This window comes from Xenopus laevis, chromosome 7L (genome assembly GCF_017654675.1).
Source record: "Xenopus laevis strain J_2021 chromosome 7L, Xenopus_laevis_v10.1, whole genome shotgun sequence".
In the NCBI taxonomy this organism is placed as follows: domain Eukaryota; kingdom Metazoa; phylum Chordata; class Amphibia; order Anura; family Pipidae; genus Xenopus; species Xenopus laevis.
Window position 1 is genome coordinate 116,036,255 of NC_054383.1, and position 137,076 is coordinate 116,173,330.

Sequence of the window (137,076 nt, forward strand, 5' to 3'; positions counted from 1 at the left end):
ATTGTGTTTACGTTTTGGTGTGTAATACCATCTTGAAATTACTTTGTAAGCCATTTCCCGTATGGCAACATTGGGAGAAAATTTATGAGAGAATTCCATTGCTTTGGACCAATCTTCTGTAGTCCATAGTAGGTTGAAATCCCTGTCCCAGGCTTTCATATACGTAGGTAAAGAGGAAGGTGGAGCCTCAATTAATATGGAGTATATAGTGGAAATATTACCTTTAGCTCGTAGGGCATTTTTACAGAGATTTTCAAATAAGGAGCCTGTTAATGTAGGTTTCTTTTGTAATTGTGAGAAATAAAAGTGAGAAAGTTGAGAATAACGTAAAAACTCTCGTGGATGGATTGTTAGTGACTCTTTTAATGAGTTCCAAGTTCTAAACCCGTGCAGGGATAATAGATCATATAATTTATTGAAGTTTTGAGAGGCCCACCATTGAAAATCGCTATGAACCATCCCTGGGGGGAAATCTGGATTTCCTACCAGAGCTTGCATGTAGCTATTAGTAGTCACTGGTAACAATCTTGGTTTAAGCAATTTCCAAAGTTGCACATGAAATTTAACAATGGGGTTGGTAATAGGGTATTTTTGTATATTGTTCGTAGTTAACCACAATAGTGCTCTAACTTGCAAGGGATAAATTGAATCATTCTCAAATTCTACCCATCTGAGCATTCCTGAGTCATTATGCCACTGTATTATTTGTGCAATTCTAGCTGCCCAGTAATAATTCCTTATGTAGGGGACCTTAAGACCGCCTTGCAGTCGTGAGCGATATAACACATTTCTATTAATTCTATGGTATTTATGTTGCCATACAAATTGCCATATTTGTTTCTGTAGCAACATAAGATCCTGGGACTTTACGGCAATAGGGAGGGCTCTAAATAAATATAGTATCTTAGGGAGGACAATCATGCGCACTGCTGTTATGCGTCCAAACCATGAGATGTGCAAAGCATTCCAGTGAAATGGTTTTTTTGAAGGGGAGAGACCAGATTAACAAATTAGGTTACTGGGGACCTTACAAATGGATACATCCAATGGTTTTAGAGCTTATTTATAATCGCACTTCTCTCAATCCAAAAGAAAAAAAGAAGCTTCTTCTGTTCCCACAACAGAAGAAGTATATTATTGGAGACCAGACAAGACTATAAACTGGGAGCCATTCCAATGGTGATAACATTGACAGCTTGCCAAGCTACGTAATGCAGGACCAAATTAAACAGACCTTCAGCTGTTGCTAAACTGAATTCCAGCACCTGCCAAAAATCGAGGAGCTGCAGGATGCTTTACAACAGGGGTCCCTGACTTTTCTTGCCCTTGAGCCACATTCATATGTAAAAAGAGTTTGGAGAGCAATAAAAGAAGTCCCTGGGTGGTGCCAAATAAAGGCTGTGATTGGCTATTTGGCAGCCCTTACATGAACTGGCATAGGATGCTCTGTTTGGCAGTACACCTGGTTTTTATGCAACCAAAACTTGCCTCCAAGCCAGGAATTTAAAAAGAAGCACCTGCTTTGAGGCCATTGAGGGTTGGTGAGCAACAGTTTTACTGTAGCCATCTTACCCTAGTACTGATATTAACCCCACAGCCTCAAGCTTCTTACCTACATATTCTTCCTTCAAGGTAACATCTTTGAGCACAATGCTGCTTTGGATTATGGGAAGTACCAATTCTATGCACCTTGCCAAGTAATATACATAAGGCATAATTCTGCAGGCCTGTGACTTTAACCAGCAAACGTATGAGAATGAATGCGACAGAATTTTGTACATCATTTTCCGCTAGTTCTTATTAAAAAGATTGGGAGGTAATGCTTACTACAGAACCCTAGTAATTTTCTACTGCAGTGCAAATGCAAAGAGGCAACCAACCTGCAACAAGACACAGCAGGGACCTAGATTATAACAGCAAGTCTTTTCTAATCTTGCAACTCAATGTAGCTTAAACCCCTACTGTTCCCAAAACTGTAACAGCTTTGTGCAAGGACAAAAGAATATCAAACTATGTGACAAGGACGCGTTTCCAAAATAATGACCCAATATCCTTTTAGTGATTTGGCGGGGGTGTTGAAAAGCTCCGGCTGTCACAGGAGTTGCAGATCCCTTCAATACAGACCAATTAAAACCGTTTGTATATACCCTACCTGGCCCAGTTCCATGTGCCCCATTTGCCTCTCATCACTAATATCACATTTGTATTTCTATGAGGTTTATTAGGAGACTTCAAGGTTACAGATTTGTGTCCCTTACCATTTAATAACTATTGGGCTATATTCCTAAAAATGGTGCACAACAGCTTTTCTCTTTCATGACCTAAAACAAACTAGGGACATTGTTATCAGTGATTTGTTCAGTCTTTGTGTTTTCTTATGAAATATTTTGAACCTGAAATGTATATAGCAGATTTGCTTAAAATTAATATAAAAAAATCACAGCGGCAGTGTGTCATTTCAATGTATTTCCTCCTGTAGTGAGATTCTAACAGAAACGCTGAAGGATCAAGTTGTATCATGTAAAATGGCATACTGTCCAACATGCCCAACTGGATAATGCTGGAATCAGTAGTATTTGGTTATCCATGCGTAAGGCCAATTTATACTAAAATCCAGCCGATCATCCTATGATACAGCTGGGCAGCCCAGACCATGTGTAGATACCATTATTATTTTGATGTAAAATCATAACTTCCAGCCTTTTAGCTTCAACAGCTGTAAATTTTTGGCCATGTCACAAAATTTTTCGAGTCTACTTTTTTTGATAACTAATAATGAGAAGCTTGTTAACCCTGTTGACATAGCATGCTGACTGAGGGGTTATCTTTCAGTCCTACCTTTCCTCCTCTAAATATGTTAATACCACTGCCAAAATCTAACCTATTCCTTCTTAATATTGTACATATCCCTTTCTCTTTCAAGCAACTACTAAAACACTCAACCACGTACTCATTCTATTCTGCTTTGATTACTGCAACCTAATCCAACCTCATCCCCTTCGGTCAATTATAATATCTGCTGCTAAGAGGAGAATCTCAGCTAAGAGGCAACACGCTCCTCTACTGAATTTATATAATGCTCCTTGTTACCAAACAATAACTGACAACATCCTTCTGCTAACCTTCAAAGCCATTCATTCCTCCACACCTCATTAATATTTTTTACTTCTACCTCCCTATGTTCCTGGTCGTTCCTCCTCCATTCCTCTAAGAGCCACTGTCCTATTTACACTGCCCATATACACTGTCATCTCCCATCTTGAACCTTTCTCTCTTGCTGCTCCTCAACGTGATAATCTCATCCAATTCTTCCTTTCCATTAGCCTCTTCAAAACTAAACAGAAATCCTACCCTGCCAGTGTTAGACTGGGAGTCCCAGGCCTACTTGGCTTCTGAATCAGGGCCCCCTGCACCAGCCGCAACCCCTCTACAGTACCCACCCCCCATATCTACTCTCCTTTGCAGCAATTGAGTCAAGGTATGGGTGGTCTGAAGGCTGGTGCCAGGCAGGTCTCCTCTCAGACAGGTACCAGGTCTCGGTTGCCAGAGCCCACCGGGTTTTCCTGGTTTCCCATTGGCCCAGTCCGACCCTACTTACAAAACTTAGCATAGTATATGATCCAGTCTTGGCACCTATGGGCCAGTGTCCAAGCCACTGTGAATAGCCAACCAATTTTACATTGTGCACTCAATCAAAAATGTTAACTGCTGTGCTGTACATCAGAGACATTAAATGCTGTAACTGTACATGACCCTATGGGAACAAAGTAGTTTCTGCTATGGGAACAAAGTAATTTCTGATGGTGGCCCTCACTGGGTGACATTGGCACAATGGCCTATTGCTCTGGAATCCCAGCAGGTGGTCGCATACCTGCTACCTGGTTCTTCTAATTCCTATTCTAACTTAAACTGCCCACAACTTCCTTTCTTTCACCAGAAATTGAGGCTGTGTCATAATTTTAATTCAGAGATAAATACATTCACATACAGGTAATAGGCACTATGGTAAAGCCATTTTCTGCAAACATTTCAGAGCACTAGAAACCATTATTTTATATAGCATTAAGCTATTTAAAGAGATTTCTGGATTTTATGTGGCTTTCATGGCTATTTTCTTAAAAACATCAACATTCAATAAAGATAGGACAGAACTAGCCATTCGGTTATGTAGGACTCATTGCAAATTCATTTTAAAATAAAGTTAGTGCTCTCGAAAAAGGAACTGACATGGATATACCTATTACAGGCTAAATGAACAGCCATAGTCAGAGTTCTATTTTGGTTCTGTTGCTGCCAACTCTCCACAGATGAAAGGAAATCTTGCAAATAGTGTTTTTTGGGGCGAGGGGCAAAGACAGTTGTATCCATCCACATCAGAGGTTCTATCAGAAGATCTGTTCTTTAGATATTCCTATCAATGGAGCCATCATCCAATACTCCTGTCAACATCCACCCAGGAAGACTACGCTATCTCAGGGGCTATCCTAACACAGATCATAAGCAGCTCGATGGTGTTGACAGTCTCAACAGCAGTGTTGGCTAGATCCTGAGCATTATGAATCTGGTACTTGGTATTTCCCTCCATGTACATTTAAAGGAAAACTATACCCCCCAAACAATGTAGGTCTCTATTAAAAGATACTGAGTAAAACAGCTCATGTGTAAAACCCTGCTTCATGTAAATGAACCATTATCATAATAATATACTTTTTTAGTAGTATGTGCCATTGGGTAATCATAAATAGAAAATTGCCATTTTAAATAATAAGGGCCGCCCCCTGAGATCGTAAGATTCACTGTGCACACATACAAACCACATGTAAGGTCACATGAGCCAATTAACAGACAGAGTTCTGCCTTTTGCTTCCACACTTCTTCCTGTTACAGTTAGAGTTGTAGTATTTCTGGTCAGGTGATCTCTGAGGCAGCACAGAGACCATCACGAAATGGTGGTTCAAGGCAAGAGATGTAAATGGGCAATATTTATGTAAATATATATTCCAGTTTGGTAAGATTCTTTAATATGTCATTCAATTTGATATAAACTATCTGTTGCTTAAGTATTCATTTTGGGGGTATAGTTTTCCTTTAATGCTCTGGGCCCTTTCTCTGAAGGCCAGTTAGGGTAGGATTTGGGGAGAATGCTTATGAGCTTTTAGCTCATAACAAATTTGGTTCCTGACCAAACATTGGACCTCCAAGGTAGATTTGATCTGAAAAAGTCTGGAAGCTGCTACCATATAGTATCCAACCAGTCAGTATGCAGGTTGAACCGGCTGAGTTCATATACAGTATGACTACCTTCCTATTGTTCCTCTCAGCTGGGCCTACAGCCCTAACAATCAGATCATTCGGGAAGGGAAGATGTAGTCAATTCAATATGATACATCTGCCGGTACCCCATGCACTGGTCAACGGTGTTTCAACACATGACATTTTCAAATCTGCCCAATCAACTAACTGACTCCATGCAACACATATATACTTGTATATGTATCCGTCTGCATAGTCAGGCAGGTATGCATGTACTGAAAACAGTCCAAAACGTCTATCAGTATCAGTACATGTCTGACTGGTTTAAAAGACTTTAAGAAAATCTATTTTAATTTAATTTCAAGACCCAGGATCCACGTGATCAGTTATTGCAGTAAGCATTAGATTGTGAGTACTATAACTTCAGGGAGCTGACTGTATTGTAATTGTTATGGGCCCTAAAATTCCCAAAGTCTTACGGGTTTTAATATTAGCCATCCATACCAACAGCAACCTTATTATTAAATATAATACAGTGTGCCTGTGTTTTCTTTGTAGCAGGCTGCTAAGCATGGAGGTAATTAAGCTGACAACTGGGGACCACAATCAAACTCCCATTCAAGGATTTTAGCAGCATTACACTATTTCATTCTCATTTTCAGTGCCATCAAAGTAATACAAATAATAGCAAATACCAAGGTCGGTCCAGGGAGGGCACAAGAGATTAAATCATTTAATAAATGTTATTTTCTTATCGCAAGAACAAAATCTCGAAATCTTTTTGCCATTTATCTCTCAGGCTTCCTTGTCCTCTAGGATCCCAGCATTGTAGGTCACAAGCCTGTTGTAACACAAAGAGAGTCCGAGCATGGCACCAAGACTGGAGATGTCAATTTTTCAATCAATGAGAATTGTATATGTATTTGGAGGTTGGCACAGTCTGAAGCCCAATTAGGGTGAGTTTTGGAAAGAATGCCTCTCCCATATAAACCTCAAGGTCAGTTACAGTGAGATTTAGGTTGAAAAGTATTTGCTGTCCTACATATTTTAGGAACTATAACTGAAAGGCTGATAAATCAACGATTTCATATATCTGCAACCTTGTTATGAGAGTAAAGGGTCTCTGACCAAAGGTTGGACCTCCATGTGGGTCTTGATCCCACCACTTGGTATGTAGACCAAATGGACGGATACGGTACAAGTGACCATATACAGTATTGCCACCCTTCTATTGTTCTCCCTAGTAGGGTCAATAGACTAAACAGAATCAGAACCTGCCCAGTACATGAAGGAGCCCAAGGATATGGAGACTTTCCACCATGCCCTAAGGTTATTAAAATTACAGGATTGTGCTGCCATCAGTTTTCTTTGCAGCATGGGATTGGGTATATATTTGCATTTATGAATTAAGGTGGTGACACACAGTGGTGAGACTATGTATAGAACATGATATATATATATATATAATATAACAAAACCGTTTATATTTTCATAAGACCTGAGAGCGTGGATCTGTCTTTGTGGATATATATATATATAGATATAGATATATATACATATATATATGAAACCTACAATAGCTTAGCTTTAAGAATCTATGTACAGTGTCAGCCAATAAGTTTCTATGGACTCCTACAGTGATAAATGAACACAGGAAGGCTCTTAATAGAATATTAAATCATTCAGCATATACAGTTAGGTCCATAAATCTTTGGACAGAGACAACTTTTTTCTAATTTTGGTTCTGTACATTACCACAATGAATTCTAAATGAAACAACTCAGATGCAGTTGAACTGCAGACTTTCAGCTTTAATTCAGTGGGTTGAACAAAAAGTTTGCATAAAAATGTGAGGAACTAAAGCCTTTTTAAAATTTAAAATCATTTAAAGTGCATTGTGGTAATATACAGAACCAAAATGAGAAAAAGTTGTCTCTGTCCAAAGATTTATGGACCTAACTGTATGTGCATGTGTGTGTCTGTGTGTGTCACACACACATTCATATACATATATATATAGACAAAAGGGGTATGTGAAATAAAAAGATTTTGTTGCTGGACGGAAACTTTTCTGCAACAGCAGCAACATGTGTGGTCAAAAGAAGCTAAATTATGTATATAAATGTTTCCTTCCACAATTTAATATATAATAATATATAAAGTTAATTGATGAAGAGCAAGATGTAAAGTACAAAACACGGATACAAAGACTGTATAACTGCCACAACCCTAAAAAACAACATTCAGTACCCTTCATTATAACATAAGGGACCTTAACGGTTACCTTGTATGCATCCCCAGAGGAAAAAGTGGTTTCTAAACTGAAGGCCTGCCCTTCTTCTTATGTACCCACCAATACCAGGTGTCTGTGTGCGACTTGGTGACTTTGAATTGTCCACTCACAATGCTATGGGCACAATGCTGGCATCCTCTGGGACACCAGCACATTATTTTGCATGCACAAGGTTCATTAGAAACCCCAGGCTGTGCAAGGTAGGATCTTTGTTCTAAATGCAGCAACTAAGGCTTAGCTGGAAGAAGAACACAGAGCACAATTGCACTGGGCAACAGGTAGGTACAAGTGCAAAGTGTCATGATCTCCAAAAAGGCACACCGGGACATGAGTCTAAAGGATTGTATGTTAATCTTCTACAGTCTGTTTTTAGTGGCGATCAAAAATGAAAAATAAGGCAAAAGGACTTTGATTAACACTAACAGGGTGGCATTTTTGGAAGCACAGATAAAGGGGCAAAAGGCCCAAGTACAACAGCTGGAGGGTTACTGAGAATGCCCTTTGGATTTAGTGCATAAACAAACACTTTGGGGCACATTTACTTAGCTCGAGTGAATGAATAGAAGAAAAAACACTTCGAATTTGGAACATTTTTTTTGGCTACTTCGACCAGACTACGAATCGAACGATTCGAACTAAAAATCATTCGACTATTCGACCATTCGATAGTCGAAGTACTGTCTCTTTAAAAAAAACTTCAACCGCTTACTTCGCCAAATTAAACCTACCGAACATCAATGTTAGCCTATGGGGAAGGTCCCCGTAGGCTTTCTAACAAATTTCTGATCGAAGCAAAATCGTTCGATCGATGGATTAAAATCCTTCGAATCGTTTTCCTACGATCGTTCGAACAAACGAATAGCGGTAAATCCTTCGACTTCGAAGTCGAAGGATTTTAGACTGTCGAATATTGAGGGTTAATTAACCCTCAATATTCGACCCTAAGTAAATGTGCCCCTTTGTATAGAGTGAAGCGTAAATAGACGTGTCTGCGCCGATGCCTAAACCACACAGACCAAGAGGAGTCAATGATCTGCCTGAGGCTCCTGCGGACTAGTTGTTCTTTAGATCCGTACGTTGATTTAACCTGACAAGCACAGATGTAACTATGACAGAGACATAGAAATAAACAGAGCTGTAGCCCTGTGATTACAGACATTCATAATGGAAATAAAGGCTACAAAAGCCCAGCACACTCCGTGTCTCAGAATAATGCTACAAAGGCTTTACTGCACAATAGCAGGACAGCGATGAGAAAACACAACCAACAGCAGGGTTCTGCAATTGAAAGGGCCTCTCTTCCTTTTTTTTATAACAAAATGAAAGTATTAAGAGCTGATAAAAGAATAATCCCAACAGACTATCTTGAAATCTTCATACCCTCGTCACCTGCCCAAATGACTCCCACCTCTTCAATTCCACTGAGTTTTGGGGTTTGAGGAGATTTAGGGAATGTACCGGTAGCTTATTGAGTAATAAGTAAGGATACATCTCATTTCAGCCTTGTTTATAATGTATACAATGAGCAGTGCTACCCGATCCTTCCTAATCAGGATATCATTGTCAGAATAAAACATTTATCTTGTCACAATAATATGCTAAAAGCAAAGTGGGGGTTTCATTAATTTACCAACCCACCAGTTACTGAAATGTATCCAAAATAATGCATCTGTGTCAATTTAATGAATGCCCTTCATCCTATCACAGCAGGCGACGAATGTGTTTTTCCCACACCAAAACCACTTTACAGAATTGGAGGTTATTTTCCTATTTTGCAGGTAAATCAATAAAAGCAGCATGACCTTTACTAGATACGTAGCAGCTATCATCCCTGTGTCGGTGGCCGGTCGTAGATGTAGATATCAGTGAATGTTTTTCATGGATTTTCATAGTAGTAAAAGGGGCCACACATACAACACTGTGGTTTGGTCCATTTTGGGTATGGTGGCAGTTTCTTTCTATAGTTCTATAAGCTACATAAACTCTGAATCCTTTGGTAAAGCATTGATGTCCAGCTTTTTGCATGTAGTGGGATTACTGCATACCACATGCTTGAGGGCTAAAATGTATTAAAAAGTCATGGCGGCCTATGGAGCCCCTAAGCACAAGTCTAAGGAAGCTGTGCAGCCAAAGATCCTCCTATTTGACAGCCAAATTGCCAGTTTGAACACATTGTGTTGTGATTCGGTCTTCCTTATATTCCCCAATATGTATATGCACGCATAGATAATGCACAAATCGAATACATTTCCACTTTTAATTAAATCTTTATTTGCATACTGCACTACCAGTCTTACGCAGTGTTGTACAGGAATTATTTTTTGCACACAAACACCCTGCTCCACAGAGCTTACAATCTAGCTGTCATCCAAAACACCTGGCGATTAAATGCATGCACGAGAAGCCCCTTTGGGAGATAAACCCAATGCCCCAAAATCAGAGTGTTACCCCCAACATTCACCTTTATTCATTTAGTTACTTTTGGTCAGAAGCTATTTTATTACGAGAAATCAAAATAGAGGTAGAGGTATGGGACCTTTATCACCTATTATACAGAATGCTTGAAACCTGGGTTTTCTGGATAAGGGAAACCCTAGGATGTCCACGACTTAAGTCTACTAAAAAATCATTTAAACATGAATTAAACCTAATAAATTTGTTTTGCCTCCAATAAGGATATATTATATCTTATACTAATTATAAAATATATCTTATTTGGGATAAAGTACAAGGTACTGTTTTATCATTACAGAGAAAAAGGGAATTATTTAAAAAAAAAAGATTAAAATTGAGTCTACTGTATGTGAGATGCCCCTCCCTTAATTCAGAGCTTTCTGCATAATGGGTTTATGGATAAAAGATCTCATACCTGTTAGTATTTATAGTATAAGGAATGGGAATTCGTAGGAAGACTCTTCCTGGGGAGAAAGTGCCTCTTTATATGGCAGTGAAGGTGACAAACTCATGGTACAAAGATGGTGAAAGTTCTAAACTTCTATGTGTTCTTTTGAGTTTCTTAAGGTGTGAGGTTCACATGAACATCTACCTACCTAACCTCTTTGCTTGCCCATCATTAGAAGAATAGAAGCTATTTAATTCATTCTTACATAAAAAACTTTCTTTCTATGATGAAATGTTGCATTCCATTAGTGCTGGCTAGGAAATGTTGCATGGAAGTAATGTCAACGTGTATATATAAGAGTAACTTTGGCGGAGACATCACGAGAAAACTTCGGGCAACTTCGGAAAACAAAATGCTCCGAGTGCCATCTAGCCGGCGGGGAGGCAATACGGGGAGATTAGTCGCCCGAAGAAGAAGCGATTTGTCGCTGGGCGACTAATCTCCCCCAGTAGCTTTAAGTGCCCCTGCCCTAAATGCAATTTCTGTAGTGATATTTCACTTGGGTGAAAGTCTACAAGCAGAAATACTACAAAAAGGAAACGTAATTAAGAGCCAATAGTTCTATGAAGCTAGGGTGCTGATAGATATATCAGCTCTACTGGAATGATGCTTCTGGTAGAGCACTTCTTTTAACATAAGGTTTGGGATCCAAGAAAAATGGGCATGACAAATTCTTATAAATAGGAGGTTTTTATTTCTCTGATTCACATCTTCCCTTCAGCATTTACCAGGGTTGCTTTAGCTCCTAAGGGCAATGACAGATGCAACATTTTCAAGCTCACAATTAATTTCCGGTGGTATGGTGGGTTTCAAAACATCCCTTGTTTACTCCCCAGCAGCTAACTTCTCAAAGTAGCTCAAAGTTTCCTTGCATGGGACATTTTGTCGCCCGCTATACCCAGGATTAATTACAGACAACAAAACCTCTCATCTGCCATTGCCCTAACAAGGCTACAGACAGACCATCTAGGACAGGGCTCCCTAGCCTTTTTTTCCATGAGCCACATTCAAATGTAAAAAGTTGGAGAGCAACAAAGTATGTAAAAAGTTCCTGGAGTTGCCAAATATGGGCTGTGATTGGCCCTATGTGGACTGACCACCTACAGGAGGCTCTGTTTGGCAGTACACCTGGTTTTTACGCAACCCAACTCAGGAATTTAAAAATAAGAACCTGCGTTGAGGCCACTGGGAGCAACATCTAATGGTTTGGTGAGCACACTAGCTTGTGAACCTCTACCATAAACCATAAAACAACAACTGTTTATATACAATATGCTTTAAATATGTGGCTAAGTTGTTCTCCCAAGCATGGGTAGTTTGTTTTCTTTGTTGAATTTAATATTTTTATTGTTTTTTTTAAATTCTACATAAAAGGGAGTCGCATGACTTCTCAGACTAAGAAACATATCATCAAGTGATTCCAGTGGAACAGTGTGCCGCCTTGTGGCCACATTTCCATTAAAACGGACGAATACAGAATATCTTTGTTGTGATCAGCAAGATCATAAAATGGGTAAACTATATTTCTTCCATACTAACCTTACTCTTAGTATAGAAACTGCTGCATCAGCATCCATTTAGCCAAGCTGTAATGAACCTGGCTAACACATTTTGAATTTTATATAGAGTTTACGAGGAGTTGAATAAAACATACAAGTTGCCACTTTGAACAAGGTTTGTCATACTTCACATGATATAAAACTTTAATGAGTCTTTAGGATTGAGGTTTACCACTTGGAAGTAAAGCCTGGCTGATCTTACCCTCCGAGTAATGGCTGATAAGGTTCCTTCAAAGAAATATCCTACATGTCAAGCAACACTAGGATGGGTAAGTAAAGACAAGACTTCCTTAAGAGATCGCTAGATGACGGAGAAAGTTCTTATTTTACTGTATATTTTCCGATGAGAAATAAGAAACATAAATAAGCAATCATTAAGCATCTGCTTTCCAAGCAATCCACCAGGGAACGGATGTTCCACCAGGCCCTTCACACTATATACATCTTTACTGAGGGCAAGAACTTCCACAATATTTTGTTTGTCTAATAACAATAAACACGAGCAGGCTTTGTGTATTATCCCATATCACCCTCTACATAAACATGTCAGAACTTTGGTTTTCATATTATTATTTTCACATATTTTATAAATTACATATTCCGCTGAACAATAAATGGGTGCATAAATTGAACATCAAAAACTCCACAGGCATAAATTGAACATATAGATTTTCCATACAAAAACAAACAATAACTAATACAAGAGGTAACAATGGCCCTGCCCAAAAGAGCTTACAATCTAAAAGTCCTTATATAGGTGCAGAACCTCTTCTACTACAGAATACTGATAGCCTGGAATCATGTAGACACAGGCCCTTGTTACACATCCAGATATCAGCCTGACAATCAATGCATATAGGGCTAGAGAAATACATAGGCAATCAGGTTTTACAGTCAGGTTTACCTAAATATTAATATTAGGTATAACAAGTATTTACAAAGCTCCAATGTACTATGCAGCACTGTATGAATTGTTGTGGATTTTAAACATACCTTCTTTTGCCTTCTACTATACAATTAGAAGAGGGTCTGTATGTCTACAATCATACTAAAAATGAATGGAAGATATTACCTTTAAGCATAGCCTAGAGGCTCTGGAGCTGAAGCACCACTGACAAGGTGATTGCTTCAGCAAGGCAGGACTACAGTGTCATACTGTATATACCTGCCATGAATTGCTACATGCTAATGGGTAACTGTCAGCTGTGATAATTTTAAAAAGAAATGTTGCCCATCTCTGTAATAGCCATATCCGATGTAAATTATCACTGCCAGGCAGGTACTATTAGAACACTAACTTTTGTATGACAGCACTGGGTCTGTCATAAGCAAAGCCAAAGGTTGAGCCAGCTTGGCTCATTTACAAACAACAGGAAAGTTTGCACTAGCATAGTAACCCATAACCACCAGCCAGAGATTATGATCTCTGATGCCAGCTGTAAGAAGGATAACAGTCAGCCTGGGCCTCACCATGAAGGAACAGAGGGGCGTTCCATATACATGATCTTTTCTAGCATAGTTTGCCACCCTATTAATCCTCCCCATGGTGAATGCCAGGATGGATTGCCACCATCTTTGAGAATCTCAATACCTGTGTTTAGTAATACCCCTGAATAACACGTGTATATATACGTATATATAAATATATATATACACACACACACAATAGGAATGAATGAAGCAGCACTCGATTAATGCAAAAAGTATATTAAAATTCAGTACATCACAAAGCGACGTTTCGGACAAACTGTGTGCCCTTTATAAAGCCAAATGAACATTTGGCACACAGTTTGTCCGAAACGTCGCTTTTTGCATTAATCGAGTGCTGCTTCATTCATTCCTATTGTGTATAATAGGAGGGCACACACACACACACACACTCTGGGCCTGGTGCACCCAGAACACTAGGTCACTGCCCAGGTGCTGGAAAACAAAGAATTGTACAATCAATAGAAAAAGGAGTCCGCACTCATGGGTCTTTGTGATACAAAAAATATTTTAGTGTTTATTCGACGTTTCGGCTCCTAAACACGAGCCGTCCTTCCTGTATATATATATATATATATATATATACATACATATATATATATATATATATATATATATATATATATATATATATGCTATCCCACAGCACCAGCACTCAGATCATTATTGTGTAGTTGGTGCACGATCAAAGTTGCATTGATAGTGCAGAGAGGATCAGCACTCAGAATATTGTACATATATATATATATATAAAATCGGTCCCACCTGGGGACCTTTGAGTGCTGATCCTCTCTACACTATATATATATATACATACAGTATATATATATATATATATATATATATATATATATATATATATATATATATATATATATATATATATATATATATATATATATAAAATCGGTCCCACCTGGGGACCTTTGAGTGCTGATCCTCTCTACACTATATATATATATATATATATATATATATATATATATATATATATATAAATATATATATATATATATATAATCTATATATATATATATATATATATATATATATATATATATATATATATATATATATTTCACAGAATTTTTTCAAAAGCTATTTTGGAAGACCTTTTATAAATGACTGCTCTTTTACTTACCGGTAAAATTAGAAATAACTAGTGGAGAGGGAACAGGGGATGAGGTTGAAATGCCACTGTATTCTTTCATTTTCCAGTACAATTGCTCGGGACCTCGGGTTTTCCGGATAACGGATCTTTCCGTAATTTGGGTCTTCATGCCTTAAGTCTACTAAAAATTAATTTAAACATTAAATAAACCCAATAGCCTGGTTTTGCTTCCAATAAGGGTTACTTATATCTTAGTTGGGATCAAGTACAAGCTACTGTTTGATTATTACAGAGAAAAAGGAAATCATTTTTAAAAATTTGGATTATTTTGATAAAATGGAGTCTATGGGAGACAGCCATTCCGTAATTCGGCGCTTTCTGGATATCGGGTTTCCAGATAAGGGATCCTATACCTGTACAGGGTAATACATAGGATACTGTAAATGTATGGTCTTTTTCTATACAGGCGCACAAGGGGATTGATCCTAATGACGCGGTTATATGGAATTTCATTGGCTGTTTCCAATTGGTCATATCTCTAATTTCTTGAGCCAGTGCTATTGCTGGTTTCTTATAAGGCAGTTTTAAAACAGACAGAAGTTGAAACAATGGCCATCTATGTCTGATCTATGTTATGGACTAAGCTCAGGGATAAACAGCATCTAACTACATATAATACACAAAAGCCATGAATATCCTGTAAATTATATCCTTATAAATGGTGAGTTCTGATGTCATCAGTTATAAACGGTGAGTTCTGATGTCATTTCTGTCACTCGACTCACTGAAACTTGTGTATTATAATAAATAAAGTACCCCCAGTTGGATTTTGGTTGTGTTTATAAAAATTTTGACTGTTCTGACTGTGGATATATATAGTGAATAAAGTACCCCCAGTTGTAAAATATGAGGATATTAGAAGTTACCTCGGAATTCCATGACCTGTATAAAAACACGAGGCCTTCGGCCTCGTGTTTTTATATGGTCATGAAACTCCTCGGTAACTTATAATATCCTTATATTTTACAAGAGGGGCTACTTTATTCACTATATATATCCACAGTCAGAACAGTCAAAATTTTTATAAACACAACCAAAATCCATTAGGGATTCAGCGATATGGCACACGTGTTCAGTTGCTGCCCATGGGTCCTGCGCAACAGAAGCTATTGAGAGCAAGCCCCCCCAATCCGATTTTTTATTCTGTAACCCGTTTGTTACACTATGGAGACCTGTTTGTTATAAATTATCATAAGTGCCTTGTAACTTGCTGATGCTATATAAATAAACCGTGCTTTCCAAATACAATGGCTCATTTTGGCTTTTTGTAATAGGATGAAAACAATAAAAGCTTTTTGCCATATGATAAGCAGCTTATGCAATATCTTTGCCCAGGGCCTGTGCAAAACCTTTCCAGTACAGTATCCACGACATATAATAGGATTTCCTTGCTAGCCCAACTGATATCTGCACCATTTGCTCAGTAATAACAGTGTCCGCTGGTAACCGTAGCTTTAGTGATACTGACACTAAAAATCTACAAAATATTACTGTACATTAAAAGGTACCAATCGGTCATGCTGATCGATTTTGGCAATGGCTGATTTTGTAAGTAATTACTTGAACTTCCTAAACCTGACTGTTTTGCCAACCTGACCCTTCTCAGTTTCTGACGCTAACAGACTACTGCAATATCATCCGATATTCCAAGGAAATCTGTCTATGGGCAGCTTTAGATTCAGCAGCTAATCTGCCCATGTAAGGGGCCCTACCAGAAAATTGTCTAGATGCTGATAGGGAAGCTTGGATTTTCCCATCAGCTCAAGGTCCGCATCTGCACGTTCCTCAGTCTGATCTCTGGCATTAAAGAAGAAGTAAATGTTTTTTTTTCTATCTATAAATTTACTCTAAACAGCCCCCAGATAAATGTACCTTAGTCCCTGCTGCCAGTCTGCTCTGGTGCCTGTGTTATCAGCAGCTTCTTTCCCCTTACTCCTGATGCAGAGTGAAGCCCTGCCCATTAGCTTACTGAGCTCTCCTTTCGTCTCTGACTAGTCGGAGAGATCATTTACATGCTGTGACATAGCAGAGAGGAAGGGCCAGTGTGTGCACCAGCAGCTTTTTTTTTTCCCTCCTCATGTGCCACTCCCTGCTCCTTCTGGTTTATTCCAGATCACAGCAGCACTGGGAGGAAGAGCAGGGAGACTTCTCTGATACTGCTAATGTACTGTAGCTAAACTAACAACCTTTTCTGAATTTAATGAGTTAATCAAACTCAGTAAACAGTTGAACAAAATATAAACTTTATTCTTTACATAACCAGAGGGAAGATCAGGCATAACAATCCTAAGCATACGGAACACATTTTAGGAAATCCTGCAGCGAAATACGATGTCCTATGCCTTCGGAATGGCGCATCGTTTGCTTTTACCGTCACTCATCGTCCAAATCTGCAGTCACACCTCCTTCCTCTACCCTCCCAACCAGTGTTGGACTGGGACACCAGGGGCCCACCCAAGAACCTTAGACCAGGGGCCCACCCATGAACCTTAGACCAGGGGCCCCTTTCTCATTACTATTATTTTTCCTCTTCTCACTCAACCTCTATTCTTCTAATCTCTATTCTTTACACATTATAAACTATTATTCCATCTATTTAGCTTAAAAGAAATAGGGAATGGTCATGAAATAAGCCAAACAGCATGAGGGCCCACGGACACCTGGGCCCACCGGGAGTTTTCCTGGTATCCCGGTGGGCCAGTCCGACACTGCTCCCAACTCCGCCCTCTTCCTTTTAGTTCTCTTCCTTCCGCCCTCTCCCCTCCGCCCTCGCTGCTGAGCCCTCCACCCTCTTTCCTCAGCACTCCCCCATCAGACCTCTCATTTCAGCCGACAGTCTTATCCATAAGTGGTGAGCGAGGGCGGAAGGAAGAGGACTGAGGTCGGAAGGAAGGAAGGAAGAGGAATAAGGGCGGAAGGCAGGTGAGTGAAGGAGGAGGATGGAGGGCTGAGGAAAGAAAGCTGAGGAGGGAGTTCATATGACTGACAGCTGAGAAGGAAGGGTAGAGGACGGAGGTGTGATTGCAGATTTGGACGATGAGTGACGGTAAAATCAACCGATGCGCCATTCCGAAGGCATAGGACATCGCATGAAGGAAGGGTATTTCGCTGCAGGATGTCCTAAAATGCGTTCCGTATGCTTAGGATTGTTATGACTGATATTCCCTCTGGTTATGTAAAGAATAAAGTTTATATTTTGTTCAACTGTTTACTGAGTTTGATTAACTCATTAATGTGTCCCTATGTTCTATTTACGGATCTATTTCTGTGCAAAGCTATGTTATGTACAAACATACCAGGCATTATACCAGCCAAGTACTAAAGTATGGTTATTAATATGAATAAAAATGTGTTCTTTTAAAATAATTAAGTAAATAAGTGCAGTGAGTTATAGTTCAACACCATAGAAAGTATACGTACCCAGACACCTAATTTTATTAAAAAACTAATTTTAAACAAATTTGCACGTTGACAGTGCAGTGAGTTGAAGTTCAGCACCAAAGTTGTATCGATTACGATGCAAGTGCAAACTTTCTATAAATACAGTGAATTCATACCAATCTAAAAACATAATTTTATCCCTAATAAGCAAATACTATGCACCAGCATTTGTTGAAAAGATACAGCATCAGTTGACTGTGAAGTTTTTAATTGTTGTAAATTCTGTAACACTGAAATCACACATTTATAATTGCAAATTTTCAATATTTGCAAATTAATGATAAAATGCAGTATATTTACTGAGCAATTCCTTGTACTGCTTATTTCATTTAACTATGGTGTTGAACTATAACTCACTGTACTGTCAAAAAGGGTTTGCAAATTTATTTTAAAAGAACACATTTTTATTCATATTAATAACCATACTCTAGTACTTGGCTGGTATATTTGTACATAACATAGCTTTGCACAGAAATAGATCCGTAAATAAAACAAAGGGACACATTAAAGGAGAAGGAAACAAAAAAAACGTTACTACCTTCAATGTGTTTTCTATCAGGCCCCCTCCTGAAACGCCATACTAAAAACTCCGAATTCATTCCTGCTTCTTTGCACCATCCTTCCGAAGTTTCACCCCTTTCCACAGTTTGGCGCTGCCATTTTAAAATAGACGCATCACTTCCGCCCTGCGCACTCTCTGTAATGCGCATGCGCCTCCTTCGTGACCCCTGTGATGTCATCGACTGGCATTCAGTTTTTATTCAAAATAAAATGTGTCTTTTTCCTTTTAAATTTCTACAGACCTCAGTCGGACAGACCCGATCGCTGCCTGCCTTTTTTTAATCTCCCCTCCTCAGCTCCTGCGCTCGGCTCGCTGATTGTAAATTAAAACCTGAGCGAGCGCAGGAGCTTCAAAGCTTCCCCTCGTTTATTAGAAACGGGGGAGCAGGAGCGCGCGATTGGTGAATGAGGAAATGAGGAGGGGCAGAGAGGTCACCGATGACGAGTGGAGGTGTCACGTGACCGCATCGTCATCGCTGCACAAATAAATAGATGAAAAAAAAACGTTTACTTCTCCTTTAAAACAATTATGATCAGATCACTGGCCCAACTTCTCACCTGGAGGTGGGTATATCAGTGAAAAATCTGCCTGATTGGTGACTTTGCCAAAAGAGCAGATCTTATAACCTGTGGCCAGCTTTAGGATTGCCAGTTTAAAGGAATTGTTCACCTTTAAATTAACTTCTAGTATGATGTAGAGCAGTGATCTCCAACCAGTAGCTCGCAAGCAACATGTTGCTCTCCAACCCCTTGGATGTTGCTCTCAGGGTCCTCAAACCAGGTGCTTATTTTTGAATTCCAGGCTTGGAAGTAAGTTGTAATTGCATAAAAACTAAGTATAGTGCCAAGCAGAGCCTCCTGTAGGGGATACCAAATTGGCAATCACAGCCCTTATTTGGCATGCTAAGGGACTTTTTCATGTTTGTGTTGCTCCCCAACTCTTTTTACATTTGACTGTGGATCACAGATAAAAAAGGTTGGGGACCCCTGATGTAGAGAGTAGTATTCTATGACAATGTGCAATTGGTTTTCATTTTATATTATTTGTGGTCTTTGAGCTTTTTATGCAGCAGCTCTTCAGTTTGGCAATCTGGTTGCCAGGGTCTGAATAACCCAAGCCAACATACATTGATGTCAAGAAGAGACAGGGATGTGAATAAAAACGGGAGTAATAGAAAATAGCAATAACAAAACATGTGGAGCATTATTGAGGCTTTGTTTTAGATGGGGCCAGTGATCCCCATTTGAAAATCTGGAAAGAGTCAGAAGAAGAAGGCGGCAAATAATTCAAAAACTATGGGGAAAAAATCCATAAATATAAAGGCAAATTGGAAAGTTTCTTAGAATTAGGGATACTAAAAGTTAACTTAAAGGTGAACCATCTCTTTAAAACTGCAAGCAGAGACAGTGATCATTTCATGGAATCCGAGAGTAGCAGACTACATGGTAAATAATAGTTTCAGCTCTTAACATTTCAGTTAGGAAAATCCATTGTTAAAATAAACAACACAGAAAAAATACAATATAATAGGATAAAAAAGCAACTTTAATTAAAATGCAGTGTTTTTTCCTATGGGGATTGGACGGTGACCCTGCTGTTTGTAAACATACCAGCTTGGTCTTTTTAAAGCATTTTCCTGCAACAGAGACATTTAGGTCAGGTTCAAACCTTAAAGGAGAAGGAAAGCTCCAAGACATTTTATTGCCAATAGAATAGCCACAATAGTGCAAGCTAGAACGCTATATTTATTCTGCAGAATGCTTTACCATACCTGAGTAAACAGCTCTAGACACTGTCTCTGTTTGTTTAGGATAGAAGCTGCCATATAAGCTTGGTGTGACATCACATCCTGCCTGAGTCTCTCCCTGCTCACTAACAGCTCTGAGCTCAGATTACAGCAGGGATGGGAGGAGGGAGGGGGAGAGGAGCAAACTGAGCATGCTCAAGGCCGTGCCCTGGAGGTTTAAGCTGAAAACAGGAAGTCTGATACAGAAGCGCATGTGTACACAATAAAAGCAAAGAAATGTGGTGTTTCTTTTGACAGAGGACAAAGAGCAGCATTACTTTGAGGGTTTACTGGTGTATTTATATAGACCTTTCTGATAAAGCTTACTTAATTTTAGCCTTTCCTTCTCCTTTAAGCCTAATGTCATATGGTAGGAAAGTGCTGAAACTTTGACTTCCACAAGGATCCCACTAAAGTCAATGGGACCTGAGAGGATGGTCACTGGCATGTGACAGAAGCCTTAAAAAGTCAATTGAGTGAACCTGCTCAAAGATACTGTTGTATATCTGAGAGCAACGATATCCTGAGCCTTCACAGCAATGCCATTTTCAAAGGGATTTTAGCAGAAAGATTTATTTTCATTGCATTCTCCACCTAGAGGCAGAATCCAGAATAGGTTAATAAATAGTTATGGGTTGGTTTACATACATAAATAAATAACAGTACAGCGTACCTTTAAAGTGAATATAAGAACAGTTTCCAACAACATTTTATAATGAGAGCTTACAGAGGAGCTTAGTGCTCCAACAAACAACTAGGACATTAATGTTATATCTGCATTGTGAAGGTAAAAGACCCCTCCGTCTTTTACGATCACAAGAGCAGTAATCAATGTGCAATTTCAAGTGCAATCTCCATGTTTGTTTCCCTAATGCAGCACTTTTCCCCCAGAATTCCAGTGCCATCGAAGTAGTAAGGCGCCTGATGCCTCAATATTAACGCAATTACACTTGAAAATTGGTAGGGATGCATCTAACCCTGCTTTTCAGGATTCAGCGAATCCCCAAATCCAGGGATATCGAACTGATCTTCTGCCCCTGAAAAGCCAGCACACAGATGGAAATACCCAATGTGCACATTTCAATTTTTTTCAGTTATATAGGGTTAGAATTTGGTTCAGCCAGGCTCTTTGATTCGGTAGAATCCGAATCCTGATGAAAAATAGGATTCAGGATTTGATGCATCCCTTCAAATCAGACTTAATTGCGTGGTCCGTAGGTGGCTATAGCTCTCTCTCTGCGTGCAATATCGCGCGCATTTACTGTATATCAAGATAACACGTGCTTAGCAAATTTTGCCTCCATGCCAATGTGTCCCTTGTTCTTCTATTAAAAACAGAGCTAAAATTAAAATAACTATTGGTGCCAAATGTTTTGCACCCCCCAGTGAACATAATCAATGTATCTGGGCAAGTAAACTCTCTGAGCTAGTTCTTCTTTTGGCAGAAAACTGCACCAGCCCGGGGTATTTCTGTAGCAGTTTGTTGGCTTGATCTTCCTTTCTCTTCTGTTTTTTTTTTTCCCTACGGGCAGGCACATCCACAGTAGCATAAAAAAAACAGGCTTTTTGCTTTTAAGCTTGGTGTTCACTCTACTAAGCGTGTGCCTGCATGAAACGAAACCAAATGAAAGAAAAAGCCGAAGAAGATGGCAGCAATGATCTTCTACAGAAATACCGACTGGTGCCGTTTTTAACTAACAGGAGAACAGGCCCCAGAGTATCCGGTAGGCCATAACATTTTGGTACCCGCTAGTGATTCTGACTTTAGTTCTCATTTAAAGACAGATATAACCTCACTTTCTAACAAATCCAAGATGGGGATCTGCTATGGACATATTTGAAGACCTGAAATATTATTGGTTTGGTGCTGCTGAACCTAAGAGCTTGTGCAGTTTATTTAGTACATACAATAAAGCAATTCTAGCCATATTTCTTTTTAGGTTTCAGATCTATGGCATCAAATGTGTGTCACTGGCAAAACCCTTAAGGGGGCTTCCCCCTGCTGCAAGAAATTAATAGTACAGCATGGCATTCCACAGCCCAGACAGAGAAAAACCACCAAGTTTAACCGCAACATCATTATCTTCATTGTGTAGGAAACCATTCATAGACGCAATTAAAACATGCTGAGAAAAACTGCTCGTATGTGAAGAGTGACTTAAGAGTCCAGCTTCTTGTTATTGCATTAACATAATGATTCAATAGTTAAGACAGTTCTGTGTTGCACAGAAATACTGTATTGCGGGATTAAACAAACCATTATAACAGACACTCTGCTTTTACATTTAACCAATAAATAGATAAAAAAAAAAAAACTTTTTTCTAATGCAGCATAACACCTACACATCCCCTAATTAAATATATTCCTTTAGAACTAAATTCCACCACAGAAGAGACCATTATTATAATTAAACCAGATGGAGTACCTAGATAATCTACTTATTAAAACACAAAAGTTCTCCCCAAAGAATCCTTCAAATTACAGATGTGTTTTTTTAAAAAAAATTGGGGTCTTATTTGAAATGCCCAGTAATATACTGGCTACAAAGAATACAGGTACTGGTAGGAACAAAGGGAAATCCATGTCCCCATTCTGCTTTAGGAAATATTATATGGGGAAGCACTAGATCTGACCTGGAGAAGATAAAATGGTCCACTGGCAATGGGTGGCTTGGGTGTAACAGGGAGAGGCACAAATGTGAAGAAGCCACCCGGCCAAGATTCAAAGCATTAACCTGTTTCCATTGAGAAAGACTAGCATGTCTACATTTTCCGCAGTCAGCGCAGAACGCTTTCTATAAACTGCCAAACCAGCATCAGTAAATAGCCAGTTTGTGGGCACTGAGGTTGCTGGAATGGCTAACAGTTTCCGGGCTGCCCGAGCCAAAAGTGGGTACTGGGTATGATGCATTTTCCACCACTGCAATGGATCCTGGCATAAGGAAGAAGCCTCACTCGTCTGAAAGCTGCTAATCTCCTGTTCTGCCTGTTGGTTGACTGTGCTCACCGAGGAGTTACGTACACTGCACAAGTCTCCCAAAAGAAATTCAATTCCCGAATCTTGCTTGACTTTTTTAATAGGTGGTTTTGAATTCAAGGGCTCAGGAGTAACACAGGTAGGCTCAGTGGTCTGCAACTTAGCTAAATTAGATGCTTCAAGCTTCAGTAAGTGAAGTGTTTCCACCCGGTCTGGCTGACTGAGGAAATCAAGGCCACGAAAGCGAGGATCCAAGGCACATGCCAAGTTAAGAACCCGATTGACCTCATGGTCTGCGTACTTAAAGCTCAAATCCTCATGTATGGTCTTTTTAATAGTCTTAGAAAAATCAGAGTCCCACTCATTGGGCGCTAAATGTTTGTACAATAAGCTGGTAATCACAGGTTTCACCAGTGATAATCCAGCAAATTGATCTTTGGTAAATGTTGAGGTAGCAATTGCTAAGGGTTTTAGTATCTCTACTGCATCTTGAAGGATTGACCAATCATCTTGCTGTAGAACAACCTCACTTTCACTCATTGTTTCAGTAAGGCTTTTGAAATACTTGGAATGGTCCACTATGCTCTGCAACAATGTGTAGATACTGTACCACTTAGTTCCATCCCGCAGGAACATTTTTAAGTGCACCTTTAACACAGGTCCATGTGTTGCCATCTCCTCGATTTTGATCGGGGATGAACAAACAAATGCTACGAGTTTCCTAAATCGATCCAAGGTGCTTTGTATAGTGTGATGCTGAAGAACAGTCTCAATGCAGCTTCTTAAAACCTGCCCAACGCATGGCAGAGATTTCCAGCCAACGGTTAAAGCTGCAACCTTCACAGAAGAACTGTTGAGGCCCACTGCATAGAAAGTGTTATCACGAATCCCCCACTCTTCAGCAACATCCAGCAGGACTGATATCAAGCTGCCCTCCGAAAGGTCTTCAGCAACAGCCCTGCTCGACAGCATCACGTTCCGGGATTCAAATACTTCATCAACAAAATGAATGGTGAGGGTAAGGTAGGATAAAGTGCCACTGTGTTTCCACAAATCCAGGCTGATGGAACAGTCTTGCAGGTTTTTCACCAGGTCAACCACTTTGACCTTCACTTGAATGTACATTTCCTGTAAGATGGTATGAGCCAAAAAAGAGATTGCTGGCAGTTTGTAATTGGGGTCAAGTATTGCCAGCATTTGAATAAAGCCTTCTCCCTCAATTATTTCAACAGGCATTAGGTCACGGACAATAAAATCTGCCACTGCTCTAGTTGTTCTTCCCACTGTTGGCGTTACAATTGCTCTGGAAGCCAACTCACAAGGCAAAACTGATTCTGGGTGTTTCTGTGGGTCCACAACAGCTCCTTGTGTCCCAACTAAATCGTTGTACTGCCGCCGGTGCTTGTATACTAAGTGCTGCCTCAGATTGGTAGTATTACCACTGTAAGAGAGTCGCACGCCACATAGCTTGCAAATTATCTTTGTTTTATCGATAATGCGGCCATAGGCATCCCCCTGAAATCCAAAAAAGGTCCAGTAGCGGCTCTGTGCTCGACCAAGGCTCACAAGATTCTGGGTTCCCTCCAGCAGTGGGAAGACAGAAGAAGTATGTCCAATATTGTTCAGCGGGTAACTTGTCTTGTGTGCCTGCATCATAGGTGCGACCATATCATTGCACAGGTACTGACTTTGAGACGATACATGATTTGACATGGAGTCTACCGGTTTCAGTTGTAAGTCCTGGAACAGCTTCATTAGAAGTTCTTTTTCTCCAAACTCATACTTAAAGTGCTCACCTGAAGAAGAAATGCAAGGACACAGTCAATGAAATGGTCATGTGATCCAAAATATTTTCTACTGCTTTGTCCAGCTTAATGTGCACCAATGACACAAGGCCACCTTTCCTGATCAAATAGAACCTATCATTTATTTGGGAGCAATTTAAACACCTTCACATTCACTGATTTAAGCAACAACCTTGGCTAATGTCTTGTAAAAGAATGATTAAAATCGGAAAGGCTTGGGTGGTGGCAAAAACTTTGTTACAGTCAAGCTCTCTAGATCATACTAAAAGTTAATTTAAAGGTGACAAACCACTTTAAGCTGGGGCAGTAATCGCTTCTTAGGAGTGAGGGGAATATTTCTATTCGTCTTATACAAAGAGAAAACATAAGAGATATAATGGCCCTATAACGACAAGTGAATACCAGATTTCTGACAAAAAACAATATTCGCTGTATGAACTCTCCATGGTAACAAGGATACTAAAGTGCAATTTAATTTACCCAGTTTGAGTCCTAGCGTCCGAGCATACTCCTCTCCTATCCAAACCAGCAGTTCAGTGCCCGTGGGGATTACTTGACTGGCACGGTAATAAATTTTCCTGCGATACTGAAACACTGTCAGGTTGTGCTCTTCTTCTGTCGATGCACATGCCACATACCTTTAGGGGAGATAAAAACACTTGAAAAATCAGAGCTAGAGAAAATGGCACAATAATAAGAGATACAGCTCTGCAGTGAGAGGAATAATGTGTTCTTGAAAAAGCAAATGTAAGCAGAACAGATGGACTTTAACGCTGTTCTAACATGGCTGTTAAAGGGAAAGGCTACCGTATTTATTAGTGAGCTTTGCTTTTACCCTGTGTCTCCAAAAGTATTGCATCATTTAGAGAGTACAATTATTTTCTAAAACTGGCTTATCAGGCTATCCTGTAATTTGGATTTCATACCTTAAGTCTACTAGAAAATCATGTAAACGTGAAATAAACCCAACAGTCTGGTTTTACTTAAGGATTAATTATCTTAGTTTGGTAATAGTACATCTTTGCCTGATTTGGAAGGCCCAAGGAGATAAGATCACATTTGGAGAAACATGCAGAACAAACAGCTGCAGCCAGCATCCAATGATGTGGTTTTAAATCCATTAAGAAATACCTGACTATACTGAATGTCCTCATTTATGATTTTCAGGGCAGGGTGCAAAGAGCAGGGTTCTCATGGCTATAGCACTGCCTTCATTTATATGATGACTGGGGAGGCATATGGATGTCCCCAAGTCTGTGGGTCATTCAGACACGCAAGCTAGGGTGTGTCAGTGGGCGCAAGGAGCAATGGAGCCCTGTACTCACCCACGGCTGTATTTTCTATAGAGGCATATAAATTATCAGGGAGCATTTACCACACCCCTCAGACACAGAGACATTGATGTTGCTTTACAAGACATGTCTTTATTTGTGACACGTGTGACAGAAGTGATTGCATACAAGACCACTTCCAACTGCGCACTGATCAAGTGTATACAGGCTTTCTAGTTAGGCAGAAAAGGGGGCTCCTTATGTCATGGGAAATTGGTGATAAGCTTTTGGGGCCTTCCAGTCTAGTATGAAATTCCTAACACATCTGAAAGATCTCCACAGTAGCATTTAACATCCGTCAGCATTGGGCTAAATGCCCATGATATTGTCAACAGAATAGAGAACTGCAGATGAAAGTCCTACAGAGTAACCTGAACTAAAACAAGACAGAAACACATCAGATCCTATGACCAAAACCAATCTTCAAGGTGCTGCATACTTAAGGCATATTTATGGACATTGACATGGATGAGATGAAGATGAGTCAACCATTACATATAACATATATACCCAGGGTTGCAACCTTTCAATAAAATTTGCACCGGCCGGTGCTGGGGACGGTAAAAAGAGGTGGGACGTGAAGTCAAAGGGGGCGGGAGTGACTGCAAAGGGGGCGGAGTTATGGCATGCAATTGGCCATGACGTCAAAGGGGGTGGGGCAAGACGTCAAAGGGGGCGGCGTGCAATTGGCCAGGCGCCGAAGAAAAGGTAGATTTTGTGCAGACTGGGGCAGGCCAAGGGCTTTAGTTTGGGATATTACAAATTTACCGGCAGCTACATTGACGGTAAATTTGTAATACAGGCCCTGGCCTTGGCGGGTGTTTTACCGGCTAGGCCGGTAAAATACTGGCCAGGTGGCAACCCTATATATACCTGAGGCAGTACGAACAATAGATTTATATTACCTTTTTAAAATTTACTTAAAGGAAAACTATAACCCCCGAACAACGTAGGTCTTTATAAAAAGATAATGAGTAAAACAGCTCATGTGTAAAACCCCGCTTCATGTAAATAAACCATTTTCATAATAATATATTTTATTAGAAGTATGTGCCATTGGGTAATCATAAATAGAAAATTGCCATTTTAAAAAATAAGGGCCAGCCCTGGGATCGTAGGATTCAGGATGCACACAAACAAAACATATGTTTGGTCACATGAGCCAATTAACACGCAGAGTTCTGTCTTTTGCTTCCACACTTCTTCCTGTTACAGTTAGAGTTGTAGTATTTCTGGTCAGGTGATCTCTGAGGCAGCACACAGACCATCACAAAATGGTGGTTCAAGGCAAGAGATGTAAAAGTGCAATATTTACTTACATATATATTCCAGTTTGGTAAGATTCTTTAATTTCACTTAATTTGATATAAACTATCTGTTGCTTAAGTATTAATTTTGGGGGTATAGTTTTTCTTTAAGGACCAACAAGGCTTGGCTTCTAATGTCTGGATAATAGTCGCTTGAACTCATGTGTTTCTGTTAGTTAGCAGGTCCGCTGACATATGGCCAGTATCCATGTTGCCCTCCTGACATACCTAGGTGGCTGATAGTACCTTGCAGAACAGAGCTGTGGAGTCGGAAGCAATTTGGGGTATCTGGAGTGAAAAATGTACCGACCCATGACTCCTAATAACTTTAATACAAGCACTGAAAATAATCAAATCAGATTCATGAGCTTCTATGAAAGAGGATATGGCAGAAGTAATTCTGTTTCTAAGAACAAAACTTTAGTTAATTTTGGATTGTATTTAACAGCTATTCTACAGCTATATGCCAGGTTCAATTAATATATAAGTTGTATATATAGGGTTTCCAATTGTGTTTGGTTTATGTAGTTTGACTTTGATATTAGCTTAGAATCACCAAAGGATACGGTTTACGTTTTTGAGCTTTGGCAGTGATAAAATGCTTTGTATGTTGTGTACAGTACATCAAAAAATTCAAGTGATTTAAAGTAATAAAAATATAATGCAGTGTTTCCCTGCACTGATAAAACTGATGTGTTTGCTTCAGAAACACTACTATTGTTTATATAAATAAGCTGCTGTGTAGCAATGGGGGCAGCCATTCAAAGGAGAAAAGGCTCAGGTTACACAGCAGATAAGCTCTGTAGAACATAATGTTATCTGTTATCCCCTATTTAACCTGTGCCATATAGACTTTTTTCAATTTCCACCATTTCAGCAGCTTGTTTTTTGGTGTTACTGTTCCTTTAACTTCTTTCACTCAACATGGAAAACACATTAGACAGGAGTCGCAGATGGACTGAGGAGTTGAGTTGAAGGATTTATGTACCAGTTCCACAGCCCTGCTTGCAAACATAGCAACTAATATATGAACAAGATGGAATTCAGGGGTGTGCCCGATTGCCACAGTTGTGACAGAGACTTGGTGGCCCCACAGACTTAACGCCAACTATAAAGGCAGATCGCAGACTTACACTGGATGAGCAGGCAACATTTGCTGATGGAGAAAGGCAGGTGTGATGACCTTGATTAATTTATAAAGACATTAGGGGCATGACATGATGCATGACTTAAGAAAGATCCAATCCTCTGTTATTAAAGGCAACAATAATGTCTGGAGCCCCTAATGTCTTTACCCCTATTAAAGGAGAATTCAACCCCCCAAGTTAGTAAAAACCCCTACCCCCCATAGTCCCCCCTCCCTACTCCCCTCCGCACAGGTGTTAACACCTGTAAATTCTCCTAATGCTGTAATTACCCCTCGTTGCAGAGTCAGCACAGCGGAGCTCACGGGCGCCATCTTCTGGAGCTTCGGTAATCTTCGTCACTTTCGGTGCATGCACAGTTATCATGAAGCGGAAGACTATTCCAACTGCACATGCGCCAAAAGAGTGCTTACCTACCTAAGATTACCGAAGCGCTGAAGAAGGCGTCGGTGGACTCCGCTGTGCTGACTCTGCAATGAGGGGTAATTATAGGCTTAGGGGCATTTACAGGTGTCAACACCTGTGCGGGGGGAGCAGGGAGGGGGGACTATGGAGGGTAGGGGTTTTTATTAGTTGGAGGGGTTGAATTCCCCAATTAAGAATACAATCATCAGTTATGATTTTGTGATTCTTTTATATGACTTGTGATTTTCACTGTGAAATTAACAAACTCTTAAGATACTGACACTAAAAAACTACTTTTTAAAATATGAATGTACATTAAAAGTTAACTATAGGTCATGTTGATTTGAATTTTATGGTAGATGTAAAAAAAAAAAAAGATTTAATTTCTGGTGTCAGTATATCTTTAATACATCAAACACGTAGCTGGCATAGAAACACTCCAGGATTGAAAAAGATGCACAAGAGCAGACTCAACAATCAACAGCATTCATTAACTGTGCTGTCTGTGAGTGTAGAAGAATCAAAAAGTTTATCTTAATGTAGATGTGTGTCCCGTGAGTTGTTGGACCTGCAAAAGCCTGGGGAACGTAGAATATTGGTCACCAGAAAAGAAATGCTGTAATGAGGAGTGTGACACTTGTGGCCAATAATGTCATAAAAACAGAGCAGCAATGAGTGGTGGCAGTTGTAGGATGTCAATCTTCCTCAGCAGCAGGCCAACCTGTGGTGTAAGAACCCACCCATGGACTGGTGTTCGGGGGTAGGAGCATTATTATGACACACAGTACCCTCAACAGGTCCCTGATCATCTTCATAAATGTGTCACTCTTTCAACCTCAGTCAAAAATGGAGAGTCACGTCATACAACTGATTGAAATGTGGGGCCCTCAGGAGACTCGATCTTTGCATTGTGAGGATGGGTCAACAAAACAAAATTTCAGGTCTTTCTGGATGTATTTCCTAACCCAATAGTCTAGCAGTGCATGCCATCAGTGGCAAAAGGGTCTAATAAAGAAGAAAACACTGGTCCATGCAATTTTTTTTGGATACATAAACACATATGGGAAAATGCACCATTTTAAATTCTTGAAAAGAAAATACAATAATACAGTCAAAAGTTTTTTTACCAAAAACAATTTTACAAAGATATGAGCTTAAGGTGTCTCCTACGAATGTCCCCGTTGGCCTTCAAGAGTAGAGGGAGTGTTTGTTCTCAGTAGTAAGCTCAGTAGAGTTACAACTTTTGCTAAGATTATTTTGATAACACCAACTCTTTTGTGTTTTCACTGGCACATCATTTATATGACCTATTCTGTGAAATAGGCTTTCTTGCTGCTAGGTTGCCGATTGATTGGTCACAGGCCATACTTTTACTTGCAGTAGAAAGGTGCCTTACTATACCAAATATACTGAAAGGTTTATACCAATTGGATATAATCTCGAACCACTGGAATGGGTAAAGTCCACTGGAACTGGGTATGTATAGGGTGGAGACTATTTTACCCAAATACAGCATTCTTACCCACCAAGATAAATCTCAGAATAACCAAATGTTTTTGACCTAATGTTAGAATAGAGTTTAGCATTTTTGGAGGTATGAAAAGTGTTATATGTGAGATAAGATAAATAAGGGTATAACACATGGAGAACAAATAATTGTCCTTTATCATGTCTCCAAACATCATGTCTTTTGAACAATAGAATACCCCCCTCTCCTACATATTTTAACAGGTAGTTAGGTGAGCCTGACACATAGACAACAAATAGATGAGGGTACTAGTATAAACTGAAATCACTTTCAGAGCAATGGGCTCACCAGAGAGCTAGGCATAAGAGCAAGGAATTATATACAACATTAAAGGATCAGCAAGAAGCATTTGAGTCTCTGACAAGTGATACACAGTAATACATGCTATAAAATGATTAGATAGAAGTAGAAAGACTAGTAACCTCATAATGTAAAAAGCTTAATTGAAATGACATGACAGTCTTACTGGTCCATAGATGATGGAACTTGTTGGCAGGATGATCAGGTGAAGGTGATGAGAAATGGAAAGTTCCATGAGCTATAGATGACCATGTGACTGATGTCTACAAAACAAAAAAACTTGAGAGACCTTTTTAGTGACAAAATAACAAGGCAGCTATCATCAGCATAACAACATTGAGAAAATGCATTTCTCTAGACCAGGAGTCCTCAACCTTTTCCACCCGTGAGCAACATTCAGATGTAAAAAGAGTTGGGGAGCAACACAAGCATCAAAAATGTTACTGGGTGGTGCCAAATAAGGGTTGTGATTGACTATTAGTAGCCCTTATGTGGACTTGCAGCCTACTGGAGACTCTGTTTGGCAGTATACCTGGTTTTTATACAGCCAAAACTTGCCTCCAAGCCTGGAATTTAAAAATAAGCACCTGCTCTAAGGCCACTGGGAGCAACATCTAAGGGGTTGGGGAGCAACATGTTGTTCACGAGCTACTGGTTGGAGATCACTGCTCTAGACTGTATATTGACCATACCACCTCTATCGAACAACAGTCCCTTACTAATTCCCATGATAATGTCCTGTTTATCATTATTTTTCCTTATAATTAGTAACTAGGCACACATTCTAAAAGCTTTAGTATTTATATACACGAGTATCCCACTTCTTCTAGCAGAAATAACCTTACACCAGAGAAGTCACATCTCTGATGATTTATTTCCACCAAACTTGAAAACTTCTACTAAACTAGAAATAAATATTTTCCCCACACCATCATGCACATGCTGGAATATTTGTACTTATTTTATACCCTAGACTTATGTGGGTAACTTATTAGTCATCTAGATGGTTTGCCTCTTGCAACTTATTTATCAGGAGGTACTTTTCTCTCAACTCTGTTGCCTTGTCAAGTTAGAGAGACAAAAGTATTTCACAGCGGAGGAACAGGTTGGGGATCTTCCCCCAATTGGAATGAACCTACCGGGGGAACTAAACTCTCTTCTGGTCATTAGTGCACTCCTAACAGATTCCAGCATGTATTGACCCAACTCCGTTTCTACTGCCCCATGCATGGTGTTACCCCAGACGTGGCACGTACAGTTAGCTAGATCTCAGCTGCAGAATATACTAACTTCCATGACAATGGGTAGAAGAGGACAGGGTTAAAATGAAGTCACGCTATGTTCTAATGATCTATCCCTATATCAGCACCTATAGAAAGTGGTACGTCTTGTATTAACTCATCTCTTTAAAGACCCTGACTTGCTCTAGCAGTTTTCCAAACCTTCCGAGTTAAAATTATCAGTACTATGAGTAAGACAAAAAAAACATGCAGTCATCTACAGTAGTTATGTGGTTAGTCTTGCTAAAGATATAGATACTCACCACAAAAGGGCAATTCTCTGGTACTGTTACAATCACCTTGTGCCAAAAAACAGGCACAACAGACATAAAACCCTGCCAGGGAGAGGACTTTCCCAGAGAATCGACAATCAAGTCATCCGGGAGGGATATTTCTCATACACTGTGATTTAAGATAGTTAAGTGTGCCAAGACTGGAAAATTCATGTAATAGGACACACTCGGCTTCCCCAAGAGATTGTAGACAAAAATTTCAACAGGAAAACATATAAAGCAAGAGCAAGGTCTGCATTAATTGAACTTACAAGCTCAAAGATAGCAGGCAAGAGAGAAAAGGTCTGAGGTGCGTGAAATATACAGGAAGGTAATAATCTTACCTAGTTTTGCCGGGTTTTGATAGTTCACAAAACCCCAGTCCTTTTCCTTTGTTGCAGCTGGGCTGAGTTTTCATTAAATCCCTGGTCAAAGGCACCAAAACTGTCGGGAATTTTCCCCCGGGCTCCTCAGATTTGATGTTGCTTGATGTTTTAACACTGAACATGTCTAAAGTTATATAGGTTTTCTAGTTAGGCAGAAAACGGGGGGCCTTATCTTACAAGAAACTGGTGATAAGCCTTAAGGTTGCCATACACAGGCCAATAAAAGCTGCCGACAGACAGAGCCGCCAGCTTATTGGCCCGTGAAAGTTGGCCAGATGTCGATTGGACAGGGTTAAAAATCCCGTTGGATTGTGGCCGCATATGTTTGTTGATGCAGTCCCGCGATCCGACCGGCCGTATTGCCTACATTATGATTCAATATCGCCAACCTCAATATGGCTATATCAGGGACAGAGCCGCTTGTTTGGCGATTGCCAAATGAGCGGACCTCTACGTGTATGGCCACCTTTAGAGGGCTTTCAGTCTAGAAGACCTTTGGAAGGCGTCAAGTACCTCATGGTGCCCACAAGCACAATGTTCAGGCTCAACTACTCTACTAGGGATCCCTGCCCTAGAGGGTCACCTTTGCCGTTGAGTTTTCAGAAAACAATCATATTTTTAGTCCCTGGTGCAATGTTAATATCATTGACTTGTTTGTCTTAAACACCCTTTCCTGTAAGTGTTACAATTTTATTACAGAGGGAAATGTTGTTTTAAGTCTATTAAGGGGGGGACACTTTTCTTTCCTTATGTGCAGGAAATTCCAAAAGCAACAAAATGTACTGATACTGATGTACATATATATAAGCTCAGAGTCCAATGAAATAACCTACCTCATCCAACTGGATTTGGAGTCATCACTGGCATCAATATAAAAATAAGATCCGTTGTCTCTCACCTGGAACAAGCATATAAACAATTCATTTGGTTTCTCCACGGTTGAGTGCAGGCAGTCATCTGCAAGTGCCTATTATGTGGTTTGTTTATGTCAGGACTCAGGGCGATCCAAATGGAGGCCCAAAGCTATAGGGCAGACTGATTTTATGCCCCTCCCCCAGCATTCCCAAGATCACCCAGAACAACACCACTGTTTTATAATAACCCAGCCCTCTAACATGTAAAATAATGGAATACTGGCCAACACAATGGATAATCTACATCTCGGGGACTGAGCAAAAGAAAGCAAAGACAGAATATAATTAAAGGGATATACTCGAAATTCGACTGGGGGATTATTTATAAAAAAATTAAATATCTAAAACTCGGACAAATTTTACTGACTTGAAAACTCGAATCGAATTCGAATCAGACTAAACTTGATTCTATTTTGTCAGGAAGGCTACTAACATGTCCAAATTGGTCCCTGGACCTTACTCATTGACTAATAAATAAACTCGGCAAATAGTCGAATTCGAGTTTTTAGGGCCAGATTATGATAAATCTTGAAATACGAATTAAATCTTGAGTCTGTTTTGGATAATTCACAATTCGAATTTGAGAGTTTTAACCATAAAAAAAAATTGTGACTGTTAATTAATCTGCCCCCTAGTGATCGTGTCCTTCTGGGACAAAATATGCATCTCACCAATAATGAACAGGTTGTTCAAAACATTGGATGAGAGTTAGAGTTCTCCTTCAGTTATTAGTCTACCACAACATACAGTTACACTATGGAGCACCTGCACAGATATATTGTATAGGTTCCATAACATGAAGCCGGTCAGCTGGTCGTTTTTATGTTGTTTTCTATTAAAATGAATTGATTAGAACCATGAATTCTGTGAAGTAAAGTACATTATACTTATATATTTTCTCTGCATTTATATGGACCATGTACTTGGGCATTAAAATAAAGCTTACACTGCATGTATACTACTATACTGTATGTTATTGAAGCTGAAGTTGGCATATTATTCATGGCTCCCACGAAACATACCTTAGTAATCCCATGTGTGCCACCTTCAGCCTCCCCAAATAAAAATATCACCCTTTGCCTATGCAAATACTCCCACCTGTTTAGAGAAGCATATCGTATACATTTTGAATTATTTTGTTTTACTCTGTAAACCTTGTTTGTTATTGTAAGACCCATTTATTACATATTACTGTGTAACTTGCTGGTGCTATATAAATAAATTATGACGATTTGTAAATTAAATTGCTATTAATAGCAGATTCTGCCCTTTTGCATTCTCTGCCCTGCTAGCACTGACTCCTGAAATAATGTAGCAGAAACCACCAGATTAACAGACCTGCAGGAGGAACTCACTGTTTTAAGGGTTAGAACCAGAGGCCAGCGAGAGATAAACATATTCTGGTTTCCATTACATATAACTTTAAAAAAAAGTGAAATTGTGTAATGAATGTAGGTTGGAAAGCTGCTTACTTAAATTTTTTTCATTATGGAAAAAAATGTAGTTTCTCTTCATATGTTCTTTTATATTTTTAGTCCTCTTTTTTTTTTTTAAAGATAAGAGTATTCCTGCTATGCACGCTAAAAGATTAGTTAAATCATATTCAATGCAGTACCCTTCAATCCCTAGCGGCATCCCCTATCAGAAAAGAAGGAACTGTAGGCAATTGGAGTGTTCCTTTTAATAGGTATCTGGATAATTAATTACATAATGCATATTTTCCAAACTCCTTTAAAGAAAGTAGAGGATTATTCTTACCGCCCAAGAGTATACAGTACAGTCGCTCCTCTCCATGATGATATCTCCTTCATAGGGGCCGAAAATACATCCACGAGGAATAACCGGAATAGTGCACCAAACCCCAAAACCCCCCTGAGGTCTTTCCTTGACAATCAGCCCCTCGGGCAACGAAAGCAGCGCACGGGAAGGTACATTTTCTGGAACGGGGGTGTCTAGGATAAATGTTGGGGCTCCGTGTGTTGGGCAGGAATCTCGGAAGTATAAGCGGCAATCCTCACAAACTGTGAGACGCAGAAAGAAAAGCAAAGTATTAATACTTTGAACTCGTACTTTGAACTCGTTGGCATTTGCTACATGGTTTGTCTACCCACTGTTTTGAATTGTAACCAGAAGCAGCAGATACTTCCAGTTCTATGGAAGATTTCTGCTTATTTAATTTATTCCCATGCATAGATTTATGGAAACTCTGTTTGCAGGTTATTAGGAGATTTCCTTGCTGGGAAAGTGGCTACATTTACAGTGATGTCAAACTATTCCCTATTCTGTTTTTTGTTGGGTATACAACAGGAAAACAAAGAAACTGTGTGCATAATGGATATGCCCATAGTCACAGTGCTGCACTGAACAGTTACTTAGAAGCCAGGTATCAGGTCCACCAAGGGAGATGGGGGGAAATTGGGCAGATATCAGTTGGTTATGACAATCCAGTCAAAATATAGGTTTGTCCAACGGAACTGCGTAGGCTCCTTTGTATAATTTGGGACAACAATGGGATCAGCTTGATTTGGCCCAGCACATATGTGGCCAAATTGAGCCCAGATTTAGGGCGAAGCCACACAGGGCGTTTTTTATGTTGCTTTTTAAAACGGTGTATTCGAAAGTAAATGTGCACAAAATTAAGCCCTACTGAGAATAATGGAATACACACTACGGGGCACTTTTGAGCCAACATCCGCCACGCGAAACCAGTATTTAATTTTTTAGCAGAAAAGCTATTAAGCCAAGGAAATGCCATAGTATTAAACTCTATGGGATCTGCAGTTTTGGAAATACACTTCGCTGAAATGCATTGTGTGTTTTCAATATGGCGGCCAAACTCTTGTGTGATGGACTGTGCATAAGTATTTGCGGCGTTGCATGCTGGTGACAGAATTACGCTACGTATTGACGATCAGTCCGGCTACATTTTACATGTAAATTGCTTTTCTGCTTCTTTTTCACAAAAGTTTATTAAATTTTCCGGAGCGGAATTGTGGGAAAGAGAAAAAACAGAAATGCATGTTGGGAAAAGAAAACTACAGGCTGAAAAACACATATTATACACGTGTGGTTTCATTGGTGTATTTGCGCACGACCATTCATTTTTAAGAATGCAGCATAAATAGGCCCTGTGTCACTTCGCTAGTAGCCGTTTGGCAACTTCACTAAACAAGTAGACCTGGCAATGTGTGGCCACCTTTAAAGGGGTGGTTCACCTTTAAAGCAACATTTAGTATGTTATAGAATGGCCAATTCTAAGCAACTTTTCAATTGGTTTTGATTATTTATTTTTTCTAGTTTTATAATTATTTGCCTTTTTCTTCTGACTCTTCGCAGCTTTCAAATGGGCGTTGCTGACCCCTTATAAAAAGCAAATGCTCTGTAAGGCTACAAATGTATTGTTATTGTTACTTTTTATTACTCATATTTCTATTCAGGTCTCTCCTATTCACATTCCAGTCTTTTATTCACATCAGTGCATGGTTGCTAGGGTAATTTGAACCCTAGCAACAACATGGCTGCAATTGCAAACTGGAGAGTTGCTGAATAAAAGGCTAAATAACTCGAAAAACACAAATAATAAAAAATGAAAACCAATTGCTAATTATCACTCTCTATGTCTTACTAAAAGTTATTTCAAAGGTGAACCACCACTTTAAGGCCTGTGGCATTTGCCATAATGGGAAAAGGAGAAAATGCCTTTAACTGCTTCATTTCAAAAAACTTTGCGGAGAGACAGACACAGCAGTAGGGAAGTTGCATGTTATGTATAAACATGCAATCAGTGGCATTTTAGGACCCTGACTGCAAAATTGAAGCCGTCCCCAACAACTGCACCCTCTGCACTAGAAGAGCCAAAACTTTAATTCAAAAATTGGCATTTTGGCTCTTTAAGTTACCAGGAGAGGCTTTTTGAGTGCCGTACATAAACACGCCTTAAACTGGCCATAGACATGCAGATGTTTAAGCCTATGTCGGACAAACAATCATCTGTGCCAATCTTCTGACCTGCAATTTACCATTCAGATTAATATAAAGTAGTAAAGAGAACAAATCACACAATGCTCGGGCCATTAATTGACAGACAGCAATCGTACGAAAGTTATGTTGACAAATAGTAGTGACAGTCACCCTTTCATATCGCCAGATACATACAGAGATATTATAAGTAGACGATATAAATCTTTTAATCTGTCCGATTGACTGAACGACAGATCTCCATGGCATGAAAAATGTAGGGACAATCCACACTCGGTCCGAAAATCTTATGAACCATCGTTTCGTACAGTGGTATCTTTGCATCTATGGCCAGTATTAGGCAGCAGCACTGCCCCTACATGCAATACAAATATATCATGTATAACTGCGGAATACTTACAGAGCAACTCATCTTCCAACTGTGCACATGCCTCCTCTGCAGCCTGCATCATTCAATGGCTGTCAGTTACCTGCGAAGGGAGAAGCACATTCATTTGGGTTATCAAATCTTGACTGAGAATCAAAATAGGCCCTGGTATTTCAAATATACAGAAACCCAAGGAGCCGCCGACCAGCCTAATACATTCTTTATTTAAGACATTTAAAGGGCATGTAAAGGCAAAAAAACAAATTCCCATTTTTACTTTCTTTAATGAAAAAGAAATCTATCTCCAATATACTTTAATTAAAAAATGTGTACCGTTTTTATAAGAAACCTGACTCTATGCAGTGAAATTCCCGCTTCATTTACTGCTGTGAATAGGAATTGTCAGACGGTCCCTAACTGCTCTGCAGGGAAACAATCATACTTATGAACAGCAGGGGAAGCCTCCGCCTTAATTCCATTAGTTCCATGCAGAACTCAAGCAGCTTTGTTTGTTTCCCTGTAGAGCAGTCGGTGACTGTGTAGAGATTTGTATTGGATTTTATTTTTGCCTTTACATCCCCTTTACTGTTTCCAACTCCAGCTGCAGGGACAAAGATCACAGAGTCAGATTTAAACAGATAAACTGGGATTATATTTGGAGGATTATTTTTCTGCAGCCACTGGTTCTGCAGAGTTGGAGAAAGTTTGTATCAAACAATAAAAAAAACTGTAAAATCTACATTAGATTACATGACAACACAGGACCCAGTGCAGTCTGCATATTCTGATTATTAATCAGTCTTGCTGAATCGGCTTCTGGCAGATATTATTTGACTTGTGCTGTTTTGATAATTTATGATGATCCCTAAGCAGCCCAGACCACACTGAGCATGTGCATAGTCTTGGTCTTGCAAAGATGTTTAACAAAGTTACAAGATGGTGACCCCCTGTGACCAACTTTGAAAGCATAAATCATTTGTTTGATTAGGCTTGTGGTGCAGTAAGTTCATGTTTATGTTTAGTATACAAAATACAGCATTTCTAGCCTTATTCTATTTTAGACTTTAGTTGCCCATTAAGACATTTAATGGCCCAAAAGCACTTTATCATAGGTTTTGGGGTGTCCACAGCCATGGATGATTATTTTCCTGCTGCAAACATCTCAATCATGCTGTCACTGACTCACAGTGCGTGTTCTTTGCAGCACAAACCATCTGCGAAACAGACTTATTAAAAATTCACTAGAGAGAGAAAGGAGTGGCTGCAAAGGGAGTAACATAAAGTAGCAAATATGAAAAAATTGGGGGGAAAAGAATGAACGCAGACAATCTCTTGAACTCATAAACCGCTCTGTCAGGTAGAGCTGCTCCACTGAATGTCAGCAGTCCCTATGCAGTAACGTGGCTGCTTGCAGGGAGACTGAGAACGTAAGGATTTTGGTATTTAGAGGAAAATAAAATGTGACCTTTCTAAGACGACAGGATGTTCCCACTGACAGCTCAACTGTATTTTGCTATAGTAATAAGTGGAAATGTTGCCATATTATAATGTGACATTACTAACCAGAGAATAAATTACCACCTCTGCGCATAACAAACTGGGTGTCTCTTGAGTGCTTTAAAAGGGAGCTACCCCTCAGATATCATGTGTGCTTAATTTATTTATTTTTAATGCTTTGGATCTGCTGTACAAATACACAGACACAGCAGTGCTCTGATGACTAATTTATACCTTTCCAAAATCACAGTAAGGTTGGGTTCTGCACTTTTTGTTTTAACCTGGGAGGTTTACTTGACCTTTAGCTTTGTTTGTTCATCCAATCTGATTGGCAGCATTAATTAAAGGGGTGGCTAACTTTTAATATGTTATAGAATGTCCTATTCCTAATTATTTATGTTTTATAGTTCCTAATGGGGGTCACTGGCCCCAACATTCAAAAACTATTGCTTTGTGAGCTTTCAATTGTATTATTATTGTTACTTTATATTACTTATCTTTCTATTCAGTCCCCCCCCCATTCATATCCCAGTCTCTCATTTAAAGGAACAGTAACGTCAAAAAATAAAAGTGTTCTAAAGTAATATAAATATAATGCAGTGTTGCCCTGCACCATACCTCCCAACTGTCCCTTTTTCAGAGGGACAGTCCCTCTTTTGACAGCTCAACCTGCAGTCCCTCATTTGTACTGGAAAGTCCCTTTTTCTCTGCACTGAACAGCCAGAAAATGAAACAAAGTTTCTAACTAAAAAAACACGACCAAACACCCATGGCCGATTTTACTTTATTTAATAATAAAAAAACTTGAATTAATCGGTTCGGGCAAAAAACTTAATAAAATATAGTGAAAACCCGTAAATTCAGATTCTTGTTTTTTTCCAGATTTTGCCCGACTGGTAAAACTGATGTGTTTGCTTCAGAAACACTAGTATTGTTTATATAAATAAGCTGCTGTGTAGCAATGGGGGCAGCCATTCAAAGGAGAAAAGGCTCAGGTTACACAGCAGATAAGCTCTGTAGAACATAATGGTGTTATCTGCTATCCACTATTTAACCTGTGCCATATAGACTTTTTGCAATTTCCGCTATTGCTAAACAGCAGCTTGTTTATATGAACTATAGTAGTGTGTCTGAAGCAAACACATCAGTTTTACCAGTGCAGGGCAACAGTACATTATATTTTCATTACTTTAAAACGCTTTCATTTTTTGGTGTTACTGCTCCTTTAAACCACTGCCTGGTTGCTACGGTAAACAAAACCATAGCAACCAGATCGAGGTTGAAATTCCAAACTGGACAGCTGCTGAACAAAAAGCTAAACACAACAAAACCCCAATTTTACATTTTATCAGGGGTCCTGAAAAATGGTGTAAAATCAGGGAAATGTATTATGTATTCTATAATGGTAAGACCAAAAAAATGGTGTAAATAAGCAGTCCCGTATAAAAACAATACAAATAGCCCCATATAGCAACACAAGCTGTAGCAGTGCAAGCAGTGCCATGACAGTGCTGTGCAGGGACAGTGCAAGCGGCACCAAAGAGTGAAAGCGCAAGTAGAGCCATACAGCAACAGCGTAACCGGTGCCATACAGCAATAGTGCAAGGGGTGCCAAGCAGCAATAGTGCAAGGGGTGCCAAGCAGCAATAGTGCAAGGGGTGCCATGCAGCAATAGTGCAAGGGGTGTCATACAGCAATAGTGCAAGGGGTGTCATACAGCAATAGTGCAAGGGGTGCCATACAGCAATAGTGCAAGGGGTGCCATACAGCAATAGTGCAAGGGGTGTCATACAGCAATAGTGCAAGGGGTGTCATACAGCAATAGTGCAAGGGGTGTCATACAGCAATAGTGCAAGGGGTGCCATACAGCAATAGGGCAAGGGGTGTCATACAGCAATAGTGCAAGGGGGTGTCATACAGTAACAGTGCAAGCAGTACAGTAATAGGGTAAGCAGTACAATAACAGTGCAAGCAGTACCATAATAGTGCAAGCGGTACAGTAACAGTGCAAGCAGTGTCATAGAGCAATAGTGCAAGGCAAGCAGTGTCATACAGTAAAGGTACAAGTAGTGCATACCGGCCAATAGCCCCGCTTTTCCCGGGAGAGACCGGATCTTTTTAACACAGCCCTCAGCCCTGGATCGATATTTAAAAGTCCCGCAGTGCCGTTAACGTCTAGCTCCTAGATCCCTTCCGGAGAGCTAATCCAGACGTCACAAGTGTCATCTCGCGAGAGTCTGACGTCATACTACACGTACATAACATCAGTGTCACTGCAAAGAGCGCCATTCGTGGTGTAGAGATGAGAAGCTGCTGTCAGGTCTTACTTTTGTCAGGGAATAAACATGGCTTTGATTTTTTCTGCGGTGTGTGCGGCAGCCATGAGTCTCCCTGTACAGTCCTCGTTCCCCATGTGTGACCAAGTCATTGTTCTCTGAGCTCAGTAGAGGCCGCAGTGTTACAGTATCTTCATTGCTGCCACTGGAGCCTTTGTTCCCTTTTATTTTAGCAACTCGTTTGTTTTTGCTCCCAGTTTTCACTTGTACCAGGGAGTAAAGAATGCAGATTTATCACGAGTAATACCCACCGTGATTGTGGAGCAATACATCTTCTGAGGGGCATGGTGTCTTGTGAGGGCAATATTGGAACCTTTGCCAACAATACCTGCTGCCCTCAGTCTCTACTATAAAATACTTTTATAAAAAATAAAAAGAATGGAACATACACAGTATCTGCCCCACAGGTGTCCCCTATCAATAACTCCAGGTGACAGTTGGCTGCGTGAATATTTTCATCCCACACACACCAATATAAATCCTCATATTCAAAAATGTCACCATTTTGTGATGCCTATTATAAGTCGGCATAATATAACGATCATTCAGATTAATTGATTTACAAACACTAAGTCCTCAGGGGTCTTTTCCACAGGTTCAATCGGGGTGTAACTACAGTCTATCCCACAGTCACACTCCCTTCCCAGAGACTATTATCCACTGTTACTATAGGCACCATCTCTCCCTACTATACCTGCTATCCCACAGCCACACTCCCTTCCCAGAGACTATTATCCCACTGTTACTATAGGCACCATCTCTTCCTACTATACCTGCTATCCCACAGTCACACTCCCTTCCCAGAGACTATTATCCACTGTTACTATAGGCACCATCTCTCCCTACTATACCTTCTGTCCCACAGTCACACTCCCTTCCCAGAGACTATTATCCACTGTTACTATAGGCACCATCTCTCCCTACTATACCTGCTATCCCACAGTCACACTCCCTTCCCAGAGACTATTATCCACTGTTACTATAGGCACCATCTCTCCCTACTATACCTGCTATCCCACAGTCCCTTCCCAGAGACTATTATCCCACTGTTACTATAGGCACCATCTCTCCCTACTATACCTGATATCCCACAGTCACACTCCCTTCCCAGAGACTATTATCCCACTGTTACTATAGGCACCATCTCTCCCTACTATACCTGCTATCCCACAGTCACACTCCCTTCCCAGAGACTATTATCCACTGTTACTATAGGCACCATCTCTCCCTACTATACCTGCTATCCCACAGTCACACTCCCTTCTAGGGATGTAGCGAACGTCGGAAAAAAAGTTCGCGAACATATTCGCGAACTTGCGCAAAAACGCGAGCGGTTCGCGAACGGTTCGCGAACCCCATAGACTTCAATGGGAAGGCGAACTTTAACATCTAGAAAAGACATTTCTGGCCAGAAAAATGATTTTAAAGTTGTTTAAAGGGTGCAACGACCTGGACAGTGGCATGCCAGAGGGGGATCAAGGGCAAAAATGTATCTGAAAAATCTGCCTGTGTGTGCTTGGAAGAGATAGTGTAGGGGGAGAGCTGTTAGTGATTTCAGGGACAGATGATAGTAAGTTTGCTGGCTAGTAATCTGCTTGATACTGCTCTGTATTGGAGGGACAGAAGTCTGCAGGGATTTGAGGGACATTTTAGCTTAGGTAGCTTTGCTGGCTAGTAATCTACTGTTCTCTTTAAACAACTGCCATACGTTGACCTTGTAGGCATTGTTTGCCCAGTTTTTTTGGACGCAGCCACTGAAGCACAGTTGCCAGAAAAAATATGCCATATAAATGCTGAAAATAGTAATTTTTCGCCATACGTTGACCTTGTAGACATTGTTTGCCCAGTTTTTTTGGACGCAGCCACTGAAGCACAGTTGCCAGAAAAATTATGCCATATAAATGCTGAAAATATAAATTTTTTTGGTTGCAGCCACTGAAGCACAGAGGCCAGAAAAATTATGCCATATAAATGCAGAAAATATGCATTTTTTTGGTCGCAGCCACTGAAGCACAGTTGACAGAAAAATTATGCCATATAAATGCTGAAAATATAAACTTTTTTGGTTGCAGCCACTGAAGCACAGAGGCCAGAAAAATTATGCCATATAAATGCAGAAAACATGCATTTTTTTGGTCGCAGCCACTGAAGCACAGTTGACAGAAAAAATATGCCATATAAATGCTGAAAATATAAATTTTTTTGGTTGCAGCCACTGAAGCACAGAGGCCAGAAAAATTATGCCATATAAATGCAGAAAATATGCATTTTTTTGGTCGCAGCCACTGAAGCACAGTTGCCAGAAAAAATATGCCATATAAATGCTGAAAATAGTCATTTTTTGCCATATACGTTGAGTCAACGTATGGCAAAAAATGACTATTTTCAGCATTTATATGGCATATTTTTTCTGGCCTCTGTGCTTCAGTGGCTGCGGCCAAAAAAACTGGGCAAACAATGCCTACAAGGTCAACGTCGTTGACCTTGTAGGCATTGTTTGCCCAGTTTTTTTGGCCGCAGCCACTGAAGCACAGAGGCCAGAAAAAATATGCCATATAAATGCTGAAAATAGTCATTTTTTTGGTCGCAGCCACTGAAGCACAGTTGCCAGAAAAATTATGCCATATAAATGCTGAAAATATAAATTTTTTTGGTTGCAGCCACTGAAGCACAGAGGCCAGAAAAATTATGCCATATAAATGCAGAAAATATGCATTTTTTTGGTTGCAGCCACTGAAGCACAGAGGCCAGAAAAATTATGCCATATAAATGCAGAAAATATGCATTTTTTTGGATGCAGCCACTGAAGCACAGTTGCCAGAAAAAATATGCCATATAAATGCTGAAAATAGTCATTTTTTGCCATACGTTGACCTTGTAGACATTGTTTGCCCAGTTTTTTTGGTTGCAGCCACTGAAGCACAGAGGCCAGAAAAAATTAAACCAGTAGGGTTTGCACCCTAGTTTGTAACGGTGGCGGAGGGAGGAGGAGGACGCTAAAGGACAGCTGTGTGTGGAGTCATGAGGCTTGAAGAGAAGGACAGCTGCATAGAAGTCAGAACAAGTCTTCCGGCGTGCAGTAACCCTCCGAGATCCACCCTCATTCATTTTAATAAAGGTCAGGTAATCGACACTTTTGTGACCTAGGCGAGTTCTCTTCTCAGTTACAATCCCTCCTGCTGCACTGAAGGTCCTTTCTGAGAGCACACTTGAGGCTGGGCAAGACAAGAGGTTCATGGCAAATTGTGACAGCTCTGGCCACAGATCAAGCCTGCGCACCCAGTAGTCCAGGGGTTCATCGCTCCTCAGAGTGTCGATATCTGCAGTTAATGCCAGGTAGTCCGCTACCTGCCGGTCGAGGCGTTCTTTGAGGGTGGATCCAGAAGGGTTGTGGCGCTGCCTTGGACAGAAAAACATTTGCATGTCTGACGTTACAGACTGGCCAAAGGGCTTTGTCCTTGCAGGTGTGCTCGTGGCAGGATTACTGGCACCTCTGCCCCTGGAATGTTGATGAGTTCCTGAAGTGACATCACCCTTAAAAGCATTGTACAACATGTTTTGCAGGCTGGTTTGTAAATGCCGCATCTTTTCGGACTTGTGGTATGTTGGTAACATTTCTGACACTTTATGCTTGTACCGAGGGTCTAGTAGCGTTGCGACCCAGTACAGGTCCTTCTCCTTAAGCCTCTTGATACGGGGGTCCTTCAACAGGCATGACAGCATGAAAGACCCCATTCTCACAAGGTTGGATGCAGAGCTATCCATCTCCGCTTCCTCATTATCAAGGACTGCATCATCCACGGTCTCCTCCCCCAGCCACGTACAAGACCAGGGGTCCCCAAAAGGTCACCACTAGCCCCTGGGAAGCCTGCTCCTGTTGGTCCTCCTCCTCCTCCTCCACAAAGCCACCTTCCTCCTCTGAATCCACTTCTGGCACCTCTCCTGCGTTGCAGCAGGTGCCTGGGTTCGTTCTGGTGATTCCGACCAGAAATCGTGCGCTTCCAGCTCCTCGTCACGCTGGTCTACAGCCTCATCTGTCACTCGTCGCACGGCACGCTCCAGGAAGAAAGCGAAGGGTATTAGGTCGCTGATGGTGCCTTCGGTGCGACTGACCATATTTGTCACCTCTTCAAAAGGTCGCATGAGCCTGCAGGCATCGCGCATAAGCACCCAGTAACGGGGGAAAAAAATCCCAGCTGTGCAGATCCAGTCCTACCACCCAGTTCAAAAAGGTACTCGTTGACGGCCCTTTGTTGTTGCAGCAGACGTTCCAACATAAGGAGCGTTGAATTCCAGCGAGTCTGGCTGTCAGAAATCAAACGCCTGACTGGCATGTTGTAGCGCTGCTGAATGTCAGCAAGGCGTGCCATGGCTGTGTAGGAACGTCTGAAATGGGCCGACACCTTTCTGGACTGGGTGAGAACGTCCTGGAATCCTGGGTACTTGGAGACAAAACGTTGGACTATTAAATTTAACACATGTGCCATGCAGGGCACATGTGTTAAATTGCCTAGTCTCAACGCTGCCAACAGATTGCTTCCATTGTCACACACCACTTTTCCGATCTGCAGTTGGTGTGGGGTCAGCCACCGATCGGCCTGTGACTGCAGAGATGACAGGAGTACAGATCCGGTATGGTTTTTGCTTTCCAGGCACGTCATCCCCAAGACAGCGTGACAACGGCGTACCTGGCACGTCGAATAGCCTAGGGGGAGCTGGGGGTGCACAGGTGTGGAGGAGGAGAAGGAGGACCCAGCAGCAGAGTAAGAAGAAGAAGAAGACGAGGTAGAGAGCGATGGAGGAGTAGAGGTGGTGGCAGAACCGCGTGCAATCCGTGGCGGTGACACCAACTCCACTGTTGTTGTTGAGCTACCCATTCCCTGCTTCCCAGCCATTACCAAGTTCACCCAGTGGGCAGTGTAGGTGACATACCTGCCCTGACCATGCTTGGAGGACCATGCGTCAGTAGTCATATGGACCTTTGGCCAACACTAAGTGACAGAGATGCGGTAACTTGGCTCTGCACATGTTGGTACAGGTGTGGTATTCCCTTTTTAGAAAAAAAATTGCGGCTGGGTACCTTCCACTGCGGTGTCCCAATTGCTACAAATTTGCGGAAGGCCTCAGAGTCCACCAGCTGGTATGGTAAAAGCTGGCGGGCTAAGAGTGCAGACAAGCCAGCTGTCAGACGCCGGGCAAGGGGGTGACAGTCAGACATTGGCTTCTTACGCTCAAACATGGCCTTCACAGAAACTTGGCTGGTGGCAGATGACTGGGAATGGGAACAGGTGGTCAAGGTGGAAGGCGGAGTGGAGGGTGGTTCAGACGGGTCAAGGAGAGCAGAGGTAGAGCAGTAAGATGCTGGACCAGAAGGAGTGTGGCTTTTAGTTTGCCTGTTGCCTTTGAGGTGTTGCTCCCAAAGTGCTTTGTGCTTGCCGCTCATGTGCCTTCGCATAGAAGTTGTACCTATGTGGCTGTTGGGCTTACCAAGGCTCAGTTTCTGACTGCACTCATTGCAAATTACAATGCTTTTGTCAGAGGCACACACATTAAAAAAATCCCACACTGCTGACTTTTTGGAAGTGTGCGATCTGGCGGTAACAGTAGAAGTTGGCGGAGTTGGCGGTATTGGCGGCAATGGCGGGTGCGTTGGCCGGCTGAACACAGGTGCCGATACATGTTGTTGCCCTGCTGATCCCTGCGGGCTGTCCTCCCTGCTTCTTCTAAGTCTTATTCTCCTACTGCCTCTCTGACTCTCCGTCTCTCCATCTGAACTACCCTCCTCTTGCTCTCTTCTACTAGGCACCCACAAAACATCAATCTCCTCATCATCATTCTCCTCAGATGCATCAATTTCTTCTGACACATCACAGAAGGAAGCAGCAGCGGGGACCTCCTCCTCATCACTCATTATGTCCATCTCTATCGTGTTCTCTGCCAGAATTAAATCTGGTGTAAGGTCCTCATCTCCTTCATCTTCTTCTGGCAATAATGGTTGCGCATTACTCAGTTCAAGAAACTCATTGGAAAATAACTCCTCTGACCCCAGTGAAGAAGGGGCACCGGTGGTGGAGGAAGTGTTACGTGGGGTGGCCATAGCAGTGGAGGATGAGGAGGATGTTGTGGTAAAGTTAGAAACGGTAGAGGATGGGGTGTGCTGTGTAAGCCAGTCAACTACCTCTTCAGCATTTTGGGAGTTCAGGGTCATTGGCTTTTTAAAACTGGGCAATTTGCTAGGGCCACAGGATTGCATAGCAGCACGGCCCCTAGCACGGCCTCTGCGTGGCGGCCTGCCTTTGCCTGGCATTAATTTTTAAAAAAACAACAACAACAACAAAAACTCAGTGGTTTTTCTGGAAACGATAATACACACAGCTAGATGGCGGGTTGAAGAAAACAGCTGTGCAAATAATGCCTACAAAGGTCAACGTATACACTACTACAGCGGTGGATACGGATTACGTAAAATATATGAATGCTGCTTGAAAAAAAGTAACTCAAGTGGTTTTTCTAGAGACGATAATATTATCAATATTTAGACAAAATGTGAACAAGGTCACACAGCTCGATGGCGGGTTGAAGAAAACAGTGTGCAAATAATGCCTACAAGGTCAACGTATACACTACTACAGCGGTGGATACGGATTACGTAAAATATATGAATGCTGCTTGAAAAAAAGTAACTCAAGTGGTTTTTTCTAAGACGATAATATTATCAATATTTAGACAAAATGTGAACAAGTCACACAGCTAGATGGCGGGTTGAAGAAAACAGTGTGCAAATAATGCCTACAAAGGGCAACGTATACACTACTACAGCGGTGGATACGGATTACGTAAAATATATGAATGCTGCTTGAAAAAAAGTAACTCAAGTGGTTTTTCTAGAGACGATAATATTATCAATATTTAGACAAAATGTGAACAAGGTCACACAGCTCGATGGCGGGTTGAAGAAAACAGTGTGCAAATAATGCCTACAAGGTCAACGTATACACTACTACAGCGGTGGATACGGATTACGTAAAATATATGAATGCTGCTTGAAAAAAAGTAACTCAAGTGGTTTTTCTAGAGACGATAATATTATCAATATTTAGACAAAATGTGAACAAGCTCACACAGCTCGATGGCGGGTTGAAGAAAACAGTGTGCAAATAATGCCTACAAGGTCAACGTATACACTACTACAGCGGTGGATACGGATTACGTAAAATATATGAATGCTGCTTGAAAAAAGTAACTCAGTGGTTTTTCTAGAGACGATAATATTATCAATATTTAGACAAAATGTGAACAAGCTCACACAGCTCGATGGCGGGTTGAAGAAAACAGTGTGCAAATAATGCCTACAAGGCCAACGTATACACTACTACAGCGGTGGATACGGATTACGTAAAATATATGAATGCTGCTTGAAAAAAGTGACTCCGGTGTTTTTTCTGGAGACGGTAATATTATGGATATTTAGACAGAATGTGAACAAGGTCACACAGCTCGATGGCGGGTTGAAGAAAACAGTGTGCAAATAATGCCTACAAGGCCAACGTATACACTACTACAGCGGTGGATACGGATTACGTAAAATATATGAATGCTGCTTGAAAAAAGTGACTCCGTGTTTTTTCTGGAGACGGTAATATTATGGATATTTAGACAGAATGGGAACAAGGTCACACAGCTCGATGGCGGGTTGAAGAAAACAGTGTGCAAATAATGCTACAAGGCCAACGTATACACTACTACAGCGGTGGATACGGATTACGTAAAATATATTATGCTGCTTGAAAAAATGACTCCGGTGTTTTTTCTGGAGACGGTAATATTATGGATATTTAGACAGAATGTGAACAAGGTCACACAGCTCGATGGCGGGTTGAAGAAAACAGTGTGCAATAATGCCTACAAGGGCAAATAGGATGCCTAAAAGGTCAACGTTATACACGTCACTACAGCGGTAGTAAGTAAAAAAAAAGTAAAATAAAAAAAAAATGAATATTAAAAAAAAAAAATTAAAGTTGGTGCTGCTGAACTACTAGGAGCAGCAGATTAGCACACCAGTCCCACTCCCAACACTGCTAGACTAATAGCACTGGGCTTTATAGTAGTAGTAGTAGTAGTAGTAGTAAAACAAAAAAAATAAATAAAAGCAGTCTTACAAGGACTACTGTTATTGCAGCAGTCAGCAGATGAGATCAAAGCAGGACAGCTGCCACTGCAGCTACATACAGAGCACTGCAGTAGAAGGTAGATTACTAGCCAGCAAAGCTACCTAAGCTTAAATGTCCCTCAAACCCTGCAGACTTCTGTCCCTCCAATAACAGAGCAGTATCAAAACGATTACTAGCCAGCAAACTTTCAACTGTCCCTGAAATCACTAACAGGCAGCAGCTCTCTCCCTACACTATCTCTTCAGCACACACAGGCAGAGTGAAAAAACGCTGCAGGGCTTCGGTTTTTATAGGAAGGGGAGTGGTCCAGGGGAGAGCTTCCTGATTGGCTGCCATGTACCTGCTGGTCTGGGGTGAGAGGGCAAAAAAAAGCGCCAACAATGGCGAACCCAAAATGGCGAACGTCGCGCGACGTTCGCGAACTTCCGGCGAGCGCGAACACCCGATGTTCGCGCGAACAAGTTCGCCGGCGAACAGTTCGCGACATCTCTACTCCCTTCCCAGAGACTATTATCCACTGTTACTATAGACACCATCTCTCCCTACTATACCTGCTATCCCACAGTCACACTCCCTTCCCAGAGACTATTATCCACTGTTACTATAGGCACCATCTCTCCCTACTATACCTGCTATCCCACAGTCACACTCCCTTCCCAGAGACTATTATCCACTGTTACTATAGGCACCATCTCTCCCTACTATACCTGCTATCCCACAGTCACACTCCCTTCCCAGAGACTATTATCCCACTGTTACTATAGACACCATCTCTCCCTACTATACCTGCTATCCCACAGTCACACTCCCTTCCCAGAGACTATTATCCACTGTTACTATAGGCACCATCTCTCCCTACTATACCTGCTATCCCACAGTCACACTCCCTTCCCAGAGACTATTATCCACTGTTACTATAGACACCATCTCTCCCTACTATACCTGCTATCCCACAGTCACACTCCCTTCCCAGAGACTATTATCCACTGTTACTATAGGCACCATCTCTCCCTACTATACCTGCTATCCCACAGTCACACTCCCTTCCCAGAGACTATTATCCACTGTTACTATAGGCACCATCTCTCCCTACTATACCTGCTATCCCACAGTCACACTCCCTTCCCAGAGACTATTATCCCACTGTTACTATAGACACCATCTCTCCCTACTATACCTGCTATCCCACAGTCACACTCCCTTCCCAGAGACTATTATCCACTGTTACTATAGACACCATCTCTCCCTACTATACCTGCTATCCCACAGTCACACTCCTTTCCCAGAGATTATTATCCCACTGCTACTATAGGCACCATCTCTCCATACTATACCTGCTATCCCACAGTCACACTACCTTCCCAGAGACTATTATCCCACTGTTACTATAGTCACCATCTCTCCCTACTATACCTGCTATCCCACAGTCACACTCCCTTCCCAGAGACTATTATCCCACTGTTACTATAGACACCATCTCTCCCTACTATACCTGCTATCCCACAGTCACACTCCCTTCCCAGAGACTATTATCCACTGTTACTATAGGCACCATCTCTCCCTACTATACCTGCTATCCCACAGTCACACTCCCTTCCCAGAGACTATTATCCACTGTTACTATAGACACCATCTCTCCCTACTATACCTGCTATCCCACAGTCACACTCCCTTCCCAGAGACTATTATCCACTGTTACTATAGGCACCATCTCTCCCTACTATACCTGCTATCCCACAGTCACACTCCCTTCCCAGAGACTATTATCCACTGTTACTATAGGCACCATCTCTCCCTACTATACCTGCTATCCCACAGTCACACTCCCTTCCCAGAGACTATTATCCCACTGTTACTATAGACACCATCTCTCCCTACTATACCTGCTATCCCACAGTCACACTCCCTTCCCAGAGACTATTATCCACTGTTACTATAGACACCATCTCTCCCTACTATACCTGCTATCCCACAGTCACACTCCTTTCCCAGAGATTATTATCCCACTGCTACTATAGGCACCATCTCTCCATACTATACCTGCTATCCCACAGTCACACTACCTTCCCAGAGACTATTATCCCACTGTTACTATAGTCACCATCTCTCCCTACTATACCTGCTATCCACAGTCACACTCCCTTCCCAGAGACTATTATCCCACTGTTACTATAGACACCATCTCTCCCTACTATACCTGTTATCCCACAGTCACACTCCCTTCCCAGAGACTATTATCCCACTGTTACTATAGACACCATCTCTCCCTACTATACCTGCTATCCCACAGTCACACTCCCTTCCCAGAGACTATTATCCACTGTTACTATAGGCACCATCTCTCCCTACTATACCTGCTATCCCACAGTCACACTCCCTTCCCAGAGACTATTATCCACTGTTACTATAGACACCATCTCTCCCTACTATACCTGCTATCCCACAGTCACACTCCCTTCCCAGAGACTATTATCCACTGTTACTATAGGCACCATCTCTCCCTACTATACCTGCTATCCCACAGTCACACTCCCTTCCCAGAGACTATTATCCACTGTTACTATAGGCACCATCTCTCCCTACTATACCTGCTATCCCACAGTCACACTCCCTTCCCAGAGACTATTATCCCACTGTTACTATAGACACCATCTCTCCCTACTATACCTGCTATCCCACTGTCACACTCCCTTCCCAGAGACTATTATCCACTGTTACTATAGACACCATCTCTCCCTACTATACCTGCTATCCCACAGTCACACTCCTTTCCCAGAGATTATTATCCACTGTTACTATAGGCACCATCTCTCCCTACTATACCTGCTATCCCACAGTCACACTCCCTTCCCAGAGACTATTATCCCACTGTTACTATAGGCACCATTTCTCCCTATTATACTGCTATCCCACAGCCACACTCCCTTCCCAGAGACTATTATCCCACTGTTACTATAGTCACCATCTCTCCCTACTATACCTGCTATCCCACAGTCACACTCCCTTCCCAGAGACTATTATCCCACTGTTACTATAGGCACCATCTCTCCCTACTATACCTGCTATCCCACAGTCACACTCCCTTCCCAGAGACTATTATCCCACTGTTACTATAGGCACCATCTCTCCCTACTATACCTGCTATCCCACAGTCACACTCCCTTCCCAAAGACTACTATCCCACTGTTACTATAGGCACCATCTCTCCTTACTATACCTTTCTATCCCACAGTCATACTCCCTTCCCATAGACTATTATCCCACTGTTACTAAAGGCACCATCTCTCCCTACTATACCTGCTATCCCACAGTCACACTCCCTTCCCAGAGACTATTATCCCACTGTTACTATAGGCACCATTTCTCCCTACTATACCTTCTATCCCACAGTCATACTCCCTTCCCAGAGACTATTATCCACTGTTACTATAGGCACCATCTCTCCCTACTATACCTTCTATCCCACAGTCATACTCCCTTCCCAGAGACTATTATCCACTGTTACTATAGGCACCATCTCTCCCTACTATACCTGCTATCCCACAGTCACACTCCCTTCCCAGAGACTATTATCCCACTGTTACTATAGGCACCATTTCTCCCTACTATACTGCTATCCCACAGCCACACTCCCTTCCCAGAGACTATTATCCCACTGTTACTATAGGCACTATCTCTGTTCTATACCTGCTATACAGAAGAAGCAAATCCTGCAGTTGCAGGGGGGCATGAGTGTAGGGGATCCAGTGAGGCCCTAATTAATGAGCCACTTTTCAATATTTTGGGGCCCTAAATTGAATTTGCTATGGGGCCAATAACATCAAGTTACGCCACTGGGTTCAATATATCATCAATGCACCGGAACCATAACACTACCTGCCCCTTACCCTCCTCCTCTATCATCTCATATAATATATACAAATGCAGAAAATAAAAGTGTGATATAAAAGCTAAATATAAAAACAGGAAAATAGCAAAAGACACAATAACACCAATACACCTCTATAAAAGTTGGTTATCACAAATCTAATGCATCAATGGTTTCCACTGATCAACTGGCCAGTATAGAAGTGGGTTTTAATACATATCCGGTGCTTTGAGTATTTCATGTTTAAGGGTTCATACCTGTGCACGGCTTGAAACTGACCCACATAAGGACCTTAGTGCTAACCGGAGATACACATTATTTTACTATTATGTACTGATTGACGTTAGTAGATAAAGTTTCATTTATACCAGAATAAGGTCACATATTGAGGTCACTATGAATCAGTATTGCTTTGATTTCAGCAGACTGAGTTTAATATGTTTGTGCCCTACAGATCTACTACTGACTTGACTTCTGAAGCAGTGCTGTTATACAATATGGGATCCGATATCCAGAAACACGTTATTCAGAAACACGTTAACCAGAAAGCTCCAATTTATGGAAAGGGCGTCTCCCATAGACTTCATCTTATCAAAATAAGTCAAATTTTTAACAATGATTTCCATTTTCTCTTATAATAAAACAGTACACCTTGTACTTGACCTAAATTAAGATATAATTAATGTTTTTTTAGTAGACTTTAGGTATGAAGATCAGTGGCATAACTGGATGTTACCGGGCCCCACAGCAAATTCAATTTAGGGCCCCAAAACATAGGTAAATTGACCTATTCTACCAATATATATTGAAATATCATTAATTAGGACCTTACTGGGCCCTCTACACTCCTGCCCCCAGCAACAGCAGGGTCTGCTTCCTCTGTAGTTACATCCGTGATGAAGATCCAAATTACAGAAAGACCACTTATCCATAAAACCCCAGGTCCCAAGCATTCTGGATAACAGGTCCCATGCCTGTACATGCCCCTATTTACACATCTTTTGCTTCCTGGAAACCTTCCTTTTTCACAGGACTAGTGATCAATGGAGCTTCACATAAGCTTCATCGTTCAGTTTTCTAGATTTTCTAAAATATATATTATTTTAGGACTGTCCAACCTAAATAGGGATATTTGGTAGGTATGGTGGTATCAAGACATAGTCAAAGAAAATATGAAACAAAAAGAAAACAAACCCACAGTTAAAATACAATAGGCTTTATAAGTAGCTCTGCTTGATAGAACATAAGGTAGGTGGCTGATCCCAGTCAAGATGTTCGCATACCAGTTAGAATATATTTAAGTCTGGGATTCTATGACAAATGGCAACTGATAGGGGAATATACAGCATATTTCTTGAAATATTATTTACTGCTATTTACAGTATATTGCCACGAATGCTGATACCCTTATTCCAGGGGTGCCCAACTTTTCTTTACCCATAAGCCACATTCAAATATAGTCGACAGGAGGTTCTGTTTGGCAGTTGACCTGTTTTATATGCAACCAATACTTGCTTTCAAGCCAGGAATTTAAAAATATGCACCTGTTTCGAAGCCAATGGGAGCATCATTTAAGGGGTTGGTGAGCAACATGTTGTTCATGAGCCACCAGTTGGGGATCACTGCCCCAACCTGAGGGGCAGTTCCCTTGAAAGGTCACTTTTGATATCAACAGGATCTGCCACCCAACCTGGTCAATATGTGAACACGACCAATCAGGGAGGCCAAATTGTCCTCCTATACACATAGTAAACACAGACAGATTTCAGTGTGTTAAACAACCAATTTTCTCCTCATATATCGTTAACCATCGATGGGTGAATCGTTCTTTCAAACAATTGTTCACTAAAATCTGCCCGCTTTACAGGCTTCGGCTTCATCTGGAAATGGCCAGTGTCTAACCCCTTTGACTTCTCAACTGTAGCTGCTTGTCACTGGACATACATGCACTTTTCCCATTATATTTCAGCAATGAGAGATGCCGCGTCAGCAAGAGAGTTACTCAGCTGCAACTCTACAAAAGCATTATCAATTTTCCCGATTTATTCAAATTAAAAACCATTTTAGATGTAAAATATTTACATATTAAAAACTTTTCGGCAAATAAAAAGACAGGTTGCAGTTATAAAACAATATCCAGCCAGTCCTCAATTATGCAGGTTAGCGGGAGAAAATAGATGAATGCTGTTTTTTTCTTCACCCTGCACATATTAAATCAGGTTTGTATAGTGTGGATGTAGCAAAATCCAAAGAGCCCCAAGCAGGAGAGTTACTGTGCTAACGTGACTTCCATGCTAAAATAGATAATCTGGGGGCTGAATGACTCTGCTATGGGAAGGGTGAAGGAGCATTCGGCCTCGCTAGGGATTTGCTAAAACCCGACCATTGGTTTTTACTGTTAAAATAAATAGTATGTGCCTTTGGCAGAGAAAGTATTATGTCTCAGTGCAGGGTTTGTCACTGTGTGTCTCCTTTAGCTGTTTTTATACTACAAATCCCAGGACTCTCAGAAGACTTTCACTGGAGACTTTCTAAAAACTGGACTAGACTTGGTTACTTATGTTAAGGTGGTCACGCCTGGCAACATTTTGAATCTGTCCCATCAACAAAGCGGACAATATCCATGTTACATTGAGATCAGTCAGGATCATCTGCGCAGCATGCACATACTGAAAATCTCAAGGAATTTATCAGTACATGTACAGCCAGATTAATAGTTACCTACTTTTTCCAGGGGGCAAGAATAAGTCTTCCTGGCTCTTGAATCTTAGCATTGTCTTATCATAAAGAGGTAGTGAAAGTTTCTGGTGGTTCAGACTTTTAGGTCTGAAGGTTTTGGCCAGGGCACCAAACAAGATTACAAATATAGAAAACTGTTAAAATACCAGCCATCCAACGTCTTTTCAATACTATCTAGGACAGCATATTTACCCCAAATCTAACCCGAATTAACCTTCAAGCTGGGATTGTACAGATGTCTTCCCCAAACTAACCTTCAAGGCAGCCCACTCCTGCCACTGCTTCAGGCCACCAAGGAAGTCAGCCCACATTTTGGGAATCACCCTACATTGAGAAAGTACTAATACAGTGCAGGTTGTTCAAACACCCAACAAGGGGATTTTGTGGCCTCCATCTGGGGTTATCTGTTTCTTACTAAAATATAAGATCTCTTGTTGCATACGCAAGTTTTTGCAGGATGAAATAAGAGGTGCCCTTGTAGTCTTTGCTAATTGGGTACCAGCAAAGAAAGAATGAAAATGTTTGATGAGAAGTTGACAGTTTTTTTTACCCAACCTTTATTTATCCCCAACATCCCTCTACACAGCCTTCCCTGCCAAATGTTTTGTTAGAGCTGCTAACTATACCAGCCAAATCTATAGAAAGTGGATACATTTCCAGCTCTTACTGAACTTCAATTTCCATCAGCTTATTGTGGATGCCAGCTTATTTAGGAAAGGGGATATTGTAGTCTTGTAAATGTTGGCAAACCATTGGTTACACAACAATCAGAAAATTGTTGTCCACATTTGCAGGTGGACAATTCAACAGCAAATGTTTGTCACATAGATAAAATCACCATCTACTGCAGCTTAGATCTTCAATCATTTCAGCAAAGAGGAAGAGGTGAAATGCAGAGCTATAATGTTTGTTGTGTAAATCAGAGTGGATGTAACCTTTGATCATGGCTCACCTTAGATCATAACAATATTATAGATATAGCAAAGCATTGTATCATTGCCATTCAGCCAAAGCACCAGTCAGGCCCGGAGTGGCAATCTGTGGATTCTGGCAAATGCCATAAATTGCCATAGACAGTCACCATTTATTGGGTTGATGGAGGGGGGGGGTTTAATCCTGTGTGTACCTAAAATTCCAAGGTCTATTTTACTAAAATGTCACCCTAATTGTCCTTTAGGATGTTCCTCTCAACTGCTTTGGGGGTGACCAAACCCACAGTTAGCAAACTATGAGATAATGGGATAAAATACAGATGAGATGAGAGGCGACTGAATAGAGAGAGAGAGAGGAGGAAGATCAAAGTAAAGGGTAGAAAATCCCATCTTCAGTGAAGAGCACTTACTGGTTACCAAAGCTGATTGGGTTCCCCAAGGAGTACTCTTCTTCTCCATGTCCATTGCACACTGTTCCTTGGGGCAGGTTTTGCTTGTACTCCTGTCCAGGAACAATGCAGGTGTTATTCCTTGAAATATAGAGCTCAGAGGAAGTGGCGAGAGATGTTATATCCATATAATGTACTGATGATTTTAATGGACATTTAATAAATACATTTTTAATTCCTCCAACCACCGTGTGCTCCATACCACTATTGCTATATATATCAAGTTCCTCTGGATCCGGGACATTATTTATGTTGCAGCAAAGGTGTTGTTTTGGACCCGTGGGACAGAAGTGGGCGAGTGCTCGCGGTCCTAGTCTTCACACTTGTTATTCCTTGAAAAAGCATGCAAAGAAGGGCCAAATTGATGGAACCTGAAAGGTAACTTAAACTGATCCTGGAGCTCAGTCTGAATTGACAGTGACCAGTTGAACTGGCCACAAGTGTAATTAAAAGGCAACTTCCCATGGGGCTCTAGTTCTCTTTAAGAGACAGCTTGCTGTTATACTAATATAATTATTATGATAAGCGCTGTCAATTATTTATAAAGCAGCACATTATCGAGTACAAAAACTTGCATTTAATTGTCATATTAATAAGCAATCTGTCATGTCAACGAAGCAATAAGAAAAGAAGTATCGGTTCCCAATGAACGCCGGAGCACAGATGGAAGGTAGGCAAGCTGAGGTTACATAATTGAAATCCAGACTTACTTTATGCGAATTTAAACTCACTACATAGAAATCTTCTGCCCTAAATACCCCTTTCTCTGTCGCTGGAATCGGGTAATACGTTGATAAATTATTTGAAGCTTTTTGCCTCCCTCCTGAAAAAGGTGTGCCCAGTGAAATAAAAGCACAGAGAAAAAGCAAATAGGAAACCCATTAAATTCTAATATAAACTCCCGGCCATCATATTAAAAGCACACAGCAGAGACTCCATGTGCTGATTTATTAATGCAGGTAGGGGTTTCACTGCAATTATAATTATCCTTTATTTATATGCAAAGCCTGCCATCCTGCATTCTGCTGCCATGAAAAATAATTAGTGTGGAATTGTACATAACTGAAATGTACTTTGATTTGTTATCAGGCGGGTCAGTGTGCGCTACCAGGTTATGCCACTGCATGTAGGGTTTATTTTCCCTGCTTCCATCCTCTGCAACTATGCCATTAAAGGGGTTATTCACCTTTCAATTAACTGTTAGTATTACATAGAAAATTATATTCTGAGACATTTTGCAATTGGGTTCCATTTTTTATTATTTATGTTATTTAGCTTTTTTATTCAGCAGCTCTCCCGTTTGCAATTTCAGCAGTCTGGTTGCTGGGGTCCAGATTACCCTAGCAACCATGCATTAATTTGAATAAGAGACTGGAATATGTATAGGCGAGGGCCTGAATAGAATATGAGTAATAAAAAGTAGCAATAACAATACACTTGTAGACTTACATTACATTTGTAGCCTTACATTTGTTTTTTAGATGGGGTCAGTGACCCCCATTTAAAAGCTGGAAAGAGTCAGAAGAAGAATGCAAATAATCAAAAAATTATAAAGAATAAATAATGAAGGCCAATTGAAAAGTTGCTTAGAATTGGCCATTCTATAACATACTAAAAGTTAACTTAAAGGTGAACCATCCCTTTAATATTTTAGTTATGCCAGCTGCCTGAGTCTCAGGGGTGAATTGACTAAACTGACTTTAGTGCAAGAATGGTATACCTGCCAACTCTCTTGGGAGTGGGACAGTCCTAGTTCATGCATCACATACCAGTTGTGGCCAGAGCCAGGCCAAGTTATACTGGCACCAATGACCGTTTACTTGGTAGCCTGCCTGCTTACCCCAATCCTAGGTGGTTGGTCCGCACACCCAACATTCCACTGACAGATTTCCCCCTCCATAAAAGGGATGAGCTGCATTTTAGGGCAGAGACACACGATCAGATTCGGGGAGATTTTGCCTGGCGATAAATCTCCTCTTCTTCTGGGCAACTAATCTCCCCGAACTGCCTCCCGTCAGCTAAAATCTAAATTGCTGGCGGGATGGCGGGATTTTCCAAAGTTTCCTCGTGAGGCAACTTTTGGCGACTTCAGAAAACGAAGCACACAGATGGCCATATTGTAAATCGGCAGGGGAGGCAGTTCGGGGAGATTAGTCGCCTCGAAGAAGAGGAGATTTGTCGCCGGGCGAATAATCTCCCCGAATCTGAGTGTGCGTCTCTGCCTTTATTGTGATTCTGTATTACGGGGAGGTGGCTCTCTACACAATGCCTGCTCTCCCAACCCCCGCCTAATGGTATCTTTGGAAGAGATCATGCCGAATAAAGAGAAAAGCAGATATGGTCTTTCTCCCCCCAAATATAATACTCTCTTTTTTCACTTAGTTAGGACTGACGCATGGACACTGCCTTCAGCTCATTCATACTTTGCACAAACTTTGTTACTAAAAGTGTCTCTTTTTACTAAATGTTACCTTCAAGTTGTGCAAAATTAAGTTTTTCCCTGGGGGCTGTATATTGAAGTGCTGGGGTTATGTGTTTAGTATGTGATACAAGCCACACCTACGTGCACCCAATAAAATGGATGAGCTGCATTTTAGTGTGTTTATATATATATATATTTATTTATTTAGAGTGCCTTATTTGCAATATGTTGAAAATATATTTTAATGATAGTTCCCCCTAATTTTTAAAAGTACACTGTGGAAGCTCATGTACCATTCCCTACAGGCAACTGCCCCCAAAGGATTGCCCCAATATTGATCAGTCTAATGCGGCTTAATCTAGGGACACCTGATTCTTAAATACATATGCAAGTATGTATTTATACAAATACATAAAAAATTTAACATGTCATCAAAATATGACAATGTTTTAGCAGAATGAAAAAAAGGACAGTGAGCAAGACTATAAAATACAAGCACAATTCCCATTTAAATATAATTACAGCAGAGCTAAGGACTAGCCATTCAGGTGGAAATGCTCTGCATTATGAAAAGGTCTCTCCCGATTGATGCTCTCCAAAGGCCTGGCTGAAGTGCACTTATCCATTGTTGTGGGAAGGCCCAGGTGCACAATGAATGAATTAGATTTACTAGCTGCCAGCCAGCTGCCTCAGTAAGGGAATGGTGAAATCAATTAGCCATGCAGCGCAGAGAATACAGAGAGGCTGCATATACTAATAGTCATCATAACAAGAAAATAATAACAGCAATTACAAGGGAACATTGAGTGATTCATGATATACAGCTCAAACTTCATGTAAAGGAGAAATAGTTGTACGTGCAGAAGCCTTTTGCTTTAAAGGGATATTGGCTCCTTGGCTCTGTATGTTATGGACATTTGTAGTGTGGTGCGTGTTTTGGCCACTACAAGCAAGTATCATCTCCAATTTTAGTGTCATTTAATGCTGCTGTAATCTCTGAAACCAATGTAATACTAGAAAAGGATTTACCATAATATAGATAAAATTCAAATAATAGGTTGGCCATGTTGACATTTTTTTCTGTGTCTCTGGGGAGATAAGATTCCATAATACTTTTATAGCTAAAGGCTACAATAACCTGGGATGAGCAGGATAAGATCCTGCCTTGTACAGATGCTGCTCTGCTTTGAATATAGCTGATGAACTAGTAGAGAAGAGTCAACTGACGTTTAACTGGTCAGTTCTCAACAAAGCAATATCAGAAGACTTTCCTTTTCACACTAAATTAATTTTCTGTCAACTGACTATGAACAAGTGGTGCTGTTGTTTCAAATTCATTATATTAGCCTTTTACTGAGAATATCTTGAGAACTAGACAAAAAGAAGTGCGCTTTTTGTTGAAATTCCTGCTTGTTTAACGTGGAAAACAATAAAAACATTTTCAACGAAAAGAAGTGCGCTGCCTGCATTTTTTGTGTTATAACGGCGCGTGTAGGCGCCGAACGCAGGAAAAATGCAGCATGTTGCGTCTGAACCTGCGTTCGGCGCCTACACGCGCCTGAGTGAGTACAGCCCCATTTCAAATCATTACTTGCGTCTATTCCTGCGCTCCCCTGCGGCTGAACGCCAACAAACGGAACGCAGGGGAGCGCAGGTCGGAACGGCCGTGTGTAAGAGCCCTTAGAGTGAGTTGATCCAAAAAAAACATATATTTTTGCAAATGATTCTTTCTGAGGAGTTTAAGATGGGTGATTGTGTCTTTCATCTCCAAACTTGCAAATCTAAGATAAAGATTGTGTTTTTTTAATGATTCTGACCCTAAAGCTTGCACTTTACAATATCTTATCTCCAAAATATGATAAAACATCATAAATATACAAATAACCAAAGTATGTAGAGACTCAAAAATAAAAATATTGCCTACAGAAATGTTACGGGAATAGTTATCTAGAACAAAGCCAATTACTGAGGATCCAGAGAAACCATATAAATATTGCACAGTAAGTCTGGTGGTCAGAACCCAATTCCACTACAATATCTGTGCAACAAAACAAGATAAGGGACCCAATTATCAGACCTGTCAACCCTCAGGCGGCAAAGCTAGGGATGAAGTTGGGGGGTAATGGCCATAGACGTTGTTAATCATTTTGATTAAGGAGAATTCTGTAAACCCTGGTAGAGTTTTTAATGCTTTGATAAAAAGGAGATTTTAGACAATTTTTAACCCTTCTGTTAGCTTACAGACCCACTTATTGATTAGTTTAAAGGGGAACTCTACCCAAAAAGTCAGATTTTTTTGCATAATGAAATTCTGGACAACTTTCCAACATACATTCCTTACTCATCTTTAGTTGTTTTAAGTGATTTGTAAATGCAGTTTTCATTGAAATAATTGTTTGTTTATTCCTTTAGGTTTTTTGGGTTTGACTCTTAGGGTAGAACTACATGGGCGATTTAGGTCCGACGCAACGAAACGCTGCCATCAAGTTGGAAGTGCCGGAAATAAGGTAAGAAATAGAAATGTTGGATGAAGTCGCAGCGTTCATCCGACACAACACAACTGTCGGATGCAGACTGTGCGACTACAACTAACCGACATTCCTACAACTAACCTTATCTTCGGCGCATCTGACTTGACGCCAGCATTTCATGGCGCGGACCTAAATCGCCCATGTAGTTCTACCCTTAAATCAATATGAGGAGTCAGATCTCCACATCTGTTAATCAGCTGGCCTCAGCTACATTTCCTCAGGAGCGAGGGCCAAAAGGGCAGAAAATATAACAAGATATGCAGATGCTGTTTTTTTAATTATCAATTACATTTATAAATATCCTTACAGAGATTCTACCTTACTCACATGTCTCTGCCCCAGTGGAGCTTACAATCTAAAGTCCCTATCACATACACGCTATATGTGTACCACTCTGTTGTTATAGTGATAGAGGAAAGCCCACAAAAGCACAATAAAAATATAGGCAATTGTGTCCTTATTACAATCAAACTGATTGTAACTGATCTCCTCTGTCCAGGGAAAATGAGCAGGGTAATACATCTAAAGAGATTAAATAGCAGGACTTTCCTTCAGCTGTAAAGAGTAAAATATCCTCTGGGTGGTGTTGGTGTCATTACAAATGCTGCTACAGAAATGCCTTACAAATAACTGCAACAAAGATTCGTAAAGTTTTAACATATTTTTAATGTGTCTTTTTACAAGATATCACCTATTAAGAAATAATAGCAGAAAATAACTGGCTGGTACAACTTGTCTGCCCAGTAAATGTGTATTCTTCTCTTTTGTTTGTTTTTTTAAAATTTTATTAAAAGCACTTGCATCCATATATTTTAGCGCTGTGTGCCAGTCTAGCAGTCTAGCGGATAAGGTGCAAGGCTGAGTTTGCTCAGAGGAGTCCTGTATCTAATTACTTCCTAGAACAGTCAGTTTACAAAGGGGTTCTATAGACAAATCTGGTAGGGGTGTGTAAATACATGCCAATGTTTACCCCAACCTGAGGTCCGCCTTCAAAGGCCAAAGTTGCACCAATATGCGCTCAATATCTGATTGTATCAGCTTAAATCTTTGTATCTAGGTGTCAGAAGGTGTCAGTAACACTTGAAGGTTTCATTAGGAGCACACTGAGCATGATGCAGTCAGAGAACTGTGATAGTTGGCCACCTCAGGTGGCACTTGGGTCCAGTGTCAGACTGGCCCACCAGGATACCAGGAAAAGTCCCTGTGGGCCCAGGTGTCGGTGGGCCCTCGTGTTCCTAAACATTTGGTGTATTTCATGGCCATTCCCTATTTTTATGAGAACAAAGAGGCTAAATAGTTTGAAAAATAGAGTATAGTATGTAAAGAAAGGAGACTAGGAGAATAGAGGTTGAGTGAGAGAGGAAGAAAAATAGTATTAAAGGAGAAGGAAAGGTTAAAACATATAAGCCTTATCAGAAAGGTCCATCTAAATATACCAGTAAACCCCCAAAGTAATGCTGCTCTGAGTCCTCTGTCAAAAGAAACACTGCATTTCTTTCCTTCTATTGTGTACTCATGGGCTTCTGTATCAGACTTCCTGCCTTCAGCTTAATCCTCATTGCCCTGGGCAAGAGCATGCTCAGTTTGCTCCTCTCAGCCCCCTCCCTTCTCTACTGTAATCTGAGCCCAGAGCAGGGAGAGACTCAGGCAGGAAGTGATGTCACACCACATTAATACTGCAGCTCCTATCATAAACAGAGAGTTTCTAGAGCTTTTTACTCAGGTATGGTAAAACATTCTACAGAATAAATATAGCATTCTAGCTTGCACTATTGCAGCTAATCTATTGGCAATAAAATGCCTCCGTAGCTTTCCTTCTCCTTTAATAGTGGGCCCCTGGTCTAAGGTTAATTGGTGGGCCCCTGGTCAAAGTTTTTGGGTGGGCCCCTGGTGTCCCAGTCCGACACTGCTTGGGTCAGAAATGCCCCTGAATAGCACAAGACTGTCCAGGTAAAACTTGATCCCTATCTTTAAAACAAATGATCATTAAAAGATTGAGCTATAGATCTTGAAAAGATGTCAAAAAAATCATTCATTCCTTAATCTTAGCTTGATTGGCCTTCAGTCGCAGACCTTTAAAAAACTGAATAGGGCCCCTCAATTTAGGGACTATATATATGCAAAGTGTATGGGCAATAATGTGATGATTGTATCCCTTTAACAGCACAGTCACCTGTTCCTTAAGTTACAGTTACACCTTATTTTGCTGAGATAAACTTACAGGGAGTGCCCAGAAGGGAATACCAAGGTGAGGGCTGGCAGAATGCCATTGCTCTGCCGGAGGCCGAGAAAGTAGAGCAAGCAGGGAACAAAGAAGAGGACAAGTTCCCGATCAGATCCATATTCACTGGCTCTTGTTTTGGAATAAATCTTTTCCGTACACAGCCTGATGAACTGACTTGGAGAAGACAAAGCATCTGTAATATTACTAGGGGACCCTCTTGTTTCGTCACTTGAGAATTTAGTCTTACTCGGCCCTTGCAGTGTAGCTTCTCTTTGTGTCCTGTCTGAGTACTTTACTGTCACTAAACAAATACAAGTGCTCTGTGCTATCAGGATGGACAATCTCCTCTGTACAACCTGTGTCTCAGCCTGACTGTCCAGCAACAACGTCACTGGGATTACACTCTGCATTTCTGAGCCACCATGTATCACCATCCAGCCATGCCATTTAGTCTTCCTTCAAACCTACCCGAGGATCTCCCACCTTCTACCAGCCAGGCCCTGCTGACAGGTAAGTCTCTAGGTGATCTACATCCTGCTGAAATCTATTACCCAGGGATCAGCTAATGTTCAGCACTCTTCTGAATTACTCAAGGCTGCCTGTCTCTATCATAAGCTATACGTGTCTTCTGTAGAAGGCCCTCTACATATATATAGTACAGGTATGGGACCTGTTACCCATAATGCTCGAGACCTGGGGTTGTCTGGATAACGGATATTTTCATAATTTGGATCTTTATACCTTATGTTTACTAGGAAATCATGTAAACATTAAATAAACCGGAAGGCTGGCTCTGCTTCCAATAAGGATTCATTATAACATAGTTTAGATCAAGTGCAAGGTACTGTTTTATTATTACAAAGAAAAAGGAAATCGATTTTAAAAATCTGGATTATTTAATTTTAGTGCAGTCTATGGGAGACAGCCTTTCTGTAATTTGGAACTTTCTGGATAACTGGTTTCCAGATAATGGATCCCATACCTGTATTGTATATTATATAGAGTGACATTCTAGCTGGGTTTTTGCTTCTTTTTTTGGAGCTATTGTGTTCACATATTTTACTGTTTTGTTTTTTAATTCCACTGTATGGTGACCTGAAAGCCAGAACAGAGGGCAAAAGAAAATGTAAGTGAATAAAAGGATTACAACAAGCTGAATGTTCCAAATACAAAATTAGAAAGATGCAGGGAAAAAAATAAAATGCGGAAAACACTTGTGGTCACCCACGCGTCAAGTACATTGGGTTGATCCGATTATTGGCCCCCGGATTATATTGTGTGCACATAGGGACCCAATGGGTTAGGACCATATCAATGTACAGATGTGGGCCACGGCTAATGGGATTTTCAATCCTGCTAATAGATAGCTCACCAATTTTTGGCCAGATATCGGTCACGCAGACCTTCCTAATGTTCTTGCTAATAAGCTGCTAGGCATCTAGTCTTCAGCTTTGATTGGCTTTTGTATGGCAAGCTTTGAAGAATTTCCTTTGCAAAGGGACAGTAAAACTGGAATCAATGGAGCGAATACAGGGCTGTATTAGGTCTGGTGCTGCCCTAGGCAATGGACCTGTCTTGGCCCAGTACTCCACCACCTAGGTATGGGCCTTCGAGCACCTACATGGTAGATACCATGGTGTTTATTGTTAACTTATATAGGCTTTATTGGTGACATTATATAGGCTTTTTTTTTAACAAGGGTGAAAAACAGAGTTCAATAGAGTCTTTTTTTTAAAAAAAAAAAAAAAATCCATAACGTGAAATTTTCCTTTGCTCTGTATTCAGCCTTTGTTAAATGTAGCCCAAAAAATCCCATTCTAGATGAAAATAGAGTAGTGGCATTTCCCTCCGATGAGCTCTGTTCCATCCTTTTGTTAAATATTCCTTTTAAAAAAATTACTACAATATAAATAGAGATCAGTGAAATCTATTTTCACCACCCATAAAAATACCATACAACAGATATGCACCCATTGATAAATATGTCTTACAAAGTAGGGGCTATAAGGTGTGTGCAGGGAACATGCTAAACCTATGCACCATGTCATTTGCTGTCATCTCACATAGCGCTGCTGGGGTGTAACACCCAGGATAATCCGATTTTTGTCAAGCAGATAAAGGCGAAAAAAAAACATCTGAGGGAGGGGAAATAGACACTCACTATTTATTGGATCTGTAGGGGGGTCTTTACACCCCTGTGTACTTGAAATGCCAGGTCCTATATAAATCTCAGTCCAGACCTGAATTGGACCAGTCCCTGGATCTACTTTGTACTAAGTACTAATTTCAGTAACTTGTATTGACAAAAATGCATCCAATTCTTAAGATAAAACCTCCTTGGTATTGGAAATATATATTTTACTTCTCTGCTTCTTTTCTGCTTGTATTTTTCCTGGTACATAATGACCTGTATGCCTTCTTCCAGTAGCCTAAGGTGGTCAACGATCAGATCATAATGCAGCCAATACGGACGGTTGGATCACAGCCCGCATTAACAAACCCTGCCCGACACATCTACATCTGGTCGACTTTCAGACAGATATCGATCAGGGAAGCCCATTGCAGCGCCCCACGGGCCTATAAACTGCCGACTTGGCCTGTCAGCAGCTTTTATCGGCCCGTGTATGGCCAGCTTAACTCTCAACCAGTAATGAGTCAGTGGTCTGATACCCCTTTTTTATTTTAAATCGTAGAGTCAAATGATTTGCTAACGGAAGAAATATGGCAGATATTAATAGAATAAAGCATACGTATAATTGCAGAGAGCTTGAAATGGCTTTTTAATTAACTACAAATAAACACGTGGAAGTGCATCCACCAAATTAAATGAACAAAAAAATGGAAATGACAGAATACGATGATATTTTGCCTTAACTTTATTTCCCCATGATGCAGGGTTGTAAAACCAGTAAACAGTGTTTTAGGCAAAGGCCACTAATCTAATAATTCTTTGCAATACAGGCAGTTAACTATATTCCTATGGCTGGAACACAGAAGATGAAACTTTATTAACTCGGAAAAATGTACATATCTTTATTTAAAAAATGTCCATATCCATTAATTTTGAATGCACTAATCTAATTAATGAACACTTTGTTTTTTTAAGACAAGATTTTTTTACTGATAGTGTTTCAGGCTACAAGAACAGTTGAGTTGAGTGTTTTGACACTAGGGTTGGCACCTGCTCTGTGTTTTGTACTTACTTCATACTAATGGATTTCCTCTGCAAACCAATGTTTTTTTTTGTCTATTCAGAGGTTTGTGCAGCCTCATTGCCCTGGGACCATTCAGAGTTTGCTTATGAAACCAGTGATATGGACTTGCCCTTCTTGGCCTGTCTTGCCTTGCCCAGTTATTCTACTCTGGTGTCGGACACATGCAATATGGCAGATAAAGAGAGCACTGTTGAAGGACCCCCTCAGTTTACAGGTAATATTCATTACATTATATAACGCGTAAGCCATTAATGTTCTTGTGCCTTTTTGAAGTGAGCCTGCCCAAACCAGCCTGCAGCCAATTAGAATGTAAGAATATAAACAGGGCTGGGCTAATCAACCAATCATAGTATTAGAATATTAACATGGTTAAATCAAGCAGTCAGTTGGAGAATTAGAATATCCACAGTTCTGAGATGAGCTGAGCCAAAACTCCATACAAATTAGCAACAAAATGTAATTAAAGCACCTTTGAAGATGAATAAAAAATGTGACTACAGGTGCAAAGTATTCTTCTCTTCTCTACTCACCCAAATGCAGCCTTAGGCAGTTAGCATCTTCAGGTTTGCTGTTTGAAATTATCTGATGGGTTATTATGGTTTCCCAAACTAGGGAAACTTTGTGCATGTTATTGGACATGAATATATGTCCAATTTGTATTTTAAATAGGTACATTTTCTTAGAAATCCACCCATCTCTGGCTATCAATTTTTACCAACATTGTTTTTTTTTTAATGTTTGGTATCAGACCGTTATACTGTAGCTGCTACTCTTGCTACTGGCCCTTTGCACGCCTGACAGTCCTAGTTCTATGTGTTTGTAGCGGTTGAAGGACAATATTTGTTGAAAATGGGTTAAATTGTGCAGAAGCAATGTCACATCATACCATATATCCACTATATATAAGTATCCAAATATCTAAAATGACATTTTGGAACACTCAACACCGAGCTCCTAATGCTACCTGCCTAAATGCATAATACTGACAATTGGGTAGTGGTGCAGGAACAATAGTCTGGGGCTGTTTTCCATGGTTTGGGGTTGGATCCCTGGTTCCACTGGAAACAAGCATTAAAACTACAGTGTACAATGACATTCTTGACAATTCCATTGTTTCTTCTTTTTGGCAATAGCTTGGAGAAGACCCATTCTTGTTTTATAACAATAATGCCCCATGGACAATGCAAGATCCATACAGAATGGGTTTGCTGAGATGAGAGTGTAAGAACTTGACTGGCCTGCACAGAGCCCTGACCTTAATCTAACAGAACCCCTGTGGAATAAATTAGGGCTGATCCCCAACATCATTGCCCAATACGAATTATACAGATCCCAACATCTAGTAGAAAGCCTTCTCAGACACCAAACTTCTTCTTGGGTTTTCTGGTTCAACCTTTGGCTGTTCATAATTCATAATCTGACATCACTATCAACAGTATGTCCTCATTTAAGGGGAGTGGGTATGAGTGCTATTGAATCTATGAATGTGTGTCACCAGATAATTATGTGGCACAAACACCAAATTTTATTGCACAAGCTGTTTTGAAGGTTGAAAGTATTTTGTGAGGAAAGGGTTCCTGAAGATGTGATTGTATTGCGTTCAGCCTCAACAAAACCCTTTCCTTGTTGATCCAAGGGAAGACAAACACAAAAGAGAACAGATAACTCTTTTGATTCCCAAATGGACAACATTCCTACAATCACTTGCCACCAATTTGTTTTACAAATCACAGCTGTGCCTGCTATAAAGGCACCAATTCAATTTTAACCTGCACCACTGAGTGCTTTGGTAAGAAATATCATAATCTGGTTATTTTAATGGCAAAGAAATCCTTTTCTATGCTGATTATAATACCTCCTTTCCTTCAGTTCCTTTTGTTACATCCACTGTTCCATGGAAGAAGAGTTAGACAAATCTATGTATCATCTTTGAAAATATTTGTACAATATAAAGGGAGTTATTGATTGGTTTGTGGGGCAAAAACTCACGTTTTTAGTGGAAAAAAAACTTTACATTTTATCTAGATTTAATATACCCAGATGCTGCAAAAAGCCGAATCCGAAAATCCGTCACTTTAAACCTGTCAAGTTCATGTATAAATCAATGGAAGATATCCATATCTCAATTTGAAGATATTGTGGTGGATTTAGCCCGATAATCTCAAAAATTCAGTTTTTTTGGCGATAACCCAAAAAAACGAGCAACTGGGGAGTAAATTCGTATGATTAGAGTCTTCGTTCCTTTTTATGGAGTTTTTTTAGTTATTTTATTTATAAACAAGATAAAATTTTGGATGGGTGAATGGTCAAACGTTGATTAATAAAAAAAGTTTCACTCTCATTTGGGTGGGTTTAATGCAGATTTAAAATGTGTCTTAATTCTGCATGCCAGATTGTGGAGCTGCTTAGTTCGAGGGGTGATTTGAGACCATCAGTCAGTACCTTCTTTTCAGCACTATGCCCTGGGTTCTTCTGAAGACATGGGTCTCCTCTTTGCAAGGGTCAGCACTAACGTCTATCCCCATGCCAGAGTTTTCCATTCCCAAGAGAAGCACTTTTACATTACTGATCATTTTAATTTAACAATATACTTTCTGCAATTTATTGACTTTATCACTAATCCATGCATGTGATTAGCAAGGGGTCATAATGATTTGGATAGGTGTTAGAGCTCAGTGCTACTCGGCATGATGGAAACTTGCCACTGATATCAGGGCAGTCTGGTGGTGAAACAAAACCACAAGGTTAGGGCTTCTTTAGAAATAAGTGATACAAATAAAACCGAACGATGATCATTAGGTGTGATGTTTTTGTTTTCCCTTAACCTCCTCTCTTATTGCGTTAGTTCCTCTTGTTATTTATCCTCAGAATTACTGGCCACTGTGACAGCCTACAGGAGGAATTTGGACGAACAGGTTTTACAAGAGAATACAAAGAGTCCATTTATGGTTGGTGGTGAGTAGTAGATCGTTACCCAATTACTCACAATATTCAGGCTCATTAAAGTGATGGCAATTTGTTGGTTTTAATCTGCAGCCATGTATATTCTTTACTTAGTGAAAGAATAGACTAAACCAACAAGTTAAAACGAAAGGGTTATCTCCTAGAGTGTTATAGAATATCTTTTTCTTATCAACTTTTTAGCTAGTCGTCATTTTTTTCATAGTTTTTAAATTATTTCTCCTTCTTCTTCTGCCTTGTTCCTGCTTTTAAATGGGGGTCACTGACGATTGATACTATGATACTACGATTTTATTGTTATTATTACTTTTCTCTCCTCTTCATTTGCCAGTCTTTCATTCAAACCACTCTGGTTGCTAGGTAAATTGGATCCTAGCAGATAGATGGCAGACGAAATTCCAAATTGCCGAGCTGAACAGAAAGCTACATAATTAAGAACATTTTTTAAAATACAAAATGAAGATGGAGTGCAGATTGTTTCAGAATATCATAATACTAAAAGTTAATTTGAAAGTGACTTCCCCTGAAAGCAAAAATGTAATTAGTTGTTATGGGATACTAGACCTGGATCAAATTCTAGGCCTGTTACAGGTATAGGATCCGTTATACGGAGATCTGTATCCAGAAATCTCCGAATTATGGGGAGGCCACCTCCCATAGACTCCATTTTATCCAAATAATCCAAATAATCCAAATTTTTTAAATAATTTTTCCTTTTTCTCTGTAATAATAAAACAGTAGCTTGTACTTGATCCCAACTGAGATATAATTAATCCTTATTGGAAGCAAAACCAGCCTATTGGGTTTATTTAATGTTTAAATTATTTTCTAGTAGTCTAGGTAGAGGTATGAAGATCCAAATTACGGAAAGATCTGTTATCCATAAAACCCCATATCCTGAGCATTCTGGATAACAGGTGCCATACTTGTATTACATTATCCCAATTGTGTATTCATTTCTTACAAATTGGAGCACATTAATTATTGTTATACACAGCTAGTACAGGTATGGGACCTATTATCCAGAATGCTCGGGACCTGGGGCTTTCCGGATAATGGGTCTTTCTGTAATTTGTATCTTCACACCTGAAGACGAAGTACCTCTGGCTTTGATATAACACTGCTGTATTGGTAAATTGTTTTTTTAATAGAAATAACCGTCCTCTTAAAGCTGTAAAATGTGTTTTTCTTTCGTCCCTAGTCCTGACAGTCAGAATAATAAAGAAATAATAATAATTAATAAAATCCTTTTAAATTTTGCCTTAGACACAGGCGTCCCAGGAGAAAGTAAAACCCAGAAAGTACAGCGGGAGAACAGTCGGCAAAAGAAAAAAGGTAACACTCTAACATAACTACATTTTTCAGCTGCTGCAGAAGCTCTTGGCAATAATTTCACCCTTACTGACTTGTACAGCCCACACATAATGTCATATAGGGCATGACTGTACTAATGCATGGCTCATTGATTATTACTAAGGTCAGAGTGTTCATCTATGGGAGTTTGTGCGAGACCTGCTGTTATACCCAACAAAGGACCTAGAAGCAGTGCGCTGGGAGAACCGAAAGGAGGGAACCTTCCGGGTTATTCGGTCTGACACCTTTGCACAGCTCTGGGGAGAACAAAAGAAGAACAAGTGTATGAATTATGAGAAACTGAGCAGAGCACTAAGGTGAGACTCCCCAAAAATTGTAGTGGAATCTGTTTTAAGCAGTATTATTTTATATCAGGGACTGTTCCCATTTAAAATGAATGGGTTTCCCTCTTTCATGTATGAAATTCATGTGGAACATATCTGTGAAGGTTCTCATTCATGCATGGAGGTACTGATGTACCAGGCCAATGGAAGAAGAACAGGAGAACACTATTCAATTGAGACCCTCTTTCAGATAAGCCTTCGCTTGAAGTGGAGGAAAGGTGTTGTTGATTAACTGTAACTTTAGGTGCAGTGACACTTAGGTGAGTGTTCCTTGGTGGAATATAGAACTAGGGATGCATCCAGGATTCAGTTCAGGATTCGGGCAGGATTCGGCCTTTTTCAGTAGGATTTGGATTCAGCCGAATCCTTCTGCCCGGGAAATCACGTGACTTTTTGTCACAAAGCAAGGAAGTAAAAAACGTTTTCCCCTTCCCACCCCTAATTTCCATATGCAAATTAGGATTCGGATTCTGTTCGGTATTCGGCCGAATCTTTTGCGAAGGATTCGGCCAAATCCAAAATAGCGGATTCAGTGCATCCCTATATAGAACAGCTCTTCATTTCTAGCTTGACTATCATACACCTCTGGGATGTACTATAAAAAAAAAGCTGGTCTGTCACTTCATAACCTCATTTATGGAGTCCCTGTACCCCCTACTTCTCTAAGGAATGGTTACCTTAGGGTCAACCACCCCTCCTTAAAGGGAAACTATTGCAGAAATAAAGATTTAATATAAGCTTCCTCAAACTTAAATAAGAAACTTTCCAAATACAATCAATTACATATTCTGCATTGTTTCTGAAATAATCAAGTTTATCTTCACTATTACTCTCTCAGCAATTATTTGCCTTCATTCTGTCTTCATGCAGGAGTTGGGTGAATGATCCAATATAACTTATAGGGGGGGGGTCCTTTCCTAGCAGATGAATTAGAGCTCAATCAAATAACTGATTCCAGTACAAACAAAATCGAACAAAATAACTGCCTTTTGCACAAATCCTGCATGTAGAGAGACATGATGTCTGGTGATTTTAATAGACTGAGCTCTAATACATCTTTTAAGCAAAAGGAGGCCCCTTATAAGATACATTGGATCATTCATCTGACACCCAACTGCTGCATGAAGACAGAATGAGGAGAAACAGATGCTGAGAGAGGAATTGTGAAGATGAACTTGATTATTTCAGAAACTGTACATAACTTTTAACTGATTTAGAAAACTTCTTATTTCAGTATGTTGAAGCTTATATAAAATTTTCATTTTTGCAATAGTTCCCGTTTAAAGGAGAACTAAACCCCCCCAATAAGAAAAGTCCCTACCTACTACCCTAGATAGTCTCCTCTCCCTGCTTCCCGCCGCATAGTTGATGAAATTGCCCCTAACACAATACTCAAATATCGGAGTAAGTGCATCAGAGCTCATGGACGCCATCTTCTGGCTCTTCCGTATTCTTCTGAACGTCTTCCTTCCCTCCCGCATTTTCCGGAATTTTGCCACATGCACAGTTGCTACGATATGGAGGACTGCACATGCCCCAATACGCCGTTCACTTAAGGAAAAATACAAAAGAGCTGGAAGATGGTGCCCATGAGCTCCGCTGCATTTACTCTGCACTGCAGGGCCGGCCTTAGGCCAATTGGACCAATTGGGCCCAATTGGGCCCCGCACCTCTGGGGGGCCCCGCACCACAGGGCAGCACAGATAATATTTCCCTCAGCACATGATGCTGCCTGGCCTGCCCCCAACTTTGAGAGTCCAGCCCATCCCCAAATCCATAGGTCTAGCCTGCCCCCAACTCTCATAGGCCCAGCTTTCCTCCAACCTTGATAGGCCCTGCCTGCCCCCAATCCAACCAAGCCTGCTCCCAAGCTGAATCGGCCCAGCCCCAAACTAATTGGCCCAGTCCACTCTCCTATTTCCTCCCTCTCTCTCTTACCCTGTGTGCCCCTATTATGTTACCTTGTCTGCCCCTTTCCTTTCTATTTTGTGCCTGTATGCCCTTATTTTCCTAAATACTTGGTGTGTCAGTAGGGATGTAGCGAACGTCGGAAAAAAAGTTCGCGAACATATTCGCGAACTTGCGCAAAAACGCGAGCGGTTCGCGAACGGTTCGCGAACCCCATAGACTTCAATGGGAAGGCGAACTTTAACATCTAAAAAAAAAATTTCTGGCCAGAAAAATGATTTTAAAGTTGTTTAAAGGGTGCAACGACCTGGACAGTGGCATGCCAGAGGGGGATCAAGGGCAAAAATGTATCTGAAAAATCTGCCTGTGTGTGCTTGGAAGAGATAGTGTAGGGGGAGAGCTGTTAGTGATTTCAGGGACAGATGATAGTAAGTTTGCTGGCTAGTAATCTGCTTGATACTGCTCTGTATTGGAGGGACAGAAGTCTGCAGGGATTTGAGGGACATTTTAGCTTAGGTAGCTTTGCTGGCTAGTAATCTACTGTTCTCTTTAAACAACTGCCATACGTTGACCTTGTAGGCATTGTTTGCCCAGTTTTTTTGGACGCAGCCACTGAAGCACAGTTGCCAGAAAAAATATGCCATATAAATGCTGAAAATAGTCATTTTTCGCCATACGTTGACCTTGTAGACATTGTTTGCCCAGTTTTTTTGGTTGCAGCCACTGAAGCACAGTTGCCAGAAAAAATATGCCATATAAATGCTGAAAATAGTCATTTTTTGCCATACGTTGACCTTGTAGGCATTGTTTGCCCAGTTTTTTTGGTCGCAGCCACTGAAGCACAGTTGCCAGAAAAAATATGCCATATAAATGCTGAAAATAGTCATTTTTTGCCATATACGTTGAGTCAACGTATGGCAAAAAATGACTATTTTCAGCATTTATATGGCATATTTTTTCTGGCCTCTGTGCTTCAGTGGCTGCGGCCAAAAAAACTGGGCAAACAATGCCTACAAGGTCAACGTCGTTGACCTTGTAGGCATTGTTTGCCCAGTTTTTTTGGCCGCAGCCACTGAAGCACAGAGGCCAGAAAAAATATGCCATATAAATGCTGAAAATAGTCATTTTTTTGGTCGCAGCCACTGAAGCACAGTTGCCAGAAAAATTATGCCATATAAATGCTGAAAATATGCATTTTTTTGGTTGCAGCCACTGAAGCACAGAGGCCAGAAAAATTATGCCATATAAATGCTGAAAATATGCATTTTTTTGGTTGCAGCCACTGAAGCACAGAGGCCAGAAAAATTATGCCATATAAATGCTGAAAATATAAATTTTTTTGGTTGCAGCCACTGAAGCACAGAGGCCAGAAAAATTATGCCATATAAATGCTGAAAATATGCATTTTTTTGGTTGCAGCCACTGAAGCACAGAGGCCAGAAAAATTATGCCATATAAATGCAGAAAATATGCATTTTTTTGGACGCAGCCACTGAAGCACAGTTGCCAGAAAAAATATGCCATATAAATGCTGAAAATAGTCATTTTTTGCCATACGTTGACCTTGTAGACATTGTTTGCCCAGTTTTTTTGGTTGCAGCCACTGAAGCACAGAGGCCAGAAAAAATTAAACCAGTAGGGTTTGCACCCTAGTTTGTAACGGTGGCGGAGGGAGGAGGAGGACGCTAAAGGACAGCTGTGTGTGGAGTCATGAGGCTTGAAGAGAAGGACAGCTGCATAGAAGTCAGAACAAGTCTTCCGGCGTGCAGTAACCCTCCGAGATCCACCCCTCATTCATTTTAATAAAGGTCAGGTAATCGACACTTTTGTGACCTAGGCGAGTTCTCTTCTCAGTTACAATCCCTCCTGCTGCACTGAAGGTCCTTTCTGAGAGCACACTTGAGGCTGGGCAAGACAAGAGGTTCATGGCAAATTGTGACAGCTCTGGCCACAGATCAAGCCTGCGCACCCAGTAGTCCAGGGGTTCATCGCTCCTCAGAGTGTCGATATCTGCAGTTAATGCCAGGTAGTCCGCTACCTGCCGGTCGAGGCGTTCTTTGAGGGTGGATCCAGAAGGGTTGTGGCGCTGCCTTGGACAGAAAAACATTTGCATGTCTGACGTTACAGACTGGCCAAAGGGCTTTGTCCTTGCAGGTGTGCTCGTGGCAGGATTACTGGCACCTCTGCCCCTGGAATGTTGATGAGTTCCTGAAGTGACATCACCCTTAAAAGCATTGTACAACATGTTTTGCAGGCTGGTTTGTAAATGCCGCATCTTTTCGGACTTGTGGTATGTTGGTAACATTTCTGACACTTTATGCTTGTACCGAGGGTCTAGTAGCGTTGCGACCCAGTACAGGTCCTTCTCCTTAAGCCTCTTGATACGGGGGTCCTTCAACAGGCATGACAGCATGAAAGACCCCATTCTCACAAGGTTGGATGCAGAGCTATCCATCTCCGCTTCCTCATTATCAAGGACTGCATCATCCACGGTCTCCTCCCCCCAGCCACGTACAAGACCAGGGGTCCCCAAAAGGTCACCACTAGCCCCCTGGGAAGCCTGCTCCTGTTGGTCCTCCTCCTCCTCCTCCACAAAGCCACCTTCCTCCTCTGACTCCACTTCTGGCACCTCTCCCTGCGTTGCAGCAGGTGCCTGGGTTCGTTCTGGTGATTCCGACCAGAAATCGTGCGCTTCCAGCTCCTCGTCACGCTGGTCTACAGCCTCATCTGTCACTCGTCGCACGGCACGCTCCAGGAAGAAAGCGAAGGGTATTAGGTCGCTGATGGTGCCTTCGGTGCGACTGACCATATTTGTCACCTCTTCAAAAGGTCGCATGAGCCTGCAGGCATCGCGCATAAGCACCCAGTAACGGGGGAAAAAAATCCCCAGCTGTGCAGATCCAGTCCTACCACCCAGTTCAAAAAGGTACTCGTTGACGGCCCTTTGTTGTTGCAGCAGACGTTCCAACATAAGGAGCGTTGAATTCCAGCGAGTCTGGCTGTCAGAAATCAAACGCCTGACTGGCATGTTGTAGCGCTGCTGAATGTCAGCAAGGCGTGCCATGGCTGTGTAGGAACGTCTGAAATGGGCCGACACCTTTCTGGACTGGGTGAGAACGTCCTGGAATCCTGGGTACTTGGAGACAAAACGTTGGACTATTAAATTTAACACATGTGCCATGCAGGGCACATGTGTTAAATTGCCTAGTCTCAACGCTGCCAACAGATTGCTTCCATTGTCACACACCACTTTTCCGATCTGCAGTTGGTGTGGGGTCAGCCACCGATCGGCCTGTGACTGCAGAGATGACAGGAGTACAGATCCGGTATGGTTTTTGCTTTCCAGGCACGTCATCCCCAAGACAGCGTGACAACGGCGTACCTGGCACGTCGAATAGCCTAGGGGGAGCTGGGGGTGCACAGGTGTGGAGGAGGAGAAGGAGGACCCAGCAGCAGAGTAAGAAGAAGAAGAAGACGAGGTAGAGAGCGATGGAGGAGTAGAGGTGGTGGCAGAACCGCGTGCAATCCGTGGCGGTGACACCAACTCCACTGTTGTTGTTGAGCTACCCATTCCCTGCTTCCCAGCCATTACCAAGTTCACCCAGTGGGCAGTGTAGGTGACATACCTGCCCTGACCATGCTTGGAGGACCATGCGTCAGTAGTCATATGGACCTTTGGCCCAACACTAAGTGACAGAGATGCGGTAACTTGGCTCTGCACATGTTGGTACAGGTGTGGTATTCCCTTTTTAGAAAAAAAATTGCGGCTGGGTACCTTCCACTGCGGTGTCCCAATTGCTACAAATTTGCGGAAGGCCTCAGAGTCCACCAGCTGGTATGGTAAAAGCTGGCGGGCTAAGAGTGCAGACAAGCCAGCTGTCAGACGCCGGGCAAGGGGGTGACAGTCAGACATTGGCTTCTTACGCTCAAACATGGCCTTCACAGAAACTTGGCTGGTGGCAGATGACTGGGAATGGGAACAGGTGGTCAAGGTGGAAGGCGGAGTGGAGGGTGGTTCAGACGGGTCAAGGAGAGCAGAGGTAGAGCAGTAAGATGCTGGACCAGAAGGAGTGTGGCTTTTAGTTTGCCTGTTGCCTTTGAGGTGTTGCTCCCAAAGTGCTTTGTGCTTGCCGCTCATGTGCCTTCGCATAGAAGTTGTACCTATGTGGCTGTTGGGCTTACCAAGGCTCAGTTTCTGACTGCACTCATTGCAAATTACAATGCTTTTGTCAGAGGCACACACATTAAAAAAATCCCACACTGCTGACTTTTTGGAAGTGTGCGATCTGGCGGTAACAGTAGAAGTTGGCGGCATTGGCGGCAATGGCGGGTGCGTTGGCCGGCTGAACACAGGTGCCGATACATGTTGTTGCCCTACTGATCCCTGCGGGCTGTCCTCCCTGCTTCTTCTAAGTCTTATTCTCCTACTGCCTCTCTGACTCTCCGTCTCTCCATCTGAACTACCCTCCTCTTGCTCTCTTCTACTAGGCACCCACAAAACATCAATCTCCTCATCATCATTCTCCTCAGATGCATCAATTTCTTCTGACACATCACAGAAGGAAGCAGCAGCGGGGACCTCCTCCTCATCACTCATTATGTCCATCTCTGTCGTGTTCTCTGCCAGAATTAAATCTGGTGTAAGGTCCTCATCTCCTTCATCTTCTTCTGGCAATAATGGTTGCGCATTACTCAGTTCAAGAAACTCATGGGAAAATAACTCCTCTGACCCCAGTGAAGAAGGGGCACCGGTGGTGGAGGAAGTGTTACGTGGGGTGGCCATAGCAGTGGAGGATGAGGAGGATGTTGTGGTAAAGTTAGAAACGGTAGAGGATGGGGTGTGCTGTGTAAGCCAGTCAACTACCTCTTCAGCATTTTGGGAGTTCAGGGTCATTGGCTTTTTAAAACTGGGCAATTTGCTAGGGCCACAGGATTGCATAGCAGCACGGCCCCTAGCACGGCCTCTGCGTGGCGGCCTGCCTTTGCCTGGCATTATTTTTTAAAAAACAACAACAACAACAAAAACTCAGTTGGTTTTTCTGGAAACGATAATACACACAGCTAGATGGCGGGTTGAAGAAAACAGTGTGCAAATAATGCCTACAAGGTCAACGTATACACTACTACAGCGGTGGATACGGATTACGTAAAATATATGAATGCTGCTTGAAAAAAAGTAACTCAAGTGGTTTTTCTAGAGACGATAATATTATCAATATTTAGACAAAATGTGAACAAGCTCACACAGCTAGATGGCGGGTTGAAGAAAACAGTGTGCAAATAATGCCTACAAGGTCAACGTATACACTACTACAGCGGTGGATACGGATTACGTAAAATATATGAATGCTGCTTGAAAAAAAGCAACTCAAGTGGTTTTTCTAGAGACGATAATATTATCAATATTTAGACAAAATGTGAACAAGCTCACACAGCTAGATGGCGGGTTGAAGAAAACAGTGTGCAAATAATGCCTACAAGGTCAACGTATACACTACTACAGCGGTGGATACGGATTACGTAAAATATATGAATGCTGCTTGAAAAAAAGCAACTCAAGTGGTTTTTCTAGAGACGATAATATTATCAATATTTAGACAAAATGTGAACAAGCTCACACAGCTAGATGGCGGGTTGAAGAAAACAGTGTGCAAATAATGCCTACAAGGTCAACGTATACACTACTACAGCGGTGGATACGGATTACGTAAAATATATGAATGCTGCTTGAAAAAAAGTAACTCAAGTGGTTTTTCTAGAGATGATAATATTATCAATATTTAGACAAAATGTGAACAAGCTCACACAGCTAGATGGCGGGTTGAAGAAAACAGTGTGCAAATAATGCCTACAAGGTCAACGTATACACTACTACAGCGGTGGATACGGATTACGTAAAATATATGAATGCTGCTTGAAAAAAAGCAACTCAAGTGGTTTTTCTAGAGACGATAATATTATCAATATTTAGACAAAATGTGAACAAGCTCACACAGCTAGATGGCGGGTTGAAGAAAACAGTGTGCAAATAATGCCTACAAGGTCAACGTATACACTACTACAGCGGTGGATACGGATTACGTAAAATATATGAATGCTGCTTGAAAAAAAGCAACTCAAGTGGTTTTTCTAGAGACGATAATATTATCAATATTTAGACAAAATGTGAACAAGCTCACACAGCTAGATGGCGGGTTGAAGAAAACAGTGTGCAAATAATGCCTACAAGGTCAACGTATACACTACTACAGCGGTGGATACGGATTACGTAAAATATATGAATGCTGCTTGAAAAAAAGTAACTCAAGTGGTTTTTCTAGAGACGATAATATTATCAATATTTAGACAAAATGTGAACAAGCTCACACAGCTAGATGGCGGGTTGAAGAAAACAGTGTGCAAATAATGCCTACAAGGTCAACGTATACACTACTACAGCGGTGGATACGGATTACGTAAAATATATGAATGCTGCTTGAAAAAAAGTAACTCAAGTGGTTTTTCTAGAGACGATAATATTATCAATATTTAGACAAAATGTGAACAAGCTCACACAGCTAGATGGCGGGTTGAAGAAAACAGTGTGCAAATAATGCCTACAAGGTCAACGTATACACTACTACAGCGGTGGATATGGATTACGTAAAATATATTATGGCTGCTTGAAAAAAGTCACTCCGGTGTTTTTTCTGGAGACGGTAATATTATGGATATTTAGACAGAATGTGAACAAGGTCACACAGCTAGATGGCGGGTTGAAGAAAACAGTGTGCAAATAATGCCTACAAGGTCAACGTATACACTACTACAGCGGTGGATACGGATTACGTAAAATATATGAATGCTGCTTGAAAAAAGTCACTCTGGTGTTTTTTCTGGAGACGGTAATATTATGGATATTTAGACAGAATGTGAACAAGGTCACACAGCTAGATGGCGGGTTGAAGAAAACAGTGTGCAAATAATGCCTACAAGGTCAACGTATACACAACTACAGCGGTGGATACGGATTACGTAAAATATATGAATGCTGCTTGAAAAAAGTCACTCCGGTGTTTTTTCTGGAGACGGTAATATTATGGATATTTAGACAGAATGTGAACAAGGTCACACAGCTAGATGGCGGGTTGAAGAAAACAGTGTGCAAATAATGCCTACAAGGTCAACGTATACACTACTACAGCGGTGGATACGGATTACGTAAAATATATTATGGCTGCTTGAAAAAAGTCACTCCGGTGTTTTTTCTGGAGACGGTAATATTATGGATATTTAGACAGAATGTGAACAAGGTCACACAGCTAGATGGCGGGTTGAAGAAAACAGTGTGCAAATAATGCCTACAAGGTCAACGTATACACTACTACAGCGGTGGATACGGATTACGTAAAATATATGAATGCTGCTTGAAAAAAGTCACTCCGGTGTTTTTTCTGGAGACGGTAATATTATGGATATTTAGACAGAATGTGAACAAGGTCACACAGCTAGATGGCGGGTTGAAGAAAACAGTGTGCAAATAATGCCTACAAGGTCAACGTATACACTACTACAGCGGTGGATACGGATTACGTAAAATATATGAATGCTGCTTGAAAAAAGTCACTCCGGTGTTTTTTCTGGAGACGGTAATATTATGGATATTTAGACAGAATGTGAACAAGGTCACACAGCTAGATGGCGGGTTGAAGAAAACAGTGTGCAAATAATGCCTACAAGGTCAACGTATACACTACTACAGCGGTGGATACGGATTACGTAAAATATATGAATGCTGCTTGAAAAAAGTCACTCCGGTGTTTTTTCTGGAGACGGTAATATTATGGATATTTAGACAGAATGTGAACAAGGTCACACAGCTAGATGGCGGGTTGAAGAAAACACTGTGCAAATAATGCCTACAGGGCAAATAATGCCTAAAAGGTCAACTTATACACTACTACAGCGGTAGTAAAATAAAAAAAAGTAAAATAAAAAAAAAATTAATATTAAAAAAAAAAATTAAAGTTGGTGCTGCTGAACTACTAGGAGCAGCAGATTAGCACACCAGTCCCACTCCCCAACACTGCTAGACTAATAGCACTGGGCTCTTATAGTAGTAGTAGTAGTAGTAGTAAAACAACAAAAAAATAAATAAAAGCAGTCCTTACAAGGACTACTGTTATTGCAGCAGTCAGCAGATGAGATCAGAAGCAGGACAGCTGCCCACTGCAGCTACATACAGAGCACTGCAGTAGAAGGTAGATTACTAGCCAGCAAAGCTACCTAAGCTTAAATGTCCCTCAAACCCCTGCAGACTTCTGTCCCTCCAATAACAGAGCAGTATCAAAACGATTACTAGCCAGCAAACTTTCAACTGTCCCTGAAATCACTAACAGGCAGCAGCTCTCTCCCTACACTATCTCTTCAGCACACACAGGCAGAGTGAAAAAACGCTGCAGGGCTTCGGTTTTTATAGGGAAGGGGAGTGGTCCAGGGGAGAGCTTCCTGATTGGCTGCCATGTACCTGCTGGTCTGGGGTGAGAGGGCAAAAAAAGCGCCAACAATGGCGAACCCAAAATGGCGAACGTCGCGCGACGTTCGCGAACTTCCGGCGAGCGCGAACACCCGATGTTCGCGCGAACAAGTTCGCCGGCGAACAGTTCGCGACATCTCTATGTGTCAGTAGCCAGCAACACTTTGTCTAGGGGCCCCGCCAACATGGTCCCAATTGGGCCCCACATTTGATAGGACCAGCCCTGCTGCACTGATACGTGAGTATTGTGTTAGGGGTACTTTCAGGGGTAATCAACTATGCAGGGGGGAAGCAGGGAGAGGGGACTATCTAGAGTAGTAGGGAGGAGCTTTTCTTATTGGGGGGGTTTATTTCTCCTTTAAATCTCAGGGGTACCTCCACCTTAGGCCCTTTAGCAGGCTTACCTTCTGCTATGGTTGAGAGCAGAAAGAGTGTGAGGACAATTTCCTTTTTCTTTTTATATACTAGGGAATAGGTACTTGTAAACTACCCTTGTATTAATTGGCATACTTTCCTCCCACAAGCCATTGGTTACTTCCTGAGCAAAGGGGGGTGTTAACCCTATGGTTTATACCACAATAGGAGGGCTATGGGGTGATAAGGAAGTTTGTGACCAACCAGGCAATAGTAAAAACTGCATTCTGAACTAGTAAAACCTTCATCAACCCTAGGGCAACAAAATGAGAGGGAAATAGAGCACGTATATTTGCATCCAATAAAAAAATCATGGAAAAACTGAAAAAACCAGGGTGTGTGTCTTATCTTATTGCTGTGTTTATTCCATCTCCATTGATATGACTTTCACCTGGTCTCCTGGTATTCTTTCACTGCTTGCTGTGGCTTGTTCAGCTATTATATTAGCCTTTCCTTATTCTGAAATGACAGTTTGGTTTCTATATCTGCAGATCTGAAAAGTCGCCCTGTCCCAGCATGCTTAGGGTAATTCCACATTAAAAGTCAGATTGCATCAGAATTGCTCAGAAGTTTGAAAAATGCCATTGTCCCACTCCCTTGTGATTCATATAAACTGAAACCATGCCACCCCGCAGATCTGGTAGCTTTGATACATTACAGACAAAATACCTCAAAATTGACCATTGTGTCATGGGTGTAGGTTAGATATTTTGGGGACAAATGTTCACCAAAGCAGAACCTCATAGCATTAGACCAAAGGTGTATTTTATACAGATACTGTAGGGTAGTGATCCCCAACCAGTGACTCTCAAGCAACACCGTGCTCACAAAGCCCTTGGATGTTGCAAAAGTGTAAAGGTGTATATTTTTGGATTTCTGACTTGGAGGCAAGTTTTGGAGGTATAAAGACCAGTTATAGTCTGACAGTCCACATAAATAACCTATTACAGCCCCTTATTTGGCAGCCCCTTTTTTCATGCTTGTGTTGCTCCCCAACTTTTTTATATTTAAATGTGGCTCACGGGTAAAATAGGTTGAGGACCTCTGCTCTGGGACATGTGGGCTCTTGTCCACTCTTGCAGATAAATCTGGAGGTGGAGCTTAGGGAGATGGGGGGGCCGGAAGTAGTAGTAGGCAGAAGAGGCACCTGCGTAGGTGGTGCTTGGCAGGTAGCTTTTAAGTGTCTTCTGCCTACCCCTAGTCCTTGTTCGCTGCCCTCTGTAGCTCTCCCCTCCCTCCTCTCCTTCACTACCCTCCTTCATTCTCCCTCACCCTCCTCTCTGCTACTGCGAATGGTCACGGTAAGACTGACGCATGTTCAGACGCGCACAAGGGCTAGTGGGCAGCTTGGCCCGGCCCTGCAGACCGTGTCATAGATACAGCCCTGCACTAGACCAATGAAAGCTAAAATGCTGTTAGTATAATTTGCTGCATACAATAAGCCTTGTTGCTTGAACAGTTTCTATGGAAATAATTCTCTGGGGACTTTCAGGTGTCTTTGGTTTGTGCCCCACCAAGAGATAAGCAAGAGATACTACATTGGTCCCCTAAATCTCTGACATATCTAGGGCCCTATCTTGTCCCAATCCTTCTCTGTCAGCGAGACATTTTTTTATTGTTGGGTATAAATACAAAGTGAACAATGGTCAGGCAGGTGGGGCTCAGGCTGGGCCATTGTTGATCTTGCCAAAAGAAACATTTACACACCCAGTAACTATTGTATATGGAAACAGATCTGTGGCCAAGATGTGTGGGTTCAGTTGCATTAACCTCCCTGAAACTGAAGAATAATCACAATGCAATGCAGCTAAAAGGTGCCAATCCACTCTTTCTGTGATTCTGGTTTCCATAGAACTCATTTTGGATGTGGATCTTACATGCCTGCACCACCTCAGTCAGGCTGTGTAAGGTACACAAAATAATGAAACCGATAATGATACCAAAAATTTTATTTATTTATTGAAGATTTAATAAGGCCTTACAGCCCATTAAAGATTAAAGATAAGCTTGTTAGGCTAATGGCAGATGGACTCAGTGCAGTCAATATGTCACTATTCCATGTTCATCAGCCAATGTGCTTTACATAAGGGGTAACTTACATTTCAATTAACTTTTAGTATGATGTAAAGATGTTTTTGAGTTATTTAGCTTTTTATTCAGCAATTCTCCAGTTTGCAATGTCAACAATCTGGTTGCTAGAGCACACATTATCCTGGCAACCATGAATAGGAGACAACTTCAGTTGAAAGATGAGCAATTAAAAGTAGCAATAACAAAAAAATTGTAGCCTTACAGAGCATTTGTTTTTAGATGGGGTCAGTGATCCCCATTTGAAAGTTGGAAAGAGTCAGAATAAATATTTCACAAACTATAAAAAAAGAATAAAAAATGAAGGCCCACTGAAAAGCTGCTTAGAATTAGCCATTCTATAACATAATGAAAGTTAACTTAAAGGCGAACCATCCAACATTCAGCAACCCAAGGAGGGTTGAAAAGAAACAATGGCTACAAAATGTCTCACCTTATATCTGCCCTTTCTTTCAGGCACTACTACAAGTCGGGGATTCTGGAGAGAGTGAACGGCAGACTAACGTACAAATTTGGAAGAAAAGCCCATGGCTGGAAGGATGAACCTCTTCAGAAAGTCACATAGCACAAGCCCAGGAGAGAAATACTCACATAGACATTTAATAAGGGAAGGCAGGTCTAGGACATCATATTTATTCTCAGGGGAGTTCCAGTATCAAAGGATTGTATAGATATACAGATAAAGGTGGCTGTACAATAAGACAATACTGGATGTTTGTGGTGGGCCGAGTTGGGCTAAAATCATTGGCCCTTGGGCTTTTGGGATCGGCAGAGTGGCCAATGAAATGCTGACCATATATGTGATTCAGTACAATCCTAGCATTGATATGGAAGGTGATCAGTTTGATTCCATAAACAGGCCAGATGGAATCAAACTGTCACCCAGTATTTGCTAGTTAGAACTAGGACAATAATGGTCACTAAGTTCCTATTTATCACTTGGACTCGATATTGTTAAATGTATCCCTGCTAAAGACATAAAACCATTCAGAGTGCTGCAGCACTGAATGGAGGTCTTTAGTTATGGTAAATGGCCAAAAATGATTTTGAGAGGCCCTGTGAGTTATACAAAGTAGGAATATCTCATCTCTGGCCATTCATTTAAATCTTTGGCTGTCATTTAAAGGGATACTGTCAGTTAATAGTGCTGTTCCAGCAGAATTCTGCACTGAAATCCATTTCTCAAAAGAGCAAACAGATTTTTTAATATTTAATTTTCAAATCTGACATGGGGCTAGACAAATTGTCAATTTCCCAACTGCCTCCAGTCATGTGACTTGTGCTCTGATAAACTTCAATCACTCTTTACTGCTGTACTGCAAGTTGGAGTGATATCACCCCCCTCCCTCCCCCCCAGCAGCCTAACAACAGAACAATGGGAAGGTAACAAGATAGCAGCTCCCTAACACAAAATAACATCTGCCTGGTAGATCTAAGAACAGCACTAAAAAGTAAAAGACAAGTCCCACTAAGACTGATTCAGTTACATTAAGTAGGAGAAATAACAGCCTGCCAGAAAGTAATTCCATCCTAAAGTGCAGGCACAAGTCACATGACTGGGGCAGCTGGGAAATTGACAAAATGTCTAGCCCCATGTCAGATTTCAAAATTGAATATAAAAAAATCTGTTTGCTCTTTTGAGAAATGGATTTCAGTGCAGAATTCTGCTGGAGCAGCACTATTAACTGAGGCGTTTAACTACAACTCCCATAGCCACCAAGTGTCTTCAGATGTTGGTGGGTACTGGGCACTTGTACTTCAACGACTGATGGGCCATGAGTTGGGCAATATTGATATAAAGTGATGCATAGGGCTCAAGCTCAAGACATTCCCAGGGTATGTCATGGACAGGCACCTTCACCCACTATTTAGTTTAGGTCATACCCCTTGATGTCAGAGCAGAGCTGTTTTGTGCAGATCTAATAAAAAAAATGCAACCACTATGTGCCTCAATATTTGTAGGTTACTATAGAGTGACAATTCTTTCAATGAGAGAAGTACTACTGAGCCCCAGACAGGGTCAGATTGGAGGGCCTGGGGCCCACCGGTCTCGAGGGCCCCCCTCTGACTCCCCTGCCCATACCGCAAAGCCCCCTCTGGGCCTGCTGCAACTGCCGCCCCTTTTCTTTCCAGGAGGAGGAGGTTATGGGCAGAGGTGATAGGTGGCAGTGAGTGGGTCTGGACCAGCTGGGCCCACTAGAGCCAGGGCTCACCTAGTTTTATAGTAGGTTTCCCACTGGCCCAGTCCAACCCTAGCCCCAGATATATATATCTCCTTTCTGGAAAAGGACTAGAGTTTATATAGTGTGAATAGTACAACACAATGATGTCAGATCCCCTATATTTATCATCAATATATCCTTTTAAATATCTACATCTATCCCAGTAACATATAAAGAGCCAGAGGCTATTGAAGAATGTTTTTTTTTTAATGTCATATTGCTTATTCTGCTGAGGTACAATGAATGAAATATGTCCTTTTTAGTCCTGTGTCCAGGGTCATAATGACATAAATAAAGGTAAAATGCCAGATGAAGTTTACCAACTAATACCTTCATATAAAGCAGGTCTCTGATATGGAAGTATCCTCAATTTACTTTGCAAACAACACCTGCTGATATTTTAGTCTAAACCTGTTCAGTGTTTTCTGCAAATGTCTCTATTTTATATATTTTCATATAGATATTAGGCAACATTTTCAGAAAAATTCAAGTTGTTAAATTACAGAGGAGTTGTTTATTTTTCTTGCTAAACCTTCTTATTCCAGTCCTTCTATTAAGGGCACAAAATCCTGCAGTGATACGAACAATGGGCTTTTCTGATTTCATAATTGTTCAAAGGGGTGGTTCACCTTTGAATTAACTTTTAGTATGATGTAGAGATTGATATTCTGAGACAATTTGGCTTTTCATTTTTTTTATTATTTGTGTTTTTTTTTAGTTATTTAGCTTTTAATTCAGCAGCTCTCCTGTTTGCAATTTCAGCAATCTGGTTGCTAAGGTCCAAATTACCCTAGCAGCCATGCAATGATTTGATCAGAGATATAATAAGAGAATAAGAGACTGGAATATGGATGGGAGAGGGCAGACATAGAAAGAAAAGTAATAAAAAGTAGCAATAACAATAAATGTGTAGCCTTACAGAGCATTTGTATTTTTGGATGGGGTCAGTGACCACCATTTGAAACTGGGAAACACAGTCAGACAGGGCTGGGCCGCCGCGGCAGGACGCTAAAGGCATTGGTCGGACACCTCCTCCCAGTGTGCGCATGCATGTGCGCAATCTCAACTGCGCGCATGTGCAAGTGCCAAAAGAAGACGAGGCAGCGTAACAAAGGGAAAGGGCAGGGGAGGGAGTGACGGAGGAAGATAGCTACAATTTTAACACAGTGGTTTACCTTTAAATTAACTTTGAGTATGTTATATAATGACTACTTCTAAGCAACTTTTCAATTGGTCTTCATTTTTTTGGAATTAATTGCCTTCTTCTTTTGACTCTTTCCAGCTTTAAAATAGAGGTCACTGAGTCACATCTAAAAAGCAAATGCGCTGTAAGGTTAGAAATGTATAGTTATTTTTACTTTTTATTACTTATCCTTCTTTTATGGACCTCTCCTTTTCATATTCCAGCTTCTTATTCAATCAGTGCATTGTTGCTAGGGTAGTTTGGACCCTAGCAACCAGATTGCTGGACTTACAAACTGGAAAGCTTCTGAATAACAAGCTACAGTAAATAGCCTAAAAACACAAATAATAGAAAATGAAAACCAATTGTAAATCATCTTAGAATATCACTCTTTATATCATACTGGTTGGATCAAGCACATGGTACTGTTTTATTATTATTATTATTACAGAAAGGGATGCACAGAATCCAGGATTCTGCTTTTCAGCAGGATTCGGCCAAATCCTTCTGCCCGGCCGAACCCTAATTTGCATATGCAAATTAGGGGCGGGAGGGAAATCACGCGACTTTTGTCAGAAAACAAGGAAGTAAAAAATGTTTTCCCCTTCCCACCCCTAATTTGCATATACAAATTAGGGTTCGGTATTCGGCTGAATCTTTCATGAAGGATTCCGGGGTTCGGCCGAATCCAAAATAGTGGATTCGGTGTATTCCTAATTACAGAGAAAATGTAAATCATTTTTTAAAATGTGGATTATTTGGATAAAACGGAATCTATTGGAGATGGCCTGTCTGTAATTTGAGCTTTCTGAAAACCGGGTTTCTGGATAATGAGAAGTGTCTGTGCCCTTAGATAACCAATGCCATAGTGAAGGGATAAAAGTGAGGTGAAGGAAGTGATAAAATAGCACCTGTAATTAGGGATGCCTGAGGATTCGCCCTTTTTCAGCAGGATTCAGATTCGCAAACCAGGCAGTAACCAATCAGTGACTTGAGGGGGAGTCACATGGGTCATAACTGTTGCTTTTGAATCGGAGCTGAATGCTGAGGATCAATTGCAAAGTTGCTGAACAATTATGTCCCATGTGGCCCCCCTTATAGTCACTGACTAACTCAGAGTTAGAGAGCTGAAAAGCAGCAAGTATTGTTCTGTTAGACATCCAGTCACTCCAGCCTTTATACATTACATTTTTGCCTAACTATATTAGAAATGTTTTTTATTTTGCACATCCTATTTATCAAGTTTTTTTTTTTACACTGAACTGTTCCTTTAAGAGCAGCTTAAAAAGAGTGTCTATAGTGCTGCACAAAATGAATAGTACAAAATCCTGAAAAAAAGGCCATCTACAAACTGCCATCATGCTGAAAGTATATCTTCTGGGCATATTTATCAAGGGTCGAATTTCAAAGTGAAAAAACTTCGAAATTCGTATTCAAAAAGACCAACCGACATTAAGTCAAAGTTGTTTTTTTTTTGGTCGAATAGGTTTGCTTTTGATCGAATAGGTCCGTTTGGCTAAATTCAAATCATCCGAATAGTGCATTCGAACAAATCCGATTCGAAGTTTTTTCCATAAACAAATACTTTGATTTTTTAAAGTCCACCAATTGACTCCAAATGGGTTCTAGGAGGTCCCCCATAGGCTAAAACAGCAATTCGGCAGGTTTTAGATGGCTAATGGTCGATGTCGAACTTTTAAAGAGACAGTACATAATACATTTTGATATCAGAATTTTCTAATTTTTTTTCAAATTCAAAATGAATTTTGACTATTGCCTAGTCGAATTACACAAAAAATAGCTCGCAAATTTAATTTTTTTTCATTCGAAAATTCACCTCAACCTTTGATAAACCTGGCCCTTAATGTGCACGTCGATATTTCAATAGCAGAAAAACATGACAGTGGGAATAAGGTAATATCCTTGGGTGCAACTGATCTCCTTAAGCTAGGGGTATTAAAGTGATCTTCCTTTGTAGCAATTTACACGCCACAAATTGTATTTAAACCTCAGCCTGTGGAGTTTCATTTGCAATATTTAATGACTATGATTTGTCTCACCTACACACCCACCGTAAAAACAAACTTGTACAAGTCTAAGGGGCTGATTCACTAAGGGTTGAATATCGAGAGTTAATTAACCCTCGATATTCAACTAGGAATTGAAATCCTTCGACTATCGAAGTCGAAGGATTTAGCGCAAATACTGCGATCGTACGATCGAAGGATTATTCTAATCGAACGATTCGAAGGATTTTAATCCAAAAATTGAAGGAATATCCTTTTATTTAGGAAAGCCTATGGGGACCTTCCCCATAGGCTAACATTGACTTCGGTAGCTTTTAGCTGCCGATGTAGGGGGTCGAAGTTTTTTTTAAAGAGACAGTACTTCGACTATCGAATGGTCGAATAGTTGAACGATTTTTAGTTTGAATCCTTCGATTCGAAGTCGAAGTAGCCCATTCGATGGTCGAAGTAGCCAAAAAAATACTTCGAAATTCGAAGTTTTTTTACTTTGAATCCTTCACTCGAATTTAGAGAGTGCATCACTCTCGTCTGCAGACCTAAACCAAAGAAGGTCAGAGCAAAAATAATAATGAATTCTTAGATGCATTTTGCTCAGACAATAGCAATAATTCTTCCCGTGTTTGTTTCATTGTCGGTCTGTCACACTCAACACTTAGATTATCTGAGCATTCCAACAAGACACACTGATCCATGCACAAAAAATAATTCCAAAGTTTTTAATAAATTAAAGCGTCATTAAAACTAAAATCCAAGTGTTGCTTATATGAAAATGTATCTCATTTCATTCACAAATATATATTCTCTGACGAGACAAAAGACATCAGAATGAGTGTACACTTACTATGTGGCAAAGAGCAAGTATACAGTATGTATGTATGTATGTATGTATGTATGTATGTATGTATGTATGTATGTATGTGTATATATACACACACATACATACATGTGTATATATATATATATATATATATATATATATATATATATATACATATATATATATATATATATATACACACACATACATATATATATATATATATATATATATATATATATATATATATATATAGGAGCACTTTCATATAAAGAAAATTGCATTTTAGCTCTAAGTATCCATTTCAAATGAATCCTTCTTGCTGATGCTGGAAATGGAATGCTGGGCTGCATGGAACAGGGTTATGCAGTGCACTGGTAATAATCAGCTGTGATAAAGCTTGCCAGTGTATTCTCAGAGGGAACATCAGGAATCCATCCAAGCAGATCACCTTCCTCCCCCTCCTCCACCGCCTCCTCCACCATTGCCTCCTTGGTTGCCAGCGTCAGACGCTCCAGACATCATTAAGAACAACACGACGGGAATAATGTACATCCACTGAAAATTAGAAACAATCGTTAGCACTAATTTTCTCTTTACAGCAATGTTGCCAGCTCATGTAAAGGCGCAGAAATTCAATTTAAGTGAACTGCAAATTGGAAGTGGAATTGGAAGTTTGTTAATTAAGGTCCAGCAGGGAGAATCATCCTAAAAGAGACAAATGACATACAACTGCAACTAAATACTGTATATATGGATATAACAACATATTTAAGCTTCTTAGCCAACTCACTAAAAATATCTGCCTTTCTGCTCTCAACAACAGACCTCAGGGTACCCAGTGCCCATCCTGAGGTGCCAATGTAAAGGTGTCTTTAGCTGGCAAAATGTAAGAAAAATAAGCTGGTACCTCTACAAAAAAACCACATTAACTCTACCCAATTTCTTCTTTCGACTCCCTCAATCCACATTCTTCTGTCTCCCAATTGTTCTTCCCCACTCTTCTGACTTATTTCTCCCCCTTCGTGACCCCCACTACATACATCACCTTACAATGAGTTTGCTAAATCTGCTGAGGCTGGTCTGATAGACTAGGCAGTTCAGGTACTAAGAGTACATAGCTAAAGTGGGCTGACAGCAGCAAATTTGGTGCTGGGGTAATCCAGCTGCAGATGTTTTGACATTGGATGGGGTGGAATAGCTCATGGGTAATCTAAAGATACCAACATTTCATCTACAGCAGAACAATAAATTATTATTTAGCATGGCAGGTGTGTTAAAGGACCAGTGACATCAAAAATAAAAAAAATTTGTTAGTATACATCGAAAAATAAACACCAAATTAAACTTTAAAATTGCAAAACCTTTATTAAGAAATAACTTACTGAAACTCCACTTCCGCTCCTGTTCAGAAAAGGCGACAGGGCGACGATCCATCCTGCAGTGCTCTACTTCTCCTCCCTGGCTATCTGCCATATTGTACTGAAGCATGTGAAGCTGCGTTGTGAATTTCGGATCCCTTGATGTACGTGTATGAAACAAGCCCAAATGAAAAGAATCCCAGGACCTGTGTACACAGACATTACCTCTCCAGAAGCCGCAAGGCAATGCACGGCTCCCCCGTCATCTTCCAGCGCGTTCCTTGGCTATACGTACCCAGGCGGTCCCATGTCAGTAGTGCCGGAGATCAGTAGCCACCCAGAGCCCAGACATGACTTGAAATCCGGTCACTTATGGAAAGCACCTTTCCCAGGTAATACAGCCTGACATCCCACCCTTATGTCTGGACATTGCACTGTCCTACAGCACAATTGCCTCCATCGGCCTCGCGTGATCCCGCCCTGCGAGGAGTATTCTCAAAATAACTACTTGCACAGCCAGTCACCAGAATACTACAGGCTCCGGGTGGCTACTAATCCCCGGCACTACTGACATGTCCAAGTAGCCAAGGACCACCTGGGTACGCATAGCCAAGGGACGCGCTGGAAGAAAACGGGGGAGCCGTGCATTGTCTTGCAGCTTCTGGAGAGGTAATGTCTGTGTACACAGGTCCTTGGTGGGATCCAATGGCACTAGAATGGCGCCCCAGAGCGGGGTGAGATAAAATCTCGACAGTGGCTGCTTGCACAGTTCCCACTCAGTCCTTCCATGGCTATGCTTTTCCTGGGATTCTTTTCATTCGGGGTTGTTTCATACACGTACATCAAGGTATCCGAAATGCACAACGCAGCTTTACCTCGCTTCACATGTGGTCAGTACAATATGGGAGATAGCCAGGGAGGAGGAATAGAGCGCCACAGGATGGATCGTCGCCTTGTCGCCTTTTCTGAACAGGAGCAGAAATGGAGTTTCGGTAAGTTATTTTCTTAATAAAGGCTTTGCAATTTTAAAGTTTAATTTGTCTTGGTGTTTATTTTTTGATGTATACGAGCAAATTTTTTTATTTGCCCTATAAAAGCAACACTCATGCATACATTCTGCTACCCAATTTCATTATTACTACTCCACTGGAGTTTTCTGCATATCCAAAAGCACTGCTTCATAATAATTATACAACCACCCTAGAGGTATTGTCTACAGAACTACCACAGTGAGCAGAAATGAAATGTGAAGAGAGTCCCATCACCGAAATATAGAAAATCAGTAAAGGTAGAAAATGCTCTTCTATGAGCTATAATGCATCCCAACTACAGCTGCTGAGAGAGAACCTACTAATTCTTAAGGATGTACAAGGCCAGGGATGGGTTTGTTACAGGCATCTCTGAGATCTGAGAAAGGCAGCATGTATCCTGTGGCCACTGCTCATCTGCCCTCAGAAGGCGAAATAATGGAGATAAAGAGATTATATATATATCTATCTATATATCTATCTATATATCTGTATGTATATATATATATATATATATATATATATATATATATATATGTGTATGTGTGTATGTGTGTATGTGTGTATGTGTGTATGTGTGTATGTGTATGTGTGTATGTGTGTATGTGTGTATGTGTGTATGTGTGTATGTGTGTTGTGTATGTGTGTATGTGTGTATGTGTGTATGTGTGTATGTGTGTATGTGTGTATGTGTGTATGTGTGTATGTGTGTATGTGTGTATGTGTGTATGTGTGTATGTGTGTATGTGTGTATGTGTGTATGTGTGTATGTGTGTATGTGTGTATGTGTGTATATATATACACATACATCGCGCATCAGCTTATGCATACTTTGTACAAACCATGTAACCAAAAGTGTCTCTTTTTGCCAAATTCAGATAAGTTCTCTTTAATCCAATTGTTCCTTAAAGTTGTATAATGATAGTGCTGGGTTAATTTGTTTAGTTCAGTATATGATATAAGCCACACACCCATGCACCAGACTGATTTTAATTGCAACACATGGATGAGCTGCATTTTTTGTTTTTGTATATATATATATATATATATATATATATATATATATATATATATATATATATATATATATATATATATATATATATATATATATATATATATATATATATATATATATATATATATATATATATATATATATAGTCTGTTTATCCACAGTAAATACCGTTGGCTTGTTTTTACATAAGGTTATATATGAAAAGTACCATTTTATTACAGGAGCCAATTATGACCATCATAAATGAAACTAGTTGTAAAATCCCTGTTTCTGAAATACATTGATGAATTAGTAATGTGACGTAGCACAACTAAACTCTTCTCCGCCCCCCTACTTCATTACCTCTATAAGGAGAAAAATGGAAGGTACAGGGTATGGCAAACAAGGAGGCCATGTGAAAAAAAGTATTTGATATTTCAAATAAATCTATAAATTTTGCAACTGATCATGGTAGCTCTAAATGTACTAATTGAGATTATGTCTCAGAACTCAGAGCAAAGAAAGGTGTAAAGGAATAGAAGTTTAGGAGTAGAGAGAGAGAGAGTTGATGAGAATTACTTTAAATCCTCAGGCCTGCTGTCCTGGCTCCCTCGGAACCTTCGCCGAATTGGTTAACATTAGCAACATTGCCCCTCCCAGAATAATATACCACTGTGAGGAGGGAAAGATAAAACAGGCAGTCATAAAAAGCCCTGTTTATACGTTGGCTAAAAGGAGGTTCTCTCAATCGGCTTCCATAATGTTTTGTTAGGGATGCACCGAATCCAGGATTCGGTTCGGGATTTGGACTTTTTCAGCAGGATTTGGATTCAGCCGAATCTTTCTCCCATGCCAAACCGAATAATAATTTGCTTATGCAAATTAGGGCGGGGTAGGGAAAATTGCGTGACTTTTTGTCACAATAGAAGGAAGTAAAAAATGTTTCCCCTTCAAATTAGGATTTGGTTCGGCCGAATATTTCTCAGAAGGATTCGGCCAAACCCAAAATAGTGGATTCGGGGCATCCCTATTTTTTGTATTTTCGAAAAAGTTATTTTATATTAAAGCAAGTTGAGTCCTGTATGAGGAAGCATACATCAATATCATTAGTAGAAAAACACTAGTTTCTATAGTTGAAATTTAATCAAACCTTAAACTTACATATTTGGCAAAGAATGACTTCTGCTCTTGGGGATTCTTTGCTTTTTGGGCTTGTTCCATTTCCAGACGTTCAATAAATGCTGCTGTTTCAGGTCTAAAGAAATAAATAAAAATATAAAGGCATAGGTATACTCTTAAAATAATGGTCAACTAATAAGTGTGCGTGCCTGTCTAAAGTGTAAAGGTTCACACAGCTAACTGTTTAAAGATGTTCAATGCCCAATATTTCAATATCGTATCACCTCCCCCGACTTTCTATCTATATATCTATATATCTATATATATATCTATATATATATATATCTAGCGAATAAAGTACTCCTCTTGTAAAATAGTTACCGGGGAGTTCCATGATCATATAAAAATACGAGGCCAAAGGTCATGGAACTCCAAGGTGACTTCTAATATCCTCAGGGGTACTTTATTTATTATAATACACATGTTTCAGTGAATCATGTGACAGGACATCACTAAGCGCCGATTATAACCAATTACATCACTAAGTACCATATATAAGGATATAATTTACAGGATATTCGAAGCTCTTGTGTATATCTATCTATATATCTATCTGTATATATTATATAAAATACTGCCCCCCCATTGTAAAATAGAAGTCAATTGTAAGAAGTTAATGACCATAAAAAGGCACAAGGCCACAGGACATATAGGACAGGATAGATAAGTGCACACACATTCAGAAACAGAAATATGAACTAGAACATTACACTCACACTGCTGCAGCTATTGGCTGCTGAATATGGACAGTGGTGTTAAACATTTCCAAGTCCACATCCTCCACCTCTGCACCATTGCAGGACCCAGGGAAAGTCACAATGGAAATGCCAATGACATTTCCTGAAATATCTGTGTGAACGGTGATTTCGTCAGAAAGATGGGACTCAACCATGGAACACTGTAAAGAGAAAAATAAAAAATAAAAAAAGGTCAGTTGGGCCGGTATGGTTCCTTCTCTTGTACCAACACAATAAACCTAGCCGCAACATATTAGACAACTTACTGCTCGGACAAAAGATGTAACATATTCATTGACCTCTTCTGTAATACCCAGTTTTCTTGGGATCCTGATTCGATAAAGCCCATTCAGGTTGGCTATATCCTATAAGGTTAGAAAAACAATGTAAGAAATGTCTCAGCATAATCATTACATTTTAATAGAAACAAATAAATAAAGCATCAATTTATCCAATGCCTTTGTAGTTACAGATGTTCTCTTATGGTTTTTAAGCCTACTCACCCGTAATTTGTTTCTCTCATCTTCTGTGAGTTGCTTCTGCAGAATGGATATGCTCTGCTCTGCTGTCCCACTCCAGAACAAAGATCCTCTTTTCTTAAAATCGATGCTATCATCTGCGTGAGAACATAAACAATGACACGTATGCCAATTATTCATACCAATTAGGGATGCACTAAATCCAGGAATCATGCCTTTTTCAGTAGGATTTGGCCAAATCCTTCTGCCTGGCCGAACCGAATCAGAATTTGTATATGCAAATTAGGGGAGGGAAATCTCGTGACTTTTTCAAAAATGTTTTCCCATGCCTATGTTACTATGACATTTTTTGGTTACCCATCATTAGTTAAACAAATAATTGCCAACGTGTGGCCTATAGTACAAGTATACCACACACTAGATTAGGGATGCACCGAATCCACTATTTTGGATTTGGCCGAACCCCCGAATCCTTCTCTTATATATTCGGCCGAATACTGAACTGAATCCTAATTTGCATATGCAAATTAGGGATGGGAATGGGAAATACATTTTTACTTCCTTGTTTTGTGACAAAAAGTCACGTGATTTCCCTCCCCACCCCTAATTTGCATATGCAAATTAGGATACAGTCCGGCCAGGCAGAAGGATTCGGCCGAATCCGAATCCTGCTGAAAAAGGCCGAATCCCGAACAGAATCCTGGATTCGGTGCATCCCTACACTAGATACAAGGATTTGACAGGTTGAACAAAAAGTAATGACATCCAAACCATGGCCATTCAGCTTTTAGCATGGTACAACTCCCAACATTTACCATCTAATGACAGTTATATTCTTGCACATGATTAAGTCGGATTGCTGCATGTAAATAGTATTCTGTTATTATACTGATACCCGTCTGTTCTGTCAATGTATTGTTTTATTGTACAGTGCTGTGAATACAGGCTGGGAAAATAAAAATATACACATATATATAGAAGAACCGGGAATTTCTAAGGCAATTTCTGGGCACCCAGACAAACATCCACTTACCGAGTTCAAAGGAATGCTCGAGTTCAAGGTTGGTTCCGCAGCTTTCTGACTCTCTTCCATCTCCTGTCTGAATAACACAAAACAATACATATTTACAGGTGGATGTTCAATTCATTTTTATCACTTGAAGACTGCTGCCAGCAAACAGAAATTAGCTGATTATTCCCATTTTTTGTTAGGAGAGAGGAATTAGGGCAGCCAACCTGGCATGTGCGCACAAGTTAAATTGTCAGTACATGATAAGATCCGCATGTTGTCTGAGGGTGAGATATGCCCACCAACACGATATCGGGTTAATCCGACCATTTGGCTCTAGGGCCAAACAATCGGATTATAGCAGGGGTCTCCAAAAGGTAGATGGGGATCTACCAGTAGACCTTTAGCTGGTGATCAGTAGATCTCAATACACTGTCCACAAACAGCTTGTCTAAACCACCCTCCTATTTCATGCTTTTCATTCAGAAATGTATTATGTTACGATTCCATAAGAAATAGTTGTTTATTAAATATAGCAATATACATTTTCTCACAAATCAATATTTAAATAATATTTTCCCTGGAACAGAATGCTAACAATGATTTTATGGATGTAGATCATATTGGGACATCATCACTAGACCTCGTATTAGTAAAGTAAGGTCACTCCTGGATTATAGAGAAGGAAATGGGTCCTAGGACATCATAACCTAGCCGATGTGTCCTCGATCACAGGAAAAATCAAACCTGCCCAATTGATATCAGCCAGATTTTTGGCCGGATATCAATCAAAAGCCCCCACACACGGGCAGATAAGATGCAGAATTGGTCTAAAGCAGGGGTCCCTAACTGGCGGGCCACGGGTAGGGTTGCCACCTGTTCTAAAGAAAATGTACTGGCCGGTGGCAGGAACAAAAAGGGGTGGGCCGTGATGTAAAAAGGGGTGGAGTCACACACAGTGATGTAAAAGGGGAGGAGCAACATGTGTGATGGACAGAAACCTGAAAAAAAGGTAAGTATTGAGCAAATTAGGGGCGGGCCAAGGGCTTTTTCTTAAGGGTATTACGAATTACCGGCAACTACATTACACTACGGCCTTGGCAGGTGTTTTACCGGCTAGGCCAGTGAAATACCGGCCAGGTGGCAACCCTAGCCACGGTCCACTACCTGGCCGCAGATATACTTGAACTGGGCCGCCACGTCGAGTACTAATTTGACACTGGTGTGTCCGTATTTTTTGATGCGGAATGTGCGAAATGTGACAGGTCACATGCATAATTTGGAGCTGGTGTGTCTGAATTTGACAAGGCACAAGCAAAATTTAAAGGGATACTGTCATGGGAAAAAAATTTTTTTCAAAATTAATCAGTTAATAGTGCTGCTCCAGCAGAATTCTGCACTGAAATCCATTTCTCAAAAGAGCCAACAGATTTTTCTCCATAATTTTACTGCATATTCATAAGCACAATATGGGTCACCAGATAGAACCATAAACCCTTAAAAACAACGTCCATTCCTGTTTCTTTGTCACTGCAACTACATGCTGTGTTCTCTCTCGGCTATGCCTTCAAACCCAGAAAACTTAGGGTAGGTGATACCTTGTATTGGCTAACGTCTTATAAATTTGCTTTAGGCATGGTATAACACACAACTAAAAGTTTATATGTCCACTTCATGGTCCATGTACAGGGTTGCTATTGCAGTTTATTGGTTTGTGTTTGATAAACAATAAATTAAAGGGATACTGTCATGGGAGATTTTTTTTTTTTAAAAAAAACATCAGTTAATAGTGCTGCTCCATCAGAATTCTGCACTGAAATCCATTTCTCAAAAGAGCAAACAGATTTTTTTATATTCAATTTTGAAATCTGACACGGGGCTAGACATCTTGTCAATTTCCCAGCTGCCCCAAGTCATGTGACTTGTGCTCTGATAATCTTCAATCACTCTTTACTGCTGTACTGCAAGTTGGAGTGATATCACCCCCTCCTTTTTCCCCCCAGCAGCCAAACAAAAGAATAATGGGAAGGTAACCAGATAACAGCTCCCTAACACAAGATAACAGCTGCCTGGTAGATCTAAGAACAACACTCAAAAGTAAAATCCCATGTCCCACTGAGACACATTCAGTTACATTGAGAAGGAAAAACAGCAGCCTGCCAGAAAGCATTTCTCTCCTAAAGTGCAGGCACAAGTCACATGACCAGGGGCAGCTGGGAAATTGACAAAATGTCTAGCCCCATGTCAGATTTCAAAATTGAATATAAAAAATATCTGTTTGCTCTTTTGAGAAATGGATTTAAGTGCAGAATTCTACTGGAGCAGCACTATTAACTGATGCGTTTTGAAAAAAATGTTTTCTGATGGCAGAACCCCTTTAAGCGCCACACGCAGTTCACACCCCCCCAGTCTTTTAGAAAAAGATTAGGGCTTTACACCGGTCCCTGGGGCAAAAAAGGTTGGGGACCGCAGGTCTAAAGGACTGATATCACCAGCTTTAATCTGCCCGTGTATGGCCACTTTTAGGGCAGAGACACACGTGGAGATAAGGGGAGATTAGTCGCCCAGCGACAAATAGCTTCTTCTACGGGCGACTAATCACCCTTTACTGCAGTTCGCTGGGCGACTAAATCTCCCAGAATCTCCACGTATGTCTCTGCCCTTAAGCGTTAAATAGATATCTGTCAAGTAATTCCACATAAAATGCAAATGAATGCTAATAAACTCCCATATCAAAGAATAGTTAACTACAGTATATGTGTATATATATTATATAGTGGGATATCCTGTATGTACCCTGCAGTGTATATTGTAATCCTGATGTCTATACTCAATATCTAATGCACAATATAGAATGTCCTTTGTACTCAGAGGCGTGTTACCCTCACAGGGGCCTAGTTAAACCGGGGGCCCAGAGTAAGTTTAATTCCAGCCCTACCCAAACAAAGATGGAATTGATTTTCATGGGGGTTAGTGCCCTGGTTCAAATGTGCTTTGTGTTAGTAAATGTGCCCCAGTGTGTCTGTAATAAATCTAAATTCAGTCTGTCCCAGCTGTAGCTTTAATTCCCCCTGAGCACAGTCAGCAGCTCCCAGCAAGCCGCCAGTCCCCAGTATATACACCTGCTGCCCGTCATTGAAACGCACTCACCTTGAGCCTGCACACAGAGCCCTGAGCAGCCGCCGCCGCTAAAAGGAGAGGCAGCGCAATAAGCCAAGCCCAGCGGTTACCGAGCACTGTACCCGATATGGGACCGGCCCTTTGCCCTCCTAAACAACCGGCTGCCATGACAGAGAGGGGAGGGCCGGTGTAACTAGCACAATTCTTCACCTCTTTGGTACAAGCGACAGACTGCGCATGCCGGATGTACCATGAATCCTCACCCACAGGGGTGTCACAGTTTAGGTTTGCGCTGATATTAACTTATTTGAGACAGATATTACAAAAACGGTATCGCTAGTATATTCAGGGATCGTAAAGGCGCATTGCGGGTTGCAGAAGAACTATTTTATAACGGGATACTTTATGCTGAGGAGATGAAACGCGTGTTTCAAGCCTCTTTTTAGCGAACCAAACGGCTTGGGAACCTGTAGTGACGCCACGGTGACGGGGCCATTTGAGGACGCGCACAATGAAATCAGTTTGCGTCAGGTATAACTTTGGGTGGGACGTGTGAGCCGTCGAGTGGTCTGTGGTGGGTTACCAACGTACTACCACTAATTGGTAGTTGGCACATTAAACCAATAAAGAGTTGGAAAGCTACTAGTACTACTACTACTACTACTACTACTGCTGCTACTACTACTACAGTCCTTTATTAGGGTCAACTGCGCGGGGAGAGGCAGCAACATCATGTTCGTTCAAATAGTTTATTTATATATACATATTAAGCAGAGTTGTTGTCTAATTTTCCAAACCCCCTAAGGGACAGATTTGCCCGTCACCAGAGGGGTAACTACAGAGGGGGGAGCAGGAGGTATAGGGACCCCATAAGGCCTTAATACATATACAGTTTCAATAGTTATTGGTAAAACAGCTCAATCTCTAGACATTTTTGTGGCCAGCAGGTTTTTACCGCAAAATTACCTGAAATTGAGGAAAGTCACTGGAAAATGTGAGACTGCTTGATTGATGGGGCACAGGGCAGTTTTCCAGCCAAATTAGGCTACTAATTTAAAGCCCAGGCGGGTTTTGAAAGTACAAACTAGCCAAGGTACAGATTTGGGCCACTTTTTGGGCCTTTGGCTGGTTTGTACTTTGGAAACCAGCAAAAGTTTTTTCTTGCCCTAATGTGTCAAGTCTGCGTCTCCCAATGCATGTTGGGTAATGTAGTGTTTAACAATTTGCCGACTGCCCCAAGTTTAATGTAAGACTACAATACCCAGCATGCAATGGGACTGACTTGTGTAGCAGTCGGGATTTAACAGATTTTGGACTCTGTACCCCAGTCTCCCATTCCTCCTAAGCATTCTCACATTTTCCAGTGATTTTCCTCAAGGTCTGACAATTTTGGGGCAAAAATCTGATGGCCACCAAAATGTCTATAGGTTGACCTGTTTAACCAATATTTAGTGAAATTGTATTAGGGATTTATAGGGTCCCTATACCTCCTGGGCCCCCCTCTGTAGTTACCCCCCTGGTGACGGGCAAATCTGTCCCATTTTGCTTCATGGAAAAATTTGAAAAATTCCATTCAGTGAGTATTTGCTATTCCACATATCTGAGGGCAAGGTTATTATATTAAAATGAAATCATGTCATCATAAGACGTCTGTCTGTGGAGCTCTTGGACATGCTGGGGGGGTATAAACATTCCATTATGTAGGCCTTGATGATGGTCTTCAAAAACAACTATTCCTGTTTCTTTGTCACTGCAACTACATGTTGTGTTCTCTCTCGGCATTGCCTTCAAACCCAGAAAACTTAGGGTAGGTGATACCTTGTATTGGCTAACGTCTTATGAATTTGCTTTAGGCATGGTATAACACACAACTAAAAGTTTATATGTCCACTTCATGGTCCATGTACAGGGTTGCTATTGCAGTTTATTGGTTTGTGTTTGATAAACAATAAATTAAAGGGATACTGTCATGGGAGATTTTTTTTTTTTAAAAAAAACACATCAGTTAATAGTGCTGCTCCATCAGAATTCTGCACTGAAATCCATTTCTCAAAAGAGCAAACAGATTTTTTTATATTCAATTTTGAAATCTGAAATGGGGCTAGACATATTGTCAATTTCCCAGCTGCCCCAAGTCATGTGACTTGTGCTCTCATAAACTTCAATCACTCTTTACTGCTGTACTGCAAGTTAGAGTGATATCACCCCCTCTCTTTCCCCCCCCCCAGCAGCCAAACAAAAGAACAATGGGAAGGTAACTAGATAACAGCTCCCTAACACAAGATAACAGCTCCCTGGTAGATCTAAGAACAACACTCAATAGTAAAAACCCATGTCCCACTGAGACACATTCAGTTACATTGAGAAGGAAAAACAGCAGCCTGCCAGAAAGCATTTCTCTCCTAAAGTGCAGGCACAAGTCACATGACTGGGGGCAGCTGGGAAATTGACAACATGTCTAGCCCCATGTCAGATTTCAAAATTGAATATAAAAAAATCTGTTTGCTCTTTTGAGAAATGGATTTCAGTGCAGAATTCTGCTGGAGTAGCACTATTAACTGATTTGTTTTGAAAAAAACATGTTTTCCGATGACAGGATCCCTTTAAGAACCGATTGCATCAATGGTACAGGTATGGGATCCGTTACCTGGAAACCCGTAATCCAGAAAGTTCTGGATTACGGAATGAACAACTCCCATAGACTCCATTATAATCAAATAATCCAAATTTTTAAAAATTATTCCCTTTTTCTCTGTAGTAATAAAACAGTACCTTGTAATTCATGCAAACTAAGATATAATTAATCCTTATTGGAAGCAGAACCAGCCTATTGGGTTTATTTAATGTTTACATGATTTTCTAGTAGACTGAAGCAATGAAGATCCAAATTATGGAAAGATCCGTATCCAGAAAACCCCAGGTCCAGAGCATTCTGGATAAGGTCCCATACCTGTATAATATAAATATTAGCACTTATTACTATTGGTCAGGGATTCAGTGATGAAATCATCCCAAATTTCCCTAACACTCAAGTGATCAAATTTGCAGCATAGAACCCCTTGTTTGGTGATCTCCCAAATGAGGGAATTAATACTTGTATGAACAACGTAGTTTTTTTTTAGCAGAATAGTGGTCAGAGTTAGAATACTTATGTTTCATGTGTTCTGGAGACCAGCAGGGGTTGCACAATCACTGCTAAATCCAATGTATATTAATAAAAAGCTATCTTTTTATGTATGTTTTTTTTTTTTTAACAGACATAGCTAATCTAACAGAAATATCAGACACCAAACGTAGAATTATTTATTTGATTGTGCTTAGTAAAGTTAAGCAGCATTCATTGTAATATTAGCTTGTGCTGCAAGCACTGTGAATGGGGGAATAGGGGTGTAACATGGACATTACACTAAAGAGCTTATTTAATCACACAGTAACTATATAAGTGCAGTTACCAAAAACAACCAATCAGCAATTTAAACAGACAAGCTAGAAAATAAACATAGATCTGATTAATTGCAATGGGTAACTGCATTGGTGCCATTTAGCAGCTATGTTTGTGCAATTTAGCAACCATGTTGGTACAGGCAGGGCTGCCATCAGGGGGGCACAGGGGGTACAAGGGTACCGGCTGTGCTGCAGTTTTTAAAATAGCCGGGACCCCCTTGGCAGCCCCAAAGCAGTGCCGCCTCCTCAAAAGTCCTGAACTGGCGAAAAGCAGAAGTCATGAACTGGCGAAGTCACGAAAAAAGCCGTACTGCCGAAGTCCAGAAGCCACAAAAAGATCTGAAGTCACGAAAAGAGCCGAACTTGAAGTCCTGAAGCCACGGAAAGACCCGAAGTCACAAAAAGAGCCGAACTTAAAAGTCCTCAAGCCACGAGTTCAGTTCTACTAAACACCAATGTGTGTTTTTTTATTTTTTTAAACCCTAGCCATCAATGTATTATTTTAATACTCTACAGGCCCCTGCCACCAATGGTTTTTCTTTAAATATTTTCTGGGGCCCCAATGTTTTTTTTACACTTGTAAGGGGGGCCCTGGTGCCAGCATTTTTTTTTAACTAATGGGGGGCCCTTACCACCAATGATTTTTAAAAAACTTTTATGGGGGCCCTGACTTGTTTCCTTACTAAAGGTGGCCATACACGGATAGATCCGCTCGTTTGGCGATGTCGCCAAACGAGCGGATCTCCCTCCGATATGCCCACCTTGAGGTGGGCAATATCGGGCTGATCCGATCGTGGGCCCTAGGGCCCAACGATCGGATCCTAGCGTTCACCAAACGGGCGGTCGGATCGCGGGACCGCATCAACGAACAGATGCGGCCGCGATCCAACGGGATTTTTAATCCCATCCGATCGAGATCTGGCCGACTTTCGGCCAGATCTCGATCGGGGAAGCCCGTCGGGGGCCCCCATACACGGGCCAATAAGCTGCCGACACGGTCTGTCGGCAGCTTTTATCGGCCCGTGTATGGCCACCTTTAAGCTTCTGAGTTAGAAGTAAGTGCACTATGGTCTTCCTACACATTGTTAACTGGGGGACTTGAGTTTAAATGCACTACAACCTTAGAATTCTATTATAGCTACGAAATTAAGGTTAAGTGCACTATGGTCTTAATACTCAGTTACACTGTTTGCTGGGGGACTTGATTTTAAATGCACTACAAACTTTGAATGCCAATATAGTTAGGGACTCATGTACAATAAGGGGCCTTGACGAGGCACTTGAGCTTACATATTTTGGCCAAAGTGTGGTACAGGTATGGAATCCGTTATCTGGACACCCGCTATCCAGAAAGTTCCAAATTACCGAAAGGTCGTCCCCTATTGACTCCGTTAGAATCAAATAATCCATATTTTCTAAAATGATTTCCCTTTTCTCTGTAATAATAAAACAGTAGCTTGTACTTGATCCCAACTAATATATAATTAATTATTGGAAGCAAAACCAGCCTATTGGATTTATTTTATGTTTACATGATTTTCTAGTAGTCTTAAGGTGTGAAGATCCTAATTAAGGAAAGACCCATTATCCTGAAAGCCCCAGGTCCCGAGCATTCTGGATAATAGGCCCCATACCTGTACTAACACCATATTATTTGTAAAAATTATTTTTAAAGGCAATTTTTCTTCTTTTTATTTACTTTGTTTTTATAATTTTTTTTAAATTATTTGCATTTTTCTTTTGACTCTTTCCAGCTTTCAAATGGGGGTCACTGGCCCCATCTAAAAACAAATGCTCTGTAAGGCTACACATTTATTGTTTTTGCCGCTCTTCATTACTCATCTTAATTTCAGGCCTCTCCTATTCATATTCCAGTCTGGTATTCAAATCAGTGCATGGTTGCTAGGGTATTTTGTACCCTAGCAACCAGATTCCCAAAGCTGCATACTGGAGAGTTGCTGAATATAAAGCTAAAAGCTGAAAAACTACAAATAATAAAAAATGAAAACCAAATGCAAATTGTCTCAGAATATCACTCTAAATCAGCGATCCCCAACCAGTAGCTCGTGAGTAACATGATGCTCCCCAAACCCTTGGATGTTGCTCTCAGTGGCCTCAAAGTAGGTGCTTATTTTTTAATTCCTGGCTTGGAGGCAATTTTTGATTGCATTAAAAACAGATATGCTACTGTAGGCTGCCAGTCCACATAGGGGCTACCCAATAGCCAATCACAGCCCTTATTTGGCTCCATGCAGGAACATTTTCCATGCTTGTGTTGCTCCCTAACTCTTTTTACATCTGAATCTTGCTCACGGGTGAAAAAAGTTGATTCCTTTGATTCCTGCTCTAAATACTAAAAGTTAACTCAACGTTGAACAACGCCTTTAAGTACTGAATAGAAATATCATAACACTCACCATTGTGCATGAGGAGGCTCTCCCTTACCTTTCACCAAAATGAACAGCAATGTCAGAGCTGTACTGTACTTGAATATTTTTATGTACAGTACTTCCCATAATTATGAATACAGTACTTTTTATAATTATGAATACAGTATTCCCCATAATTATGAATACAATACTTCCCATAATTATGAATCTTATATAAGAATACGGATGATATCTCTATCATTAAAGGGCATCATTAAAATCCCATTTTTACTTTACTTTAATGAAAAAGAAACCTATCTCCAATATACTTTAATTAAAAAATGTGTATTGTTTTTATAAGAAATCTGACTGTATGCAGTGAAATTCTCCCTTCATTTACTGCTGTGGATAGGAATTGTCAGACGGTCCCTAACTGCTGAGCAGGGAAACAATCATACTTATGAACAGCAGGGGGAGCCCCCGCCTTACTTCCCAGCCTTGCAGAACTCAAGCAGCTTTGTTTGTTTCCTTGTAGAGCAGCAGGCAACTGTGTATAGATTTGTATTGGATTTTGTTTTTGCTTTTACATCCCCTTTACTGTTTCCAACTTCAGCTGCAGGGACAAAGATCATGGAGCCAGATTTAAACAGATAAACTGGGATTCTATTTGGAGAATTATTTAGCTACAGCCACTGGTTTTGCAGATTTGGAGAAAGTTTGTATTAAAAAATACAAAAACTAAAAAATCCACATTAGTTACATGACAACACAGGACGCAGTGCAGTCTGTATATTCTGATTATTAATCAGTCTTGCTATATCGGCTTCTGGCAGATATTATATGACTTGTGCTGTTTTGATAATTTATGACGATCCCTAAGCAGCCCAGACCACACTGAGCATGTGCACATGTCTTGGTCTTGCAAAGATGTATAACAAAGTTACAAGATGGTGACCCCCTGTGTCCAACTTTGAAAGCATAAATCATTTGTTTGATTAGGCTTGTGGTGCAGTAAGTTCATGTTTATGTTTAGTGTACATAATACAGCATTTCTAGCCTTATTCTATTTTAGTCTTTACTTCCCCTTTATTTTAGACAACCAATAGATCCCATTATATACATTCTAATTACTTTATTTAAAACAAGTCACTAAAAAAAACGGCATTTTAATCAGTGCAAATACAGCTAACAGCAATGTCAGCTGTTTACAATTGCTTGGGGTGCCAATGTGCCATGATTAATGGCATATTCCCAGGGACAAGACATATAGATCACTATATCCAAACACTGATGTTTAACTGTGATCCTTTGGGTGCAATGGGTTGATGCACTAGTTATTGAAGCATGTTTGATTCCATTTCTTGTTTCCGTCACCGAATGGCTTGTGTGTAGACACCCGTCAGTAGCCGGATTCTCCACTGCTTCCTTTCAGCCATCCTCTGTACCAGAGTTCCCATTATCACTCTGGTACAAGGGTTGGGAGAGAGAAAGAGTGGACCGTTATAATAATGTACATTGAAGTTACCAGCTGCTCAGATCTGTAAGACAAATGGACATGCCAGTTACATTTCATTGTAACAGATTTGTACCCCCCCCATGTGCTATTTTACATTATACAGGTATGGGATCCGCTATCCGGAAACCTGTTATCCGGAAAGCTCCAAATTACAGGAAGGCCATCTTCCATAGACTCCATTAAAAGTTTAAAGTTATTTCATTTTCTTTGTAATAATAAAACAGTTCATTTTACTTGATTCTAACTAAGACACAATTAATCCTTATTGGAAACAAAATCAGCCTATTTAATGTTTAAATTATTTTTACTAATTTGATTTTTAATAATTATTTTTGCTAGGGTTAAGGTATGGTAATCTAAATTGCAGAAATCTGGATAACAGGTCCCATACCTGTATAGTTTTTTTTTACAAAATGTGGCAAAAATAGCACAAAGCACCATGCATGTTGCCCATAGTGCACTTTTTTCTAGCTAACAATTGAATTAACCCTGTTAAGTTAAGGGCAACAAAAGCAGCCCCAAATTGTGCTCCCTATGTATGGACCACCACATGCCATCTATATCAATATGAAGCACTTAAAGAGCTGGTTCACCTTTGAAGTAAATTTTAGTATTTTACAGAATGCCCAGTTCCTAACAATTATGCAATAGGTCTTCATTATTTATATTTTATACTTTTTGTGTTAATTGCCTTGCTCTTTTGCCTCCTTTGGGTCACTGGTCCCATCTAAAAACAAATGTTCTGTAAGGCTATAAATGTATTCTCATTGCTACTTTTTATTACTCATCTTTCTATTCAGGCATCTCCTATTCATATTCTAGTCTATTATTCAAATTGGAGCATCGTTGCTATGGTAATTTGGACCCTAGCAACCAGTTTGCTGACTGGAGAGCTGAATAAAAAGCTAAATAACTCATATAATAGAAATTGTAAAAAAATAAAAACCAACTGCAAATTGTCTCAGAATATCACTCTCTGCATCATACTAACATTTAATAAAAAGGGGTAAAGAACCCCTTTAACCACTATTATTCTGTTCCACAGGTACAAGGCAGGGCAATTGTGGGCACAGATACACGAGGAGCCCTGCATCTGCCCTGTGCTTGTTCTGACAGATCCATCATAAAGATGAAATTGGTGGAAGGCGCACGGCACTCATCCACAATACAGAAGGTTAGAGAGCTAAGTGCGCAGTGTGTTAAGGCAACATGTTTTAGCCCATTAGTGGGCAGGACTCAAAAACAAGATGTGTGTACGTCTATCCACTTAAACTTATTGTCAGAAAAAGAAATTCTGATTTTAGCCTCTGAGCGTATCTATCGTGTGCGTGTTTATTATACAAGGGTGCTCTGGAGGTTCCTGGAAGGTATAATAATAATAGGTAGGTTGCGTGAGTCAGCTCTCACTGATAGCAGCTTCCTTTGCAGAAAACAATTAAAATTACCCTGTTACGTTAAATGTCTTGCTGAAGGCAAGCTACAGTGAGTCAGAGCTGACTCATACAACCTACCTGGTTTTGGAGTTGTTCTGGGTCCCCAGTGTTGCACGGAACTGCCCGCATTATGAAATGCCTGTCACGGAGGCACCTATTGGTGTCATTGGTCTTGATACTTATGAGGCTATGCAGAGTATAAGCCCATTCCACTCCAATTGTGCTCTAATATCACATGTACCTATGGGTGTGGCTGTGAATTTGAACCCATCAGCTGTCAGCAATTGCTGAAGGGCCACAGGTTTGTATGACTGGTACCATAACTGAAAATTTTTATATCAAAAGATATATGTCCCAAAATTGATTATTTATTAGTATTCACATATTAAAAACTATTTTTCTTTGATACATACTGACCCCAAATGGCCCACCTTATGCGTTTCGTACCCTCCGGCACTTAGTCATAGATGTCACATAGACACCTATGACTAAGTGCCGGAGGGTACGAACCGGGGCATGTCTAAAAATATACAGAAATCAGATGTATGGACTCCCGATTATAAAATAGTTTATGGTACCATATCTGCCTTAGATTTGTATTGTCAGATGCAGACATGCTGTATATTTATTTCTGCATTCACACCACCCATGTATATAAGAAATCCCTGTTTGCTTTCCCTTTGTCACTGCTGTTGTGAAACTATGAATCTGCAGTGTTGAACTCTCTGTGTACATGTGTCATAGTAAAAGTGCACTGTAAAGCTAGGCACACACATGAGCACTAAAGTAATAAGGACTGTATATTACACACAATGCCTAAAATTGTACACTAACTGAATGTGCGGGCAGGAAAGACCCAACCTGCACATTACTATTTATTGTCTAGTACTGTGCCCTGAGTCTTGCACGCATTGAGGTTCTAATATTACATCTGCTACCCTTTCTATAGACAAAAGGTTCATGATTCAAATAGCAGAATGACTGTCCATGATGTACCTAGTGTTCGATATGGAACAGCACTACTCAATTTCTTTGATTAAAAATGCCTGTATTACATTATTTTCCGGGCATTACAGCAGGATGAGGTATCTAATGTACTTAGAATTATGCCGGCATTGTGACTGTGTACAATTAACCTCAGAAGCTAGGTCTGTAATTCTAAAAGCATTAATATGTTTAGATTTTTATATACTATTAAACATTTACCCGCTGTGTACCCAGGATTGCAATGACAAAGTCACTGTGTTCTCTTAAGCCTGTACTGCAACGAAAATGATAATGGCAGGATGACTGTGGACTATTAAGCTTACAGTGTACCCAGAGTTTTACTGTCAGTGTGACTTTGTAAACAACAGTGTATCCATAATGATAATTACAGTCACATTGTACACAATTTATTCTGCTGTGGCCCGTGACCAGGAATATTCGGATGATACATTTATGAACAATAATTATGTATTGAACGTCTGTTGTTATGAATATACAACACATCTGTGCCCTATAGGGATCCTGAGCTAGGGGAACACAATACACTACATGCTACACACTGTGTTTGTGCATGGGTTGAACTTACAGAGGGGTAACCCATGTCCTTTTGTTATTATCTTATATCTGGATACCTAATACCCGTATTTATAAAAATATAATAGAACACATACACTAAGAGAAGAGGCAGTGCATTTAGTGGGGAGAAAACCCCTGGGTCAAATATATTGAAAATACTAGGTATTAGCAATATAGTAGTGGTAGTACAGTCTGGGAATGACACTGCAGCAATTTACACTGGGTTTATGTTTCTATCATTTGATAAGTACATTGCAGCCAGTAACATTGGCACTCCCTTTGCACACTACTCTGATATCAGTTGTGCAGGCACTGCTTTTGTGTAAGCGGGAAATGAACTGCAGCCAATGTCTTTGTGTGATGAAATGATCTGAAGCCAGTGGTGCTGGAGTTGCGTTTCTGTAATGGAGAAATGTATACTGGCAATGACTGTGACTGTCTGCATTGCAGATTCTTTAAACCCCACGTCAAAACCAATATACATGGCGCTCTTACCTACATGCCTTTCAGCTTTAATTTAAATACATTATCTTTGAAAAGGTTCACTTGTACTTAGAGTTGTTGGGGCTCATTTACAAAAGGAGACTGCAAGTGCAAACTCCTGCTCAAAATTGCTCAATCATATAATAATAAGTACTTTCCTGACTTCCAATGATGAATTTCCCACACTACTTGTGCCTGGCGCAAAGCCCTGATTTTATTATTTAATTACCTTTCAAAATTCTACTTGTTACAGGATCGGTTAATACTGAGGGCAATTTTTGGCACCTGCACCCAGTGTGTGAGCAAAAGCCAGTAGTGTGTACTTCAAACTATATATTAATGTGCATTAAAATCCATAGCCACCTTCTTTGGATGGATCAGTATTTATTTAGGCTAAAATTATCACTTCTGTTAATCTAAGGATAGATGATTGGTAGAGTAGATGAGATAAAGATAGATAGATAGATGATGACAGACAGAAGATAGATAGAAAAATAACATCTATGATGCAGAGAGATCTTATGAACCAATTAGCAAAAATGTACATTAAAAACTGAAATTCCCTCTGTTCCTAGTGAACTAGTGTGCTCTTATGGTGCCACAAACACAGAGAGACCCAGACTCATTTGCATATGATTCGTTGAGCTCTACTTCATGTTACCATGCGATTATTCAAAATGAATAAGGTCACAGTTTCTACGCAGGTAAAAGCTTATCTCCTACAGAGTTTATGTTGCTGCTGCTGAACTAACAAAACATTATTTTTTGTTGTATCACAAAAACCCAAATTTTGAGGTTTTAATGGCCTTAACCACTTTACAACTGAATGTTTTTTGGGGGGGGGGTTGCATCAGCACTACATAGGACAATGGCAATTTGAATCCAGTATCTGTACTAATAAGGAGTCATTAGTTCACTGAATGTCATGCTCTGTCTGAGCTCATAAGCACTGTATGGAAATATGACATGTGAGTGCATCTGTCTCCTCGCCCTGCCTCTCTGGCATCTACATGCGATTTGTCTTTCATCATTATCATTTCATCCCTCATTATCAGCCCTGACTGGTTACTGCTTGGGTGTATTTGTAGGGCATCTAGTTAACACTTTATCACACCTCAACGATCATAATAAATGACAGCAGCCCCTATACGAGTATTGAAGTGGATCTATGTTGGTAGTCAGAGGATAAAAAATAAGGTTTATTGTATGCAAAGCCCAATGCCTTTATTGTATTTGAGTCTGTGCCCAGTAGTTAAGAAATAGAACCCCACAATTTTTAACTCATTCTCAGGGCTGGATCTGCATACGTCTGGGGAGTCTGATATAGGCAGACTAGTTAGATAGATGATAAATAGATAGATGATGATAGATAGATGATAGATAGATAGAGGTAGTTAAAGATATGCAGAAAGAAATATTGGTAGGTATTTGCTGAGAGGCGTATCTAAACATAAATACCATCTATGTATTTGTCTGTCTGTATGTCTATAATATAGACAGACAGATGGGTGCATGTCAGTATACAGTATACCTACCAATATCTCATTCTGTGTATCTCTGACTACCTATCATCTATCTATCTATCTATCTACCTATCTATCTATCTATCTATCTATCTATCTATCTATCTAATCTATCTATCTATCTACCTATCTATCATCTCTCTATCTGTCTATTTTCTGTTTGTAGATAGATACATTGATATTAGAGACAGATGATAGACAGATAAATAGATGAAGGTAGTTAGAGATACACAGAAATAGATAGTGGTAAATATATTTAGACAGGTATCATCATCAGGTATATTTAGACAGGTATCATCTATCTATGACAGATGGGTGCCTCTCAGAATATACCTAACGCTATCTCTTCCTGTGTAACTCTAACTACCTTTTTTCTATCTATGTAGCTATCTATTGATCATCTATTTGTCTGTCTATATCATTCTATCTATCTATCTATCTATCTATCTATCTATCTATCTATCTATCTATCAGACAGATGGGTGCCTATCAGCATATACCTAACACTATCTCTACCTGTGTAGCTCTAACTACCTTTATCTATCTATCTATCTATCTATCTATCTATCTATCTATCTATCTATCTATCTATCTATCTATCATGATCTATCTATTTAATTATCTATCTATCCTCTATCTATTTAATTATCTATGGTTAGACATATATTTATATACATTTATAAATCATACTGATGAAGATGATAGATCTGTCTGTAGGCAGATAAAACTGTGCAGAGACAGGTAGATGATTATTTTATAGATAGGATAAGTAAATCTGTGTTGAGTTAGAGCAATACAATATCTTATCACATGTTACAGATGATGCAAAAACAATGCAATGTATACATACATCAGCATCTGTGAGTGGTGCTCTCCCAGTATATTTATGCTATGCATTCCATGGAATCCATACTGCTGTATGTTGTTTAGAAGATCCCTGCCATAGAAATAAATATGAGGGCTTCTTATTTGCTCTACGCAGCATAAAACTAGGAACTAGAAATGTGTTCTGCAGAAACTTCCTCATTCTCTGCTATGCATCAGGCAATATGCCGTATCATTTAAAATACAATATGAATACAATATTATACAGCAGAAAAAGATATTTACCTATTTAAATGCCACCTGTTGAATGAGTTGTGCAAATGCCTATATCTAAACCTGAATGTAGGCAATGCTTTTATTTTGAGATTATATGTCTTACCTTAGAGCCATGCTGAAAGAGAGCAAGATTAGCCTTTGAAGTCAGGTATGAGAATTTCTATACCAGCTCCCCAACATACCTCTAAATAAAAACACACATGACCCCTCCCTAGGCTAATCTAAGGGAACCCATTGACCAATCAGGAGACAGAGAAGCAACGATGGCAGGAAACGATAGGACTAAGGTTTCCTGCACTAGAGGAAGTATGAGCAGAAGGAAGTGAGGTCACTGGTTGCAAAGAAAAGGGGGCCAGATGTTTACTCGAACAATCAAATATTTCTGTGCATAAACAGGAAGAGGTGTCTGAGCAGTAGAGGGTGGGGGTCTGAATAAGGGTGTGTGAAAGGTACTAGTTTGAAAAATCAATCTTTGTGCTGGTATAGGCACAGATTATCCATCCATATTTTTTACTCAGTTGCCCTTTGATGTGGTTTTCACTTCACCTTAAAAATGGCAGAGTTGAGGGTTACCGTTGCACTCTAGGGTGAGGTTAACAATCTCGAGTTTCACTTCCATACTACAGATCATACTGAGCTTTAGTAATGCCACACACACTATGGGCTACAAGTTCATCAACTTTTATTGGCCTTATCTCAGTCATTATAAGATTTAGCTATTTCATGATCAGATCAAAAAAACACCTAAATACTGAATGGGAAAAGAGCATAGTTGGCATTTGTCCCTAATTTCCAAGGGCAATCCTTGCACTGATTTGGAAAGTGACTTACTTCACTCAAGATTGGTCTCATGGCATTAATTCAGTTCTCAGTGTCCAACCAATATTTATAGAAAACAACAACTTCAAGGGAGTTCAAATGCAATCCAATTACTATAGTCATGACAATTAAGCATCTCAGGTATGCTATGCATTTTGCTCCCTTTATTAGTGAAAAATATTGTATGGCATAAAGGCCCAATGTTTGTCAAAATGTCTATGTGCATATGAAGAATCATGCAAATTACCGATTAGTTGCTATGGATTAGCGGAACTGAATTAAAATATGCACCTACTATCCACTTAGAACAGTGATCTCCAAGCAATGGCTCATGAGCACTCCACGCCCTTGGATGTTGCTCCCAGTGGCCTCAAAGCAAGTGCTTATTTTTTTATTCCTGACTTGGATGCAAGTTTTGGTGGCACAAACAAAAACTATATATACTGCCAAACAGAACCTCCTCTATGCTGACAGTCCACATACTGTAAGGACTACCCAATAGCCAACCAGAACCCTTATTTAGCACCCTCGGGAAGTTTTTTTCATGCTTGTGTTTCTCTTCTGACTTTTTTGACCTGGGCATGATGGGCTGGAATATACAGATAAACTCCACCCTAGTTGCTCATGAATTTTGCAGCTACAGTCATAACCTTATCAATCTCACAACCTTTTCCACAACTAACCCCATGTTATGAGGGAGGTAATGATCCGGTCCTGGATTTTATTAAGCTGAAACATGAAATAAAGTCTTAAAAAGATTTATAGTGGATCATCTCCCTCATGGCATGGGGTTAGCTGACATCTCTGACAGCTCTCTACACTACATCAGCAAACAATGTTTAGAACACAGTCAATGTAGTTCAAATATCACAGCTTTGTCCAATATTTGCAACCTCATAGCAGATTATTCTTAAATTCCTTATGCTCTACCCATACTCTCCTTAGGACGACTACCCCTAGAACTTTCTTATCTGCACTCCCACTGGGCCTGTCTTGTGCAGGATTCCTTTTCTCTTAACTTCAGTTACCATATGATCTACTGAATGTTCGTTTTCCTAGGAAAAGTTTTCAAAACAAAATATAAAGTATTTACACTAAGAAAATTCCACTCTAATTTTCTGTGGCTTATTTCTGGAAGCATGTCATAATGCAGTGATCCCCAACCAGTAGCTCATGAGCAACATGTTGCTCTCCAACCCCATGGATGTTGCTCCAAGTGGCCTCAAAGCAGGTGCTTATTTTTGAATTCCAGGCTTGAAGGCAACTTTTGGTTGCATAAAACCAGGTGTACTCCCAAACAGAGCCTCAATGTAGGTTGACAATCCACATAGGGCCTACCAAATGGCCATTCACAGTACTTATTTGGCACCCTAAAAACATTTTTCATGCTAGTGTTGCATACCTCCCAACTGTCCCATTTTTAGAGGGACAGTTCCTCTTTTGAGAGCTCAACATGCAGTCCATCATTTGTACTGAAAAGTCCCATTTTCTCTTCACTTAACAGCCAGAAAAAAAACCAATAACTTAATTGGCTTTTGGCAGAGAGCCCAGAACAGCCACAGCAGCTGATAAGATGCTTTTGTAACAATTTCAAGATAAGCAAATAAGTCATTGTAACAATATAAGGGTGTTTCACCTTCATTAGCAAAACTGTAATAACTGAAAAAAAACACAGAAATATGTTCAAACTTTCATAACTTGCCAAATTTTATAAAATTAACATGGTAATTAGGGGGTGTGGTCACAAAAATGGTTATGGTTAAAAAAAATGCTGCACTACGCATGCCAACTTTTATGTCCTTCTGTTTGTTTCCAATATGTTGGGAGGTATGGTGTTGCTCCCCAACTCCTTTTACTTCTGAATGTTGCTCATGGGTTTAAAAGGTTGGGGATCCCTGGTCTAAGGCTAGTCATACATGGATGTATTTGCTTGTTTAGTGAGATTGCCAAAGGAATAACTCTCTCCCCAATATAGTGTGTAATGGTGTGTAACAATGGGCTGATCAGATCGTTTGACCCTAGAGCCAAACAATCAGTTCATAACTAGGAAATTATAGGATATTGGGGCAAGGACAGCATCAACAAGACAGTAAAACAATGAAAATTGACCAGGCAATTGCATTGGAGGGCCTCAAGTACAGGTAAATAAGCTGTTGACACAGTTTGAACGGGCTGAATCAATAGCTTAAATCTGCCTGTGTATGGCATTTACCATTTAAAGGGATACTGTCATGGGAAAAAAGAGTCACATAACTTGGGGCAGCTGGGAAATTGACAATATGTCTAGCCCCATGTCAGATTTCAAAATTGAATATCAAAAAAATCTGTTTGCTCTTTTGAGAAATGGATTTCAGCGCAGAATTCTGCTGGAGCAGCACTATTAACTGATTCATTTTGAAAAAATTTGGTTTCCCCATGACAGTATCCCTTTAAGAATAACAGGTGGCTGGCTACTATACAGTACATTATTACTATTATTCTGTATATTGAACATATTTCCTATGAGTTTGCAGACATGTTACATCACTCATTGGCCCAGTGGATCTTACAATCTAAGGTTCCTATCATATAAAATATGGTCTATTTTTATTAGGAACAATTAACCTGCCTGTATGTTGGAGTGTGGTAGCAAACCCAGGAAGGCACAGGGAATTGGAATTTGCAATTGTGATTTTCTGGTACATCTGCTTAGAAAACACCCCTAGCCATAGTTTTTCTGCATTTGTCAGTGACAAATCAGTTATTCTTTTGGCATGAATAACCTGATAGAGGTATACAGAAAGTTCATCTCCCATTTAGACCCTTTGGAGAAAACTATTAAAATGTTGAAAAATGATTTCCTTTTTCTCTGTAGTAATAAAACAGTACCTTTTACATGACTGTTACTTAGCTGCATGGATCCATGTTAGTGGCAAACAATCCTATTCGGTCTATTTAATGCTTAACGGCTAAAGGTATGGTGATCCAAATTACAGAAATTAGGATCCCCTATGAGGAAAACCCCAAAACATTCTGAATAATAGATCCTATTTCTATACAAAAGTCTTTTCTCTGGCCTAGTAATTAAATTAAGCCCATGTTTTAATAATAGGTATAAAATCTTCAAGGAGGTTGTTGGAAAATATTGTATAAAATATATAATACAGTATTCTTTTTAAGAAGCATAAACAGAGCATAGGTTAAACATTCACAATGTGACATTTTTGTATCACACTCCAATCTGCCATGAGTTGCCATTGTTGCTTTACAGTGCTTGTGTCCTGAGTTTGCCATGCACTCTAATTGCAAGCTTCTATATGTCAACGGGACAGTTGTATAGCCATCATTCAAGCTATTTTATTTTATAAAAAAATATATATATTCATATTTGTAAAAATAAATGTAACAAAGCAATTTTTTTTGTGATCCGGTTTTTTTCCTGCAAATTAACACAATCATGTTTCTCCAGTGAAAATTTGCAATATGCCATCCATTGGGTGGGGAAAAGCTCGACTGAGTTTAATATCACAATCAAATTTCGGAAGAAATTCTAATTAGAAAATTGATTAATAGGCCCCCCATTTTATCTACTTATTAGTTGATGCATGGTCTATGTATTACTATAGCTGCATGTGATGGGGATCTAGGAGATTAGGGACCCTTTAAATCTGTAGCTGAAACTGAGCATCCAAATAGCTGACCCCATAACCTCTTGATGAGGCAACATTCCTTAAGGTCTCTGGGGTCTGTCTGCCTTCATATAGAAGAGAGGAGTCCTGTAAGATATTGTGTTGTTCAGAAGAGGATATCCCTCCCCACCCAGGGAAGTTCCTATCACTATTAACTAAATAAAACATTTCCTGCTGCTTTCCGCTGGGTCTTTATTTTAGGGATTTTTGATGTGAATTGTTTGAAGTTTGCCCTCCCCCCAGACTTGGCAGCTGTATATCTTCAATCCTTGGGTGCCATTGAAGTTTGCTCAAGCACCAGATATTACCACTCTTAGGTCTAAGTTCTGTGTAAAGGGAATACACATTTTTTTACACATACAATGTAAAGAACTATTTTCTATTATTTCACCGATTCACAAGCACTATTGTCTCTCAGTTTTTTTGATCTGTATAAAAGTTTACGGAATTGGTCACATTTTTAAAATATAGAAGTACATTTTTGAGCTAATTTTCTCACTGTAAAATGTTCTGGTGTGTTTTTTGTTTTTTTGTTTTTTAAATAATTATAATAATTTTAATACATTCATGACAAATGAAGATGTGAAATAATGAATTTCTATGATATATCATCCCAATTGAATGTAGACATATTTGCTAATTTTCAATCCTTTTTGAATCAAGCGCAGATGCACCTATTGATGCAGGGGAACCCCTTGAGCTACCACCACCTCCGAATCAGATGGGAGCTCCAGTTTTCTCAAGTTATTTCTCACTCAAAGTGCATTAAAGTCAATGGGCTTCTTTTCTTACAAGACTTTTTGATCTCTGCAACTATTTTGTCTTGACAACTTTTTTGTTGTGGTCAATTTTTTTTCCGTGGCAAATTTTTACAGCAGGTGCGTGAAAAGATATGCAAATTAGCTCATCACTATTCATTCATTATAAAGGGTGTAATATCTAGTGCACAGCAGCATTATGAAAGTATTCGTGTGCTGTATCTACAGAAGGCAGTACAGGGTTCAGATTGCCTTTCTGGACTTGCTTACGTTGCATAGTCAGTGGTAGGAGTTCAACTTTCTGCCCCATGCAACTTAGTGGGAATGGTATATGTGAGTGTTGAATAAAGAAGGTGAGATAAGAGAGGAAAGGAAATAGTTTGAAGATTGGGCCTATGGTCTAAGGCAGTGATCCCCAAACAGTAGCTCAGGAGCAGCGTGTTGCTCACCAACCCTTTGGATGTTGTTCCCAGTGGCCCTAAAGCAGGTGCTTATTTTTTAATTCCAGGTTTGGAGGCAAGTTGTGGTTGCATAAAAACCATGTGTACTGCCAAACAGAACCTCTTATAGGCTGCCAGTCCACATAGGGGCTACCAATAGTCAATCACAACCCATAATAGGCACCCCCAGGAACCCTTTTCACGCTTGTGTTGCTCTCCAACTTCTTTAAACATTTAAATGTGTCTCACAGGTAAAAAAGGTTGGGGATCACTGGTCTAAGGGTAATGGTACAAAGTACACATTCTGAACATTTTGCTACCCATGCGTTTTTCAGGGGGGAAAATGAATCAAACCCCCCTCCCATGGGAATCAGCTGCACCTGCAGGTGCACTCGCGAGTCAGGAAATTACTGCTCAAAAATAGCAGCTAATGCATTTTGGAGAAATAAATAAATGTTTGACCCAAAAATGGGCCCCTGGAACTGCAGTCAGACATTGCCTCAATTTGATGTCATTAGGGTGGTAATGATCTTCTCCTGGCATTAAAGACTTTAATTACATTTAAAAAAAATCAAGAAGTGAATCAGTACCACCCTAAAGACCTTATTTTGCCATCTCTCTGCATTCCCAGGGACCCCACTTAACTCTGCACCTCTTGCACATCAACACGGTTTCTGTATTAAGCAACAAAACATATGTAAAAAAAAAGAATAAACTGCATAATATAAATTTTGCTCAACACCTGCTATGGACCAAATTTAATAAACTCTTGGGCCCAGTTTTGTTGTCTTGAAATTAAAACCCAAAAGAAAGTGTTCTATTTATTATTTATCTAACACTTGCCACCCAGATTCTGCCAGTTTAGTAAATCTGTTCACCTGACCCTGACCTGCTTCTGATAACCCCATTACATAAGGGTAACAAATAATGAAAGTGATTTCACTGTTTAACTGCAGCTTTCCGGGACAATGATGATACTTGTGGGTTTTTGGGTGGGGTCACCAGTTTTTATAGTTCCACCCAGGGAGGAGAGGTAGAAAAAAAGAAATTAACGTTTTTATTAGGTTTATTATTGTAATATCTGTTATTACATGACACAGTGCAAGGCACAACATTTTAGACCAAATTTAATTAGAAGAGAAAATATGCTGCCCTTCTGCCCGATGCGCCTGCACCTGGAAACAATACCTCCATTTGGGTGAAGGCAGACGCGGCGGATTTCCAAACTGAAATGCGAGATGTTTATGACAGTTGCACATCATCAATGCGAATGCCACCCAGGCCTAAGATGAATTTTTTACTTTAAGACCAGATTGTTTTTTTTTATTATCATTAACAAACAGTTTCACTTCTGTTTTGTAGAAAAGGCGACCTGACCTGACATTCTCTTGAATTCTGGCACAGATTTTTCATCTTACCTGCTTACTCCATAGTACTGTTCTGATATCACTTCTCAGATTCAAATATATTGTCAATATCAAAATTACTGGTGTCCATACACAACAGTGGATCTCAGCCTAGTAATTGGGTAACTGGACCATGTATATAATTTTTAATGAAAAAAAATATTTTTAGATACTTTTCATCCTGTCATTTAAAAAATGTGTTTTATTTTTTTGAATTGATTACTTGCTTGTATCTGTCTGTTTGTGGAAGGGGCCGGTGCTCCCAAGCAAATGTATGAATGTAATGACCTGATTTATAGAACTGTAATTAAGCCAAATAAAGTGTTCTTTTGAAAGACTGACTAACAGTGGAGTAACTAGACATTTAGAGCCCCACAGCAAATTATTTTTCAGGCCCCAAAATGTCTAGAGGTGTACATGTTTTACCAATATTTATTGAAATTGTTTATGGGCATCATTGGGGCCCTATACCTCCTGGGCCCCCCTGCAGCCACAGGGTCTGCTTCCACTGTAGTTACCTCCCATCTGAACAAACGTTTTTGTGGCTTTGGCAATACAACCAATGCTGCGATAACTCACAGGTGCAGATTTATTAAAAACCGAAGTGGCTAACGCTAGCGACAATTCGATAGCGTTGCCACCCGCAGGGACATTGCCAATTCACTAACAGGCGCAAGCACCAATTCGCTAGTGAACCAGACCGTCGCTAGCGCAGTTGCGGACCCTATCACCAGGCGTATTTTCGATCTGGTGAACGGGCTCTACTCCGCAAATTCACTAAAGTGCGGGTTTAACTGAACGTTATCTTTTTTTACATTGACTTTGCCACTTCAGAACAGGCAAAGTGCTAAAAAGCAGCTAGATCTTCCTCAATCTTCTGTCACTTACATCATATCTTGTGTATGAAAAATGCATTAAAGTTCAAAAAACGCTGGCGACTTTTCCTTTTTTTTAAACGGGATTGGCTGCAAAAGTCCTAACTGAGACTATTTTTGGGTAACCAGTTTTCTCCACACATTTTATAACATATGGAACATTCATGTTACAGTGGGCTCATGTGTAGGATTATAATAACTCTCTGGTCTTTATTAAGGTTCCCTGGACAAGTTTAATAAAAAGTGGTAACTTCAAGCATTTGCACCAACATTTATAATAAAGACGTCCATACAACTTTAAATTTTCCGCCGTATGCAAATTGACCTAAGCGCAAGATCACTAGCGAATTTTCGGTAGGCACAAATGAACGCTAGCGCATCTTCACTATGAAATGTACGCACAGCCAAAGTAACGCTATCGTAAAGTCGCCAGCGTTCGAAGCCCTGGGACGAAACGTCACATTTTAATGAATTAGCGTATTCGTAGAGCATTTGTGCCTGGACAAAGTGGTGCGAGGGGTGGGAAGCTGACGCTGTTGAAGATTGAATATGCCTCACAATATTGTACTATTATGGTGAGTTCACAAGATTTTCTCTTGTAGAATATTGCAATCCGATTGTTCTGGTAATACATTTTGGAGCATTGTATGCCAACCCTTTTAATTGTGTATCATGAATGACGCCTGGCAGTTGACTATGACATGCCTATGATACAGGCTGAGAGAACCACTGCTTTAAAGGGAAGTGTCTAACACAATCGTACTGAAACAGTTGCAGCTTTAAACAACGGCTGCAGTACGATTAGCAAAACCTAAGCATTTTCCCTAAATTTTTTTCTGATATTTGAAGCTGCAGGGTTGAAGGGATAAAGAGCATATATGTATTTCTATTTTGTAGTTCTCTCCCAAGCTCTTGTTTCCTTCCAGGGCCTTGCTGAAAGGTCATGTTCTCTTTATAAAAATAACCTCTCTCTCATTCTCTGCTTTCCCTTCACCCATCCTGTGCTCTGCCCATGACACCGCAGCGGAGGGAGCTGGCGCAGCGGAATGGGTGTTAGGGGACAGGAGCTGAATCCTGGCCCTAGGGCGTGCAGTAGGGGAGGTGGGAGCGAGGCACAGAGAGGAAGGATGTCAGAGAGGATAAACATCACCTCGACATCCTAGGCTCCCCATCCCATGCTCCCCTGCTGAAGAATTTAAAGACACAAAGTCCCGTGCCCTTGCTGCAAAAGGATTTATTCCTGTGGCCTGATAGGTGTTTTTGGGATGATAAGGACAAAGGTGTCCACATAAACCCTCCTTGTGCATCATTTACTTAAAAATATATAATAAATATATAATAATGCGTCACTTTTAAGGTCTCCAGGCGCTGCCATTAACGTTGCCATGGAGACTTTTTTTGCCTCTCTGATTCAGCCCAGCATTTCTGTAACAAGTTTACGCAAATCATAATGCCGAGCCCACTAAGTGGAGTTTGATAGACAGGTGCAGTTCCATTAGAACCCTTCTGGGACATCCATGTCAATGGCTTCCGCCAGGTGTCACTTAGCATAGAAAGCCAGTATTTTATGCATTGTGTGTATGCAGTTATTTTAATGTACAGTTCTGGTCCATTAAAGGGATATTGACAAGTTGCTATGGTATATAGGAGTCATGGTAATATCTTTTTAAACAAAACTCTTATCTTGGATCTCTTATCTCTGCTGTATAAAAAATACAGCAGAGGTGTCTATCCCCCTTGATAAAGGGCTATAGTAGCCCGAAATGTTGCCTAAGGCACTTTAAGTAAAGTTTTTCACTATTTCCAAATAATACAGGAGTGCTGCTGCTTTTATTTGATCTATCCCACTTCCTATACCAATCTTTATATACACACAAATCTGAAGAGCAAAGACTTGCATTCTACCCAAGAATAGAAGGGTAGACAAATTCAAGTTTGGCATGGATGATTTTTTAATGTGAGGTGCATAGGGCAGAACAACTCTGGACACAAGGACTTCTTGAAATAGCATTTCTATCCAGAATCATGATAAATGACCTCTAAGAGCTCTTATAAGTAAATAAAGTTACCTATCCTACCAGGGTGCACTTAAAGGAAAACTATACCCCCAAAATGAACACTTAAGCAACAGATAGTTCATATCATATTAAGTGGCATATTAAAGAATCATACCAAACTGTAATATATATTTAAGTAAATATTGCCCTTTTACATCTCTTGCCTTGAGCCACCATTTCGTGATGGTCTCTGTGCTGTCTCAGAGATCACCTGACCAGAAATACTTCAACTCTAACTGTAAAAGACACAACTATGTCTGTTAATTGGCTCATGTGACCTAACATGTATGGTTTGTTGGTATGTTTGTGAGTACAGTGAATCCTACGATCCCAGGGGGCGGCCCTTATTTTTTAAAATGGCAATTTTCTATTTATGATTACCCAATGGCACATACTACTAGAAAAGTATATTATTATGAAAATGGTTTATTTACATGAAGCAGGGTTTTACATACGAGCTGTTTTATGCAATATCTTTTTATAGAGACCTACATTGTTTGGGGGGTATAGTTTTCCTTTAAACATTACCTCATTGGAGATGGGCTCTTACATATGAGTACCCTCTTTAGTGGTGTCAGTCAGCACTTTAGTGTCTGTAAGGTGTATTGGTGACTAGATATACCCTCCAGTTGGTGTTGGAGCTCCAGACTTCTTCCTCTGATCAATCTCAGTAAGGCCACCTTCCTCCCTGCCAATTAGGATGGTCTGTGCCACAAGTTGGCAATAAAGGGCTTCTTTGTAGAGGTATATGACACCCAACAACGTCTTGTCCTGATTTTCTAGTTGTTCCTAGTCCATCTCCCCTGTTGGCAAGGACACATCCATATAAAATGATAGGGACTTCAGTCAAGATACTCACGCATTCATGCACAAAATAGGGTTGTCACTAGTGATGGCGAATCTGACCCGTCTCGCTTCACCAAACATTTTCAAATAGTTGAAAATTCACAAAATTTCATTGGTCTAATATTTGGAACCCATGGCTTGAGTCGCCAGGCTTCTCGACCGACCACTGATTTCAGCCACTTCTCTTCTCCCCTCTCCTTTCTTCTTTCCTTCTTTTCTACCTAGCTTTCTTTCCTTCTACTTTTTGTTCTGTTGTAAAATGCAATAAAAATTAACCTTTAAAAAAAAAATTCATAGGTCTATGGGCGACAACATTTTTTTTTGACGCACAACAAATTGCAAAACAAATTTTTAACGCACAACAATTACCCATTAAAGTCTATGGGCTTCATTTCTTTTGAGAAACTTGGCAAAAAATTTCGCTCATCACTAGTTGTCACCTTCTGCCCATTTGCAGTCCTGGTAGAGGGCATGATTTTGGATGATTTCAGGGAGTGGGCGGCTGATATTTTAGGGTTGTGCCAGTATAATCAGGGTTATGAAGTGGTGACCGCTGATTTGCTGATCACTGCGCCATTCACTTTAAAGCCTTGTCCGTATTGACTTATTTGGAAATTCTAAACCGGCAGTTTTTACCCAGACAGTCCAGATAGGTGGCAACCCTCGCACAAAATCACTGTCTTTTGTAAAAACTAAAAATAGTGAGGAAGGTTTACTCATGGTTGAAGTTTTTCCCATTCCACTCGAATAAAAGTGTAAATTTAGCTGCAATGCATTTTTAAAGAGAAAATGTTTCAAATTTCTCCCTGAAACTATATGCCAGCTTTTAAGTTGGAAAGGCCATTATAGCTGATTCAGAATGTCAATTAAAATAGTAACAATAAAAACTTTCTATATGTTGGTAAGTCTGCCCAAGTAAGTTTAAATAGCAGAGAAATGTGAAAAAAGACAAACCAAGAAAATCCGCTCTCTCTAAGGGCTATGACAGACGGGGCACTTTATCGCCCACAGGAAGTCTAGTCACTGATACTGGGTAATCATAAAAAAAAATGCAGAAGAATGCATTTTCGTGCAATTTCCTGCAATTGCCACATGTAATACAGAGGGCTGGGAATTTTTGGGACTCTTTATTGCCCATGCGAGAGGGTATTTCCCATAGGCGATAAAATGCCCCATGTTTCAGGTGCCCTTTTCAGAAGCCTAGGGCTAATGGCAGAGAGGTACATTGATGTTGCTGTGAATTCTATTAAGATAGGATTCTATTATATAACAAGATAAGTTAAAAAAGGATTTAAGTGCAAGAAGCGGCGTTAGAACCTTTAATTAATTATGCTGATTTGTGTAATGACTTTAACAATCTCTGTTTGAGCACAACTGCAGTTGTGCTTCGTAAATGAGCCCTGTTGTCCCAGTTTATACTAGAACTTAGGGTTTAGGACCCACCCAAATGTGGTTCTCTATGCACCTTATCAAGGTTTTCGGTGCTTCTCTCTTTACACTAGGCAATAAGTGATAAAAAGGTACGAAGGTACAAAGCAGAATAAGCAAGTGCAAAGAATCTGCAGTCTGCACCTCGCCCTAATAGAATTTGCACTTGCCACCCAGAGGTACAGCTGACGGCAATCTCTTAAGTGCAAACCATGATGCTACATACAGGAGGAGTTGGACTACAGCATCACGTTGGTGTCCCCTGGCACACCCCTAGCTTGCTAAGAATCCAGATGGAAAGTGCAAGAAAGTGTTGTATTTGCCACCTATTTATGGCAGGTATTAAGTACAGGGCACCCTTGCCCCTGCCAGTGCTGGACCCAATGACTTGCGCTGGCATTTTAGCTGGAGTGATGAATGCACTGGAAGGGTTGGCACAAGTGATTTGTGAAAGGCACACAGTTCTGTGGCCATTAGTGTTTAACTACTTGCTTCTAACCCCTAATAGCGTTCATCTGTAGTCAACAGGCATTCTCAGAATTGCTGATAATTTCTCCCTCAGCGAATTAAAAACAACATAGTCAGCTACATTTTATCTTCATGTTTAAAAAAAAAAAAATGCACATGTCTGCAGAGAAATGTGTTAGGGCTTGCTATATGTCCTTTCAATAGTTTCAGGTAAACGCTGCATCTTCCATTTGAAAGGCCATTTTACTGTCACACCCCTATGTTCATGGATTGGACCTTATAATAAAAAACAATAGCATTTTGCAGCCCGAACAGCCATGAACTCCACAGGAGGGTGACATGTGACCCCAGGGCCCCCAATTGGATCCCCTTATATAAACAAACATTTTAGCATGCAACTTATTTCTTTATATAATTCTTTACAATCACGAGAAGTAAAAAAACAAAAAGCATCTGATGTCTAATCTGAGGGATCGTGCTAAGTTTGTCACTGCTCTCCACTGTCACTAGGCTGCCGCAATCACAGAGCTGTAAACATGTCCGTGTGGCAATATATGACTGCATTTATGTCTGAAACATATAACCTGAGGCTACACTCATATATACCCCCCTCCTGCCATCTCCCTACATCTTTCTTGAACCCTCCCCACAGCTCTGGCAATTATTGGTCCTTCTGTTCGCTCCAGTGCCCTGATTCGAGGTGACCGTGCTATAGTTCACACTGACAGCTTGTAGGCGCTCAGGGGCATGACTGTATACAGAGGCAAGGAATAGCAAGAGTGGGGAGTGGAGCAAGAGGCATTTATAGGGAAACAGAGATGTGGATGCCAGGGAACAGAATATATCGGTACGTTGGAATATAGTCCTCTAAAATATTCCTTTTTTTTATTTGGATTGTGTGGATTACCATGTTTTATTTAACAATCTAGTTCAAAAGGTGTAGCAGAAAACAGTTGTATTTGCACAAGAGAATCATACTACGGTCCTGTAGATAAGAAAGTTCTGCACAACAGCATCTGTAGATAGGGAGAGTCTGGACCAGCTGAATATAGCCACCTTATAATTGTGCAGGCAGCACAGCAGGACCTATAGAAGTAGTGGAGAAATAGCTTTTTGGAAGTGACTGTTGCCTCTGAAGCCATATTGAAGGATAAGTCTTTTTGGAAGAGACTGTGGCTTTGGGATAGCAGGTATAGTAGGGAGAGATGGTGCCTATAGTAACAGTGGGATAATAGTCTCTGGGAAGGGACTGTGGCTGTGGGATATCAGGTATAGTAGGGAGAGATGGTGCCTATAGTAACAGTGGATAATAGTCTCTGGGAAGGGAGTGTGACTGTGGGATAGCAGGTATAGTAGGGAGAGATGGTGTCTATAGTAACAGTGGGATAATAGTCTCTGGGAAGGGAGTGTGGCCATGGGATAGCAGGTATAGTAGGGAGAGATGGTGCCTATAGTAACAGTGGATAATAGTCTCTGGGAAGGGAGTGTGACTGTGGGATAGCAGGTATAGTAGGGAGAGATGGTGCCTATAGTAACAGTGGGATAATAGTCTCTGGGAAGGGAGTGTGACTGTGGGATAGCAGGTATAGTAGGGAGAGATGGTGTCTATAGTAGCAGTAAGAAGGTTTAATAAGACTGTGAGGTCAAATCACACTCCCCTGCTGACAATAGATGGCCATTAGGGAAGACAGAGTGCAGCGCAAGCCATACTATGTTGCTGAAGACATGTTCACAGAGAAGTGGTGGATTTCATGTTGCCTCTGAAGCCATATTGAAGGATAAGGTACTCAGGTATTTATGATACCGAGGCTCAGTTTTGTTCTGTTAAGGAGGAGAAACATCAGGACCTGATTCTGCTTCTTTTCATTTTCAGTTGCAGTCGCTCGAACTCTCACCGCACCCTCACTTTGTGTGGTCTCCCTACAGGAAACAAACAGCAGAGAGAGAGGGCATGGCATGCGTATGCTAATCACTAGATTCACAGTGGGGAGGAGCCTGCTAACCAGACTGTGCCAGAAATACCGCAAAAGGGAGGGGGAGATGTCTCATACAGCGCAAAGGATCTCTGTGTAATATCTGTGATGGTGTCAAAGCGCCAGCTACATTCTAACTACACTAGCAGCACTGTATTTATGGTTAAAATTCAGCAAAGTGCACCAGGGAACTAAATGGTGGCTGCCTCCAGTTTTATTTTTAGTCTTGGTAAACAAGACCTCTCTCTCTCCATTGAGTAAGCAAAGCAACAAAACAGTTAGGGCAGAGACACACGGGAAGATTCGGGGAGATTTAGTCGCCTGGCAACTAATCGCCTCTCCTTCGGGCGACTAACCTCCCTGAAAAGCCTTCCCGCCGGCTAGAATTTAAATCACCAGCGGGAAGTCGCTTTGTTTTCCGTGTTGTCTCTGCCCTTACAGGTATGGGGCCTGTTATCTAGAATGCCCTGGACTAGAGGTTTTACTGATAAGGGGGGTTTCGATATCCATATTAGGGTAAGGACACACGGGCAGATTCGGGGAGACTAGTCGCCACAGCGACAAATCGCCTCTTCTTCGGGGCGACAATCTCCCCGAACTGCCTTCCCCTATCTTACCACTGACTATAATGAAAAATCGCCAGTACGATGGCATTCACAGCGATTCGTTTTCCGAAGTTTCCTCACAAGGGGAAGGTAGTGAAAGGCAGTTTGGGGAGATTGTCGCCCTGAAGAAGAGGTTATTTGTCGCCGGGGCAACTAATCTCCCCGAATCTGCCTGTGTGTCCTTACCCTGAAGTCTGCTAAAAAAAATTATTTAAAAATGAATTAAACCCAATTGGATTGTCTTGCTTCCAATATCATTATATCTTAGCTGGGATCAAGTACAAGGTACTGTACAGATGAAATTTTTAAATTATTTGATTAAAATTGAGTCTGTGGGATATGGCCTTCCTGTAAGATGGATCTTTCTGGATAAAAAGTTTTTCAGGATAACAGATCCAACACCTGTACTGGATATGGTGTTTAGAGGAGCACAGCTGGACAACTTTTTAGTAAACCATAGCAACCAATCGCGGTTTAGCATATATTGCTTTATGGCAGTTTGAATAATAAAAGTAAATAAATACAGTAATATGGCATACTAGCCATGGGTAAACTTTACCTCTCTTATTGCATTACTTCGTCTTCATTTTTCTGTTTTCTGTAGATTTTGAATGGCTTAGCTTTTTGAAGATTACAACTACAGGTATGGGTTCAGTTATCAAGAAACCTGTCATCAAAAAAGCTCCAAATTACTGGAAGATTACATAGATTCCGTTTTAACAAAATTATGCACATTTTTAAAAAATATTTCTTTTTTCTCTGTAATTATAAAACAGTACCTTATACTTGATCCAAACTAAGATATAATTAATAGTTATTGGATATAAATTAATCAAGTTTAAAAAATTCTTATTAGACTTAAAATATGAAAATGCAAATTATAGAAAGACCCCTTATACAGAAAACCCATGGTCCCAAGCATTCTGGATAACAGGTCCCATACCTATACTACTAAAATTGCTACTATTTAAACTGTATTATCACATAGCAATAGTTTTTTTGGATGCTGAGGTCCGTGATCCCCCTCATCTGAAAGCCGCTGTAAATAATTCAAAACATATACAAAATAAAAAAAATTAAACCGAGCTGAAAAGTTACAAAGAACAGGACTTTCTAAAATATATTATAAGTTATATTAAATGAGTACTACCATTTTAATGAGGGTATCAGATATGGGCTCATTTATTTTGCCATGTGTATCTTGAATCCCAGCCACAAAGTATTAAGTATTCTTATTAATTCTTATTATTAACAAGTATTTATAAAGCTCCAATATAGTCCATAGACTTTCCTGGCTTTCTGTGTTTCCTCCCATAGCCATTCTTTTGTGTTATATTCCCCTTCCAAGAAGCTAACAAGGTGCGTGACTTGATAATTAATATATCTTTGTGTGTCAAGGGAAGCCCCCCATGTGTGACCCCATACCAACAGCAATCATAATATTGTAATGTTGGCCATAGTATGATCAGATTACTTAAAGGAAAACTATACCCCCCAAACAATGTACAGGTAGGTCTCTATAAAAAGATATTGCATAAAACAGCTCATATGTAAAACCCTGCTTCATGTAAATAAACCATTTTCATAATAATATACTTTTCTAGTAGTATGTGCCATTAGGTAATCATAAATAGAAAATGCCATTTTAAAAAATAAGGGCCGCCCCCTGGGATCGTACGATTCACTGTGCACACAAACATACCAAACAAACCATACTTGTTAGGTCACATGAGCCAATTAACAGACAGACTTCTGTCTTTTGCTTCAACACTTCTTCCTGTTGCAGTAAAGGTGGCCATACACGGGCCGATAAAAGCTGCCGACAGACCGAGTCGGCAGCTTATTGGCCTGTGTATGGGGCCCCCGACGGGCTTCCCTGATCAAGATCTGGCCGAAAGTCGGCCAGATCTCAATCGGATGGGACTAAAAATCCCGTCGGATCGCGGTGCATCTGTTCGTTGATGCTGTCCCGTGATCCGACCGCCCGTACCCGTTCATTAGGTTCCGATCGTTGGGCCCTAGGGCCCACAATCGGATCAGCCCGATATTGCCCACCTTGAGGTGGGCATATCGGAGAGAGATCCGCTTGTTTGGCGACATCGCCAAACGAGCGGATCTCTCTATGTATGGCCAGCTTTAGAGTTGTAGTATTTCTGGTCAGGTGATCTCTGAGGCACCACAAAGACCATCACGAAATGGTGGCTCCAGGCAAGAGATGTAAAAGGGCAAAAGTTACTTAAATATTTAGACCAGTTTGGTAAGATCCTTTAATATGCCACTTAATATGATGTAAACTATCTGTTGCTTACGGTAAGTGTTCATTTTGGGGGTATAGTTTTCCTTTAAATGATTGAACAGAACTCAATAAACTAAATGTTGAACAATGTTTTTAATGGTTGACAAAAACACATTTCTTTTAAATAATGAAGACAACACATTAAGAATATGGTACATACATGCTCTTTCAGTGATCACATGATCTGTCACCCTGTAAGGATGCATCTTCAGGCTTTGGGGGCAGTAACAACAGAATTAAAAGCACAGTGACACTCATTTTTGCTGTATTATCCCCAGGACCTGATTTAAGCATCCGTAGCGAGTGAGGCCAGAAATGTACGTGTAGCACCAGCTTTAGAGCCAAAAAGAAACGCACTATGGAAAAGCCATTTAGAAGTTTATAGAGGAGGAATGTACCCACTGAAACCCACTTTGTGATAAATTCTACAGAATGTAATTTGAATAATGTGCTGAAAAACAGCACATTTAATTGTGTACTTGTATATTTATTTATTCATCTTAGCCGTGAAAGGGACATGTTATCTCTGAAATGAATATATTATCATGTATCATTAGTAATATTATACAAAGCAATAATACAAAGCATTGATTGACTGGTGATAAAGGGATTTACCAAATGCAATTACCGTATTTTGAGGTCCGTTTTGTATAACTAAATAAGTATTCAAAAGAAATGCAATTACAGTAACGTACATATTCAAATCTGTTGTGTAGGAAGCTGCTAGAGTTCTAGTGAGTCTTATTATATTTACCCAGTTACGGAGAGGGGGTTATTGTGACTTTTTTTTTGCACAATGGGTGTATAGATTTAACTGCTCTTTATGCAATGTGTTAGGAGTACTGGAGCTCTCCTGCAAGAACATTATTAGAAAAATCAATACAGATCCAGGCTGCTTGTAATCCCAATGTTTATACACGTGAAAAAGGCAATGGGGTATTTAATGGTGACTGTTTAGTAAATTGTCTTTTAATAAACCTGCCCCATATCTTTTCCTCCAAAGTAACTTGCACTAAATCAGTTCTTCTGTGACATTCGCTGTTGGACATGTTTGAAGTTGTGTTGTAGATAGTGTTGGCTATGTGATATGCTTTTCAAATTTCTTCAGATACAGTCTTGGTCCAATATACAATGTTCCACTGCTGCTGTCATAAGAGGGTCCAAAAAGAAGCGACTGCCCAGGACCCTGCACATGGTGCCCCAATGAACAGTATAGGTAGGTAGGAACACTTAGGTATAGTAGGATGAGATGACAACAGAAACAATATGAGTGTGTTCTACCAGTGTCCCCTGTTGTTGAGATACAACTCTAGCTAGTACTTTCTTTTAAACTGGTTGTTCACCTTTAAATTAACTTTAAGTATGATGCAGAGAGTGGTATTCTGAGACAATTTGCAATTTGTTTTCATTTTTTATTATTTGTTATTGCGTTATTATTCAGCAGCTCTCCAGATTGCAATTTCAGCAATCTGGTTGCTAGGGTCCAAATAACCCTATCAACCATGCATTGATTTGAATAAGAGCCTGCAATATGAAGAGGAGAGGGACTGAATAGGAAGATGAGCAATAAACAGTAGCAATAACAATACATATGTAGTCTTACGGAGCATTTGTTTTATAGATGGGGTCAGTGACCCCCCCATTTGAAAGACAGAAGAAGAAGGCAAATAATTCAAAAACTATAAAAACAAAAAATGAAGGCCAGTTGAAAAGTTGCCTAGAATTAGTTATTTTATAACATACTAAAAGTTAACTTAAAGGTAAACTACCCCTTTAAAACACTGATACTCTCCCTTCCAACCCTCCATCTTTTCCTGAACTTTTTGTGGCCAATGCAGACTAAAGACCACATGTGGGCAGTAAGTTGGCCACCCCTGTTTTACATTTATTTTAGCTGTGATTATATAGATATACACTCTTAAACTGGGCATGGTTGCAAAGATCTTGCACCTATATGTTGACTTTGAGATGGGCAATATTGGGTTGATCCGATCATTTGGCTCTCAGACCAACAATCGGATCTTAATTTCAGCTATATAGGTTGACAGGAACATCAAACTTAAGGTGGCCATAGACTCAAAGATCTTTCCCCGATATGCCACTAAACTGCATGGCTATATCGGGGGTAATTCGAATTACGATGCGCCAAGCGACTCCGACGGGTCGGTCGGGTAAAAATCCAACCTTCCTGATCGATATCGTGGCCAGATATCGATCGGGAAGACCCGTCGGAAGCCCCCATACACTGCCAGATATCGGCAGCTTTATCTGCCCGTGTATGGCCACCATTAGCTGATCAATATTTGGGCGATTTTCAGCCAGATATCGTCTTTCAGGCCCATCTGCTGGCATCTTACACAGGCCTGTTGATACACTCCCAAATGACAGTTACTGCAACCTTTTTTTCAACCCTTGTATGGTCCCCTTTGGTCAATGTTCATGTGCAGTAAGGCTCTTCTCCCACTGAGAATTTATTATTCCTGTTGGCGGTAGTCTCAGTCTATTCTTGATGTCATAACAACCTTCAGTGCATGGCATTCGTTTTGGTGTATTTTTTCTGATAAAATTATTAGTTCACTTGTTTAACCTAAAGAACATGGGATAATATACTCATGTACAACAGTACAACATATAACCCTGAATATTGGACAGGTATAGGATTTGTTATCCAAAAACCTGTTATCCAAAAAGTTCCAAATTATGGGAAGGCTTCATTTTAATCAAATAATTAAAATTTTAAAAAAATATTTAATCTTTCGCTGTAATAATAAAACTTGTGCCAAACTAAGACAGATAAACTATTGGGTTTATTATTTTTCAGCAGACTTAAGGCATGGATGTCCAAATTACAGAAAATTCCCTTTATCCTGAGCATTCTGGATAATGGATCCCATACCTGTAGTATGATAGTTTTATAAATACTTTGCCGTTTTGTCTTGTGTCAGTTCCTTTTGTTTATTCGTAATGTTTCTCATATAAGTGAAAGGCTGTGGTGGGACATTTGAAGGACTTGTCTCCATTTTTTTATCTCATGCTGAAAGCAGTGACTGAACCCTTGTTTCATTGTATAAATAAGGGTCAGGGCACACGCTCAGATTCGGGGAGATTTCCAAAGTCGCCCGGATTGCCGGGCGACTTCAGAAAATGATTTACTCTGAGTGCCATCCCACCGGCGATTTACATTCTAGCCGGCGGGAGGCAGTTCGTGGAGATTAGTTGCCCCGAAGAAATTTTTCTGCTGAGCGCCTAATCTCCCCAAATCTGAGCGTGTGCCCTGACCCTTAAGGTGATTGAGTCAAGTCACAGTTCATAGAAGAACTATTCAGATATTCCCAGTCATTCTTATCTCTAAAATGCAAAGAAGGTTGGTCTTCCACAGACAGATCATAACGTACACTGAAACAGAGCAGATGGTCTCCCAGCTAATTG

The 137,076-nt window shown here is 40.4% G+C and overlaps 3 protein-coding genes and 1 long non-coding RNA gene across 9 annotated transcripts; 1 reads left to right on the plus strand and 3 right to left on the minus strand.

Annotated features, from left to right (window-relative positions):
• Positions 1-20,714: 20,714 nt before the first annotated feature.
• On the minus strand, positions 20,715-42,179 carry LOC108696725 (E3 SUMO-protein ligase ZBED1). Of its 6 annotated transcripts, none has more exons than XM_018226328.2 (6): positions 42,025-42,179; positions 38,484-38,553; positions 35,864-36,126; positions 34,025-34,089; positions 25,718-25,875; positions 20,715-25,228 (listed from the first exon to the last, which is right to left on the minus strand). In XM_018226328.2, the coding sequence occupies exons 2-6, from the start codon at positions 38,533-38,535 to the stop codon at positions 23,178-23,180; spliced, it is 2,589 nt and encodes an 862-aa protein (XP_018081817.1). In that variant the 5' UTR covers positions 38,536-38,553; positions 42,025-42,179; the 3' UTR covers positions 20,715-23,177. The 6 variants fall into 6 exon arrangements, with proteins under 6 accessions (XP_018081817.1, XP_018081818.1, XP_018081819.1 ...); XM_018226329.2 differs by lacking the exons at positions 38,484-38,553; positions 42,025-42,179 and adding exons at positions 31,420-31,516; positions 33,150-33,315 and having other exon boundaries at positions 35,864-35,911; XM_018226330.2 differs by lacking the exons at positions 38,484-38,553; positions 42,025-42,179 and adding an exon at positions 31,420-31,516 and having other exon boundaries at positions 35,864-35,940.
• Positions 42,180-65,235: 23,056 nt separating this feature from the next.
• Positions 65,236-87,605, plus strand: elf5l.L (E74-like factor 5 (ets domain transcription factor)-like L homeolog). Its single transcript, XM_018226334.2, has 6 exons — positions 65,236-66,129; positions 68,875-69,048; positions 71,703-71,789; positions 73,062-73,130; positions 73,273-73,465; positions 86,874-87,605. The coding sequence occupies exons 1-6, from the start codon at positions 66,042-66,044 to the stop codon at positions 86,980-86,982; spliced, it is 720 nt and encodes a 239-aa protein (XP_018081823.1). The 5' UTR covers positions 65,236-66,041; the 3' UTR covers positions 86,983-87,605.
• Positions 87,606-92,418: 4,813 nt separating this feature from the next.
• On the minus strand, positions 92,419-102,747 carry emc10.L (ER membrane protein complex subunit 10 L homeolog). Its single transcript, NM_001098706.1, is given in 7 exon segments — positions 92,419-93,224; positions 97,214-97,307; positions 97,948-98,129; positions 98,235-98,333; positions 98,472-98,584; positions 99,481-99,547; positions 102,607-102,747. Coding segments are annotated over 7 exon segments (804 nt in total). The 5' UTR covers positions 102,745-102,747; the 3' UTR covers positions 92,419-93,113.
• Positions 102,748-109,506: 6,759 nt separating this feature from the next.
• Positions 109,507-116,186, minus strand: LOC121395624. Its single transcript, XR_005962598.1, has 3 exons — positions 116,112-116,186; positions 115,758-115,844; positions 109,507-109,927 (listed from the first exon to the last, which is right to left on the minus strand). It is a non-coding gene; the product is annotated as an uncharacterized LOC121395624 (long non-coding RNA).
• Between the last annotated feature and the right edge of the window lie 20,890 nt (positions 116,187-137,076).

Bases quoted from the DNA above. Each gene is read 5' to 3' on its own strand.
- LOC108696725 (XM_018226328.2), bottom strand. From the start codon at position 38,535: ATGATGCAGGCTGCAGAGGAGGCATGTGCACAGTTGGAAGATGAGTTG. The intron at 34,090-35,863 runs GTAAGAATAATC...TGCTTGTTCCAG, and splicing joins GTACTGTATACTCTTGGGCG to GTGAGAGACAACGGATCTTA. The intron at 25,876-34,024 runs GTAGGTTATTTC...TCTCCCCTAAAG, and splicing joins TCCAAATCCAGTTGGATGAG to GTATGTGGCATGTGCATCGA.
- elf5l.L (XM_018226334.2), top strand. From the start codon at position 66,042: ATGTATCACCATCCAGCCATGCCATTTAGTCTTCCTTCAAACCTACCC. The intron at 69,049-71,702 runs GTAATATTCATT...ATTTATCCTCAG, and splicing joins AGGACCCCCTCAGTTTACAG to AATTACTGGCCACTGTGACA. The intron at 71,790-73,061 runs GTGAGTAGTAGA...ATTTTGCCTTAG, and splicing joins GAGTCCATTTATGGTTGGTG to ACACAGGCGTCCCAGGAGAA.